The 144,179-nt window shown below is 46.8% G+C and overlaps 1 protein-coding gene across 2 annotated transcripts; it reads left to right on the forward strand.

Moving 5' to 3' along the window:
• Nucleotides 1-1,970: 1,970 nt before the first annotated feature.
• F12 (coagulation factor XII) lies at nt 1,971-116,596 on the forward strand. 2 transcript variants are annotated; one of them, XM_063927986.1, is made up of 14 exons: nt 1,971-2,067; nt 41,247-41,283; nt 41,423-41,522; nt 70,277-70,347; nt 80,292-80,399; nt 81,143-81,274; nt 93,325-93,429; nt 93,537-93,711; nt 106,768-106,874; nt 108,024-108,330; nt 108,990-109,126; nt 112,701-112,841; nt 113,430-113,578; nt 116,280-116,596. In XM_063927986.1, the coding sequence occupies exons 1-14, from the start codon at nt 2,050-2,052 to the stop codon at nt 116,433-116,435; spliced, it is 1,743 nt and encodes a 580-aa protein (XP_063784056.1). In that variant the 5' UTR covers nt 1,971-2,049; the 3' UTR covers nt 116,436-116,596. The 2 variants fall into 2 exon arrangements, with proteins under 2 accessions (XP_063784056.1, XP_063784055.1); XM_063927985.1 differs by lacking the exon at nt 1,971-2,067 and adding an exon at nt 40,782-40,891.
• The last annotated feature ends 27,583 nt before the right edge of the window (nt 116,597-144,179 follow it).

Raw genomic sequence — 144,179 nt, forward strand, 5'->3', positions numbered from 1 at the left:
ACTGGCAGGGGTATGTACACCAGCGGCTCCCTTGTGTGTACTTTGTCGCCAGTGAGAGTAAGGATTTTATTTTCCATGTACCTCAGAGCGCACCCCCCCCCCCCCCCCGTGCCCTGCACCCTGTCCTGGTACCTTAATGCCGCCATGATGACCAACCAGAGGGCCCCTCTCTGCAGGTCTCTGGTAAATACTCACCAGCCTTCTGACTTCTGGCTCTGTTAGGGGGTGGCGGCAGTGCTGTGGTAGTGAGCAGCAGCCAGGCTAGGGCTGTGTTCAGTACTTCAGGAGCTAATGGTGTCCTGTCAGCGGAAGCAGAGCTATTGAACTAATTGAGAAGTTGGTTCCTACTTCCCCCCCTAAGTCCCATGAAGCAGGGAAGCTGTTGCCAGCAGCTTTCCTGTAAAATAAAAAACCTAACAAAGTCTTTTCCAGCAGAACTCTGTAGAGCTCCACTAGTGTGCATCCAGTCTCCTGGGCACATTTTCTAAACTGAGGTCTGGAGGAGGGGCATAGAGGGAGAAGCCAGTTCACACTGTTAAAAAGTCTTAAAGTGCCGAAGGCTCCTGCAGAACCGTATATACCCCCATGGTACTAAAATGGACCCCAGCATCCTCTAGGACGTAAGAGAAAAGTTGGGACATTTTTGGCATTCAGCAAGGGCACGTCAAAGATTGCAGCACCTGCAAGTACTGTTGAATTTGTCCTGCCATCAGCTGAAGCAAAAGGTTGTAACTAGGTGGCATTCAACCCTTTATATGCTTCAGCGGATGGAGGAGCAGCAAAAGGCCATCCACAACAACATTTGACATAGGGAAAGGAGGGAGAATGTACCTTTTTTAAGCACAGTGGAGAATAGTTTCCATGTTGTGCAAGGTTGTCAAACCCTTTGAAGTTGCCACATTTGAAGATAGTTCAGACACTGCCAGCTTGAGTGAGGTAATTCCTCTTTTAGATGCTTAGAAAAGCAGCTGGAGAAACTGAAGGAGGAGCTGAAATGAAGCGATTCCGCTATGCAGGTCAGACTTGTAGATCAAGCCCTTCATTCTCATCACCAGGATCCAAGGGTCGTCAATCTCTTGAAATCAGATCACTATATTTTGGCAACCATACCTGATCCTAGGTTTAAGTCATACGTTGTGTCTTTCTTTTCAACGGACGCAAATCTCAAGAGATGCAAAGAGCTATTGGTGAGCAAAGTGTCAGCTCAAGCAGAACGTGATATGATAACATCTCCTTCAGTTTCTCCGGCAACTTCGGCTGCCAGGAAAAATCTAAATTTTTGTAAGAGACCCACTGTTGGTGATGCGGATCAGTCAGCAAAAACTTTTGACATCTGTTCCAGACTGAAGGAATGGCCTACAATTAGTGACATGTCTACCGTGACTGCATATCATAAGTTCACCATTCAAAGAATGTCAGACAGTCCGTTTCACTACTGGCAGGAAATAAAGGTAATTTGGAGGCCCTTGCACAAACTGTCTTTACTTTACTTAAGTTGCCCATCCTCCAGTGTGTACTCAGAAAGAGTTTTCAGTGCATCTGGGAACTTTGTCAGCGATCGGCGTAGGAGGTTGTGGCCCCCAAAATGTGTAAAAGATGATGTTCATCAAAAAGGTGTCAAGGCGTTGTATTGATGACCATAGATTTGTCAGCCATTAATTTAATGGAATGCATGTTGCAGTCTACATTATGTCAGTCCTTATTATATGACAGTCAGCTTGTTTTATATTAAGATGTATTGAGATTAAATCATGACTATTGATTTGCTAGCCATCATCCTAGTGGATTACTTAGTGCGGTCTGCACTATGCTAGTCTTGATTATATGACTGTTAGCTAGCCTCAGGTATTTATGTTATGATGCATGACTATTTTATTATGGTTCCAGATCTCCCTCTGCTGCCGCTGTGTTTTGTTGATGTATCACCATGGCTATGGGTGCATGTCAGGTGGCCACGTCCCCTGGAGACGACAGGCGGTTAGCGCAGACGCGCACTGGTGATGTCATCGTGTCTCCGCCGGGAGCTGTGGCGCGCGATGGTGACTAGACATGGGTGTCTGCACACAGGTATTTATTGCATTTTGTGTATTGTATCTGGTTTAAGGGGGTAATTCAGCTCTGATCACTGGTGTGCGTTTTTGCACATCGGGCGATCAGATCTGAACTACACATGTGTATGCAGCGCAATGCACCGGCGCATCGCACAACAGCAACAGGCATCGGCGCCTAGCAACGGGTTGGTGCGAAAAATCAGAACGCACGGGCGTTCACAAGGTGATTGAGAGGAAGAGGCCGTTTGTGGGTGGCAACTGACCGTTTTCCAGGAGTGTCCAGAAAAATGCAGGCGGGATCAGGCGTTTTCAGGGAGGGTGTCTGACGTCAGCTCCGGCCCCGATCAGCAGGATTCCATCGCACACGAAGAGTAAGTCCTGTGCTGCGCAGAGACTGTACAAATTGATTTTTGTGCAGCTCTGCAAAAGAAGCAAAACGCAGCCCAGCGATCAGATCTGAATTACCCCCTATGTCTTGATAAAAGGGACGCCGATCCCTGAAACGTTGTCTAACCAGTTTGCTGCTGTATTATTTGATTGAGGAGTCTTTGAGTGCCTTTCATCTACTGCATATATTTGGATATTTAAAGGAATGGCACTGGAGTAAGCTGCTGCCATCAAAGGGAGTGCCGGACTATATATATATATATATATATATATATATATATATATATCTTACGTCCTAGAGGATGCTGGGGTCCATTTTAGTACCATGGGATATAGACGGTTCCGCAGGAGCCTTCGGCACTTTAAGACTTTTTAAGAGTGTGAACTGGCTTCTCCCTCTATGCCCCTCCTCCAGACCTCAGTTTAGAAAATGTGCCCAGGAGACTAAACGCACTCTAGTGGAGCTCTACAGAGCTTTGCTGGAAAATACTTTGATAGGTATTTATTTTACAGGGAAGCTGCTGGCAACAGCTTCCCTGCTTCATGGGACTTAGGGGGGGGACGTTAGAACCAACTTCTCAATTAGTTAATGGTTCTACATCCGCTGACAGGACACCATTAGCTCCTGAGGGTACTGAACACAGCTCAAGCCTGGCCAGTGTTCAGTCCCGCAGCACTGCCGCCATCCCCTAACAGCCAGAAGAAAGAAGGTGGGTGAGTATGTTACCGGGGTCCTGCAGAGAGGGTCCTCCGGTCATCGTTGGCGGCTTGTCAGGTACCAGCGCAGCGGCGGGGACACTGCGCACCATGTCTCTCAGCACGGGTGCAGAGCGCGCGGGGGGGGGGGGGCGTGCTCTGAGCGGCATGTAATACCTTTTTCTCTCGCTGGCATAGATGCACATATCCCGTCCATGGGGTTGTGTTACCCCCGGGGCCAGAATATAGATCCCCATTCTGTGGTTGAAGCACGCCATTGCAAGGGGGCAGGGCTTTTCCTCAGAGGACACAGTTCACTCACTGCGCGCCGTATTTCTCCTGCAGACGCTGCGGTGAGGATCCAGGCGCAGTTTCTCCTCAAGACACGGCTGAGTACCAGGGTGTTATAGGGGGGAAGGAGTGTAAATAATCAGATTATGCGCTAATAGTGTGTACATTATAGAGGGCGCTGTGTGTGTGTGTGAACTGGCATATCCCTTTGTGTTTCTCTGACAGGCATCGGTGTGCGTCTGTCCCCGATATCTCTCCTGTGTGATAGGGGTCTGTGTGTGTGTGTGTACACGCGTGTATCATGTCAGACATCGGGGGGGGGGGGGGGGGGGGGAGTATTCACCGGAGGAACCCATTTTAGAGGCACAAGAGGGTAATATGGTGGCTCTTCCCTCTCAGAAGGAGCCGGAGTGGGTGAGAAAGTTGCAAAATAATATTTCCATGCTTGCACACAAATTCTCAGAGTCTGAGCAACAGACTGTTTATTGGAGACAATTTATAGAGGATGCACTGTTTGCCGATCCCTCCATATCATCTACTCGGGTCCCACCCAGTTCCCAAAAAAGGTCTCTGGCCCAGATAATGCAGGGGGACACAGACACAGATTCCGACACGGAAGCCGACACTGGGGATTTGAGAGGGGTAGACCCAAAATTAGCAAAGAGCATACAATGTATGATAGTCGCTATAAAAGAGTTGTTAGAGTTTACCGATACAACACCTGCACCTGAGGAAAAGGATTATTTTAGATTAAATAAGAAACAGGTGGTGACTTTTCCTCCATCAAAGGATTTGAATGCTTTCTTGAGGACGCCTGGTCTAACCCTGAAAGGAAATTTACTATTCCCAGACGGATATGTGTAGCGCATACTTGCCTACCCTCCCGGAATGGCCGGGAGGCTCTCGAAACTCGGGTGACCCTCCCGGCCCCCCGGAAAGGTGGGCAAGCCTCCCGCTTTCCCCCTCGGCCGCCTGCAGCAGAGAACAAGTGGGCGGCCCGAGGGGGTCCGATGACGCGATTCGCGCTGAATCGCGTCATCGTAGCTCCGCCCCCGCTATGCAGCACCTCGTTTATCGGCACAGCACAGCGGGGGGTGGAGTCACGATGACGCGACCCTGATGCAACGCCCCCGGACCGCCCATCCTGCTGCCGGCCACGCCCCCGAACCGCCCATCCTGCTGCCGGCCACGCCACCATGCACCTACAACGCTGCCTCCTCCCGGAGGAGGAGGCAGCAAAGTAGGTAAGTATGGTGTAGCGTACCCTTTTCCTGAGGAAGACAGGCGCAAGTGGGAGACACCGCCTATGATAGACACCTCAGTTTCTAGGCTGTCTAAGAAAATAGTTTTGCCTGCCCCAGGGTCAGCTTCTTTGAAGGATCCTGCTGACCGCTAATGGTACGTTACTAAGGCCCACCATTGCTTGTGCGTGGGTGGGTAACGTTGTGAAGAAGTGGGCAGACAACTTGATAGTTAATATTGACACGGTTGATAAGGATGACATAGTCCTAATTCTCAGCTTTATCAAAGATGCTGCAGGTTACTTTGTTGAGTCTATGAAGGCTATTGGTTTGCTGGGTTCAAGAGCCTCAGCTATGGCGATTTCAGGCCACAGGGCGTTATGGATTCGCCAATGGAATGCTGATGTGGAATCAAAGAGAAATATTGAGGCGCTCCCTTACAATGGGGAGGCCCTCTTTGGTGATAAACTGGATGCCATGATTTCCACGACTACATCAGGCAAGTCTGCATTTTTGCCTTCCGCAAGCTGTCCCCCCTAAGAAAGGGCATCATTCTCATACCATGCAGTTCTTTCAGCCCAACAGGTACAAAAAGGCAAAAGGTACCCCCTTCTTCGCAGGAAGAGGTCGGGGTAGGGGTAGAAAACCTACAACACCAGCAGTTTTACAGGAGCAGAAGCCAACAGCTGTTTCTGCAAAAACTTCAGCATGACGCTGGGGCTCCCATGCGGGAGTACGATCGGGTGGGGGCACGCATACTGTTTTTCATACTGTGGCTTTGTTCAGATCTGGAGCCTTGGGTATTACAGATAGTGTCCCAAGGTTACAGGTTGGAATTTCTAGATCTTCCCCATGCCGATTTTTCAAATCAGCCTTGCCAGTTTCTATTCAAGACAGGACAAAAGTGCTGAACGCAATACAGAAGTTGTGTTAAGACAAGGTAGTTTCCTTGGTTCTCGAGATACAGCAGGGAAAAGGTTTTTATTCCAGCCTATTTGTAGTACCGAAGCCGGATGGCTCGGTCAGACCGATTCTGAACCTAAAGTCTCTAAATTTGTTTTTGAAACGGTTCAAGTTCAAGATGGAATCCCTAAGGGCAGTGATCTCCAGCTTGGAAGAGAAGGAATTTCTGGTGTCGGTGGACATCAAGGATGCTTTTCTGCATGTTCCCATCTACCCTCCGCATCAGGCATACCTGAGGGTTGCGGTCCAGGACTGCCACTACCAGTTCCAAACGTTACCTTTCGGACTCTCCACGGCTCCGAGGGTGTTCACCAAGGTGATGGCGGAGATGATGGTGCTCCTTCGCAAGAAAGGAGTCAACATAATTCCTTACCTGGACAATCTCCTCATAGAGCAAAACATTGCGCTATCCCTGACGATCCTTCACCAGCACGGTTGGATCTTAAACCTTCCAAAATCACAATTGGAACCGACAATGAGGTTATCTTTTCTGGGAATGATTCTGGACACCGAGGTACAGAAAGTATTCCTTCCAGTGGAAAAGGCTCTGGAGATCCAGAAGATGGTCAAACAAGTTTTGAAACCAGCACGCGTGTCAGTTCATCAATGCATCCGCCTGCTGGGGAAGATGGTGGCGGCCTACGAGGCTCTGCAATTTGGCCGATTCCACGCCAGGGTGTTCCAGTTGAACCTCCTGGACAAGTGGTCCGGATCGCGTCTACACATGCATCAGAGGATAATCCTGTCGGCAAAAGCCAGAATTTCACTCCTGTGGTGGCTACAAACTTCTCACCTCCTGGAAGGATGCAGGTTCGGGATTCAAGACTGGATCCTAGTAACCACGGATGCAAGTCTCCGAGGTTGGAGCGCAGTCACGCAAGGGGAAAGCTTCCAAGGAAGATTGTCAAGTCGAGAAACACTTCTACACATAAACATTCTGGAGTTGAGAGCTGTTTACAACTGCCTTCAACAAGTGGCACATCTTCTTCAAGATCGGCCCATACAGATCCAGTCAGACAATGTAACAGCAGTGGCTTACAAAAACCATCAGGGAGGAACGAAAAGCAGAGCGGCAATGGCAGAGGTGACAAAAATACTCCTCTGGGTAGAAAGACATGCAAGATCTCTGTCGGCAATATTCATTCCGGGAGTGGACAACTGGGAAGCAGACTTCCTCAGCAGACACGATCTCCATCCAGGAGAATGGGGCCTCCACCCAGAGGTCTTTGCAAAGGTAACAAGTCGTTGGGGCGTTCCTCAAGTGGACATGATGGCTTCTCGTCTCAACAAGAAGCTTCCGACATTTTGTTCCAGGTCGAGACACCCACAAGCAATAGCAGTGGATGCACTGGTGACCCAGTGGGTGTTCCGGTCAGTGTATCTGTTCCCTCCACTTCCACTAATACCAAGAATTCTAAAGCTCATCAGAAGAACAGGGGTTCGGGCAATTCTCATTGCCCCAGACTGGCCAAGGCGGGCTTGGTATCCGGATCTTCAGGAGTTACTACTGGAAGATCCTTGGCCTCTTCCTCTTCGCGAGAACCTGCTTCAGCAGGGGCCGTTAGTTTATCAAGACTTACCGTGGCTACGTTTGACGGCATGGCTGTTGAGCTCCAGATCCTAGCCCGTAAGGGTATTCCCAAGGAAGTCATTCACACACTTATTCTGGCCAGGAAAGGGGTAATGAAGAAAGACGTAAAGGTCTGATCCTACTTAAAGAGGCGCCACCTAATTAGTGTGCTCCCCTTTAAGTAGGATCAGACCTTTACGTCTTTCTGCATCTTTTAAAAGTGTTTTGAAGAGTCACTTTCTACCTGATTTCTACTTTACCTGGCTGCCTAGACTTGCTTGCGCAGGGATTGATTACCTATAACATCTTATTACACAGGAAAGGGGTAATGTCCAAACATTACCATCGTATTTGCAGAAAATATGTGTCTTGGTGTTAATCCAAGAAGTCTCCTGTAGTGGAGTTTCAATTAGGACGTCTTCTCCTATTTCTACAGGTGGGTGTGGATGCTGGGTTGCGCTTAGGGTTGATCAAGGTCCAAATTTTGGCTTTGTCCATTTTCTTTCAGAAACAATTGGCTTCCCTACCTGAGGTTTAGACGTTCGTGAAGGGTGTTCTGCACATCCAACCTCCCTTTGTGCCTCCTGCGGCGCCATGGGATCTTAATGTGGTGTTGCAGTTCCTAAAGTCGGACTGGTTTGAGCCTCTGCAAGAGGTGGAGTTGAAGTTTCTCACTTGGAAAGTGGTCATGCTGTTGGCCTTGGCCTTAGGCAGACGAGTGTCTGAGTTAGGGGCTCTGTCTCACAAGAGTTCTTATTTAATTTTTCATGAAGATAGGGCTGAGCTGCAGACGCGTCAGCAATTTCTTCCGAAGGTTGTGTCTTCTTTTCATATCAACCAACCGGTGGTGGTGCCAGTGGTTTCTGACACCTCAGCCGTCTCTAAGTCCTTGGATGTCGTCAGGGCATTGAGGACTTATGTAGCAAGAATGGCTCGGATTAGGAAAACAGAGGCTTTGTTTGTCCTTTATGATCCCAACAAGATTGGGTGTCCTGCTTCTAAGCAGACTATTGCACGCTGGATCAGAGGTACGATTCAGCACGCTCATTCCATGGCAGGATTGCCGTTACTGAGTTCGGTAAAGGCCCACTCTACAAGGAAAGTGGGTTAGTCCTGGGCAGCTGCCCGGGGGGTCTCGGCATTGCAGATTTGTCGAGCTGCTACTTGGTTGGGTGCAAACACATTTGCTAAGTTTTACAGGTTTGACACCTTGGCTGCTGACGACCTTCGTTTTGGTCAGTCAGTTCTGCAGGAACATTAGCACTTTCCCACCCGTACTGGGAGCTTTGGTACATCCCCATGGTACAAAAATGGGCCCCAGCATCCTCTAGGACGTAAGAGAAAATTAGATTTTAATAACCTACCGATAAATCCTTTTCTCGTAGTCCGTAGAGGATGCTGTGCGCCCGCCCAGTGCTCATTTTTCTTGCAAAGTTAAGTTTTGTCTTTTTACACAGGTTCTCAGGTGTTAAGATGCTTTGCAGCAGTTGCTGTTACGTTATGCATGCACGTTGGCATGGGTTATGTTAATGGCCATGTTAGGCGGCATGTTGGTATAGTGTGAGCTGGTATGAATCTCGCCACTAGTTAATGTAAATTCTTCTCTCGAAGTTGTCCGTCTCCTCGGGCACAGTTCCTATACTGAGGTCTGGAGGAGGGGCATAGAGGGAGGAGCCAGTTCACACTCTTAAAAAGTCGTAAAGTGCCGAAGGCTCCTGCGGAACCATCTATACCCCATGGTACTAAAATGGACCCCAGCAACCTCTACGGACTACGAGAAAAGGATTTACCGGTAGGTTATTAAAATCCTATTATATGTGTATATATATATATATATATATATATATATATATTTATTTATTTATATTCAGCAGCAGTGAAGCCAGCAGGAGACAATAAGGATCCACACATCCAATTCCATAAATTTTAAACATTTTACGCCATAAAGTGCATTATAACAACAAATGCTCAGGTTACAGTATAGCAGCATACATTACATGCATGTGGTTTGGCATCCATAACTGCACGGGAGACATTCCTCCATATTCATCACGCTGACAGCCTGTTACGGTGCTCTTGCACCTTTAGCAAAGGGAGAGTAAAGAGGAACAGAGCTGTTCTGTTACTTTATATATAAATATATAATAAGGCTGTATAGAAGATATATAGATGATCTGATCTTCATCTGGCAGGGAGATGTGAAAAGTATCGAGAACTTTATGGATCATCTGAATAAGAACGATTATAACCTTAAGTTCACATTCAAAACAGACCCCATAACAATAGACTATCTTGACTTAGAACTGAAAGGGTGCAGCATAGGAGGTGTGACCACTAAGACTTTTTTTAAGTCAGTGGATGCCAATAGTTATATACCTCAAGACAGCTGTCACCATTCTATTTGGAAGAATGGGGTACCTTATTCCCAATTTGTCAGACTGAGAAAGAATTGTAGTAACATCTCGGACTATTGGGAACAATCCACTATCCTATTTAATAGATTCTTAGAACGAGGTTATAGTAGGAATCGCCTGAATGAAGCAAGATCAAAGGCATCAAAAAGATCCAGGACTGAACTCATTAGTGTTAAACAACCCATTTCCTCCATCAGCGTTGACAAATCTAGATCTTTTGTCACCCAATTTAGTAAAGATGCTATCAAAATTAAAAAAAATATGATATTACAGAAGGATCCGATTTTAGGACCCACACTGCCAGACAAACCTGTGTTAATCTATAAAAAAGCGCGGAACCTCAAAAGCTTAATAGCACCGAGCTCTTTAAAAATGGAAAAATCTCAGAACCCATTGCCAGATCAATTTTTAAGTATTAAAGGGGGATGTTTTCCATGCAATCAGTGTATTTGTTGTAAACATATGCAAAAGGCCTCCGTCAAATTGAGAATGGCCAATGGTAGATTCCATGTTTTGAAAGATCGGGTCACCTGCATTACGGAATACGTAATATATAAAATAACTTGTCCATGTGGCCTTTCATATATAGGGAAGACTAAACGAAAAATAAAAATTAGGATCCAGGAACATCTACGAAACATTAAAAACAAAATGATGTCGCATAGTTTACCCCGACATTTTGCCGAAGTGCATAATTCAGCAGTAACAGGTCTAACCTTCACCGTCTTAGAACACATCAAAATTGACAGACGAGGAGGCGATAGAGACCTAACACTAGCAAAGCAAGAATCCTATTGGATTTATACACTGAATACTCTTTATCCGTTAGGTCTTAATGAAAACATTGATATAGTCTCCTTTCTAGGTCGTTAGAGATCAACAGTCATTTGATATGTAAATATCGTGGTATGAAAGGTTCTGATCTTATATTGATCTAGAACAGACATAGGTGGCCTAATTAAGACATGAGAACGTTCACCTAGGATATATTCTGTTATCATTACAAAGTTTCCCCATCTTATACTAAATTATCTATGTCACAATTTACAAAACATATGGTATATTTGTGGCCATGCTGATATGTGATACTGTACAATTATGGCACATTTTTATCATATTGCTGTACCTATTGTAGAGGGTCTGTCTATTATTTGACTGTATATTATAACTTATGTCTGATCATATACTATTATTTTTTATTTTTTTATACAAAGTCATATGTAGTACTGGTAGTATCCATAATATTGCATCTTATTGTATGGTTGTCATATTGTGTAAATTGTGAACCCTTGTAAAGGTATTGAGAAAAGAGGGTCCTATTCGTAAAAACTAATTATAAACTACATAATTTTTCCATCTGTAGTGCGTTTGACTTGTCTGATACTGGAATGCACTATTGAGCCCAGCTTTAACGTACAAACTGAGTAGGGAGATATGCGTTCCACTATCGCTTGTGGGTGGAACGCATGACAACATCCGGTAATGACGCGGTGCGCTCCATAGGTGACGCGGCTGGAACGCAAAGCGGGGAGATCCACGGCAGACGTGCCGAATGGGATCTTAAAGCTTCCCAGCCCCAATACGTCTCTTCCTGGGCTTAATATACTTTTCCCCTCTCTGGGCTTAATCAATCTCACTGGGTCAACTAATGATGTTACGTTTCACACATTCATCTTAGTTACAGGAAGTACGCACTGGGCGGAAGTCCATGCGTTCCACCATGATCCAGGTGGAACGCAGGACGGAAGTCGGCTATTTAAGCTGTTATACGAACTCTAAGGTCATTTTCTAAGACCCATATTGATGACAATCTCATGCTGTATAAAGCATAGGGTGGATTTCCCTTGTTACACCTTAGACATACACTTATTCAGATCTATCCGATCAACCAATCATTAGAGCATAGGAAGTGAGGTAATCCACTTATAGGTATAAATAGGCCAGATATAGCCTCTCCAGTTCACTTACCATCCAGGAGAGGAGGCTGACACACATCCAGAACCTTTTAGTGTAAGTACTACTTTATGGCCCTAAATCAAATTGATCAACCTCTCACCTAATTTATTGTGAGGTAAAGATCTGATTATTTCTATTTATTACAGCTGCTTTCCTCACTGGACAATTTGTTTGGTGTTATTGGCTTGACTTTAAAGTAAGTAGATCCACTATCTTAGCCTACTGTCCGATTATAATATTACTGTTAGAAATTACCATGAATATTATTCAATCTATTTAGATTCCTTGTGATCTTTTATTAATCTTGGAGGACACAATCTAATTGGTCATTTGCCCTATAATTAAATGTAAGTATCTGAATATATCTTAAATACAAATTGGGCTGCAATGGGTTAATCCTTATTAGTAGCAAAAATCTGTGTGTTCCATAGAAAGTACCCACAAGGAACCACGATTAAGGAGTAGCTGATTAGAAGCTCATGAGAATTTTTAGTATCATTATGTAAGTAATAATCAACCCTCTAGCTGGTATATAGTTAGCTTGATTAAATCTAATTAACACTTTCTCTCCATTAGAGATATATATCACGATTTAACACTATTCACAGTGAGATCATTTTGTAGGAAATTTGCTAAAGCATTATTCCAGTAAGTACGATACTATCAGAATTATATACCTAAGAAAAGATTTTGAGAATACCCCTCTTTCCTCAACATCTAGTTTTCTTGATTGTAGAGATATGTCTATTAACTTTAATTTCACATTATGAGGTATTTTCCATACCCCTCTTGTTCTTTGATATATATTGTGAAATGAATCTATAAAATGAACTGGCTGATGAAGAAATGACATTGTTTGATGTATCCCATTTGCTCTTTTTTCTCCTCTTCTCTCCTCCATTTACCCTACCAGCTGTGACTTGTACCCCTGATGAAGTCCATAATGGACGAAACGCGTTGGGTTTTATGAGATATACATAATATACACTGTTTCTGCATAAGTGTGTATTGTGCTTATGGAACAACGTATACTACAAATTTTAATGTGTATTAAAAATAATCTTTCTGTCATTCCGGTCATGCTGGTTGGATTTTAATTTGAATATTCATTTCAATTTTAATTATGCCATTGTATCTGTGCGCACTCTGAATATTTGTGTTATATTTTATCTATCGTCTCCCACTAGCAGGGAGATCTTTCAAGAGGTGCTGCCCTACCCTTAGTACAGCGCGAATTAAGGGTATTGTTGTTTTATATATATATATATATATATATATATATATATATATATATATATATATACTGCTCAAAAAAATAAAGGGAACATTTAAACAACACAATGTAACTCCAAGTCAATCACACCTCTGCGAAATCAAACTGTCCACTTAGGAAGCAACACTGATTGACAATCAATTTCACATGCTGTTGTGCAAATGGAATAGACAACAGGTGGAAATTATAGGCAATTAGCAAGACACCCCCAATAAAGGAGTTGTTCTGCAGGTGGTGACCACAGACCACTTCTCAGCTCCTATGCTTTCTGGCTGATGTTTTGGTCACTTTTGAAAGCTGGCGGTGCTTTCACTCTAGTGGTAGCATGAGACGGAGTCTACGACCACACAAGTGGCTCAGGTAGTGCAGCTCATCCAGGATGGCACATCAATGCGAGCTGTGGCAAGAAGGTTTGCTGTGTCTGTCAGCGTAGTGTCCAGAGCATGGAGGCGCTACCAGGAGACAGGCCAGTACATCAGGAGACGTGGAGGAGGCCGTAGGAGGGCAACAACCCAGCAGCAGGACCGCTACCTCCGCCTTTGTGCAAGGAGGAACAAGAGGAGCACTGCCAGAGCCCTGCAAAATGACCTCCGGCAAGCCACAAATGTGCATGTGTCTACACAAATGACCAGAAACAGACTCCATGAGGGTGGTATGAGGGCCCGACGTCCACAGGTGGGGGTTGTGCTTACAGCCCAATACCGTGCAGGACGTTTGGCATTTTCCAGAGAACACCAAGATTGGCAAATTCGCCACTGGCGTCTGTGCTCTTCACAGATGAAAGCAGGTTCTCACTGAGCACATGTGACAGACGTGACAGAGTCTGGAGATGCCAAGGAGAACGTTCTGCTGCCTGCAACATCCTCCAGCATGACCGGTTTGGCAGTGGGTCAGTAATGGTGTGGGGTGGCATTTCTTTGGGGGGCCGCACAGCCCTCCATGTGCTCGCCAGAGGTAGCCTGACTGCCATTTAATTACCGAGATGAGATCCTCAAGCCACTTGTGAGACCATATGCTGGTGCGGTTGGCCCTCGGTTCCTCCTAATGCAAGACAATGCTAGACCTCATGTGGCTGGAGTGTGTCAGCAGTTCCTTCAAGACGAAGGCATTGATGCTATGGACTGGCCCGCCTGTTCCCCAGACCTGAATCCAATTGAGCACATCTGGGACATCATGTCTTGCTCCATCCACCAACGCAACGTTGCACCACAGACTGTCCAGGAGTTGGCGGATGCTTTAGTCCAGGTCTGGGAGGAGATCCCCCAGGAGACCATCTGCCACCTCATCAGGAGCATGCCCAGGCGTTGTAGGGAGGTCATACAGGCAGGTGGAGGCCACACACACTACTGAGCCTCATTTTGACTTGTTTTAAGGACATTACATCAAAGTTGGATCAGCCTGTAGTGTGTTTTTCCACTTTAATTTTGAGTGTGACTCCAAATCCAGACCTCCATGGGTTAATAAATTTGATTTCCATTGATAATTTTTGTGTGATTTTGTTGTCAGCACATTCAACTATGTAAAGAACAAAGTATTTAATAAGAATATTTCATTCATTCAGATCTAGGATGTATGTTGTTTAAGTGTTCCCTTTATTTTTTTGAGCAGTGTATATATATATATATATATATATATATATATATATATAAAATAAGATTTTACTTACCGATAAATCTATTTCTCGTAGTCCGTAGTGGATGCTGGGGACTCCGTCAGGACCATGGGGATTAGCGGCTCCGCAGGAGACAGGGCACAAAACTAAAGCTTTAGGATCAGGTGGTGTGTACTGGCTCCTCCCCCTATGACCCTCCTCCAAGCCTCAGTTAGGATACTGTGCCCGGACGAGCGTACACAATAAGGAAGGATATTGAATCCCGGGTAAGACTCATACCAGCCACACCAATCACACCATATAACTTGTGATCTAAACCCAGTTAACAGTATGACAAACGTAGGAGCCTCTGAACAGACGGCTCACAACAATAACAACCCGATTTTTTTGTAACAATAACTATGTACAAGTATTGCAGACAATCCGCACTTGGGATGGGCGCCCAGCATCCACTACGGACTACGAGAAATAGATTTATCGGTAAGTAAAATCTTATTTTCTCTGACGTCCTAAGTGGATGCTGGGGACTCCGTCAGGACCATGGGGATTATACCAAAGCTCCCAAACGGGCGGGAGAGTGCGGATGACTCTGCAGCACCGAGTGAGAGAACTCCAGGTCCTCCTCAGCCAGGGTGTGCCCCTGACCAAGTAGCAGCTCGGCAAAGTTGTAAAGCCGAGACCCCTCGGGCAGTCGCCCAAGATGAGCCCACCTTCCTTGTGGAATGGGCATTTATATATTTTGGCTGTGGCAGTCCTGCCACAGAATGTGCAAGCTGAATTGTACTACACATTCAACTAGCAATCGTCTGCTTAGAAGCAAGAGCACCCAGTTTTTTGGGTGCATACAGGATAACAGCAAGTCAGTTTTCCTGACTCCAGCCGTCCTGGAAATCTATATTTACAGGGCCCTGACAACATCTAGCAACTTGGAGTCCTCCAAGTCTCTAGTAGCCGCAGGTACCACAATAAGCTGGTTCAGATGAAACGCTGACACCACCTTAGGGAGAAACTGGGGACGAGTCCGCAGCTCTGCCCTGTCCGAATGGACAATCAGATATGGGCTTTTGTGAGACAAAGCCGCCAATTCTGACACTCGCCTGGCCGAGGCCAGGGCCAACATCATGGTCACTTTCCATGTGAGATATTTCAAATCCACAGATTTGAGCGGTTTAAACCAACGTGATTTGAGGAATCCCAGGACTACGTTGAGATCCCACAGTGCCACTGGAGGCACAAAAGGGGGTTGTATATGCAGTACTCCCATGTCAAATTTCTGGACTTCAGGAACTGAAGCCAATTCTTTCTGGAAGAAAATCGACAGGGCCGAAATTTGAACCTTAATGGACCCCAATTTGAGGCCCATAGACACTCCTGTTTGCAGGAAATGCAGGAATCGACCGAGTTGAAATTTCTTCGTGGGGCCTTCCTGGCCTCACACCACGCAACATATTTTCGCCACATGTGGTGATAATGTTGTGCGGTCACCTCCTTCCTGGCTTTGACCAGGGTAGGAATGACCTCTTCCGGAATGCCTTTTTTCCCTTAGGATCCGGCGTTCAACCGCCATGCCGTCAAACGCACCCGCGGTAAGTCTTGGAACAGACATGGTACTTGCTGAAGCAAGTCCCTTCTTATCGGCAGAGGCCCTGAGTCCTCTGTGAGCATCTCATGAAGTTCCGGGTACCAAGTCCTTCTTGGCCCATCCGGAGCCACGAGTATAGTTCTTACTCCTCTACGTCTTATAATTCTCAGTACCTTTGGTATGAGAAGCAGAGGAGGGAACACATACACCGACTGGTACACCCATGGTGTTACCAGAACGTCCACAGCTATTTCCTGAGGGTCTCTTGACCTGGCGCAATACCTGTCCAGTTTTTTGTTCAGGCGGGACGCCATCATGTCCACCTTTGGTCTTTCCCAACGGTGCACAATCATGTGGAAACAACTTCTCGATGAAGTCCCCACTCTCCCGGGTGGAGGTCGTGCTGAGGAAGTCTGCTTCCCAGTTGTCCACTCCCGGAATGAAAACTGCTGACAGTGCTATCACATGATTTTCCGCCCAGCGAAGAATCCTTGCAGTTTCTGCCATTGTCCTCCTGCTTCTTGTGCCGCCCTGTCTGTTTACGTGGGCGACTGCCGTGATGTTGTCCCACTGGATCAATACCGGCTGACCTTGAAGCAGAGGTCTTGCTAAGCTTAGAGCATTGTAAATTGCTCTTAGCTCCAGTATATTTATGCGGAGAGAAGTCCCCAGACTTGATCACACTCCCTGGAAATTTTTTCCCTGTGTGACTGCTCCCCAGCCTTTCAAGCTGGAATCCGTGGTCACCAGGACCCAGTCCTGAATGCATAACTGTGGCACTTTAGTAGATGAGCACTCTGCAGCCACCACAGAAGAGACACCCTTGTCCTTGGAGACAGGGTTATCCGCTGATGCATCTGAAGATGCGATCCGGACCATTTGTCCAGCAGATCCCACTGAAAAGTTCTTGCGTGAAATCTGCCGAATGGAATCGCTTCGTAAGAAGCCACCATTTTTCCCAGGACCCTTGTGCAATGATGCACTGACACTTTTCCTGGTTTTTGGAGGTTCCTGACTAGCTCGGATAACTCCCTGGCTTTCTCCTCCGGGAGAAACACCTTTTTCTGGACTGTGTCCAGAATCATCCCTAGGGACAGCAGACGTGTCGTCGGAGACAGCTGCGATTTTGGAATATTTAGAATCCACCCGTGCTGTCGTAGAACTACTTGAGATAGTGCTACTCAGACCTCCAACTGTTCTCTGGACCTTGCCCTTATCAGGAGATCGTCCAAGTAAGGGATAATTAAGACGCCTTTTCTTTGAAGAAGAATCATCATTTCGGCCATTACCTTGGTAAAGACCCGGGGTGCCGTGGACAATCCAAACGGCAGCGTCTGAAACTGATAGTGACAGTTTTGTACCACGAACCTGAGGTACCCTTTGTGAGAAGGGCAAATTTGGACATGGAGGTAAGCATCCTTGATGTCCAGGGACACCATATAGTCCCCTTCTTCCTGGTTCGCTATCACTGCTCTAAGTGACTCCATTTAGAATAGGTCTCACAGAGCCGTCTGGCTTCAGTACCACAATATAGTGTGGAATAATACCCCTTTACTTGTAGTAGGAGGGGTACTTTGATTATCACCTGCTGGGAATACAGCTTGTGAATTGTTTCCAATACTGCCTCCCTGTCGGAGGTAGACGTTGGTAAAGCAAACTTCAGGAACCTGCGAGGGGGAGACGTCTCGAATTTCCAATCTGTACCCCTGGGATACTACTTGTAGGATCCAGGGGTCCACTTGCGAGTGAGCCCACTGCGTGCTGAAACTCTTGAGACGACCCCCCACCGCACCTGTTTGTACGGCCCCAGCGTCATGCTGAGGACTTGGCAGAAGCGGTGGAAGGCTTCTGTTCCTGGGAATGGGCTGCCTGCTGCAGTCTTCTTCCCTTACCTCTATCCCTGGGCAGATATTATGAGACTATGTCTTTTTCTGCTGAGATGTGACTTGGGGTAAAAAAGGTGGATTTTCTAGCTGTTGTCGTGGCCACCAGGTCCGATGGACCGACCCCAAATAACTCCTCCCCTTTATACGGCAATACTTCCATGTGCCGTTTGGAATCTGCATCACCTGACCACTGTCGTGTCCATAAACATCGTCTGGCAGATATGGACATCGCACTTACTCTTGATGCCAGAGTTTCGCATATATAGAAATGCATCTTTTAAATGCTCTATAGTCAATAAAATACTGTCCCTGTCAAGGGTATCAATATTTCCAGTCAGGGAATCCGACCAAGCCACCCCAGCGCTGCCCATCCAGGCTGAGGCGATCGCTGGTCGCAGTATAACACCAGTATGTGTGTATATACTTTTTAGGATATTTTCCAACCTCCTATCAGTTGGCTCCTTGAGGGCATCCGTATCTGGAGACGGTAACGCCACTTGTTTTTATAAGCGTGTGAGCGCCTTATCCACCCTAAGGTGTGTTTCCCAACGCGCCATAACTTCTGGCGGGAAAGGGTATACCGCCAATAATTTTCTATCGGGGGAAACCCACGCATCATCACACACTTCATTTAATTTATCTGATTCAGGAAAAACCACATGTAGTTTTTTCACACTCCACATAATACCCTTTTTTGTGGTACTTGTAGTATCAGAAATATGTAACATCTCCTTCATTGCCCTTAACAAGTAACGTGTGGCCCTAAAGGAAAATACGTTTGTTTCTTCACCGTCGACACTGGAGTCAGTGTCCGTGTCTGTGTCTGTGTCGACCGACTGAGGTAAAAGGACGTTTTAACGCCCCTGACGGTGTTTTAGACGCCTGGACAGGTACTAATTGGTTTGCCGGCCGTCTCATGTCGTCAACCGACCTTGCAGCGTGTTGACATTATCACGTAATTCCTTAAATAAGCCATCCATTCCGGTGTCGACTCCCTAGAGAGTGACATCACCATTACCGGCAATTGCTCCGCCTCCTCACCAACATCGTCCTCATACATGTCGACACACAAGTACTGACACACAGCACACACACAGGGAATGCTCTGATAGAGGACAGGACCCCACTAGCCCTTTGGGGAGACAGAGGGAGAGTTTGCCAGCACACACCAAAAACGCTATATTATACAGGGACAACCTTTATATAAGTGTTTTTCCCTTATAGCATTTTAATATATATATATACATATCGCCAAATAAGTGCACCCCCTCTCTGTTTTAACCCTGTTTCTGTAGTGCAGTGCAGGGGAGAGCCTGGGAGCCTTCCCACCAGCCTTTCTGTGAGGGAAAATGGCGCTGTGTGCTGAGGAGAATAGGCCCCGCCCCCTTTTCGGCGGGCTTCTTCTCCCGTTTTTCTGAGACCTGGCAGGGGTTAAATACATCCATATAGCCTCCAGGGGCTATATGTGATGTATTTTTAGCCAGAATAAGGTATTATACATTGCTGCCCAGGGCGCCCCCAGCAACGCCCTGCACCCTCCGTGACCGTTGGTGTGAAGTGTGTGACAACAATGGCGCACAGCTGCAGTGCTGTGCGCTACCTTCATGAAGACTGAAAAGCCTTCTGCCGCCGGTTTCTGGACCTTCAATCTTCAGCATCTGCAAGGGGGGTCGGCGGCGCGGCTCCGGGACGAACCCCAGGGTGAGACCTGTGTTCCGACTCCCTCTGGAGCTAATGGTGTCCAGTAGCCTAAGAAGCCAATCCATCCTGCACGCAGGTGAGTTGAACTTCTCTCCCCTAAGTCCCTCGATGCAGTGAGCCTGTTGCCAGCAGGACTCACTGAAAATAAGAAACCTAAAAACTTTTTCTAAGCAGCTCCTTAAGAGAGCCACCTAGATTGCACCCTGCTCGGACGGGCACAAAAACCTAACTGAGGCTTGGAGGAGGGTCATAGGGGGAGGAGCCAGTACACACCACCTGATCCTAAAGCTTTAGTTTTGTGCCCTGTCTCCTGCGGAGCCTCTAATCCCCATGGTCCTGACGGAGTCCCCAGCATCCACTTAGGACGTCAGAGAAATATTTATTTTCTCTTACGTCCTAGAGGATGCTGGGGTCCACATTAGTACCATGGGGTATAGATGGGTCCACTAGGAGCCATTGGCACTTTAAGAGTTTGAGAGTGTGGGCTGGCTCCTCCCTCTGTGCCCCTCCTACCAGACTCGGTTTACAAAATGTGCCCGGAGGAGCCGGTCACAGCTAGGGGAGCTCCATAGGAGTTCTTCTAGTTTTTTTTTTTTTTTTAGAGTTTCATATTTTACAGGGAGGCTGCTGGCAACAGCCTCCCTGCTTCGTGGGACTAAGGGGGGGAGTAGTGTCCGCTCTGAAAGGTCTGAGCCACTATCTCCGCTGACAGTACACTGAGCTCCTGAGGTGATCGAACGTTCGCCGCCCCAGGGGATCGCTCACCCCAGCAGCATGCCGCCACCCCCTTACAGAGCCAGAAGATTTCAGTGGCGAGTCAGTCACCGGCCCCCCTGGCAAGCGTGGATCCGCTGTGAAGATGGCGGCAACAGGGTAGGGAAAACAGTACTAACTGCACTCCGGGGCTCAGCGGTACTTAGTGTGGCACTCTGACCCAGCGCCTACACCCTACACTGGTCGGCAAGCCTGTCAGGGACCCCGGATCACTGCCAGCACATACCTGAGGCCAGTATAATCTTCAGGAGGCGGAGCTTCTCCTCAGAGTGGACCCAGCAGCGTTCAGCGCCATTTTCCTGACTGCAAATCCTATATAGAGACGCTGACAGGGAGTGCTGTCCCTCCAAGCAACTCCAGCTATCCTGTGCGGTACCAGGGGGTTGTAGAAGGGGGGTGGGGGCTGTGTAAAGTCTGTGCAGTCTATTAAGGTACACAGACAGCACTAGGTAGTGTATTATATCTGCCTCAGAAAGCGCTGTGTGTGAGTTGGCTCCAATCTCTGTGTCCGTCTGTGGCATACTTGGGGGGGAACTGTGACGGACATTTCCCTGTGTGTATGTGTGTGTGGGTGGTTTTATTATCTCCCATAGCCATGTCTAGGGACTCTGTCAGCAGAAGATATTTCCTCTCAGGAGGAATCCATTCCATGTTCACAGGAATACAATGTTTTGTCTCAGATAACTTCTATCAAGGGGATGATCTCTCAGACTAGGGTAGCTAATACTGCGACTGAAACTCAGAAATGACAGTTTGGTCAGGCTCTGTCTCAACTCATGCAAAATCCCCTAGCAGGTTCCCATGGAAACGTACACTTGCCTAGATTATGCAAGATGACACGGATACCGAGTCTGACACAGCAGACGGTGATGGGGACGTGCTGAGGGGGGCGGCATCCCTTGCAAAGGGGGTGCAGCTCATGATTAAGGCCATTTGTGATGTGTTAAATATTACTGACACACCACCTGAGCAGGTTGAGGAGGCTTACTTCACTGACAATGAGGAAGCCTCGCTAACCTTCCCTCCGTCTAATGAATAAAACGCTATATTTGTTATATCCTGGAAAAATCCGGAGAAAGAATTCCAGATCCCCAAAAGGGATTTGGTTGCTTTTCCCTTCCCTGAAGAGGACAGGAAAATTTGGGAAACCCCACCCATAGTTGAAGCGGCTGTATCCAGACTGTCATAAAAGGTGTCTTTGTGTGTACACTGTACCGGGTTCCACCGCATTGCAAGAACCGGCTGATCGTCAAATTGACACTACGCTCAAATTCATTTACACTGCTTCAGGAGTGGCGTTAAGGCCCACTATTGCCTGTGCATGGATTTCTACAGCCATAGTAAAGTGGTCAGGCACGTTACTTGAGGAATTGGAGACAATGGAAAAAAGTGACGTTGCATTGTTTCTCTGACGTCCTAGTGGATGCTGGGAACTCCGTAAGGACCATGGGGAATAGCGGCTCCGCAGGAGACTGGGCACAATTAAAGAAAGCTTTAGGTCACCTGGTGTGCACTGGCTCCTCCCACTATGACCCTCCTCCAAGCCTCTGTTAGATTTTGTGCCCGGCCGAGGTTGGATGCACACTAGGGGCTCTCCTGAGCTTCTAGAAAGAAAGTATATGTTTAGGTTTTTTATTTTACAGTGAGACCTGCTGGCAACAGGCTCACTGCAGCGAGGGACTAAGGGGAGAAGAAGCGAACCTACCTGCTTGCAGCTAGCTTGGGCTTCTTAGGCTACTGGACACCATTAGCTCCAGAGGGACCGACAGCATGGAACTGGCCTTGGTGTTCGGTCCCGGAGTCGCGCCGCCGTCCCCCTTACAGAGCCAGAAGCAAGAAGAGGTCCGGAAAATCGGCGGCAGAAGACATCAGTCTTTACCAAGGTAGCGCACAGCACTGCAGCTGTGCGCCATTGCTCCTCATACACACTTCACACTCCGGTCACTGAGGGTGCAGGGCGCCAGGGGGGGAGGGGGGGGGGGGCGCCCTGAGCAGCAATAAAAAGACCTTGGCTGGCAAAAATACCACAATATATAGCCCCAGAGGCTATATATGTGATAATTACCCCTGCCAGAATCCAGAAAAAAGCGGGAGAATAGTCCGCGAAAAAGGGGCGGAGCTATCTCCTTCAGCACACTGGCGCCATTTCTCCCTCACAGCTCCGCTGGAAGGAAGCTCCCTGGCTCTCCCCTGCAGTCTACACTACAGAAAAGGGTAAAAAAGAGAGGGGGGGCACTAAATTTGGGCGCAGTATATATATATAACAGCAGCTATAGGGGACATAATTCAGTTAGTCCCTGCATTATATAGCGCTCTGGTGTGTGCTGGCATACTCTCACTCTGTCTCCCCAAAGGGCTTTTGTGGGTCCTGTCCTCTGTTAGAGCATTCCCTGTGTGTGTGCGGTGTGTCGGTACGGCTGTGTCGACATGTTTGATGAGGATAATGAGGTGGAGGCGGAGCAGTTGCATATAGAAGGGATGTCACCCCCTGCGGGGCAGACACCTGAGTGGATGGACTTATGGAAGGAATTGCGTGCACGCGTCGACTCCTTACACAAAAAATTTGACGACATGCCAAATGCGGGACAGCCGGCTTCTCAGCTCGTGCCTGTCCAGGCGTCTCAAAGGCCATCGGGGGCTCTAAAACGCCAGCTACCTCAGATGGCAGACGCGGATGTCGACACGGATACTGACACCAGTGTCGATGACGATGAGTCTAGTCTAATGTCCACTAAGGCCATTTGTTGCATGATTGAAGCAATGAAAGAGGTGTTACACATTTCTGATATAAACCCAGGTACCACTAAAAAGGGTATTATGTTTGGGGAGAAAAAACTACCCGTAGTCTTTCCCCCATCAGAAGAATTAAATGAAGTGTGTGAAGAAGCGTGGGCTTTCCCTGATAAAAGATTGGTAATCTCTAAGAAGTTACTTATGGCGTTCCCTTTCCCACCAGAGGATAGGTCACGTTGGGAAACACCACCTAGGGTGGATAAAGCGCTCACACTTTTGTCTAAAAAGGTGGCACTACCGTCTCCGGATACGGCCGCCCTCAAGGAGCCTGCTGATAGAAAGCAGGAGGCTATCCTGAAGTCTGTATATACACACTCAGGCATTATACTTAGACCTGCTATTGCGTCAGCGTGGATGTGCAGTGCTGCCGCTGCGTGGTCAGATTCCCTGTCAGAAAATATTGACACCCTAGACAGGGACACTATTCTGCTAACCATAGAGCATATTAAAGACTCAGTCTTATACATGAGAGATGCACAGAGGGAGATCTGCCGGCTGGCATCTAAAATAAGTGCACTGTCCATTTCTGCTAGGAGAGGCTTATGGACTCGCCAGTGGACAGGGGATGCAGATTCAAAAAGGCACATGGAAGTTTTGCCTTATAAGGGTGAGGAGTTATTCGGGGATGGTCTCTCGGATCTAGTTTCCACAGCAACTGCTGGGAAGTCAGTATTTTTACCCCATGTTCCCTCACAGCCTAAAAAGGCGCCGTTTTATCAAGTACAGTCCTTTCGGACTCAGAAAAACAGGCGTGGAAAAGGCGGGTCCTTTCTGTCCAGAGGCAGAGGTAGGGGAAAAAGGCTGCAACAAACAGCAGGTTCCCAGGAGCAAAAGTCCTCCCCCGCTTCTTCCAAGTCCGCCGCATGACGGTGGGGCTCCACAGACGGAGCCAGGTACGGTGGGGGGCCGCCTCAAAAATTTCAGCGATCAGTGGGCTCGCTCACAGGTGGATCCCTGGATCCTGCAAATAGTATCTCAAGGGTACAAACTGGAATTCGAGGCGTCTCCACCCCACCGGTTCCTAAAATCTGCCTTACCGACAACTCCCTCAGGCAGGGAGGCTGTGCTAGAGGCAATTCACAAGCTGTATTCCCAGCAGGTGATAGTCAAGGTGCCCCTACTTCAACAAGGACGGGGTTACTATTCCACACTGTTTGTGGTACCGAAACCGGACGGTTCGGTGAGACCCATTTTAAATTTGAAATCCTTGAACACATACATAAAAAAATTCAAGTTCAAGATGGAATCGCTCAGGGCGGTTATTGCAAGCCTGGACGAGGGGGATTACATGGTATCCCTGGACATCAAGGATGCTTACCTGCATGTCCCCATTTACTATCCTCACCAGGAGTACCTCAGATTTGTGGTACAGGATTGCCATTACCAATTCCAGACGCTGCCGTTCGGACTCTCCACGGCACCGAGGGTGTTTACCAAAGTAATGGCGGAAATGATGATACTCCTTCGAAGAAAGGGAGTTTTAATTATCCCGTACTTGGACGATCTCCTAATAAAGGCGAGGTCCAAGGAGCAGTTGTTGGTGGGAGTAGCACTATCTCAGGAGGTGCTACACCAGCACGGTTGGATTCTGAATATTCCAAAATCACAGCTGGTTCCGACGACACGTCTACTGTTCCTGGGTATGATCCTGGACACAGTCCAGAAAAAAGTGTTTCTCCCGGAGGAGAAAGCCAAGGAGCTGTCATCTCTAGTCAGAGACCTCCTGAAACCGAAACAGGTATCGGTGCATCACTGCACGCGGGTCCTGGGAAAGATGGTGGCTTCTTACGAAGCAATTCCTTTCGGCAGGTTCCATGCCAGAATCTTTCAGTGGGACCTGTTGGACCAGTGGTCCGGATCGCATCTTCAGATGCATCGCCTGATAACCCTGTCTCCAAGAACCAGGGTGTCTCTGCTGTGGTGGCTGCAGAGGGCCCATCTTCTAGAGGGCCGCAGATTCGGCATACAGGACTGGGTCCTGGTGACCACGGATGCCAGCTTTCGGGGCTGGGGGGCAGTCACACAGGGAAGAAACTTCCAAGGACTATGGTCGAGTCAGGAGACTTCCCTACACATAAATATTCTGGAACTAAGGGCCATTTACAACGCCTTAAGTCAGGCAAGGCCTCTGCTTTATAACCAGCCGGTACTGATCCAGTCAGACAACATCACGGCAGTCGCCCATGTAAATCGACAGGGCGGCACGAGAAGCAGGATGGCAATGGCAGAAGCCACAAGGATTCTCCGATGGGCGGAAAATCACGTACTAACACTGTCAGCAGTGTTCATTCCGGGAGTGGACAACTGGGAAGCAGACTTTCTCAGCAGGCACGACCTCCACCCGGGAGAGTGGGGACTTCATCCAGAAGTCTTGACGCTGATTGTACATCGATGGGAACGTCCACAAGTGGACATGATGGCGTCCCGCCTAAACAAAAAACTAGAGAGATATTGCGCCAGGTCAAGGGACCCTCAGGCGATAGCTGTGGACTCTCTGGTGACACCGTGGGTGTACCAGTCAGTTTATGTGTTCCCTCCTCTGCCTCTCATACCAAGGGTACTGAGAATAATAAGAAAACGAGGAGTAAGAACAATACTCGTGGTTCCGGACTGGCCAAGGCGAGCGTGGTACCCGGAACTTCAAGAGATGATCTCAGAGGACCCATGGCCTCTGCCGCTCAGACAGGACCTGCTGCAGCAGGGGCCCTGTCTGTTCCAAGACTTACCGCGGCTGCGTTTGACGGCATGGCGGTTGAACGCCGGATCCTGAAGGAAAAGGGCATTCCGGAGGAAGTCATTCCTACGCTGATTAAAGCCAGGAAAGATGTAACTGCAAAGCATTATCACCGCATATGGCGGAAATATGTTGCTTAGTGTGAGGCCGAAAAGGCCCCAACAGAGGAATTTCAACTAGGTCGATTTCTGCATTTCCTACAAACAGGAGTGACTATGGGCCTGAAATTAGGCTCCATTAAGGTACAGATCTCGGCTCTGTCGATTTTCTTCCAGAAAGAACTGGCTTCATTGCCTGAAGTTCAGACGTTTGTGAAGGGAGTGCTGCATATTCAGCCCCCGTTTGTGCCTCCAGTGGCACCTTGGGATCTCAACGTGGTGTTGAGTTTCTTAAAATCACATTGGTTTGAGCCACTTAAGACCGTGGATCTAAAATATCTCACGTGGAAAGTGGTCATGTTATTGGCCTTGGCTTCGGCCAGGCGTGTGTCAGAATTGGCGGCTTTGTCATGTAAAAGCCCTTATCTGATTTTCCATATGGATAGGGCAGAATTGAGGACTCGTCCCCAGTTTCTTCCTAAGGTGGTATCAGCTTTTCACTTGAACCAACCTATCGTGGTGCCTGCGGCTACTAGGGACTTGGAGGACTACAAGTTACTGGACGTAGTCAGGGCCTTGAAAATTTATGTTTCCAGGACGGCTGGAGTCAGGAAAACTGACTCGCTATTTATCCTGTATGCACCCAACAAGCTGGGTGCTCCTGCTTCTAAGCAGACTATTGCTCGCTGGATTTGTAGCACAATTCAGCAGGCGCATTCTGCGGCTGGACTGACGCATCCTAAATCAGTAAAAGCCCAATCCACAAGGAAGGTGGGCTCATCTTGGGCGGCTGCCCGAGGGGTCTCGGCTTTACAACTTTGCCGAGCTGCTACTTGGTCAGGGGCAAACACGTTTGCAAAATTCTACAAATTTGATACCCAGGCTGAGGAGGACCTGGAGTTCTCTCATTCGGTGCTGCAGAGTCATCCGCACTCTCCCGCCCGTTTGGGAGCTTTGGTATAATCCCCATGGTCCTTACGGAGTTCCCAGCATCCACTAGGACGTCAGAGAAAATAAGATTTTACTCACCGGTAAATCTATTTCTCGTAGTCCGTAGTGGATGCTGGGCGCCCGTCCCAAGTGCGGATTGTCTGCAATACTTGTACATAGTTACTGTTAACTAAAGGGTTATTGTTGAGCCATCTGTTGAGAGGCTCAGTTGTTTTTATACTGTTAAACTGGGTATTGTATCACGAGTTGTACAGTGTGATTGGTGTGGCTGGTAAGAGTCTTACCCGGGATTCAAAATCCTTCCTTATTATGTCAGCTCGTCCGGGCACAGTGTCCTAACTGAGGCTTGGAGGAGGGTCATAGTGGGAGGAGCCAGTGCACACCAGGTGACCTAAAGCTTTCTTTAATTGTGCCCAGTCTCCTGCGGAGCCACTATTCCCCATGGTCCTTACGGAGTTCCCAGCATCCACTACGGACTACGAGAAATAGATTTACCGGTGAGTAAAATCTTATTTTTTACGTAACATACAGGATTCTGCAAGATTTATGGTGGAATACATGAAAAACCTGGGTTTGATGGCTGCAGCGATATCTTCTATGTCTGTCTCAGCTCGCAGATGACTCTGGCTACGCCAATGGTCTGCCAGCGCGGAATCCAGGAGAGGTGTGGAGAACCTACCCTGCACAGGTCAGGCTCTATTTGGGGAAGCGTTGGATGCGTGGATTTCCATGGCAACGGCGGGTAAGTCACCTTTTCTTCCCTCAACTGCGCCTGCTACGAAGAAATTCTTTTCTTCAGCTATGTCACAGTCCTTTCGGACCAATAAGAAAAGAAAAAACCACCAAGCCGTCTAACACCTTCTTTAGAGGAGGTCGGGCAAAATAAAAAAAACCTGCTACTGCAGTTTCCCAGGACCAGACGCCTGCTTCTGGTACATCAAAACCCTCAGCATGACGGTCCGCATGGCCTGGAGGAAGGGCCGTTGGGGACGAGGCTCAGATGGTTCAGCCTCGTTTGGGTATCGTCCGGCCTGGGTTCAGGGTATTGTGTCCCACGGGTACAGGCTGGAGTTTCAAGAACTCTCGCCTCTCCGATTCCCTTTGCTGGCAGACAGGGCTATCCTACAGTAAGCCATCCAAAAATTGGAAAGTCACAGGTCACTGTACCAGTTCCACCTCAGATGCAAAACAAGGGTTACTGTTCGAACCTTTTCGTGGTACCGAAACCGATGGTTCGGTCAGGCCAAATTTGAATTCGAAATTGTTGAACCCCTATCTGAGGGAGTTCAAATTCAAAATGGAGTCTCTGAAAGCGGTGATCTCAGGTCTGGAGGAGTTGGAGTTTCTGGTATCCCTGGATATCAAGGATGCGTACCTCCACATTCTGATTTGGCCGCCGCATCAGGCTTATCTCCAATTCACACTGTTAGGCTGTCACTATCAGTTCCAGGCACTGCCATTTGGCCTCTCCACGGCACCGATGGTGTTCACCATAGTGATGGCAGAGATGATGGTTCTCCTCCGCAAGCAGGGTGTGAATATAATTCTATACCTGGACGATCTGCTGATAAAGTTATTGTCCAGGGAGAAGTGGTTGCAGTCCATTGCTCTCACGACTCGACTGCTCAGGGATCACGGTTGGATCCTGAACCTTCCAAGGTCACATTTGGAGCAGACAAGGAGATTGTCTTTCCTGGGGATGATCCTCGACACGGAAGTGCAGAGGGTGTTTCTACCTGTAGAGAAAGCGTTGGTGATACAATCAATGGTCCGGGATGTCTTGAAGCCTGCCCGGGTATTGGTTCATCAGTGCATTCGCCTCTGGGGAAGATGGTTGCCTCCTACGAGGCTCTCCCGTACGGAAGATTCCGGGCTCGACCCTTCCAGCTGGATCTCCTAGACAAATGGTCGGGATCTCATCTGCACATGTACCAGAGGATACGTCTCTCACCGAAGACAAGGATTTCGCTCCTCTGGTGGCTACAAATGCCTCACCTTCTGGAGGGCCGCAGGTTTGGAGTTCAGAACTGGATCCTTCTAACCACGGATACAAGTCTCAAAGGTTGGGTAGCGGTCACCCGGGGGGAAACCTTCCAAGGAAGATGGTCAAATCTGGAAGCCATTCTTCCAATAAACAAAGCGGCGCATCTTCTACAAGATCGGGCCATTCAAGTACAGTCGGACAATGTAACGGCGGTGGCCTACATAAACCGACAGGGAGGAACAAAGAGCAGAGCTGCAATGTCAGAGGTAACAAGAATCCTCCTCTGGGCAGAAAGGCACGCTTTGGCGTTGTCGGCGATCTTCCTTCCAGGAGTGGACAACTGGAAAGCGGACTTCCTCAGCAGAAACGATCTCCATCCAGGAGAATGGGGCGTCTATCTGGAAGTGTTCACAGACGTGACCAGTCGTTGGGGTGTGCCTCAAATAGACATGATGGCCTCACGTCTCAAAAAGAAACTTCGGAGCACGTTCCAGGTCGAGAGACCCACAAGCAGTGGCGGTAGATGCCCTGGTAACTCTGTGGGTGTTCAAGTCGGTGTATGTGTTCCCTCCACTTCCACTCATTACAAGAATTCTAAAACTCATGAAGAGAACAAGAGTTCAGGCAATTCTCATTGCTCTGGACTGGCCAAGGCAAGCTTGGTACGCGGATCTTCTGGACTTACTGCTGGAAGATTCGTGGCCTCTTCCTCTTCGAGAGGACCTTCTACAACAGGGGCCGTTCGCTTATCAAGACTTACCGCGGCTACGTTTGACGGCATGGCGGTTGAACGCCAGATCTTAGCCCGAAAGGGTATTCTGAGCAAAGTTATTCCTACCCTGATACAGGCTAGGAAATGGGTAACGTCTAAGCATTACCATCGCTTTTGGAAAAAATATGTGTCTTGGGGTGAATCCAAGAACTTTCCTACGGCGGAGTCTCAACTTGGACGGTTTCTCCTCTTTCTGCAAGCAGGTGTGGATATGGGCCTACATTTGGGATCCATAAAGGTCAAGATTTCGGCTTTATCCATTTTCTTCCAGAAACAATTGGCTGCCCTCCCTGAGGTTCAGACCTTTTTGAAAGGGGTTCTGCACATCCAGCCTCCCTTTGTGGCGCTGACGGCACCCTGGGATCTGACCGTGGTGTTGCAGTTCCTGCAATCTCATTGGCTTGGTTTGAGCCTTTACAGGAAGCTGAGGTCAAGTTTCTCACGTGGAAGGCTGTCACTTTGTTGGCCTTAGCTTCTGCTCGACGTGTGTCGGAATTGGGAGCTTTGTCTTACAAAAGCACCTCTTTAATCTTCAATAACGATAGAGCTAAGCTCCGGACGCGTCAGCAGTTCCTTACGAAGGTTGTGTCGGCTTTTCATATCAACCAACCTATTGTGGTGCCAGTAGCTACTGACTCCTCAATTACATCAAAGTCCTTGGATGTTGTGAGGGCTTTGAAGATCCATGTGAAGAGGACGGCTCGTCACAGAAAATCGGACTCTCTGATTGTCCTGTATGATCCCAAGAAAATTGGGTGTCCTGCTTCTAAGCAGACGATCTCTCGCTGGATCAGGTTCACTATCCAGCATGCGTATTCTATGGCAGGATTGCCGTGTCCAAAATCTGTTAAGGCCCACTCTACTCGTAAGGTGGGTTCTTCCTCGGTGGCTGCCCGGGGTGTCTCGGCTTTACAGCTTTGCCGAGCGGCTACTTGGTCAGGGTCGATCACGTTTGCTAAGTTCTACAAGTTCGATACTTTGGCCTCTGAGGACCTAAAGTTTGGTCAATCAGTTCTGCAGGAGCCTCCGCGCTCTCCTTCCCGTTCTGGGAGCTTTGGTACATCCCCATGGTACTAATGTGGACCCCAGCATCCTCTAGGATGTAAGAGAAAATAGGATTTTAATTACCTACCGGTAAATCCTTTTCTCGTAGTCCGTAGAGGATGCTGGGTGCCCGCCCAGCGCTTTGTTATCTTGCAGTGGTTATCTGGTTCAGTACGACCTGGTTACTCGGTTTAGTAATGTTTCAGCTGTTGCTGAGTTTCAAGCTAGTTAGCTTGGTTTGCCTTGCTGTGTAAGGTGGTGTGAATCTCGCCACTATCTGTGTATAATACTTCTCTCGAAGATGTCCGTCTCCTCGGGTACAGTTTCTAGACTGAGTCTGGTAGGAGGAGCATCGAGGGAGGAGCCAGCCCACACTCTCAAACTCTTAAAGTGGCTCCTAGTGGACCCGTCTATACCCCATGATACTAATGTGGACCCCAGCATCCTCTACGGACTACGAGAAAAGGATTTACCGGTAGGTAAGCTTACCTGGGAACTGTAGTTTGAAACAAAGAAAAAACACATGGGGTCCACTCCAATTTGTATCCAGCACTGACGCTTTTTATTGGCGTTGTGGGAGAGATTTTTTTCTTTACAGGTATTTGTATGTTTTGCATACAGCCCTAATTCAGAGTTGTATGCTAATGTATTTGCAATTGCGATTTTCTAGGCTTCAGAACTGCTAATGTGAAACTGCCGCCCAGAAATGAAAATAGTTGCTTCCTAGATCGACCACATACCCATTCGCAGCTGTGTACACATTGCAGGCTATACACAACGGGGAACATCGACTAGATCTATGCTATGCAGACTGGCCACAGCAGTAGTTACACAAGCGTCATATTTCTCTGCATAATGATCGCATCTGATGTCAGAGACACACCCCAAAAAACGGCCATGACACGCTTGCGTTTTTGCTGCCAGTGCCTGTTACCACCCCCAAGCGGTCACTACCTGTCAATCACTCTGCAAAGAAATCCACACTGCAAGCGGAATCGCAAAGCTGCCTTTACACATGCACAGTGCGATCGCAGCGCATGTGCAGTTTGCTGACAACCGCTTATTTGCGAAAACATCGGCATAGCGGACAAGTCTGAATTAGGCCTTACTTTAGGACAAGGGCCCTCATTCCGAGTTGTTCGCTCGCAAGCTGCTTTTAGCAGCATTGCACACGCTAAGCCGCCGCCTACTGGGAGTGAATCTTAGCTTAGCAAAATTGCGAACTAAAGATTCTCAAAATTGCGAATAGAAATTTCTAAGCAGTTTCTGAGTAGCTCGAGACTTACTCTGCCACTGCGATCAGTTCAGTCAGTTTCGTTCCTGGTTTGACGTCACAAACACACCCAGCGTTCGCCCAGACACTCCCCCGTTTCTCCAGCCACTCCCGCGTTTTTCCCAGAAACGGCAGCGTTTTTTCACACACTCCCATAAAACGGCCAGTTTCCGCCCAGAAACACCCACTCCCTGTCAATCACATTACGATCACCAGAACGAAGAAAAAACCTCGTAATGCCGTGAGTAAAATACCAAACTTCTTAGCAAATTTACTTGGCGCAGTCGCAGTGCGAACATTGCGCATGCGCAAATAGCGGAAAATCGCCGCGATGCGAAGAAAATTACCGAGCGAACAACTCGGAATGAGGGCCAATGAGACCAGGAAATGGACAATAAGATCAGGTAATGGACAATGAGACCAATTAAATCTAAATTAAAAGATGACTAAAATTGTTAATTTATTCAAATGTTTAAAATTAAACTGCTTCTGTTTTTGCTTTTACTTTGGCGAACTACAGGTACTAGCTATCCCTAGTGCTAAGGTAAACTGGCACTTGTGGTTCTACAAGTGCCAATTGACTGTGACAGTCCATGCTAGTATCTGTAGTTTTCCAAAGATAAATGAGATTTTATCTAAAGTTATCTAAATTATTCTATCCCAGTACTTGCAGCCAGGGGCGGATTGGGATGGAAAACCAGACGGGGACATTTTTGGAAGCAGCCTTAATGGAGGTGTGGTCTGATGAGGGGGTGGGGTCTACTGAGGGTGGGGTGGGGTGGGATAACTCCTTATGGGGCCTGATTGTATGCAGCTTTCCTTGCGTCTTTGCTGCCACTGTGTATGAGACCAGGGGCTGATTAGGAACTAAAAGTGGCCCTGTACTATTGTGTAGAAGTGGCCTGACATGGGCAGCACAAGAGGTACAGTCAGGGGCGTTTTAAGAGAGGAGGAGGCCCGTGTTCAGCCTCCTCCGTTCGGGCCCCCTCCTCTCTGCCCGGACCGCTGTAGAGTCTGAGCACCAGAAGGCTCAGACTCTACAGTGCATGCACAGATCTTCAGGAAAATGGCGTGGCGGCCATTTTCCCTGAGATTTCTGTACTGCGCATGCACAGAACTCCGTGAAAATGGCAGCTGAACCATTTTCACTGTGTTCTAACAGCGCTGCGGATGCCGGCGCTGGACTTCGGAGGGGTGAGTATTTTAAAAATAGAAACGCCAGTGGGTACAGTATAACATACTGTACCATGTAGCCATGGCAGCATCACTGGATGGTGGAGTTGCTGTACTGCAGAGATGGAATAACAGAATGAATGAGGACAATGCAGTGTACTGAGTGTGGTGGGCTGCCTGTCATGTGTGGGCTGGGGCCACATGACAAGACATAAAACAGGCCCCACAGACACTTTGGCCTACCAGGATTGTTCTTGGTGAGCCGTATGGCCGATCCATCCCTGCTCACAGCCCCAGGGTACAGGGATTGGCACAGGGCTGGTTATACTCAGGGGGGTCTTGCACATTTTTTTGCGGTCTAAGTCACCTGGGAAAGCCAGACCTGATACCAACTGACCTGTGGCTGTGTGGAATAACAGTGGTGGTGGGAAACCCCTATGATGTGGGGATCATATCTATGGTTCCAGCAGCACAGGCTGCCAATGCCCAGTGCTGGTTACGCCAAAATCCCCACGTCAGTTTCCTCCCTTATTTTGGTGTACCAGCACTTGGGTGTAAGCAGCCTATGGGCTTCTGTCTCTTAAATTCTTAAGGGGGGTACGCACATAGCAATGTGTGCTTAAATTCTAAGCAATCCGACTAGATTACTTAGGAATGAAGCACACATATTTCTGTGTGTATGCCCCATAGCCCTTACTCTAGATTGCAGGCTAGTCTAGCAAATCTAGCAGGCTAGTAATTGCAAATCTAGTTAGATCGCTCACTTCACTGCTGGGTGAAGAGAGCATTCCCCCCTCCCTCGCTCAGCACACATCGTGCTGTTTGTTGAGCGGCGGAGAGATGTGTGCAGAGCGTTCTGTGCTAGATCGCTCAGCACACATCTCTGTACACATTGGTATGTGTGTACTCCCCATTACAGAGGGGGAGCATCCAGATCCCCCTCCGTTGCCCCCCCCCTCCCAGTGATGCATGCACCATCTGACGTGCACGCATATACAAAGGGGTAAATTTACTAAAGCTTCTAAAATGCTGTCTATTAATTTTCACATTACAAATTTACTAAAAAAATATTTATCCCATAAGCATTAAAATGTGTATTGTGATAAAATATGTCCCTTACATATATACTTACCTATATATACTTTACATCCTTACATGTGCAAAGCTGACACAAAATGTTTTGCGTTATTCTGCACTTAGGGGGAGATTCAGAGTTGATCGTAGCCCTGCAAAGAAATGCGATCATGACCACTGACGTGCCCTGCATGTCAGTGCCGGTCCCCCCCCCCCCCCCCCTGCAGAAGCGCAAAAGCATCAGACAGTGGCGATGCTTTTGCACTTTAGGAGTAGCTCCCGGCCAGCGCAGCTTTAGCGTGCTGGCCGGGAGCTACTCGTCGCTCCCTGGCCCGCAGCGGCTGCGTGTGGCGTCACTCAGCCGCTGCGGCCAGTCCCCCGCACGGTCCGGCCATGCCTGCGCCCACAAAACGGCGGCCAAACGCCGCCGTGCCACGCCCCACCCAGCGACTGCCTCTGCCTGTCAATCAGGCAGAGGCGGTCATAGCACAGCGATGCCCTTCGGCCGTCTGGCATGTGCCGGCGCATGTGCAGTTCTGACCCGATTGCACCGCTGCGATAAACAGCGTGCGATCGGGTCAGAATGACCCCCTTAGTGAAAGTGTGCTATCAAAATATAAGACACATTTCTCTAACGTCCTAGTGGATGCTGGGAACTCCGTAAGGACCATGGGGAATAGCGGGCTCCGAAGGAGGCTGGGCACTCTAGAAAGATCTTAGACTACCTGGTGTGCACTGGCCCCTCCCACTATGACCCTCCTCCAAGCCTCAGTTAGATTTCGTGCCCGGCCGAGGTTGGATGCACACTAGGGGCTCTCCTGAGCTCTTAGAAAGTTATAGTCTTAGAATTTGTTCTTTTCAGTGAGACCTGCTGGCAACAGGCTCACTGCAGCGAGGGACTAAGGGGAGAAGAAGCGAACTCGCCTGCTTGCAGCCGGATTGGGCTTCTTAGGCTACTGGACACCATTAGCTCCAGAGGGATCGACCGCAGGCCCAGCCTTGATGTTCGGTCCCGGAGCCGCGCCGCCGTCCCCCTTACAGAGCCAGAAGCAAGAAGATGGTCCGGAAAATCGGCGGCATGAAGACTCAGTCTTCACCAAGGTAGCGCACAGCACTGCAGCTGTGCGCCATTGCTCCTCTCACACACTTCATACTCCGGTCACTGAGGGTGCAGGGCGCTGGGGGGGGGCGCCCTGAGGCAGCAATAAAAACACCTTGGCTGGCAAAAATACCTCAATATATAGCCCCAGGGGCTATATATGAGGTAAATACCCCTGCCAGAAGTCCATAAAAAACGGGAGAATAGGCCGCGAAAATGGGGCGGAGCCTATCTCCTCAGCACACTGGCGCCATTTTCCCTCACAGCTCCGTTGGAGGGAAGCTCCCTGGCTCTCCCCTGCAGTCTACAAGGGTTAAAAAAAGAGAGAGGGGGCACTAAATTTAGGCGCAGTATACATTATATATATATAGATATAAAGCTATAGGGGACATAACTCAGTTAGTCCCTGCAGTATATAGCGCTCTGGTGTGTGCTGGCATACTCTCACTCTGTCCCCCCAAAGGGCTTTTGTGGGTCCTGTCCTCGTTTAGAGCATTCCCTGTGTGTCTGCGGTGTGTCGGTACGGCTGTGTCGACATGTTGAATGAGGAGGCTTATATGGTGACGGAACAGAGGCCGATATATGTGATGTCGCCCCCTGTGGGGCCGACACCAGAGTGGATAGAGAGGTAAAAGGTATTAACCGACAGTGTCAACTCCTTACATAAAAGGGTGGATGACGTAACAGCTGTGGGACAGCCGGCTTCGCAGCCCGCGCCTGCCCAGGCGTCTCAAAGGCCATCAGGGGCTCAAAAACGCCCGCTCTCTCAGATGGCAGACACAGATGTCGACACGGAGTCTGACTCCAGTGTCGACAAGGTGGAGACATATACACAATCCAATCCGTGACTTGATCCCGGCAATAAAAAATGTGTTATACATTTCTGACTTTAACCTCTATAAATGGGTTTTAGGTTTGGGGAGAAAAAACAGGCAGTGTTTTGTTCCCCCATCAGATGAATAAATGAAGTGTGTGAAAAGCGTGGGTTCCCCCGTTAAGAAACTGGTAATTTATAAAAAGTTACTGATGGCGTACCTTTTCCCGCCAGGAGGATAAGTTACGCTGGGAGATATCCCCTAGGGTGGATAAGGCGCTCACACGTTTGTCAAAAAAGGTGGCACTGCCGTCTTAGGATACGGCCACTTTAATAGGTACCTGTTGATAAAAAAAAAAAACAGGAGGCTATCCTGAAGTCTGTATTTACACACTCAGGTACTAGACTGAGACCTGCAGATAGTGCTGCTGCAGCGTGGTTGGTGACCCTGTCAAACAGGGATAATAGTTGGCAAACATAAAAACATATTAAAGACGTTGTCTTATATATGGGGGATGCACAGAGGGATATTTTGCCGGCTGGCATCCAAAATAAATGTAATGTCCATTCTGTCAGGAGGGTATTAGAGACCTGTCACTGGACAGGTGATGCTGACTTAAAAAGCGCATAGAGAGCCTTATAAGAGTGAGGAATTATTTGGGGATGGTCTCTGGGACCTCGTATCCACAGCAACTGCTGGGAAGAAATAATTTTACCTCTGGTTTCCTCACAGAAAAAGGTACAGTCCTTTCGGCTTCAGAAAAGCAAGCGGGTCAAATGGCGCTTCCTTTCTGTACAGAGAAAAGGGTAGAGGGAAAAAGCTGCACCAGTCAGCCTGTTCCCAGAATCAAGATTCTTCCCCCGCCTCCTGTGAGTACACACCATGACGCGGGTGCTCCACAGGTGTAGCCAGGTACGGTGGGGGGCCGCCTCAAAAATTTCAGCAATTAGTGGGCTCGCTCACAGGTGGATCCCTGTTTCTTCCAAGTAGTATTTCAGGGGTACAAGCTGGAATTAGAGATGTCTCCCCCCAGCCGTTTCCTAAAATATGCCTTGCTGACAACTCCCTCAAGAAGGGAGGCTGTGCTAGAGGCAATTAATAAGCGGTATTCCCAGCAGGTAATACTCAAGGTGCCCCTACTTCAACAAGGAAGGGGTTACTATTCCACACGGGTTGGGGTACCGAAACCGCATGGTTCGGTGTGACCCATTTTATATTTAAAATCCTTGAACATAAAAAAAATTCAAGTTCAAGATGGAATCGCTCAGGGCGGTTATTGCAAGCCTGGACGAGGGGGATTACATGGTATCCCGGGACATCAAGGATGCTTTCCTGCATGTCCCCATTTACCATCCTCGCCAGGAGTACCTCAGATTTGTGGTACAGGATTACCATTACCAAGTCCAGACACTGCCGTTTGGACTGTACATGGCACCGAGGGTGTTTTATCAAGGTAATGGCCGAAATGATGATACTCCTTCAAAAAAAAGGGAGTTGTAATTATCCCGTAATTGGACAATCTCGTTATAAGGGCGAGGTCCAAGGAGCAGTTGGTAGTCGGGGTAGCACTATTTTGGAAAAGTGCTACAACAGCATAGGTGGATTCTAAACAGTCCAAAGTCACAGCTGGTTCCTATGACACGTCTACTGTTCCTGGGGATGGTTCTGGACATAAACCAGAAATAGTGTTTCTCCCGGAGGAGAAAGCCAAGGAGTTGTCATCTCTAGTCAGAGACCTCCTGAAACCAAAATAGGTAGCGGTGCATCATTGCACGCGAGTCCTGGGAAAAATGGTAGCTTCTTACGAAGCAATCCCATTAGGCAGGTTCCATACAAGAACTTTTCAGAGGGACCTGTTGGACAAGTGGTCCGGATCGCATCTTCCGATGCATAGGCTGATAACCCTGTCTCCAAGGACCAGGGTATCTCTACTGTGGTGGCTGCAGAGTGCCCATCTTCAAGAGGGCCGCAGGTTCGGCATACAGGACTAGGTCCTAGTGACCATGGATTCCAGCCTTTGAGGCTGGGGGGCAGTCACATAGGGAAGAAACTTCCAGGGACTTTGGTCAAGTCAGGTTATTTCCCTACACATAAATATTCTGGATCTGAGGGCCATTTACAATGCCCTGAGGCCAGCAAGGCCTCTGCTTCAAAACCAGCCGGTACTGATCCAATCAGACAACATCACGGCAGTCGCCCATGTAATCAACAGGGCGGCACAAAAAGCAGGATGGCGATGGCAGAAGCCACAAGGATTCTCCGATAGGCGGAAAATCATGTGTTAGCACTGTCAGCAGTGTTCATTCCCGGAGTGGACAACTGGGAAGCAGATCTTCTCAACAGACACGACCTCCACCCGGGAGAATGGGGACTTCCTCCAGAAGTCTTCCAATAGGATTGTACACCATTGGGAAAGGCCACAGGTGGACATGATGGCGTCCCGCCTTAACAAAAAGCTATAAAAGATATTGCTCCAGGTCAAGGGACCCTCAGGCGATAGCTATGGACGCTCTGGTAACACCGTGGGTGTACCAGTCGGTTTAGGTGTTCTCCCCTCTGCCTCTCATACCAAAGGTACTGAGAATAATAAGAAGGCGAGGAGTAAGAACGATACTCGTGGATGGCCAAGAAGAGCTTGGTACCCAGAACTTCAAGAATTTATATCAGAGGACCCATGGCCTCTGCCACTCAGTCAGGACCTGCGGCAGCAGGGGCCCTGTCTGTTCCAAGACTTACCGCGGCTGCGTTTGACGGCATGGCGGTTGAACGCCGGATCCTGAAGGAAAAGGGTATTCCAGAGGAAGTAATTCCTACGCTTACTAAAGCCAGGAAAGAGGTTACAGCAACTCATTATCACCGCATATGGCGAAAATATGTTGCATGGTGTGAGGCCGAAAGGGCCCCAACAGAGGAATTTCAACTAGGTCGATTTCTGCATTTCCTGCAAGCAGGAGTGACTATGGGCCTTAAATTGGGTTCCATTAAGGTACAGATCTCGGCACTGTCGATTTTCTTTCAAAAAAAAAAAAAAAAAAGAACTAGCTTCAGTACCTGAAGTTCAGACATTTATAAAAGGAGTGCTGCATAGTCAGCCCCCGTTTGTGCCTCCTGTGGCACCTTGGGATCTCAACGTGGTGTTGAGTTTTCTTAAAATCACTTTGGTTTGAACCACTAAAAAACGTGGATCTGAAATATCTCACATGGAAGGTGGTTATGTTATTGGCCTTGGCTTCTGCCAGGCGAGTATCAGAATTGGCGGCTTTGTCTTGTAAAAGCCCTTATTTGATTTTCCATATGGATAGGGCAGAATTGAGGACTCGTCACCAGTTTCTCCCTAAGGTGGTGTCAGCGTTTCACCTGAACCAGCCTATTGTGGTGCCTGCGGCTACTAAGGATTTGGAGGACTCCAAGTTGCTAGACGTTGTCAGGGCCCTGAAAATATATGTTTCCAGGACGGCTGGAGTCAGAAAATCTGACTCGCTGTTTATCCTATATGCACCCAACAAGCTGGGTGCTCCTGCTTCTAAGCAGACTATTGCTCGTTGGATTTGTAGTACAATTCAGCTTGCACATACTGTGGCAGGCCTGCCACAGCCAAAATCTGTCAATGCCCATTCCACAAGGAAGGTGGGCTCATCTTGGGCGGCTGCCCGAGGGGTCTCGGCTTTACAACTTTACCGAGCAGCTACTTGGTCAGGGGCAAACACGTTTGCAAAATTCTACAAATTTGATACCCTGGCTGAGGAGGACCTGGAGTTCTCTCATTCGGTGCTACAGAGTCATCCGCACTCTCCCGCCCGTTTGGGAGCTTTGGTATAATCCCCATGGTCCTTACGGAGTTCCCAGCATCCACTAGGACGTTAGAGAAAATAAGAATTTACTCTCCGGTAATTCTATTTCTCGTAGTCCGTAGTGGATGCTGGGCGCCCATCCCAAGTGCGGTTTATCTGCATTACTTGTACATAGTTATTGTTAACTAAATCGGGTTATTGTTGAGCCATCTGTTGAGAGGCTCTATTGTTTCATACTGTTAACTGTGTTTCATATCACGAGTTGTACGGTGTGATTGGTGTGGCTGGTATGAGTCTTACCCGGGATTCAGAATCCTTCCTTATTGTGTACGCTCGTCCGGGCACAGTACCTAACTGAGGCTTGGAGGAGGGTCGTAGTGGGAGGGGCCAGTGCACACCAGGTAGTCAAAGATCTTTCTAGAGTGCCCAGCCTCCTTCGGAGCCCGCTATTCCCCATGGTCCTTACGGAGTTCCCAGCATCCACTACGGACTACGAGAAATAGAATTACCGGTGAGTAAATTCTTATTTTATGCGCAAGTCAGGCAAAAAAGTTATTGGACTGAAATCAGGTGCAGTATTTAACACCTGCTGAAGCTATCACTTCATATAATATGTGGTATAATATAAAGGTATCCATTTTATTACATTGTTGCACTTTGCTGACAGATAAACCTAAAAGGCTGCCCTTCACCCCTTCATCTACCTGCAGTGTGAAGCAGAGGTAAAGGGTGAATGCCCTTTATTTTACCCAAACATAGTTTAGGCTTCCTGCAAAGACAAACCTAACCTTTGTCTTTTACCTGTAAGCGTAGAAGCTTATAGTGTAGACACCATGAAGCGTCTCTTTCTCATCTGCTGGCTTGTTTTACTGGTCATCGTGCAGGCCAAACCAGTAAGTATTTCCTAATATTGTTATATAATTTCTGTATAACAATTAGTGCTGTTTAGTTATATGTGATATCAGGTGTATGTTAGAACAATCTAACTAGTAACTTGCTCAGTTCTTGCAAATATGAGATTATTATCTTTGGTATATTGCATATATCATAGCAGATAAATATATGGAGCATTACTGAAGGGACTAGGAGAAATGTATGCTGTGCTTAAGCAGCAAAGTCCAGTTTTGTGTCAATGTACTTTTCCTAGCTGTAGGAACTTGGATGGGGAGCAGATTTGAATAACTATAAACATACAGCTTCATCAGGAACTACTCGGATTCCTTTACATTTATATATTTATTATTACAGAAAAAGAAAGAAGAGCAGAAACATAAATCTGGGTTAGGTGAGACAAATTGAGTTTGTTGCTATGACGTGTTATTGCTTTGCATTTTGTTATGTAAACTGTGTCTCTGAGTGAAAGTTTTTGCCATAGTCTTATTACAAAAATGATATGCGTCAGCTTCTTCTTGTATAACCCCCAGTTCTAACAGAGAGCGGCCAGCTGTGTCATTTCCCCTTTCATCATGCTCGCATGGTACACTACTCTTGTATCAGAAGAGGAAAGCACGGCCCCAGACCATGGTAAGGTTGTTTATTATGTAGACTATTACACAGCAGACTACTATGTACATATTCTTTTTCTTTTCCAGCTGGTACCGCTCAACTCTTCCCCAGCCTTCTTCAGGACCCACCTAATCATTGCCCCTACTCTTAACCTCTCACGAGCTCTTTGCTTGGTTTGCCAGAACACATAATAGCAACAGAACATATACATTTTCAATGCCGATCAAAGTTACAGATGCAAAGCAAGGACCATATATTCACGTAACATGCTGACACAGTGAGGCCCTGAATCTGATATCTCTGTGGACAACCGCACCAGTGTTACACCCCAAAAGTCAGCTAGGTTGTTGATAAGAAGAAAGTCTTCTTTTACTTTTGTTTTGTATCAGGACCATGGGGGTAATTCAGAACTGATCGCAGCAGCAAATCATCTTCTTCCGGGTCCCCGACAATGCTGTGACAGGGACTCGGCATGGACCTGTGATGCAGTCCCTGGTTTATCCCCCTATCCCTAACCCATACCCCATCCTCGCTGCCGTTGATCGTCACTGCCGGCTTCGACAAGTATGTATGCCGCTCGGGATGTGTCAATTGGGGACACATCCTGCTGTGTGTAGGGGACTTTACAGCTTTAGGTAGCGTGAAATTGCAAGGTGGCTATTAAATAATGAAACTGATGCTATTGTTTATGTTAAATTATGTTAAGTACATTTTAACACCATTCCCCTTCTATGTACTCCCCTTCTGCATCCACACACCGCTGCATTCTTATTTTCCATTGGTCAAAGCCATGTTGTAGCTCATTATCTGTCAGCTGTCTCAACAGCTCCATCGTTTTCATCTTTACTTCAGTAACTGGTGCAAAACGGGTTCCCTTGAGTACAGATTTGACTTTAGGGAAAGAAAAAAGTCAGACGGTGCTAGGTATGGGGAGTATGGAGGGTCTTCTAGCACTGCAATCTGGTTCTCAGCCAAAAACTGCTTCACAGTGGGCTGGTGTGTTGCTCGGCAGTGAGAAGCCTGGGATCAATCTTAGCACAAACTTTTGTCATGTTAAGATCTTGGTGCAAAACTCGCCTGACAGTTTCTTAGTCGATGGTTACTATTTCTGCTAGCATTCAAATGCTGAGTTGACGGTTGATTTGAACAATTTTCTCAATTTGTTTCCCCATTTTCATTTGTTTTTGATGTGCAAGGCCTTTCAGGACGTTCCTCATCTACTACATCCTCTCTACTACATCCTCACGACCATCAATAAATATTTTGTGCCACTCAAACACATGTGCACACGACATACAATCTGCCCTGTAAGCCTCGGTTTGCATACAGAAAGATTTGATGGGCGTTTTGTTCAATTTAACTAAAGAGTAAACGCGTTGCTCTACTTCTAAGCATTTCAAACACTGTGTGACAGAAAAGTTTCTGTGCTAGAGGAGTGAAACTTGCAGAAACATTTTAGGAGAGTCCAAGGTCAATGTTCACCCACTCCCATATAACTCACGGCAGTATTGTTTATGTTTTACAAGTACAGTCTTGTAATTTAATAGCCTCTCCTTCCCCCCCCCCCCCCCTCTCTCACCTAATGTACCTCTCCCTCCCTTCTTTCCTCTATCAGCCATATACTTCCCTACCTCAAACTACATCCTCCCATCTCTCAACCCTGCACCTTTCACCTATAGGCTGTCGAGGGAGATGTCCATCGCCGTGAACACAAGTTCCTCTGTATCCTCTGGCAGCTGATGGGGAAGCTTGTGGATTTAGTCTCTGCGGGTATCGCTGCCAGGACGGAGATCTCTGGCTTGTCCGGTCACACATCTCGGAAGGTGGCAGCGGGCAGAGCTGGGACTTTGGTGTGGTGCTCATAGTGCTGTGGTTGGCGGGCAGCTCCGTCATCGGTGCTAAGGCCTGAAGCAGGGTCATTGCTAAGGCCTAAAGCAGGGTCATTGTGAAATATGGAGCCAGGGGTGGGAGCTCTATGAGCGTGGGACTATCCGCGGCCACCACAGGAAGCATGCTTCCAAAATGCTCCCCGAGCTGTGCCAAGCTGGGGGATTGTGGGAGTTGTAGTCCCAGAATAGTTGCTGGGCTCACTCTGTGCAGAAGTGGCGGTATGGCATATCGGTGCATACCACTCCACTTTGAGCACTGGACGGAACTGCGATGCGAAGTATAGCAGCCACCCACAAGTGAACAGAGATGCCCACTGAAGCCATCGCAAAATTCTCAGCAACTGTGTACTCCATTGCAACCGCAATGCAGATGTGCGGAACATCAACTTCAGACCCCAATGGCTGCAGGAGCTGCAACGCTGATGCCATGTTTTATGCATACGAGGTTGCATTCCAAGACATGCCTCAAAAACGCTCACTATGCACCTGTTACCTCTCCCAAATGACCTCTTCCTGTCAGTCACTGTGCAACTGATTCCTCACTGCGAGCGGCATCGTAGAAGTACCTTGGTGCATGCACACTGTGGCTGCAACGCATGCGTAGTCTACCGATAATTGCCCAGTTGCGACACTATCGAAGTTGCGGCCGCATAATCAGACCCATTGTGCCAGGATGTATATTTTTATTCTGCTCAGAAGTAACTCTGCGGACCTTAGCCGTACTGCAATGTTCTTTCTGCTGCAGGGTACACTGGGCTCCACAAGTCTGGACAATGGGTGTAGAGTAGGATCTTGATTCGAGGCACCAACAGGCTCAAAGCTTTGACCTTCTTCCCAAGATGCATAGCGCCGCCTCCTATATCACCCCGCCTCCCAGCACAGGAGCTCAGTTTGTCAGTTGGTGCTGCAGTAAGCAGGCACTTAACAGAGGGGCTGCTCCAAGCAGCCCTGAGAAAAGCTTTTTATGAGGTAAAAAGTGAAGCCTTCAAGGGCAGCAGCGGTGGTAAATGTCTTGTGACATTCACTGCTGCAGCTTCAGCTCTCCCCAGCGGCGCTGTACACTCCCGAGCCCTGGTTGCCGGGTACCTACATCGGAGGCTCCGGTTTTCTTCATGTTAGACACACACGGCTGGGGCTCTCCAGGGTCGCGTGGCCACGCTTCGGGAGGTGGTAAGTGGGTCTCGCTCGCGGAACCCGGTCTTTATCGCGAACCGGCGAGGTCAGTGGGAGGTGGGCCACCATCCAGTTTCTTACTGTGTAGTGTTATATCTATTGACTATATAGCTGTGTAAGCTAGTCCAGTGCAGTATTATTGTCTGTAATAACCTCTGCATTGTACAAACTGTGACTATTTGTGTGTGCATTGATAGCTGAGTGGTGTCCATCTCGTGTCTTTCACTCAACTTGCTATCCCTATATTCTATAACCTGAGGGGGCTTGGTGCGTCAGGTGTTATTTAATATAGGATTTTCACAAAGATATACTGTATTACGTATTTTTCTCTGTGATTTAGTCACCATATCTCTCCTTTATCTCTGTTGGTGCTGACTACACTGCGCAGGGGTTTGGGTTTAGGGATATAGTGCTGCTAATAATTGTACTGTGTTACCTCATACTGCAAGTTATATCATGTCTGCTTCTGAGGGTAACGGTTCTGGGGCGGAACACACTGCTGGTGTTGCTGAAGCCACAGGCACATGTGGGGAGAATATAGCAGCTGTGGGCTCTGGTTCTGGGGGCTCCTTGCCCCCCAGTGGGACTGTGGCAACGGAGGCACATACTGACCCTCCTTGGGCCGCTTTTTCCACGCTTCTGCATATGCTAGTTCATAAACTAACACCCCCTATGGGACCCCCAATGCCAGTACAACCGTATGTGGTCCCTGCAGCTAACCCGCCGTGGGCGGACGATTTATCTGCTCAATTAAAGAAGTTGAACCAGTCCCTGACTACTAAAAAGTCTGACCAATGCTCGCCTAAGTCCAAGAGGTCCTCTAAGCGAGCGCTCGTCTCCTCACAATCCACTGCTGTCACTGACATCTCGTCTGATGAAGACAGCACATACACTGACCCCACAGGTTCTGACTCAGATACGGCTGATGGGGAGGGTAGTTCACATGTGGATGTTCCTGATCTTTTGGAGGCTATTAAGTTAATTCTGCAGATTATGGATGATCCCGAGCCATCCGTTCCTCCTAAGAAACCAGATAGGTTCAAGCGTCAGAAGGTGATTAAACAAGTTTTACCTCACTCTGACCACCTAGTGGATATACGTCAGGAACCCTGGCAAAGCCCGGGTACGAAGTTTGTGCCTCAAAAGAAGATGCTGGCTCGCTATCCCCTCGCGCCAGAGCTGTCTAAGAATTGGGAAACGCCTCCTCCAGTAGACTCACATGTGGCTAGGATGGTGGCTTCCTCAGCTCTACCTATCACTACCGTCACGTCTCTAAAAGAGCCTACGGATAAACTGTCGAGGGTTGTCTAAAAGCGATTTACACCCTCACGGGTGCTGCACAAAGGCCTACTATTGCAGCTACATAGGCGGCAGAGGCTATTGAAGCATGGGCCTTGGAGTTAGAAGCTGAAATCTCCTCTGACCATGCTAGACAATGCTTGTCATATATTGTCACAGTTTCTCGCTGTATTAAAGAGTCGGCTTCTGATGCCGGTATCCTAGCAGCCAAGGCCTCTACTACGTCAGTCCTGGCTCGCAGGATATTGTGAGATCCTGGTCTGTGGATCTGGACTCTAGAAAACCCCTGGAGGTACTCCCTTTCAAGGGGGATATTCTGTTTGGGGAGGACTTAAATAAGATAGTGGCTGACTTGGCTACTGCCAAAACTGCCTGTCTGCCTAATACAGCTCCTTCTGTGTCGAAGGCCAAAGGCACGTCCTTTCGCCCCTTTCGTCCTTCAGGTAAAGCAAAAAGTCAGGCGTACCATAAGCAGGCCCGCACTTCCAAACCTGGTAAGCCGAAGCCCAAAAGAGCCTGGGCTGCCCGTCAGCCAGCAGCCAAGACCGATAAGCCTGCTGCATGACGGGGCAGGCCTCCCCCTGGGGGATCCCAGGGTGGGGGGCCGGCTTCTAGGGTATACCCAGGAATGGTTGAAGACCACTTCAGATGCCTGGGTACGGGAAGTCGTCACTCGAGGTTACGCCATAGCCTTCAAAAACCGACCCCCTCATCGATTTTGCCAGATAGACGTCCCGTCGGACCAGACAAAGGCAAACACTCTGCATTCGGTGGTACAGACCCTCCTGGATACAGGAGTCGTAGTACAGGTGCCTCTTGCTCAGAGGGGCCGGGGGTACTATTCTCCGCTGTTTCTAGTCCCGAAACCGAATGGGTCCTCCCGGCCCATTCTCAACCTCAAGGCACTGAACAAGTTTGTGAAGGTTTCCAAGTTCCATATGGAAACCCTTCGCTCTATAGTTCTGGCCTTGGAACCTGGGGACTACATGGTCTCCCTGGACATATAGGATGCCTACCTGCATATTCCTATAGCAGTGTCACATCAACAATACCTGAGGTTCGCTATTGGCAACCTCCATTACCAGTTTCGGGCGTTACCTTTTGGTTTAACAACGGCTCCGCGAGTCTTCACCAAAGTTATGGCGGTGATGACGGTGGTACTCCGCCGTCAAGGGGTCAGGATACTGCCGTATCTCGACGACTTGTTAATCCTGGCAAATTCCCCAGATCTTCTCCTGCGTCATCTGGATATGACAGTCCGGTTTCTACAAGCCCACGGGTGGCTCATTAACTGGAAGAAATCCTCCCTGGTCCCTGCTCAGAGCATGGTGCATCTGGGAGCGCTGTTGGACACTCAAAACTAGAGGTTGTTCTTGTCTCAGGAGAAAGTCCTAAAACTTCAGGACAGGATTCGTTGCTTCCTTTCTCGTCCGCAAGTGTTGATACATTCGGCAATGCAGGTACTGGGCCTCATGGTATCAGCATTCGACATGGTGGAGTATGCTCAATTCCATTCTCGCCCCCTCCAGAAGCTGATTCTTGCCAAGTGAGATGGCCTGCCTCACCGGATCAGGTCTCAAATGATCTCTTTGACTCCGGAGGTCCGTCTGTCGCTGCTCTGGTGGCTCCAGGACCGACAATTGTGCAGAGGCCGTCCCTTCTGGATATCCAACTGGGTCCTGTTGACGACAGTTGCCAGTCTAAGAGGTTGAGGCGCGGTGCTGGAGCAGCACTCCTAGCAGGGTCGGTGGACCAAGAAGGAATCTCTCCTCTCGATCAACATTCTGGAATTGCGGGCGGTCTTCAATGTGTTGAACCTAGCCCAGCATTTGATTCAGAACTGTCCTGTTCAAGTACAGTCGGACAACGCCACCACAGTGGCTTACATAAATCATCAAGGCGGCACTCGAAGCCGTTTGGCAATGAAGGAAGTCTCACGGATTCTACATTGGGCAGAACGCCATCTACCGGCAATATCGGCAATATTCATTCCGGGAGTCCTGAATTGGGAAGCGGACTTTCTCAGTCGTCAGGACGTGCATGCCAGCGAGTGGGGCCTCCATCCAGAAGTGTTTCAACTCATCGTGGAAAGGTGGGGTCTTCCAGATGTGGATCTGATGGCGTCTCAACAAAATCACAAGGTTCCAGTCTTCGGAGCAAGGACAAGGGATCCTCAAGCAGCATTCGTGGATGCGCTGGCAGTGCCGTGGAGGTTTCGGCTGCCGTACGTGTTCCCTCCGGTGTCACTCCTGCCCAGGGTAATTCGGAAGTTCAAGCAAGAAAAAGGAAATCTGCTTCTCATAGCTCCGGCGTGGCCCAGACGGCACTGGTTCTCAGACCTGCAAGGCCTATCGTCAGAGCGTGCACTTCTACTTCCACAACGCCCAGACCTCCTTGTTCAGGGCCCCTGTGTCTACCAGGACCTAGCCGGCTGTCTTTGACGGCGTGGCTCTTGAAGCTTCCGTCTTAAGAGCTAAGGGATTTTCTGAAGAGGTCATTAAAACTATGTTGCGGGCCCGGAAACCGGCTTCTGCTCGGATTTACCATCGGGTCTGTCATTCCTACTTTGTTTGGTGCGCATCTAACCATTATGACGCTTCCAAGTTTAGTACAGCCAAACATTTTGCTTTTCTACAGCAGGGCCTAGATTTAGGCCTGCGTCTGGCCTCACTCAAGGTTCATATTTCTGCCTTGTCTGTGTGGTTTCAGAGAAAAATTGCGACTTTACCTGATGTTCATACTTTCACTCAGGGTGTGTTGCGTATCCAACCTCCCTATGTCCCGCCTGTGGCTCCTTGGGACTTGTCGGTGGTTTTGGAGGCATTACAAAAGTCTCCATTTGAACCTCTTGGTTCAGCTGACCTTAAGTGGCTTTCCCTTAAGGTGGTGTTTCTGTTGGTTATTGCCTCTGCTAGAAGAGTGTCGGATTTGGGTGCCTTGTTTTGTAGTTCTCCATATCTGATTTTTCACCGTGACCGGGCGGTTCTTAGGACTCGTCCCGGATATTTGCCTAAGGTGGTTTCTTCGTTCCACCTTAATCAGGAGATTGTGGTTCCAGCTTTTGTCTCTCCTGATTTGTCTCCCAAAGAGCTGTCTTTGGATGTGGTACGGGCTCTCCGTATCTATGTGAAGAGAACTGCTTCTATTCGAAAGTCTGATTCTCTCTTTGTTTTGTTTGGATTTCACAAACGTGGCTGGCCTGCTCACAAGCAGACCCTGGCCAGGTGGATCAGAATAGTGATTGCGCATGCTTATGTGAAGGCTGGTCTGGCAGCTCCTGTTCACATTACGGCCCATTCTACTCGGTCTGTTGGACCTTCTTGGGCAGCCCAACGTGGTGCCTACCCTTGATCAATTGTGCAAGGCGGCTACGTGGTCCTCAGGGAACACGTTCATAAGGTTCTATGCCTTCGATACTGCCGCTTCCCAGGATGCTTCCTTTGGACGCCGGGTTCCTGTGCCCGCTACAGTGCGTCCCCTCCCATAAGGAACTGCTTTAGGACATCCCCATTGTCCAGACTTGTGGAGCCCAGTGTACCCTGCAGCAGAAAACGAGTTTTATGGTAAGAACTTACCCTTGTTAAAACTCTTTCTGCGAGGTACACTGGGCTCCACAAGGCGCCCACCCTGACGCACTTAGCTTCTTTGGGTTGATATGGCATTAGCCTCTGACACTTCTCTTGTCGTGAGAGTGTGGTGTATGTGCTACTAACCGTTGTCGTCTCTTTTCCTGCTACTGCATTGGGCTGGTTAACTAAACTGAGCTCCTGTGCTGGGAGGCGGGGTGATATAGGAGGCAGCGCTATGCATCTTGGGAAGAAGGTCAAAGCTTTGAGCCTGTTGGTGCCTCGGATCAAGATCCTACTCTACACCCATTGTCCAGACTTGTGGAGCCCAGTGTACCTCGCAGAAAGAGTTTTAACAAGGGTAAGTTCTTACCATAAAACTTTTTTTTTTTGTAGGATATTTGTCCTAGTTACCTTCCCATAAAAAAAAACATAAGTGTTAAGGGGTATATTCTATTAAAGTCGGATCCATTCCGACATGTATTTGTCGGAATGGATCCGACAACCCCTATTCAATCCCCATCTTAAATCGACTTTTTCAAGTCGAATTAAGATGGGACGCAGAGGAGGAGAAGGGGGGCGAGCCTTGGGGGGACAGCCGGCGTGCATACAGGAGACATCAGCGCTACGATCAGCGCTACCGTAGCGCTGCAGCAGGATGTCACTCAGCCGCCCGACCTCATGGCAGCTTCCACCCGGCTCCAACAGCGTGCTGGAGCCGGGTGGAAGCTGCCCTGAGGTCGGGCGGGTGAGTGACATCCAGCTGCAGCGCTGATCGTAGCGCTGATCTCCTGTATGCCCGCCGGCTGTCCCCCCATTTCCCTGCGGCTCCCCCCCCCCCCCTCGCCTCCTCCGGGTCCATCTCATTCCGACATAATGTTGATGTCGGATTGAGATAGTCGAAAAGGGGGCCAAAACCTGTCGGATTTGGCCCCGCTTTCGACATCAACACGTGGATCGGCAGCTATTCCGCCGATCCACGTGCTTTTCGACAAGTCGAATGCCTCGACTTGTCGAAAAGCTCTGAATAGGTCGAATCAGGATTCGACCTTAAAAAGTCGAAAACTGCCGTCTTTTCGACAGATGGCAGTTTTCGACAGCAATTGAATATACCCCTAAATCTTTTCTGATAGTAAAGGACTGATATTTAACATAGACTGTGGCTTATTTACAATTCCATGGATCATTGGCCCTCATTCCGAGTTGATCGCTAGCTGCCATTGTTCGCTGCACAGCGATCAGGCTAAAAATCGGCACTTCTGCGCATGCGTACGGGCCGCAGTACGCACGCGCGAAGTACTTTCACACAAAACTATGCATTTTTACACAAGGTCGAGCGGCTGATCGGTGAGTGATTGACAGTAACGGGGCGTTTCTGGGAGGTAACTGGCCGTTTTCCGGGAGTGTGCTAAATAATGCAGGCGTGTCAGGTAAAAATGCAGGCGTGTCTGGGTAAACGGGGGAGTGGCTGGCCGAACGCAGGGCGTGTTTGTGATGTCAAAGCAGGAACTAAACTGACTGAAGCGATCGCAAGGTAAGAGTAGGTTTGAAGCTGCTCAGAAACTACATGACAATTTTTACAAGTAGTCCTGCTAACCTTTCGTTCGCACTTCTGCTAAGCTTAGATACACTCCCAGAGGGCGGCGGCCTAGCGTGTGCACTGCTGCTAAAAGCAGCTAGCGAGCGATCAACTCGGAATGAGGGCCATGGTACGGTCTTATCTTTGGGTACATTTTCTGGTATGATGCCAACTGTCGTTATTTTTTTCTGTGTGTAGATCATTTTTCTCATTGTAGAATAGTGGACCCTAGATTGTTTGGAAACGACCTTTTAACCTTTTCCAGGCTGATAATTAACAACAGTTGCTTCCTTTAGCTTAGATTATTGCAGATGACACAAATGTGAACGCTCAGGAGTGTACTTACAGCTTCATACATAACTTTCATTTTAGCTCCAGTAAATATGTTATAAGGTATTTATCACGGTTCTGGTATGAATGGTCGACCATGTTAAGGTCGACAGTCATTAGGTTGACCACTATTGGTCGACATGGACTAATAGTCGACACATGAATATGGTCGCCACGGGACAGGTCGACACATGAAAAGGTCGATATGGATTTTTTAACTGTTTTTGGTGTAATTTTTTCCGTAACATGACCAGGTGCCCCAATTAGTGTATAGCTTTGCTCGCCATGCTGCGGGCAAGGTGCCTTGCTTCGCTACCGCTGCACTCTGCACAGGTTACCATTCCCAATCGTAGTCCACGTGGATGGTAAAGTATGAAAAAGTTAAAAATCTAAAAAAAATTTATTTTAAAAAGCCATGTCTACCTTTTCATGTGTTGACCTGTCACGTGTCAACCATTTGTCCATGTTGACCATGTCAATGTCGACCAATAGTGGTCGACCTAGTGACGGTCATCCTAAGTAGAGTCAACCTGCCAAACAGATACCATTTATCACATGTGATTATATTTATGGAACTCTAGGACTCGGTGAGGGCTTTGAAAGAGGATATACTGTAGCCTATGTTCTTTTTCATCAAAATAACCTCTTCCTAACAGAAAAAGTGATTTAACTTTCAATGTGCTCTTTAGTGTGGTTACTTTTTTCAAAGTACAGCACATGATTAAAGTAGTATATGTAATAAAACAATTAAACTTTATATAGCACTATTAGAAGACTGCACAAGAGACATGTTGCTAATGGGACTGGTTTACCGTTTAACACCACACAAATGCTGATATGCTGGACTACAGCTACACTGATCATGATTCCAACAAGTCTCCAGCGCAAAATACTAAATAGTAGCTATTTTTCTCTGACGTCCTAGTGGATGCTGGGGACTCCGTCAGGACCATGGGGAATAGCGGCTCCGCAGGAGACAGGGCACAAAAGTAAAAGCTTTAGGATCAGGTGGTGTGCACTGGCTCCTCCCCCTATGACCCTCCTCCAAGCCTCAGTTAGATTTTTGTGCCCGGCCGAGAAGGGTACAATCTAGGTGGCTCTCCTAAAGAGCTGCTTAGAGTAAAAGTTTTGTTAGGTTTTTTATTTTCAGTGAGTCCTGCTGGCAACAGGCTCACTGCATCGAGGGACTTAGGGGAGAGAAGTGAACTCACCTGCGTGCAGGATGGATTGGCTTCTTAGGCTACTGGACACCATTAGCTCCAGAGGGAGTCGGAACACAGGTCTCACCCTGGGGTTCGTCCCGGAGCCGCGCCGCCGACCCCCTTGCAGATGCCGAAAAGTGAAGAGGTCCAGAAACCGGCGGCAGAAGACTTTTCAGTCTTCATAAGGTAGCGCACAGCACTGCAGCTGTGCGCCATTGTTGTCAGCACACTTCATAGCAGCGGTCACTGAGGGTGCAGGGCGCTGGGGGGGGCGCCCTGGGCAGCAATGATAGTACCTTATTCTGGCTAAAAATACATCACATATAGCCCCTGGGGGCTATATGGATGTATTTAACCCCTGCCAGGTCTCAGAAAAACGGGAGAAGAAGCCCGCCGAAAAGGGGGCGGGGCCTATTCTCCTCAGCACACAGCGCCATTTTCCCTCACAGAAATGCTGGTGGGAAGGCTCCCAGGCTCTCCCCTGCACTGCACTACAGAAACAGGGTTAAAACAGAGAGGGGGGGCACTTATTTGGCGATATGTATATATATATTAAAATGCTATAAGGGAAAAACACTTATATAAAGGTTGTCCCTGTATGATTATAGCGTTTTTGGTGTGTGCTGGCAAACTCTCCCTCTGTCTCCCCAAAGGGCTAGTGGGGTCCTGTCCTCTATCAGAGCATTCCCTGTGTGTGTGCTGTGTGTCGGTACGTGTGTGTCGACATGTATGAGGACGATGTTGGTGAGAAGGCGGAGCAATTGCCTGTAATGGTGATGTCACTCTCTAGGGAGTCGACACCGGAATGGATGGCTTATTTAAGGAATTACGTGATAATGTCAACACGCTGCAAGGTCGGTTGACGACATGAGACGGCCGGCAAACCAATTAGTACCTGTCCAGGCGTCTCAAACACCGTCAGGGGCGTTAAAACGTCCTTTTACCTCAGTCGGTCGACACAGACACAGACACGACACTGACTCCAGTGTCGACGGTGAAGAAACAAACGTATTTTCCTTTAGGGCCACACGTTACTTGTTAAGGGCAATGAAGGAGGTGTTACATATTTCTGATACTACAAGTACCACAAAAAAGGGTATTATGTGGAGTGTGAAAAAACTACCTGTAGTTTTTCCTGAATCAGATAAATTAAATGAAGTGTGTGATGATGCGTGGGTTTCCCCCGATAGAAAATTATTGGCGGTATACCCTTTCCCGCCAGAAGTTAGGGCGCGTTGGGAAACACCCCTTAGGGTGGATAAGGCGCTCACACGCTTATCAAAACAAGTGGCGGTACCGTCTCCAGATAGGGCCGCCCTCAAGGAGCCAGCTGATAGGAGGCTGGAAAATATCCTAAAAAGTATATACACACATACTGGTGTTATACTGCGACCAGCGATCGCCTCAGCCTGGATGTGCAGCGCTGGGGTGGCTTGGTCGGATTCCCTGACTGAAAATATTGATACCCTTGACAGGGACAGTATTTTATTGACTATAGAGCATTTAAAGGATGCATTTCTATATATGCGAGATGCACAGAGGGATATTTGCACTCTGGCATCAAGAGTAAGTGCGATGTCCATATCTGCCAGAAGTTATTTATGGACACGACAGTGGTCAGGTGATGCAGATTCCAAACGGCACATGGAAGTATTGCCGTATAAAGGAGAAAAAGACAACGTCTTTTCAGCCTCAGTCCTTTCGTCCCCATAAGGGCAAGCGGGCAAAAGGCCAGTCATATCTGCCATGGGATAGAGGAAAGGGAAGAAGACTGCAGCAGGCAGCCCATTCCCAGAAACAGAAGCCCTCCACCGCTTCTGCCAAGTCCTCAGCATGACGCTGGGGCCGTACAAGCGGACTCAGGTGCGGTGGGGGGGGTCGTCTCAAGAGTTTCAGCACGCAGTGGGCTCACTCGCAAGTGGACCCCTGGATCCTACAAGTAGTATCCCAGGGGTACAGATTGGAAATTCGAGACGTCTCCCCCTCGCAGGTTCCTGAAGTCTGCTTTACCAACGTCTCCCTCCGACAGGGAGGCAGTAGTGGAAACAATTCACAAGCTGTATTCCCAGCAGGTGATAATCAAAGTACCCCTCCTACAACAAGGAAAGGGGTATTATTCCACACTATATTGTGGTACTGAAGCCAGACGGCTCGGTGAGACCTATTCTAAATCTGAAATAGTTGAACACTTACATACAAAGGTTCAAATCAAGATGGAGTCACTCAGAGCAGTGATAGCGAACCAGGAAGAAGGGGACTATATGGTGTCCCGGGACATCAGGGATGCTTACCTCCATGTCCCAATTTGCCCTTCTCACCAAGGGTACCTCAGGTTCGTGGTACAGAACTGTCACTATCAGTTTCAGACGCTGCCGGTTGGATTGTCCACGGCACCCCGGGTCCTTACCAAGGTAATGGCCGAAATGATGATTCTTCTTCAAAGAAAATGGACGATCTCCTGATAGGGGCAAGGTCCAGAGAACAGTTGGAAGTCGGAGTAGCACTATCTCAAGTAGTTCTACGACAGCACGGGTGGATTCTAAATATTCCAAAACCGCAGCTGTTTCCGACGACACGTCTGCTGTTCCTAGGGATGATTCTGGACACAGTCCAGAAAAAGGTGTTTCTCCCGGAGAAAAAAGCCAGGGAGTCATCCGAGCTAGTCAGGAACCTCCTAAAACCAGGAAAAGTGTCAGTGCATCATTGCACAAGGGTCCTGGGAAAAATGGTGGCTTCTTACGAAGCGATTCCATTCGGTAGATTTCACGCAAGAACTTTTCAGTGGGATCTGCTGGAAAAATGGTCCGGATCGCATCTTCAGATGCATCAGCGGATAACCCTGTCTCCAAGGACAAGGGTGTTTCTTCTGCGGTGGCTGCAGAGTGCTCATCTACTAAAGGGCCGCAGACTCGGCATTCAGGACTGGGTCCTGGTGACCACGGATGCCAGCCTGAGAGGCTGGGGAGCAGTCACACAGGGAAAAAATTTCCAGGGAGTGTGATCAAGTCTGGAGACTTCTCTCCACATAAATATACTGGAGCTAAGGGCAATTTACAATGTTCTAAGCTTAGCAAGACCTCTGCTTCAAGGTCAGCCGGTATTGATCCAGTGGGACAACATCACGGCAGTCGCCCACGTAAACAGACAGGGCGGCACAAGAAGCAGGAGGGCAATGGCAGAAACTGCAAGGATTCTTCGCTGGGCGAAAAATCATGTGATAGCACTGTCAGCAGTGTTCATTCCGGGAGTGGACAACTGGGAAGCAGACTTCCTCAGCAGGCACGACCTCCACCCGGGAGAGTGGGGACTTCATCGGGAAGTATTCCACATGATTGTGAACCGTTGGGAAAGACCAAAGGTGGACATGATGGCGTCCCGCCTGAACAAAAAACTGGACAGGTATTGCGCCAGGTCAAGAGACCCTCAAGCAATATCTGTGGACGTTCTGGTAACACTGTGGGTGTACCAGTCGGTGTATGTGTTCCCTCCTCTGCTTCTCATAACCAAGGTACTGAGAATTATAAGACGTAGAGGAGTAAGAACTATACTCGTGGCTCCGGATTGGCCAAGAAGGACGTGGCACCCGGAACTTCAAGAAATGCTCACAGAGGACTCATGGCCTCTGTCGCTAAGAAGGGACTTGCTTCAGCAAGTACCAGGTCTGTTCCAAGACTTACCGCGGCTGCGTTTGACGGCATGGCGGTGGACGCCAGATCCTAAGGGAAAAAGGCATTCCGGAAGAGGTCATTCCTACCCTGGTCAAAGCCAGGAAGGAGGTGACCGCAAAACATTATCACCACATGTGGCGAAAATATGTTGCGTGGTGTGAGGCCAGGAAGGCCCCACGAAGAAATTTCAACTCGGTCGATTCCTGCATTTCCTGCAAACAGGAGTGTCTATGGGCCTCAAATTGGGGTCCATTAAGGTTCAAATTTCGGCCCTGTAAATTTTCTTCCAGAAAGAATTGGCTTCAGTTCCTGAAGTCCAGAAGTTTGTCAAGGGAGTATTGCATATACAACCCCCTTTTTGTGCCTCCAGTGGCACTGTGGGATCTCAACGTAGTTCTGGGATTCCTCAAATCACATTTTAAACCGCTCAAATCTGTGGATTTGAAATATCTCACATGGAAAGTGACCATGCTGTTGGCCCTGGCCTCGGCCAGGCGAGTGTCAGAATTGGCGGCTTTGTCTCACAAAAGCCATATCTGATTGTCCATTCGGACAGGGCAGAACTGCGGACTCGTCCCCAGTTTCTTCCTAAGGTGGTGTCAGCGTTTCACCTGAACCAGCTTATTGTGGTACCTGCGGCTACTAGGGACTTGGAGGACTCCAAGTTGCTAGATGTTGTCAGGGCCCTGAAAATATAGGTTTCCAGGATGGCTGGAGTCAGGAAAACTGACTCGCTGTTATCCTGTGTGCACCCAACAAACTGGGTGCTCTTGCTTCTAAGCAGACGATTGCTCGTTGGATTTGTAGCACATTTCAAATTGCACATTCTGTGGCAGGCCTGACACAGCCTAAATCTGTCAAGGCCCATTCCACAAGGAAAGTGGGCTCATCCTGGGCGGCTGCCCGAGGGGTCTCGACATTACAACTCTGCCGAGCAGCTACGTGGTCGGGGGAGAACACGTTTGTAAAATTCTACAAATTTGATACCCTGGCTAAAGAGGACCTGGAGTTCTCTCATTCGGTGCTGCAGAGTCATCCGCACTCTCCCGCCCGTTTGGGAGCTTTGGTATAATCCCCATGGTCCTGACGGAGTCCCCAGCATCCACTAGGACGTCAGAGAAAATAAGATTTTACTTACCGATAAATCTATTTCTCGTAGTCCGTAGTGGATGCTGGGCGCCCATCCCAAGTGCGGATTGTCTGCAATGCTTGTACATAGTTATTGTTACAAAAATCGGGTTATTATTGTTGTGAGCCATCTTTTCAGAGGCTCCGCTGTTATCATGCTGTTAACTGGGTTCAGATCACAGGTTCTACAGTGTGATTGGTGTGGCTGGTAGGAGTCTTACCCGGGATTCAAAATCCTTCCTTATTGTGTACGCTCGTCCGGGCACAGTATCCTAACTGAGGCTTGGAGGAGGGTCATAGGGGGAGGAGCCAGTGCACACCACCTGATCCTAAAGCTTTTACTTTTGTGCCCTGTCTCCTGCGGAGCCGCTATTCCCCATGGTCCTGACGGAGTCCCCAGCATCCACTACGGACTACGAGAAATAGATTTATCGGTAAGTAAAATCTTATTTATTATATTATTGGAATCTTGTGCTGTACTATGAAGGCAGGAAACACACTGCATTATTGCTATACTAGTATTACCCTAGGCTATTACTTCTGTGTATGTTTTTTTTCTTTGTTTTTTTATATATCAATGTCAACTGAACTTGAAGCATCATTCTTGGGTGATAGGCCTTTACTGCCAGCAATAATACTGTGCATGTATAGCCATAAGAACGGGCATGCACAGAACAAATCTGAGATAGCTGGGAGGGGAGGAAAATGCATGTTGTAGGAGAGAGATGAGAAGGAGACAGAAGCGAGTTGCCACCAGCTTGACCTCCTGAGTCCTGTCACCCTCATCGCAACCCATACACACTGTGCCAAAACAGCTAGTGGCCCTCATTCAGATGTGGTTAGAGGTACTATTGCTGCAGCTTACATACAGATGTGCCTCAATACGCCATGCAGCGGGTGATGCCTGGCGTGAGTGAGCTGACAGGTCTCGTACAACTCTGTTAGCGTTGGACTTCTTTTTTTTTTGCCGAAAATGCATCATATTCACATCACTATGTGAATAAGACGCACAAGCATACTCTGCTGATTAAAATGATATGCGGCACGCCTACCTATATTCTCAGTGCGACAGCGGCTCTATCTGCATACATAATGCTACGTTACAGTGTTTTCTAGAAAAGCGTAGCATTTCATTTGCAGATACAGCCACGGTCACACACAGAATATAGGCATGCTGCATATAATTTTAATCAACAAAAGCTGCTTGTGCATCCTATTCACACCATTTTGCGAATAAGGCACATTTTAATGAAAATAGCCGCATGAAAAAATGCTCAGCGCCAAGTCACACCACAGCATGGTGTGACCAGAAGGGCTGTTTAACGAGCAGGGAGGCTAGATGCAAGTGGCCACATCTGTAGAAGCAGCAGCAATAGTACTAATATGGTAATGCAGTATGAGGCGTCACACCTTCTGCTGCATTACTGATCTGAACTGCATCCAAGGATGCAGTATCGGATATTTTCCGGCGCCATCAGGCAACTTGCAGCACCCATGGAGACACACAAACTACTCATCACAGAGGCCAGAAAATCTCCATGCAACAATGGAGATCCCTGATCTCTTCCCTTCCCACTAAACGGCGGCACTGACACTGACATCAGACTATCAATCGCTGACAGTCTAATGCTTCCCTTTCATTGCGTGACCCATTTGGGCACGTGCAGAACGGGTCCTGCGCATGCGCAAAGTATGAACATCGGTACTTTGCGCTCAGGGTGCACCTCCAGGTGATGTTTATGGACTTCTATGGGATCGGGAGGTTGGCCCGACAAATATTAAACAGTACATGAGGTGCGACCCCAGTCATTGCAGGAGCATTAAAGGCCATTTATCGGCTAATACCCAATATCGAGAGAACGGGCCGCTGACTGTATAGGTGTGTACCCAGCTTTAGAAGATTGCATTAGTTATCTGGACTAATCTCTGAAAAGCTAAGCTTTTTAGAACTAGGCAAGTCGCCATCAGCCCTGGCTCCTATCTTGTGTTGCCAGGGGGTTTATAAATGTGTGCATACGTGGGACCACGATCCTGCTCTGCACATGCACAAAAATCAACAAGTCGGCTTCGGGGACTGCATTGCTTGCAGCAGCTAAAAGCTGGGCAGGGCTGCTGTGATAGTAACATTGGGGGTAATTCTGAGTTGATCGCAGCAGGAACTTTGTTAGCAGTTGGGCAAAACCATGTGCACTGCAGGGGGGGCAGATATAACATGTGCAGAGAGAGTTAGATTTGGGTGTGGTGTGTTCAATCTGAAATCTAAATTGCAGAGTAAAAATAAAGCAGCCAGTAATTACCCTGCACAGAAACAAAATAACCCACCCAAATCTAACTCTCTCTGCACATGTTATATCTGCCTCCCCTGCAGTGCACATAGTTTTGCCCAACTGCTAACAAAGTTCCTGCTGCAATCAACTCAGAATTACCCCCTTAGTACCATAGTTAATGAGGCTGAAAAAAAGACAAAATGTCCATCGTGTTCAACCTTACACTAATCTGTATGTAACTATAGTTTAACTATAATGACCCAGATGAAGTTATGTTTTATGTCTAAATAACAACTAACACAAATAGAACACCAAATGTGTGCACCGTTGTCCACACCTAATGCGTGAACAAGTGTGCACACTCCCCAGCGCTGATATTGATCAAGAAATGGAAGTTAAATGATGGTGCAGGCTGCTGCCCCAATTATAAGGATAATTGTATTCCTTATATTACACAGACAACCAAATAATTTGCATAGGAGAAACCCCTTTGCAAATAAAAAGGGGCGCTGACTGCACCAATCAATGGAGACCACACAATTATATCAATCATAAAATTACATAAAATTTATTTTTCTCTGACGTCCTAAGTGAATGCTGGGGACTCCGTCAGGACCATGGGGAATAGCGGCTCCGCAGGAGACAGGGCACAAAAGTAAAAGCTTTAGGATCAGGTGGTGTGCACTGGCTCCTCCCCCTATGACCCTCCTCCAAGCCTCAGTTAGATCTTTGTGCCCGGCCGAGCAGGGTACAATCTAGGTGGCTCTCCTAAAGAGCTGCTTAGAGTAAAAGTTTTGTTAGGTTTTTTATTTTCAGTGAGTCCTGCTGGCAACAGGCTCACTGCATCGAGGGACTTAGGGGAGAAGGAGTGAACTCACCTGCGTGCAGGATGGATTGGCTTCTTAGGCTACTGGACACTAGCTCCAGAGGGACGATCACAGGTACAGCCTGGATGGGTCACCGGAGCCGCGCCGCCGACCCCCTTGCAGATGCTGAAGAGAGAAGAGGTCCAGAAATCGGCGGCTGAAGACTTCCCAGTCTTCTTAAGGTAGTGCACAGCACTGCAGCTGTGCGCCATTGCTCTCAGCACACTTCACACCAACGGTCACTGAGGGTGCAGGGCGCTTGGGGGGGCGCCCTGGGCAGCAATGAAAGTACCTATGCTGGCTAAAAATACATCACATATAGCCCCTGAGGCTATATGGATGTATTTAACCCCTGCCAGGTTGTCAGAAAAACGGGAGAAGAAGCCCGCCGAAAAGGGGGCGGGGCCTATTCTCCTCAGCACACAGCGCCATTTTCCCTCACAGAACTGCTGGTGGGAAGGCTCCCAGGCTCTCCCCTGCACTGCACTACAGAAACAGGGTTAAAACAGAGAGGGGGGGCATTTTTGTGGCGATATTATTACATATTAAGATGCTATAAGGGAAAACACTTATATAAGGTTGTCCCTGTAAAATTATAGCGTTTTGGTGTGTGCTGGCGAACTCTCCCTCTGTCTCCCCAAAGGGCTAGTGGGGTCCTGTCCTCTATCAGAGCATTCCCTGTGTGTGTGCTGTGTGTCGGTACGTGTGTGTCGACATGTATGAGGACGATGTTGGTGAGGAGACGGAGCAATTGCCTGTAATGGTGATGTCACTCTCTAGGGAGTCGACACCGGAATGGATGGCTTATTTAGGGAATTACGTGATAATGTCAACAAGCTGCAAGGTCGGTTGACGACATGAGACGGCCGGCAAACCAATTAGTACCTGTCCAGGCGTCTCAAACACCGTCAGGGGCTTTAAAACGCCCATTACCTCAGTCGGTCGACACAGACACAGACACGGACACTGACTCCAGTGTCGACGGTGAAGAAACAAACGTATTTTCCATTAGGGCCACACGTTACATGTTAAGGGCAATGAAGGAGGTGTTACATATTTTTGATACTACAAGTGCCACAAAAAAGGGTATTATGTGGGGTGTGAAAAAACTGCCTGTAGTTTTTCCTGAATCAGATAAATTAATTGAAGTGTGTGATGATGCGTGGGTTTCCCCCGATAGAAAATTAAAGGCGCTCACACGCTTATCAAAACAAGTGGCGTTACCGTCTCCAGATACGGCCGCCCTCAAGGAGCCAGCTAATAGGAGGCTGGAAAATATCCTAAAAAGTATATACACACATACTGGTGTTATACTGCGACCAGCGATCGCCTCAGCCTGGATGTGCAGCGCTGGGGTGGCTTGGTCGGATTCCCTGACTGAAAATATTGATACCCTTGACAGGGACAGTATTTTATTGACTATAGAGCATTTCTATATATACGAGATGCACAGTATATATTTGCACTCTGGCATCATGAGTAAGTGCGATGTCCATGTCTGCCAGAAGATGTTTATGGACACGACAGTGGTCAGGTGATGCAGATTCCAAACGGCACATGGAAGTATTGCCGTATAAAGGGGAGGAGTTATTTGGGGTCGGTCCATCGGACCTGGTGGCCACGGCAACAGCTGGAAAATCCACCTTTTTACCCCAAGTCACATCTCAGCAGAAAAAGACACCGTCTTTTCAGCCTCAGTCCTTTCGTCCCCATAAGGGCAAGCGGGCAAAAGGCCAGTCATATCTGCCCAGGGGTAGAGGAACGGAAGAAGACTGCAGCAGGCAGCCCCTTCCCAGGAACAGAAGCCCTCCACCGCTTCTGCCAAGTCCTCAGCATGACGCTGGGGCCGTACAAGCGGACTCAGGTGCGGTGGGGGGGGTCGTCTCAAGAGTTTCAGCGCGCAGTGGGCTCACTCGCAAGTGGACCCCTGGATCCTACAAGTAGTATCCCAGGGGTACAGATTGGAAATTCGAGACGTCTCCCCCTCGCAGGTTCCTGAAATCTGCTTTACCAACGTCTCCCTCCGACAGCGAGGCATTATTGGAAACAATTCACAAGCTGTATTCCCAGCTGGTGATAATCAAAGTACCCCTCCTACAACAAGGAAAAGGGTATTATTCCACACTATTTGTGGTACTGAAGCCAGACGGCTCGGTGAGATCTATTCTAAATCTGAAATCTTTGAACACTTACATACAAAGGTTCAAATCAAGATGGAGTCACTCAGAGCAGTGATAGCGAACCAGGAAGAAGGGGACTATATGGTGTCCCTGGACATCAAGGATGCTTACCTCCATGTCCCAAATTGCCCTTCTCACCAAGGGTACCTCAGGTTCGTGGTACAGAACTGTCACTATCAGTTCAGACGCTGCCGTTTGGATTGTCCACGGCACCCCGGGTCTTTACCAAGGTAATGGCCGAAATGATGATTCTTCTTCAAAGAAAAGGCGTCTTAATTATCCCTTACTTGGACGATCTCCTGATAAGGGCAAGGTCCAGAGAACAGTTGGAGGTCGGAGTAGCACTATCTCAAGTAGTTCTACGACAGCACGGGTGGATTCTAAATATTCCAAAATCGCAGCTGATTCCGACGACACGTCTGCTGTTACTAGGGATGATTCTGGACACAGTCCAGAAAAAGGTGTTTCTCCAGGAGGAGAAAGCCTGGGAGTTATCCAAGCTAGTTAGGAACCTCCTAGAACCAGGCCAAGTGTCAGTGCATCAATGCACAAGAGTCCTGGGAAAAATGGTGGCTTCTTACGAAGCGATTCCATTCGGCAGATTTCACGAAATAATTTTTCAGTGGGATCTGCTGGACGAATGGTCCGGATCGCATCTTCAGATGCATCAGCGGATAATCCTGTCTCCAAGGACAAGGGTGTCTCTTCTGTGGTGGCTGCAGAGTGCTCATCTACTAGAGGGCCGCAGATTCGGCATTTAGGACTGGGTCCTGGTGACCACGGATGCCAGCCTGAGAGGCTGGGGAGCAGTCACACAGGGAAGAAATTTCCAAGGAGTGTGGTCAAGTCTGGAGACTTCTCTCCACATAAATATACTGGAGCTAAGGGCAATTTACAATGCTCTGAGCCTAGGAAGACCTCTGCTTCAAAGTCAACCAGTGCTGATCCAGTCGGACAACATCACGGCAGTCGCCCACGTAAACAGACAGGGCGGCACAAGAAGCAGGAGGGCAATGGCAGCAAGGATTCTTCGCTGGGCGAAAAATCATGTGATAACACTGTTAGCGGTGTTCATTCCGGGAGTGGACAACTGGGAAGCAGACTTCCTCAGCAGGCACGACCTCCACCCGGGAGAGTGGAGACTTCATCTGGAAGTCTTCCACATGATTGTGAACCGTTGGGAAAGACCAAAGGTGGACATGATGGCGTCCCGTCTGAACAAAAAACTGGACAGGTATTGCGCCAGGTCAAGAGACCCTCAGGCAATAGCTGGGACGCTCTGGTAACACCGTGGGTGTACCAGTCGGTGTATGTGTTCCCTCCTCTGCCTCTCATACCCAAGGTACTGAGAATTATAAGAAGGAGAGGAGTAAGAACTATACTCGTGGCTCCGGATTGGCCAAGAAGGACTTGGTACCCGGAACTTCAAGAGATACTAAGAAGGGACTTGCTTCAGCAAGGATCATGTCTGTTCCAAGACTTACCGCGGCTGCGTTTGACGGCATGGCGGTTGAACGCCGGATCCTAAGGGAAAAAGGCATTCCGGAAGAGGTCATCCCTACCCTGGTCAGAGCCAGGAAGGAGGTGACCACACAACATTATCACCGCATTTGGCGAAAATATGTTGCATGGTGTGAGGCCAGGAAGGCCCCCACGGAGGAATTTCAACTCGGTCGATTCCTACATTTCCTGCAAACAGGAGTGTCTATGTGCCTCAAATTGGGGTCCATTAATGTTCAAATTTCGGCCCTGTCGAATTTCTTCCAGAAAGAATTGGCTTCAGTTCCTGAAGTCCAGAAGTTTGTCAAGGGAGTACTGCATGTACAACCCCCTTTTGTGCCTCCAGTGGCACTGTGGGATCTCAACGTAGTTCTGGGATTCCTCAAATCACATTGGTTTAAACCGCTCAAATCTGTGGATTTGAAATATCTCACATGGAAAGTGACCATGCTGTTGGCCCTGGCCTCGGCCAGGCGAGTGTCAGAATTGGCGGCTTTGTCTCACAAAAGCCCATATCTGATTGTCCATTCGGACAGGGCAGAGCTGCGGACTCGTCCCCAGTTTCTCCCTAAGGTGGTGTCAGCGTTTCACCTGAACCAGCTTATTGTGGTACCTGCGGATACTAGGGACTTGGAGGACTCCAAGTTACTAGATGTTGTCAGGGCCCTGAAAATATAGGTTTCCAAGACGGCTGGAGTCAGGAAAACTGACTTGCTGTTATCCTGTATGCACCCAACAAACTGGGTGCTCTTGCTTCTAAGCAGACGATTGCTAGTTGGATGTGTAGTACAATTCAGCTTGCACATTCTGTGGCAGGCCTGCCACAGCCAAAATATGTAAATGCCCATTCCACAAGGAAGGTGGGCTCATCTTGGGCGGCTGCCCGAGGGGTCTCGGCTTTACAACTTTGCCGAGCTGCTACTTGGTCAGGGGCACACCCTGGCTGAGGAGGACCTGGAGTTCTCTCACTCGGTGCTGCAGAGTCATCCGCACTCTCCCGCCCGTTTGGGAGCTTTGGTATAATCCCCATGGTCCTGACGGAGTCCCCAGCATCCACTTAGGACGTCAGAGAAAATAAGAATTTACTTACCGATAATTCTATTTCTCGTAGTCCGTAGTGGATGCTGGGTGCCCATCCCAAGTGCGGATTGTCTGCAATACTTGTACATAGTTATTGTTACAAAAATCGGGTTATTATTGTTGTGAGCCATCTTTTCAGAGGCTCCGCTGTTATCATGCTGTTAACTGGGTTCAGGTCACAGGTTGTACAGTGTGATTGGTGTGGCTGGTGTGAGTCTTACCCGGGATTCAAAATCCTTCCTTATTGTGTACGCTCGTCCGGGCACAGTATCCTAACTGAGGCTTGGAGGAGGGTCATAGGGGGAGGAGCCAGTGCACACCACCTGATCCTAAAGCTTTTACTTTTGTGCCCTGTCTCCTGCGGAGCCGCTATTCCCCATGGTCCTGACGGAGTCCCCAGCATCCACTACGGACTACGAGAAATAGAATTATCGGTAAGTAAATTCTTATTTTAAAAAACTTAATTTTCACATACATGTGCTGCAGCACACAAAAATATATATATGTTCAATCAAACAACCATTAATTAAGCATCAAACCAATTCATAGCTCATATAACCCTCAGGTCCAAAAACCATAGCTGCTAAAACAGCAGCAACCAATCAGTTGAAATTCAATTGATAGATGTTTTCAATTAATGACACTTGAACACTTAGTGTTTGAAGATCAGCCCATACCATACAATTCACGATTCAGTGGACATTAATTGAAAACATCTATCAATTGAATTTCAACTGATTGGTTGCTGCTGTTTTAGCATCTATGGTTTTTGGACTTGAGGGTTATATGAGCTATGAATTGGTTTGATGCTTAATTAATCATGGTTGTTTGATTGAACATATATATATTTTTGTGTGCTGCAGCACATGTATGTGAAAATTAAGTTTTTTAAAAATAAATTTTATGTAATTTTATGATTGATATAATTGTGTGGTCTCCATTGATTGGTGCAGTCAGCGCCCCTTTTTATTTGCAAAGGGGTTTCTCCTATGCAAATTATTTGGTTGTCTAAATAACAACTATCATTCATGCTTTATCCAATATACACTTCCTTTAAATGCTATATCCAAATCCTTACTGCCCTTACTGTGAAGAACCCTTTCCTTCGTTGGGTATGACATTTTCTCTCCTCTAACCTCAGAGCGTGTTTGCATGTCCTGTGTAGAGATTTCTCAGTAAACAATTCGCCTGATAGATCCTTGTATTGTAGCTGGGGAGTAGATTCTCAGTGGAGTACATACTGCATACCTCCCAACTGTCCTGCTTTCAGCGGGACAGTCCCGCTATTCGGACCCTGTCCTGCTGTCCCACCCGCGGGCAGCAGTGTTCCGCGGGTGGGGGGGGCAGTTGGGGGGAGGCTTTGATCACCTGCTGCTCTGCTCTGCACGCGCACGGCATGTATTCAGAGCTAGGAGGGGAGCGGGGGCTGCCCAGCTGCTCGGGGAGCGCTGGGCACGCGCCCAAAAGGCAGAAAAACGGGCCGTTTGGCGAGGCCACGCCCACTCGAGTGAGACCACGCCCATCACTAGCGAGGCCACACACCCTTTTCGGGGCGGCGCGCGGCTTTGCCGCGCAAGAGTCTCGCTTTACAGCAGGCAAAAGTTGGGAGGTATGATACTGTGTGTCACATGAGGAGGGTGCATCTCCCCCTGGGACTGCTTGTTTGGCATGTGATGAGCAGAAAGTGCTTTCAGCTGGAAGCCACTGTCACTGCCAGGCAGTCACTGGTGAAGGCACATTTTACTGAGGGGGCTGCAGCACTTTAGCCACCATTGGTGACCACTGAGAATAATGAGGACTGCTAACTGTAGTGTTAGTTTGCGGACACAAGAGATACTGTCCGTATCCCTGATATCTCATATGTTAGGCTTTTCTTACATTGCATGGATACTTAAATCGTTCCTACATGTTTTTCACCTTATGAATAACCCTCTTGATTCCTTTCTTCTATCTCAAAAGGGGTGTGGTATGGAAGGTAGATAGTAATTAGGTCGACAGTGTCAAGGTCGACCACTATTGGTCGACAGTAACTAGGTTGACAGGGTCTTTAGGGCGACATGGTCTAGGTCGACAGGTCAAAAGGTCGACATGAGTTTTTAATGTTTTTTTGGTGTCGTTTTCTTCGTGCAGTGACTGGGAACCCCAATTAGTGCACCGTCTTCGCTCGCCATGCTTCGGGCAAGGTTACTGTTCCCAATTGTAGTCCACGTGGCTCAAAGTATGAAAAGGTTAAAAAAAGAAAAAATCATGAAAAACTCATGTCGACCTTTTGACCTGTCGACCTATAGACCCTGTCGACCTAGTTACTGTCAACCAATAGTGGTCGACCTAGATAGTGTCAACCTAGGTACTTTCGACCTAGAGACCGGATCCCCTCAAAAGATCATGAAGCAAATGTGTGCTCTGTAGTCTGGAGTATAAAATGTGTTCTGCATGAATTATGCTATGAAGAGTCTTTTTGCCTAGGATATGCCCTTCTTTTTCAAAACGTCTTCTTTTCCAGGACGAGCCATCTTTTTCCAAGAAATCCACTTTCCCAGAGTAGGGCCCTAGTTTTCCATCACACGTTCTGCTAGGACAGTCACTTTATTAGTAATTTTTTTTTCCAGAATATGTATGCTGACATTCTCTGTTTTCAGGACTACGTTCCTCGAGTTCAAGAAGTAAAGGAAAATATTTACATATTTTGTAGAGAAAGAATCTCAAGAAGTTATTTTGCCTGCGTTACCCTTAGTAGATTTATTTTTTTTCAATTGGGTGAGGTACTGTAAATCAGTGGTGTTGCTACGGGGGTGCATGGGGTGGGAACCGCTCGGCGGGTGACACCAAAATGCAGATTCCTGCTTAGTGACAAGAACCGGATGCTACACTGTAACATTATGTGCAGCACCCGGCTCCTGTCACAGTGTAGGGGGGACGAGTTTCCACGTCTCTGACCCATGTAGTGACAAAAAACAGGGATTGGGGTGCGAAGCCACCCCTCCTCCTCAAAGTCATGCCCCTCCTGCTAAACCACACTCCCAGCACACACATAGTTACTTCAAGACCGCACCGTCTGTCACTGTGGTAACTAGTGATGCTCCCGGGTAAACCATAGGCCACACGTTTAGAAGGAGTCCAGGGGAAGAGCTATTATTCTTTGTTCTTTATCCTGGAATTCTTAGGGGTGTATTTACTAAAGGTTGATTTTAATCGATTATAAATTGATGTTGAGTTTCAGGGGGTAAAACCCACATTTACTAACATGATTTTTTTTATAATGATTTTTAAATGTTAGTAAATATGTGAGTTAGACCCTGAAAAACCAGCGGGTGCTAATATATTATATTACCGCCTCTCAAAACTTAATGACAATTAATATTCAAAACCGTAGTTTAATAAAATTTTATATAATTTTGTTCACATCGCTAATTTTAACTTAACATGTAACAGTAAGGTATTTTAAAATTAAATAAATAAGTCAAAGTAGATTAGACTTTCATAACTAATCTGCAGCAATCTCTACATTCTTGCTTAATGTGACTGTTGGAATGAGCCTCAACAGTGATAGATACACTTTTGGGGGTAAATTTACTAAGATGGGAGTTCTATTTAAGATGGGATGTTGCCTATAGCAACCAATCAGAGTCTAGGTATTATCTTCTAAAAGGTGCTAGATAAATGAGAAGTAGAATTTGATTGGTTGCTATAGGCAACATCCCATCTTAAATAGAACTCCCATCTTAATAAATTTACCCCTTGGTGTCTTGAGGTACAGGAGCTAGAACATTGGCCTATATTTACGTATGCTTCAGTTTCATGCAGAAACCTATTCATTCCCGGACAAATTATCTTGATGGTGAATATATTCACCTACATTCACCTACATACACTAGGGCTCTCAGGTCCTAAACCTGTAAATCCAGTGATCACAAAGGACAGCACTTATTGGGAGAGCTGTCCTTTGCAATACTAATCGCATTTCTAAGTGGCGGGAAAATTAAATTTAGATTGTAAGCTTGCAAGCAGGGCCTTCCTACCAGTGGCGTATCTATAATGGGTGCAAAGGGGGCCCATACCGCACACACTGCATTCATTTCTTCTATACTTACCACGGGCTCCCTCCCGTCCCGTAGCCGACAGCAGCCCTGTTAGCACTCTGTCTGAGCACTAGAGACCCTGGCACAATGCCAGAGTCTACAGCGCATGCGCAGGTCTCCGAAAAAATGACCGCTGCGTCATTTTGTTGGAGACTTTCGCATGCGCTGTAGACTCTGGCACTGTACCAGAGTCTCTAGTGCTCAGACAGAGTGCTAACAGGACTGCTTCTGGCTACGGGATGGTAGGGGAGGGAGCCCACACACGGAGACTGCACATGGGTCCCCTCCTCTCTAGATACACCCCTGCTTCTTACCTCTATGTCTGTCTGTTATTACCCAGCTTGTCTTATCATTGTTGTTTCCAATTGTAAAGAACAACGGAATATGCTACGCTATATAAGAAACTGTAAATTAAATAATAAAATACATTTACTAGTGCATATCGGGTGGGATGTACTAAGCATCGTTCGGGTGCGATGCTTAGTACAGCCCACCCGATGTGCAGTAGTAAATGTCATTTTCCCAGCATATAGCTCTTGAGTAAGTGGACCCTATACTGTATGTTTCATCAGGGTTGGACTGGCTCACAGGGGTACAGGGGAAACCACCGGTGGTCCCCACTGTCTGGGGGGGGGGCTTCCCTCAACTATGGGTCAGGTTCCAGACTGTGCACTTGAATTGTACTTTATATACATGTTACCTTATACAGCACAGGACTATGGTGTATTACTCTGGTACATTATCATGCATGCATTAGCAATATTTACTATATACATTTGTCAAGGGGCCCAGCCCATGCACTCTCTCATGGTTAGGCAAACCAAAGTGGCAGCTGGCCACACCCCTTCAGGAGACTGGCCACACCTCTAAACATGGGCCTCTACCACTGCATTCCCCCGGTGGGCCCTTTATGCCTCAGTCCGACACTGTGTTTCATTACTGCATGACTTATTCCTGTGTTATTAGGTGCTCCCTCACAAAACACTATGATGAAGACAAGCTTTGGTCCTACTGTGTGGATGGAGACAAAGTCACAGGTACAGTAACCAGTTTCTGCTACTAGCTATATTTGTAATAGTCGATTTTTCTTTCTTTTTGTGTAATTTTCCCATGTGATGTGTTAGCTATTATGGCAAACGGTACGCTGCAAAGCTATTGTTTCCTACTAAATATTGGAAAATATTTTTTTTTATGAGAACTTATTAAAAGTTTTTGATCCTAAATGTTCAATTTTGGAAGCATACTAATATTCAAACGACTTCTCACAAATAAGTATTTCCACCTTTATAATGGTTACCATCCAAAGGAATCAGGCTAAATTTTTCTAACTAATTTAATATTTTGCAACTAAAAGGATGATGTGAGGTTTGTATTTAAAGGGTTGAACTTTGCACTGCTGTTTTTTTTTTTTTTGGGGGGGGGGGGGGGGGGGGGGCGGTGTTAGATACACTCTCTAGTAGAATGTATTTTATGTTAACTGGCACATAAGGCTCTTTAGTGAGTTGGGAATTGTATGTACTCTTCTGCATTATTCCTTCTTACCCTACCACGTTACCTGCGCAAACAGCTTTTCACACTTGCAGAGACACAGATTTAAAAAAAAAGTACCCAGACCCATGGCTGCTGTACACAAACAGAAAATGTTCCTGACAAGCCTTTGTTTTTCTAGCCACCCCCCCTAACTCCCCCAAACTCTGACTACTGGTCACTCGGTTTGCGTATAAATCCTGTGCGTATGCTGTTGCTAATTCATCACTGCAGGTTCGTATTACAGCTGTGGTCCATATGCATTAGCAAAGCATTACTCCACTGCGCCTGCAATAGACATTACGTCTACCTCTAAATCAGACCCACACTATGTTATGAAATTCCCAAACTGACCAGTGTTTTTATTTTAAAGCTGTTTTTAAAGCTGTCTACTCCATTGTAACCCAGAAAAATATGTCAGTAGTGCATTTGTAGAGGTGCAGTATTGCCTTATACATACATTCAGTCAACTGTGATGTGTATGTTTGAAATAAATTATTTAGAGACTGCACATATTCAACATTTTTATTAACGGTTCAAGATTTTTATTAACGATCTAGCAGTAGATCTGGAGAGCATGTTGTCAATGTTTGCAGACGATACGAAATTGTGTAAGGTTATAAATACGGAGGCAGATGACGAGTCTCTTCAGAACGACTTAGTAAAACTGGAAGCATGGGCAGCAAAATGGAGAATGAGCTTCAATACAGACAAGTGTAAGATAATGCACTTTGGTAGCAAGAACAAAAATAACACCTACATACTAAATGGGGTAACATTAGGTGATTCTGTAATGGAAAAAGACTTAGGTGTTCACATAGATAGCAAACTAAGCAGCAGTACCCAAAGTAGGATTGCAGCAAAGAAGGCTAACAAGGTTTTAGCATGTATAAAGTGGGGAATTGACGCAAGGGATGAGAGTGTTATACTCCCATTATATAAATCCCTAGTGAGGCCAGATCTTGAATACTGTGCACAATTTTGGGCACCATACTACAAAAAGGATATCCTGGAAATAGAAAAGGTTCAGAGGCGGGCGACCAAACTAAGTAAAGGGATGGAGACGCTGGGTTACGAGGAAAGGCTCGCAAGGCTTGGCATGTTTACACTGGAAAAGAGGAGACTAAGAGGGGACATGATCAACATTTACAAATATATAAGGGGACAGTACACAGAACTTGCGGGGGATCTGTTTTTGGGAAGCTCAACACAGAGGACACGTGGACACCCCCTTAGGTTAGGGGAGAGGAGATTTCGCACACAGAGATGTAAAGGTTTCTTCACAGTAAGGACAATACATGTTTGGAATTCCCTACCTGGAAGAGTAGTAATGGCGGACTCGGTCCACACTTTTAAGAATGGGCTAGATAAGAACCTAATAGATAAGGATATACAGGGTTATGGTGAGTAGTCGCGCACTGTAGTTAATAAAATAATAAATAAAAGAGGAATAAACATAGCGGCCGACATTAGCAACAGACTAAATTAGTCCTAAAAATAATACAGCATAGGAGACCACAAATAGGTTGAACTCGATGGACAAATTGTCTTTTTTCAACCTCAAAAACTATGTTATTATGTATGTTACATATATATTTGCAAAAAATGTTTCTGTAAATTGGGTATGTGTCTTACTGCAAGCACAGAAACTCACTAACTGACTAACTAACTAACTAACTAAATAACAGGTTCTGCCTCCATTTTTGAAGTTTGGAATGGGAACTGTGTGTAGTACAGCAATCTTCACTATTTGTTAATTGTTAACCTCTGGCAGAGGGTAACATTACACAATCTAGGCTTCTGCATATGGCATTGTATACATTGAGGGCCCCAAACTACCCTAACCCATTTCTGTGTTTGTTTTTTGGAATTATTTTTTTTTTAATTAGGAGCCCAGAAGTGTGTTTGTTGTATGTATGTTTTTTTCCCCCTGATGGGATAGTTCTACTCTCTGGGTGCCTGACAGTGTGTGCTCTCCAGTTTGCCCAACCAATGCAATAACTTTGGGGGTCATTCTGTGTCTTTTGCTGCAGCCCCTTCTGCATATGTTTATGCTAATGCTGTGGCCTACTAGCTGCAGTGCTAATCCATCTTGGTACATACTTAGAGGCACCAACGGAACTTTCACCAGCCCTACGGCAGGCACAGTTTTTCTAATACCGTTTTCACACTGCAAATTCCAGGTCTCACATGGGATTTGTACAAGGTTACATCCCAGGAGCGCCCCGGCAGAGATCCCTTTCAAACTGTCAGCTTATTGTGGGTTGATGACGTCACCACGTCACATGCAGAGGTGGTGCTTGGAGATGACATCATCTCCAAGCACCTGCTCTTCCTGTAGTGTGAATGGGTCCCGGGTTGCATCAACCCAGCTTACCCATTCACACTACACCGTGACCTGGGTTGAAGCCGTGTTCAACCCTGGTCGCTACCCGACTTGAAATACCAGGTCGCTGGACCTGGGTTATTGTAACTGGCCCTTTTCAGACTACACAATATCCCAGGGTTGCTGTGCATTCACGTGCAATAACCAGGAATATTGCTGGCCGTCTGAAAGGGGTATAACTGAGCAAGGCCTCCGCTGTCGGTGGATCTGCTTCTTCCTAGGAACGCCCAATAAAACTGACACACCATGTGTCTGATTCTGTTCTGCGTCTCTGAGCGGTAACCATCAGGGCTGTGCACAGACTTAAAACATTGGCTGCAAGCGCCTGACGTCACCACTGCATCCACTTCTGGATCAGGCCCTTTATGTTGTCCAATGAAATAGTTTCTCCTCCCCAGTTACTAGGCCTATCAATCAATTATCCCCACACAAAGATGTTCTTTTAGCAAAGCAGGAGTTAATACAACACTAACCTCAAAGGACTCCCATTCATATTTCATGTATCTTCCAGGATGAAAATGTAATTTTTTGTATATGAAAATGTGCAGGAGGTTATACCTGAGGAAAGCTATAGGGGTCTATTCATGAAGCAGGGAAAAGTGTGGAGGAGTGAGCCAGTGGAGAAGTTGCCCATGGCAACCAGTCAGTTGCTATGTATAATTTTATAGAATGCACTTTATAATTGTTACCTCAACACTGACTGGTTGCTATGGGCAACTTCTGCACTAGCCCACTTCTCCACTTTCACTGCTTCATGAATAGACCCCACAGAATGAAATATATGCTGTACTTATCTTTAACCAACTACAATTCACACTTAGCGGATATTTAGTCAGGAAAGTATGTATACCCTCCCCAATAACCCTAAACTGCTGCCTATCCCTAGAAGGCCTGATCCCTGATGCCTAAAGCTAACCCCCCTTCCTGCAGCCTAACCCTCCCTGGGTGTGCCTAATTCTTACACCCCCCCTCCCCCCTCCGCGCAATCTAACTCTAACCTTCCCCCCCAACTGCCTAACACTAACTAACCACCCTCCGTGGCTTACCAATATTGAGTCCCAGCAGACCTTGATTGGGATTCCCGTGTTTGGGATTCTGGCATTCGGGATCCCGAACACCGGTATTTCGATCCATGTCGGGCTGCCGGCATTGCAAGCAGTGTCAGGATTCCGGCATCGGCATTCCGACTGCCGGGGTGCCAAACGCTGGTATCCTGAATGGATCCCACTGTTATAGTTCTGTAATATTTTTTTATTCTTTTGTGATATGATTGCTTTAATATATTTTAAATCAACCGTTCATTGTAAACTTGACACTTTGTTGCATCTCTGAATTGAAGCTCAGTTCCTGTGGGAGACGCATGGTTTTTTGGGTAGTCCCCAGCACCCCTGGAAGAGTGGGCACTACTCCCAAATTCCGCTTGCGTCCTAGTTAAGTGGCTAAAATAGGGCGATAAATACAGTAAATTTGTTGTCCCTATGGAGGGGGCGTGGTCTATAGACAATTCTATGCTAATTGTGTCATTTTAGCCCTGCCCCTATTCAAATATGCTCTGATAGCTGCATTTTCCCATGCTGGTCAGGGCCTAATGATATAATTAACCTGGCACCGCCCCCACCCACCTGCATATCCTCCATGGGCATCTCCTGGAGAGGAAATAGTCAATGTAGGTAAGTATGATTATTATTTGCCTTTATATAGTTTGTTCTTTGTAATTTGCAATCCCCCTCCATCTGTAAGCAATCTAAATTTTTCATTTTAAGGTGATCCATATTTTTCCATTTCTGTGTATATGTCATCTTGCAAGTAAAGAGTTTATCATCTTCCCCACTAAAATTCACCAGCACTCATAGAAAAACACATGAATGCATTGACACACTAGTTAACAAACACAACCGTACACCAAAGGAATCCTCTGGCTTCGGTGTGCTTTACCCCAGCTCGCAGCAACATATAGGCACATTTTCCCTACCATGCACTAGCAGTACTCATAACATGCACTAAAATTAGTGATGAGTGGGTTCGGTTCCTCGGAATCCGAACCCCCCCGAACTTCACCCATTTTACACGGGTCCGAGGCAGACTCGGATCCTCCCGCCTTGCTCGGTTAACACGAGCGCGCCGAACGTCATCATCCCGCTGTCGGATTCTCGCGAGATTCGTATCCTATATAAGGAGCCGCGCGTCGCCGCCATTTTCACTCGTGCATTGGAGATGATAGGGAGAGGACGTGCAGCGTCCTCTCAGTTGTGTTCAGTGTGCTGCAAATATCTGTGCTCAGTGTGCTGCAAGTATCTGTGCTCAGTGTGCTTGCAAATATCTGTGCTGAGTGTGCTGAAAATATCTATGTTCTCTGCCTGAAAAACGCTCCATATCTGTGCTGCATTGTAGTATAGGAGGACAGGACAGTGCAGAATTTTGCTGACCAGTGACCACCAGTATAGCAGTATGGTACAGTAGTCCACTGCTCTACCTACCTCTGTGTCGTCAAGTATACTATCCATCCATCCCTGTGGTGCATTTTAGTTGTTGTGCAGTGTATATATAGTAGGAGGACAGTGCATAATTTTGCTGACCACCAGTATATAATATATAGCAGTACGGTACAGTAGGCCACTGCTCTACCTACCTCTGTGTCGTCAAGTATACTATCCATCCATCCCTGTGGTGCATTTAAGTGGTGCGGTGTATATATAGTAGGAGGGCAGTGCATAATTTTGCTGACCGCCAGTATATAATATATAGCAGTACGGTACAGTAGGCCACTGCTCTACCTACCTCTGTGTAGTCAAGTATACTATCCATCCATCCCTGTGGTGCATTTAAGTGGTGCGGTGTATATATAGTAGGAGGACAGTGCATAATTTTGCTGACCGCCAGTATATAATATATAGCAGTACGGTACAGTAGGCCACTGCTCTACCTACCTCTGTGTCGTCAAGTATACTATCCATCCATCCCTGTGGTGCATTTAAGTGGTGCGGTGTATATATAGTAGGAGGACAGTGCATAATTTTGCTGACCGCCAGTATATAATATATAGCAGTATGGTACAGTAGGCCACTGCTCTACCTACCTCTGTGTCGTCAAGTATACTATCCATCCATCCATCCCTGTGGTGCATTTAAGTGGTGCGGTGTATATATAGTAGGAGGACAGTGCATTATTTTGCTGACCACCAGTATAATATATATAGCAGTACGGTACAGTAGTCCACAGCTCTACCTACTTCTGTGTCGTCAAGTATACTATCCATCCATACCTGTGGTGCATTTTAGTTGTTGTGCGGTGTATATATAGTAGGAGGACAGTGCATAATTTTGCTGACCACCAGTATGTAATATATAGCAGTACGGTACAGTAGGCCCCTGCTCTACCTACCTCTGTGTCGTCAAGTATACTATCCATCCATCCCTGTGGTGCATTTAAGTGGTGCGGTGTATATATAGTAGGAGGGCAGTGCATAATTTTGCTGACCGCCAGTATATAATATATAGCAGTACAGTACAGTAGGCCACTGCTCTACCTACCTCTGTGTCGTCATGTATACTATCCATCCATCCCTGTGGTGCATTTAAGTGGTGCGGTGTATATATAGTAGGAGGACAGTGCATAATTTTGCTGACCGCCAGTATATAATATATAGCAGTACGGTACAGTAGGCCACTGCTCTATCTACCTCTGTGTCGTCAAGTATACTATCCATCCATCCCTGTGGTGCATTTAAGTGGTGCAGTGTATATATAGTAGGAGGACAGTGCATAATTTTGCTGACCACCAGTATATTATATATAGCAGTACGGTACAGTAGTCCACAGCTCTACCTACCTCTGTGTCATCAAGTATGCTATCCATCCATCCCTGTGGTGCATTTTAGTTGTTGTGCGGTGTACATATAGTAGGAGGACAGTGCATAATTTTGCTGACCACCAGTATATAATATATAGCAGTACGGTACAGTAGGCCACTGCTCTACCTACCTCTGTGTCGTCAAGTATACTATCCATCCATCCCTGTGGTGCATTTAAGTGGTGCAGTGTATATATAGTAGGAGGACAGTGCATAATTTTGCTGACCACCAGTATATAATATATAGCAGTACGGTACAGTAGGCCACTGCTCTACCTACCTCTGTGTCGTCAAGTATACTATCCATCCATCCCTGTGGTGCATTTAAGTGGTGCAGTGTATATATAGTAGGAGGACAGTGCATAATTTTGCTGACCACCAGTATATTATATGTAGCAGTATGGTACAGTAGTCCACAGCTCTACCTACCTCTGTGTCGTCAAGTATACTATCCATCCCTGTGGTGCATTTTAGTTGTTGTGCGGTGTATATATAGTAGGAGGACAGTGCATATTTTTGCTGACCACCAGTATATAATATATAGCAGTACGGTACAGTAGGCCACTGCTCAACCTACCTCTGTGTCGTCAAGTATACTATCCATCCATCTATCCATCTATACTATCCATCCATCGTGTGGCAGACCATGTCGCTGAAATGATGGGTTTGTTAAAGTGTGCATGTCCTGTTTATACAACATAAGGGTGGGTGGGAGGGCCCAAGGACAATTCCATCTTGCACCTCTTTTTTCTTTCATTTTTCTTTGCATCATGTGCTGTTTGGGGACTATTTTTATGAAGTGCCATCCTGTCTTACACTGCAGTGCCACTCCTAGATGGGCCAGGTGTTTGTGTCGGCCAATTGGGTCGCTTAGCTTAGTCACACAGCTACCTCATTGCGCCTCTTTTTTTCTTTGCATCATGTGCTGTTTGGGGACTATTTTTTGAAGTGCCATCCTGTCTGACACTGCAGTGCCACTCCTAGATGGGCCAGGTGTTTGTGTCGGCCACTTGGGTCGCTTAGCTTAGTCACAAAGCTACCTCATTGTGCCTCTTTTTTTCTTTGCATCATGTGCTGTTTGGGGACTATTTTTTGAAGTGCCATCCTGTCTGACACTGCAGTGCCACTCCTAGATGGGCCAGGTGTTTGTGTCGGCCACTTGGGTCGCTTAGCTTAGTCACACAGCTACCTCATTGCGCCTCTTTTTTTCTTTGTATCATGTGCTGTTTGGGGACTATTTTTTGAAGTGCCTTCCTGTCTGACACTGCAGTGCCACTCCTAGATGGGCCAGGTGTTTGTGTCGGCCACTTGGGTCGCTTAGCTAAGTCACAAAGCTACCTCATTGCGCCTCTTTTTTTCTTTGCATCATGTGCTGTTTGGGGACAATTTTTTTAATCTGCCATCCTGTCTGACACTGCAGTGCCACTCCTAGATGGGCCAGGTGTTTGTGTCGGCCACTTGGGTCGCTTAGCTTAGTCACACAGCTACCTCATTGCGCCTCTTTTTTTCTTTGCATCATGTGCTGTTTGGGGACTATTTTTTTAATCTGCCATCCTGTCTGACACTGCAGTGCCACTCCTAGATGGGCCAGGTGTTTGTGCCGGCCACTTGGGTCGCTTAGCTTAGTCATCCAGCGACCTCGGTGCAAATTTTAGGACTAAAAATAATATTGTGAGGTGTGAGGTGTTCAGAATAGTCTGGAAATGAGTGGAAATTATGGTTTTTGAGGTTGATAATACTATGGGATCCAAATGACCCCCAAATTATATGATTTAAGCTGTTTTTGAGGGGTTTTTGTAAAAAAACACCCGAATCCAAAACACAACCGAATCCGACAAAAAATTTTCAGGGAGGTTTTGCCAAAACGCGTCCGAATCCAAAACACGGCCGTGGAACCGAATCCAAAACCAAAACACAAAACCCGAAAAATGTCCGGTGCACATCACTAACTAAAATCCAGGAAGTGGATTTCCATTATATGGTGGTCACTTGACTGCTTTTTGTATTGGGTTGGGTACGAACTCCTGGCATCCAGAATCATACGGTCAGGATGCCGATAATGACATCCCAACAATCAAAATGCAGACAGATCCTGGCAAGTATTTAAACCCTACCCCTACCCTCTGTCATGTGTGTGGTGGTCACTAGGATGCTTTCTGTATTGTACGGCAGTTTGTAGAATGCTCTCTAGTATTTTCAGGGTATTTTTCAGGGATATTGAATGGGAAGGTTTGTTTCTACGAACAAATACTACAGAGAAATGGGATGTACTAAAATCCCTGCTAGCTAAAAATACTCTCAAATTTATTCCTACGAGCAGCAAAAAAAGGAATAAAAATCATAAACCAATGTGGCTTAACAAAAAGATAAAGGAACTTATGGGCAAGAAAAGGAGAGCATTTAAAAAATACAAATCTGACGGGGAAGCGGAGTCATTTCAGCACTAAAAGGACTGTGACAAAATATGCAAAAAGGAAATAAGAGTGGCTAAAGTAGAAACTGAAAAACTAGTAGCAAAGGAAAGCAAAGCGAATCCCAAAAAATTCTTTAAATACATTAATAGCAAGGGATTAAAGAAGGAGAGTATAGGCCCTTTAAAATACAAGTTGGGAGTCTTAAGCAAAAATATTAATGACATAACGGACACACTAAATTAGTTTTTTTCAACAGTATTTACTAGAGAGGACCCAATTCAGGGAGTAACAAACAATCTCAATAATGAGAATATCCCACTGATAGGTACTTATTTAAGCGAGGAGGTAGTCTGTGACCGATTAAAACATTTAAAGATTAATATGTCACCGGGACTGCACAAAATCTGTTTGTTCAGCTCTGCTACACATGCGTTCGAACACTTGCAAAGTGTAAATGCACTCCCATATGGGCGGCGACTATGCGAACGCAGGACTGCAAAAAAACCCTAGCGCGCGAACAGGTCTGAATTAGGCCCTTGGTCCTGCCTACATGAGGTCACTTTCATATATTTTTTCCGGACCACTTTAACTTCCTACTGTACTCCTGTTTACGTGCCATTCTTTTCTATACAAGTCTCTGATGTCATCACTTTTGAGATTCTCATGTACATCAGAGATTAGTGGACCACTGGAAATACAGTTAACTGGCCCATAGATAAGTTTTATAGCAAAGAAGAAAGGCCTTATGCTTATAATCTGGCTTGTTAGGCTTGTGTCATTATACTTCTGTACTTTTTATCTACAGATCATTGTGAAAATAACCCATGTGAACCAAGAGGTGTATGTGAAAGCACTTTGAGGAGTTATAAATGCATATGTAAAGAACCATACACAGGCAAGGATTGCAACAAAGGTAAGGTGAAATACTGAGACAAGCCACAAATTACACAGACATTCTCAGATGTTAAGTTACAAACTGTAGATGTTTAAAATTAGATGTATGTTTTTATTATTAGTAATTATCTATATTACCAAACACAATCACACCCACTTTCGGGCAAATCCACACCCACTTTCAGACAGTCATACCCAGGGTATGTTACTGTGTAGTATGGAATTAAATATAGCTAACATGGGAAATAATTGCAGAACACTTGGATAAAGCAAATGTGTTCTTGCTACCCGTTTTATCCAGATGGAAGTGGTAGGATTATCTCTTTATTCTGTGGGTTGTATTTATAGTGCAGGGTACAATGTAGAAGCAGTGGCCCAGTCATGTGAAATTAATGAAGGTACAGCAAGAACCCAGCCTTATTTAACAAAGGGTACTTGCTGTCATTCTGGTGCAAAACTACTGAATACTGTGCCAAGAGATAGTTCAGCATATGTTGCTTTGGTATATAGAAACCTATTAGTATTTTTAGTTTGTCACTAAATGTTCACAAAATATATTTTATTAAATAAGTCTGAATGGGTTAAATAAGTGAGAAAAGGCTAAATTATTTTAGAACAAAATAGAAGCCCATATACTGAAAGATACACTTACATCTAAGATTCATACCACTGAATTATATGTGTGTCAGACCTGGAATGAAATTATGTGCATTAGGTACAAATTAGATTTCATGAAATAGCCCAATTTTCTTCCTTCTCTAGACAAGTGCTTTGATAAAGGGCTGCAGCAGTATTTTGAGCCTAAGGAAAAGTGGCTGCGATACGTTCCCCCTAAGTTGGAAGAATGCACCTGTGGTGAGAAGGGGAGCGTTTGTAAAGCAACGACTGGGAAACGTGAGTTGGAAACACAGACAGCAAGCCCCATACTGAGAGATGCCACTGACCAGCCAGGGTGATTGTGATGCTACTGCAGAAGCTTCAACTTAATTGTGACTGCAAATTCAGTGTTTCCATCATGAGAGGAAATCCCACAAACAGCTTGTGGGAATCCAAATGTAAACCAAAATTCTAACTTTTAATTATTCACATTATTATGCAGTCATTTACGGCTTTGATAATTATGTCATTAGTTCATGGAAGGGTATCAAGGGTATCCGGATGGTTGATAGACAGTAAATAGATATTTAACAGGTTGTCACCAGATGGTTGGCAGGCAGTAGGGTGACATTGCCAAAATATCAACAGGGTCAAAAGGTCAACAGTTAAATGGTCAGCATGGGCTTAGGTTGACAGGTTCATAAGGTCGACATGCAAATTGACGACAAAGAAAAGGTTGCAACATGATTTTTAGGGTTAGGGTTAGTCACTTGGGGGTTAGACTGCCAGAGGGGATGTTAGAGTTAGGCACCAGGGGGAGGGTTAGGATTAGGCCCTAGTTGGGAGGGTTAGGGTTAGGCACCAGGGGTAGGGGAGTAAGGGTTAGTCACCAGGGGGAGGGTTAGGGTTAGGCACTAGTGGGAGGGTTAGGCTTAGGCACTGGGGGGAGGGTTAGGGTTAGGCACCAGGGGGAGGGTTAGGGTTAGGCACCAGGGGGAGGGTTAGGGTTAGGCACTAGTGGGAGGGTTAGGCTTAGGCACTGGGGGGAGGGTTAGGGTTAGGCACCAGGGGGAGGGTTAGGCACTAGTGGGAGGGTTAGGCTTAGGCACTGGGGGGAGGGTTAGGGTTAGGCACCAGGGGGGGGTTAGGGTTAGGCACTAGTGGGAGGGTTAGGGTTAGGCACCAGGGGAAGGGTAAGGGTTAGGCACTAGGGGGAGGGTAAGGGCTAGGCACTAGGGGGAGGGTTAGAGTTAGTCACCACGGGGAGGGTTAGGGTTAGGCACTAGTGGGAGGGTTAGGCACTGGGGGGAGGGTTAGAGTTAGGCACCAGGTGGAGGGTTAGGCACCAGGGGGAGGGTTAGGCACCAGGGGGAGGGTTAGGGTTAGTCACTAGTGGGCGGGTTAGGGTTAGGCACCAGGGGGAGGGTAAGGGTTAGGCACCAGTGGGAGGGTTAGGGTTAGGCATCAGGGGGAGGGTTAGGGTTAGGCACTAGTGGGAGGGTTAGGGTTAGGCACCAGGGGGAGGGTTAGGGTTAGTCACTAGTGGGAGGGTTAGAGTTAGGCACCAGGGGGAGGGTAAGGGTTAGGCACCAGTGGGAGGGTAAGGGTTAGGCACTAGTGGGAGGGTTAGGGTTAAACACTAGTGGGAGGGTTAGGGTTAGGCACTGGGGGGAGGGTTAGGGTTAGGCACTGGGGGAGGGTTAGAGTTAGGCACCAGGGGGAAGGTTAGGGTTAGGTACCAGGGGGAAGGTTAGGGGTAGGTACCAGGGGGAAGGGTAAGGGTTAGGCACCAGGGGGAGGGTAAGGGTTAGGCACTAAGGGGAGGGTTAGAGTTAGTCACCAGGGGGAGGGTTAGGCTCTAGTGGGAGGGTTAGGCACTAGTGGGAGGGTTAGGGTTAGGCACTAGTGGGAGGGTTAGGGTTAGGCACCAGGGGGAGGGTTAGGGTTAGGCACTAGTGGGAGGGTTAGGCACTAGTGGGAGGGTTAGGGTTAGGCACTAGTGGGCGGGTTAGGGTTAGGCACTAGTGGGAGGGTTAGGGTTATGCATCAGGGGGAGGGTTAGGGTTAGGCACTAGTGGGAGAGTTAGGGTTAGGCACTAGTGGGAGGGTTAGGGTTAGGCACCAGGGTTAGGGTTAGGCACTAGTGGGAGGGTTAGGGTTATGCACCAGGGGGAGGGTATGGGTTAGGCACCAAGGAGAGGGTTAGGGTTAGGCACTAGGGGGTGGGTTAGGGTTAGTCACCAGGGGGAGGGTTAGGGTTAGGCACAAGTGAGAGGGTTATGGTTAAGCACTAGTTGGAGGGTTAGAGTTAGGCACTAGTGGGAGGGTTATGGTTAGGCACTAGTGGGAGGGATAGAGTTAGGCACTAGGGGGAGGGTTAGAGTTAGGCACTATGGGGAGGGTTAGAGTTAGGCACCAGGGGGAGGATTAGGCACTGGGGGGAGGGTTAGAGTTAGGCACCAGGGGGAGGGTTAGGAAAAGGCACCAGGGGGAGGGTTAGGGTTAGGCACTAGGGGGAGAATTAGGGTTAGGCACTAGTGGGAGGGTTAGGGTTATGCACCACAGGGAGGGTAAGGGTTAGGCACTAGGGGGAGGGTTAGGGTTAAGCACTAGTGGGAGGTTTAGGGTTAGGCACCAGGGGGAGGGTAAGGGTTAGGCACCAGGGAGAGAGTTAGGGTTAGGCAGTAGGGGAAGGGTTAGGCACTAGTGGGAGGGTTAGGCACCAGGGGGAGGGTTAGGCACTAGTGGGAGGGTTAGGGTTATGCACCAGGGGGAGAGTTAGGTTTAAGCACTAGTGGTAGGGTTAGGGTTAGGCACTAGTGGGAAGGTTAGGGTTAGGCACTGGGGGGAGGGTTAGGGTTAGGCACCAGGGGGAGGGTTAGGGTTAGGCACTAGTGGGAGGGTTATGGTTAGGCACCAGGGGGAGGGTAAGGGTTAGGCACTAGGGGGAGGGTAAGGGCTAGGCACTATGGGGAGGGTAAGGGCTAGGCACTATGGGGAGGGTTAGGCACTGGGGGGAGGGTTAGAGTTAGGCACCAGGTGGAGGGTTAGGCACCAGGGGGAGGGTTAAGGTTAGGCACTAGTGGGAGGGTTAGAGTTAGGCACTAGTGGGAGGGTTATGGTTAGGCACTAGGGGGAGGGTTAGAGTTAGGCACTAGGGGGAGGGTTAGAGTTAGGCACCAGGGGGAGAATTAGGCACTGGGGGGAGGGTTAGAGTTAGGCACCAGGGGGAGGGTTAGGGATAGGCACCAGGGGATGGGTTAGGCACTAGGGGGAGAATTAGGGTTAGGCACTAGTGGGAGGGTTAGGGTTATGCACCACAGGGAGGGTGAGGGTTAAGCACTAGGGGGAGAGTTAGAGTTAGTCACAAGGGGGAGGGTTGGGGTTAAGCACTAGTGGCAGGTTTAGGGTTAGGCACCAGGGGGAGGGTAAGGTTTAGGCACTAGGGAGAGAGTTAGGGTTAGGCACTAGGGGAAGGGTTAGGCACTAGTGGGAGGGTTAGGGTTAGGCACTAGGGAAAGGGTTAGGGTTAGGCACTTGTGGGAGGGTTAAGGTTAGGCACCAGGGGGAGGGTTAGGCACTAGTGGGAGGGTTAGGGTTATGCACCAGGGGGAGGGTTAGGTTTAAGCACTAGTGGTAGGGTTAGGGTTAGGTACCAGGGGGAGGTTTAGGGTTAGTCTCTGGGGGAGGGTTAGATTTAGGCACTAGTGGGAGGGTTAGAGTTAAGCACCAGGGGGAGGGTTAGGCACTAGGGGAAGGGTTAGAGTTAGGCACCAGCGGAGGGTTAGAGTTAGGCACCAGGGGGAGGGTTAGGCACTAGGGGAAGGGTTAGAGTTAGGCACTAGGGGGAGGGTTAGGCACCAGGGAGTGGGTAAGGGTTAGACACTAGGGGGAGGGTTAGGGTTAGGCACTAGGGGGAGGGTTAGGGTTAGGCACTACTGGGAGGGTTAGGGTTAGGCACCAGAGGGAGGGTTAGGTTAGGCACCAGGGGGAGGGTTAGGCACTAGTGGGAGGGGTAGGGTTAGACACCAGGGGGAGGGTAAGGGTTAGACACTAGTGGGAGAGGTAGGGTTAGGCACTAGGGGGAGGGTTGGAGTTTGGCACAAGGGGGAGGGTTAGGGTTAGGCACTAGTGGGAGGGTTAGGCACCATGGGGTACGTTAAGGTTAGGCACTAGGGGGAGGGTTAGGTGCTAGGGAGAGAGTTAGGGTTAAGCACTAGGGGAAAGGTTAGGGTTAGGCACTAGGGGAGGGTTACAGTTAGGCACTAGTGGGAGGGTTAGGGTTAGGCTCTAGGGGGCGGGTTACAGTTAGGCACCAGGGGGAGGGTTAGGGTTAGGCACCAGGGGGAGGGTCAGGGTTAGGCACTAGTGGGAGGTTTAGGTATTACGGGGAGAGTTAGGGATATGCACCAGGGGAAGGGTTAGGGTTAGGCACTAGGCGGAGGGTCACGGTTAGGCACTGGGGGGGGGGGGGGGTAGAGATAGGCACCAGGGAGTGGGTAAGGGTTAGGTACTTGGAGCATTAGGATTAGGGTTAAAATAACTAAAAGAAATGTGTTATCCTTTTCTGTATCGTCCATTTGCATGTCATCATTTTGACCCTGTCAACCTAAGTCCATGTCGGTCTTGTGACCCTTTCGACATATTGCCTGTTGACCATCTGGTGTCACCCTATTGGTTGTCTGTCTAAGTACTGTTAATCCACACACGTAGCAATTCAGCAAGTCTGTACTCCCCCATTTAATAAAATATAACTTTTTCATTATACGTTTAAAATACAGCTTCTAGAAGGTTAATTTGTATCACATAGACTATCTGGATTGTCTTTTTTTCATCTGTCACATACATCTAAATGTTTTAATTATATAGTTTATGTGGTCTAAAAGATGTGCTTTCCTTTATGTAATGCAGGGTTTAAAGCGCTTCTAGAGAGGTGGTGGAACTCATCTCCCCTGCCCTCTCCCCAAATATTAGGCAGTGCCTTGTCAATGTCAGAGGTGCAAATACAGTTCTTTGTGCCCAGGGCAAATAAAAAATGTTGGAAACTATTGAGAGGAATTAAAATCATGTGCACACGTTTATAGAAAAACTGAAAGTGAATGGAGTTTTCAGGGCTGCTTAACTCCCTGAAACTATAAGGCCTATGATAGTGTGAAGTACATTTTAGATGCTTTTTCAATACTCCTGCCACCAACTGAGACTACAGTGTTAGGTTACTTAATAAGAAAAATGTCTTCTGCCATCAGTGTCACTGTTTGTGGAGTCACCACAAACATGCCTTTGTCACTTATGTGTCTCCTGTGTTTGAGAGTCCTTTGCCTCATAGCAGCCCGAAATCAGCCAGTGAAGGGTGCAAGAGCAGGTGCCGTTGCCGGCGTTTAAACGCTGCGGCAATGGCACATTGCACCCTTCGCAGGTAATAGGATGTATCCCATTGTATGCATATAGGAGATCTGTTATGCACACCAGTGCCTGCAGGAAAGTACTGGTGTCAGAACTGTTATGCACTCCAGTGTCTGCAGGAATGTACTGGTGTTTGAACTGTTATGCAAAACAGATGGACTCACAGACAAACTGGGGGATATGACATAATGTACACAGAAGGTGATAGGGTAACAAAATACACACAAAGTGAACAGAGAAGCCCAGAGGCTAAGGAACTGGGTATCTCCCTTGTATTAGAACTGCTCAGATGGAAAAGCAAGATGTTGTGTTTTAATACGTAGAGAACCCGAAATGCTGTTGCTAAGGGCAACAGCAAAACCCTAAAGGGTTACCAACGGGTGTGGCAGTAAACTCCTTGGTCAGAGATGGAATGATAGACACAAGGAGAATCTCCACAATCCTAATTCTCACTTGCAGTGCACAGGTTTTAGCTTACTGCCACTAAACTGACCCCTGACACCTAGCACAGTGAGACAGGATTAGACAGGCAAGTCTTAGAATACAGCCGCAAACTTGCTAAGTTCACAGAGTAGTAACAGAACCCCAGCAAGCTAAACGACTGACTCCAGTCTTACTGCTAGGTCTGGATTGGCAGAGTGTAATACCAAATCCCCAGGCCTATTTGCAGTAAGCAACAAACAAATACAAAGCTACACAGTACTGGCTAACTTTCATGAACTGACTAACCAACAAAGATTCAGCAGCATCTGCTTACCCTGAAAAGAGGCCTTATAAAGCAGGTGCTGTCCATGCCCCACTCAGACCTCACAGACTGTGAGCACAAAAACCAGCACCGGATCCCCTGCCGTGCACAGAGCCTATAACCACTGCACAGCAAAAGACCCGAACCGGAGTATCAGCTGCGCTCAGGTTACACCACTAGCACTTGTCTCCCGGTTGCCATGATGACGTGGCAGCACAGGGCAGGAGACCCTAACAAGATCACAGGTCAGTAACCATGGTTTTGCAGCACAGAGCAAATGGTTTTGTGGGCGTCACAGTTCCTGCCCCATGGCCCTTCCTTCTGGCTAGTAGGGTGCCTGGAATGGCATGATGATGCGACAGTGCCTCCTATAGCAACCTTTGCATGTTACAGACAGGCACTCTGCTGTAAGTGCAACTGCACAGAGCGTCTAGTAGATGCTACAGACACTGCTGCACTTCTGGGTGCTGGCTGACCCTGACTCATTGCAAAACATTCTGACATTATGTACAAAGAGGACAAGGGTGGCACATGGTGTATTAAAGCCCCATTACGGCTCTGTCACATGGTAGAAAAGCCATCTGTGTGCGTAGGGATATATCAAGGTTGGGAGGAAGAGAAAAGAGAAGAATCTGTATGGTTGACGCACTCAGAAAAAAGTCAATCATAAAATATAACCTTTATTGATTATATTAAAATATAATGTTTATACGACCCAGACTACAGTGAAACATAAGAGTTCAAATCAGACAAACTAACATGTATGTGAATCCTATTAGATTGAAAGGTGTAAATAAAGAGTTAAAAAACGTGTCCGCGTGTCTTACCTGTGTCTAATAATGGTAGAATTGTTATACCTATTCCAATGTTACCACAGATCGATCACTTATATTATTTTAAATCAATTATATATCGACTGTCGCAATTAATATTGGTAGTTCACCCTTATACCTTCTACTCAGCAGAAATATCTCCCGGAAACTCACTCCACTTATATAGACTGTGAGTACAAGTAGGTATAAGTACATGAATTTACTCAGATGTGGGAGTTACTTTGATTTTTTATGTCACCGACTGTTACCACTATAAATTCCTAATGTATATAATCCCAAATAGGAATGGGTTGAGAGGTGGACTTTTACGTAACACAGATATCACCTACATTCTAACATAAATCACAGTGGATAATTCAACCATGCATATAGGGGGGAATTACTTAGTCCTGTTACATATAGGGGAAAGTTGCTAAGGGGACAAGTCAGTCCCAGTGATGATGGTGTGGGACTTTAAGGGATATAGCAATCCCAATTTTAGCTATCCGCCCACGTATGTTGCAGATTCTTCCTGATCCTATTATAACAGACTAAAAATATATAGAGAGGATACTGTTTCCCTCCGGGGTATGGCAGCCCCGCTTATAATGTAATACTTGCCTGTATAGACCAGAAATGTGTTCTGCTAGAGTGCACAATTCCCTATATCAGGACAACTTTAGGCTTAATATCTTTTATAAGTCTCATTGGGAGATGTCAGAAAATTCAGGGATATGACAGCCCTAAAATAAATATAAAATGACCCCCATGCATTCCGGTCATTTAATGTATAATTGATTACCACTGTATAGTACAGCTATTAATGTAAGGAGATGCTAGATATTCATAGTGAGAATGTCCCAGTAATATCTTTTATCGTGTTGTGCTATATGTTTTCACTATAGCTATATATCTATCAGCTGTCTGTCCAGTAGTAGTAAACTTCTCAGCCTTTACTCCTACACATACTCTCCCAGTGGTTACTGTTACAATAATCAGTTCATTCAGCTGCTGTCTGATTTAATATGTTGCCAGTTCACTCACTGCAGCATTGATACATTTGTGTTATTTCCTATTGCAGCCACCTGTTTTCCTGGTCATGTTTCAATGTAACCACATTTTATGGAGACCTTTATGATACATTCAGTAACTGTGATAATTGGCATAAGATTAAGGATCTGTGAGCAGAGTTCTAATTATCACTTATTCCACTAATTCAAGTATAATAAATCAGATCCAGTCATATGAATAAATGTGGTCAGTGAACATGAGTATGACTGTCCAATTAGCAGTTATACCTATATATTTCTCTATCTTGCAGTGGAGCAACCTGACGAAGCTGCCGCAAGTGCAGTGAATCACGCGTGTAGGGCACAGCGTGTCCGCGTGTGTGTAGTGTCTCATGTTATACAAAAAATGTTATACTTATATGAATGGTAGTTCTCAGTGATAGAGAGGAATACAAGGCTGCCCATTAACAGATACCTATACCTAATAATAGAGCACTCAGTGTCAGAGTTAATATATGCAGCTAGTGCTATATGACAGTGGAGGAAGGAACCCCACTGCAAGATAGAGAAATATATAGGTATAACTGCTAATTGGACAGTCATACTCATGTTCACTGACCACATTTATTCATATGACTGGATCTAATTTATTATACTTGAATTAGTGGAATAAGTGATAATTAGAACTCTGCTCACAGATCCTTAATCTTATGCCAATTATCACAGTTACTGAATGTATCATAAAGGTCTCCATAAAATGTGGTTACATTGAAACATGACCAGGAAAACAGGTGGCTGCAATAGGAAATAACACAAATGTATCAATGCTGCAGTGAGTGAACTGGCAACATATTAAATCAGAGAGCAGCTGAATGAACTGATTATTGTAACAGTAACCACTGGGAGAGTATGTGTAGGAGTAAAGGCTGAGAAGTTTACTACTACTGGACAGACAGCTGATAGATATATAGCTATAGTGATAACATATAGCACAACACGATAAAAGATATTACTAGGACATTCTCACTATGAATATCTAGCATCTCCTTACAGTAATAGCTGTACTATACAGTGGTAATCAATTATACATTAAATGACCGGAATGCATGGGGGTCATTTTATATTTATTTTAGGGCTGTCATATCCTTGAATTTTCTGACATCTCCCAATGAGACTAATAAAAGATATTAAGCCTAAAGTTGTCCTGATATAGGGAAGTGTGCACTCTAGCAGAACACATTTCTGGTCTATACAGGCAAGTATTATATTATAAGTGGGGCTGCCGTACCCCGGAGGGAAACAGTATCCTCTATATATATTTTTAGTCTGTTATAATAGGACCAGGAAGAATCTGCAACATACGTGGGCGGATAGCTAAAATTGGGATTGCTATATCCCTTAAAGTCCCACACCATCATCACTGGGACTGACTTGTCCCCTTAGCAACTTTCCCCTATATGTAACAGGACTAAGTAATTCCCCCCTATATGCATGGTTGAATTATCCACTGTGATTTATGTTAGAATGTAGGTGATATCTGTGTTACGTAAAAGTCCACCTCTCAACCCATTCCTATTTGGGATTATATACATTAGGAATTTATAGTGGTAACAGTTGGTGACATAAAAAAATCAAAGCAACTCCCACATCTGAGTAAATTCATGTATTTATACCTACTTGTACTCACAGTCTATATAAGTGGAGTGAGTTTCCGGGAGATATTTCTGCTGAGTAGAAGGTATAAGGGTGAACTACCAATATTAATTGCGACAGTCGATATATAATTGATTTAAAATAATATAAGTGATCGATCTGTGGTAACATTGGAATAGGTATAACAATTCTACCATTATTAGACACAGGTAATACACGCGGACACGTTTTTTAACTCTTTATTTACACCTTTCAATCTAATAGGATTCACATACATGTTAGTTTGTCTGATTTTAACTCTTATGTTTCACTGTAGTCTGGGTCGTATAAACATTATATTTTAATATAATCAATAAAGGTTATATTTTATGATTGACTTTTTTCTGAGTGCGTCAACCATACAGATTCTTCTCTTTTCTCTTCCTCCCAACCTTGATGTACGTATACTGTAGTTGACAGCACCCCCATATACATAGCATTGTCAGAAATACAAGAAAGGGGTCTTTTTGAGTGGTTGTAGGGTGACGATTCCCTTACACCCACAGCATAAGAACAGGATATAGTGAGTGTGCAGATACCCAACCTCTGGGGGTCATTCCAAGTTGTTCGCTCGTTATTTTTTTTCGCAACGGAGCGATTAGTCGCTAATGCGCATGCACAATGTCCGCAGTGCGACTGCGCCAAGTAAATTTGCTATGCAGTTAGGTATTTTACTCACGGCATTACAAGGTTTTTTTCTTCGTTCTGGTGATCGTAATGTGATTGACAGGAAGTGGGTGTTTCTGGGCGGAAACTGGGCGTTTTATGGGTGTGTGCGGAAAAACGCTACCGTTTCTGGGAAAAACGCGGGAGTGGCTGGAGAAACGGAGGAGTGTCTGGGCGAACGCTGGGAGTGTTTGTGACGTCAAACCAGGAACGACAAGCACTGAACTGATCGCAGATGCCGAGTAAGTCTGGAGCTACTCAGAAACTGCTAAGAAGTGTCTATTCGCAATTCTGCTAATCTTTCATTCGCAATTTTACTATGCTAAGATTCACTCCCAGTAGGCGGCGGCTTAGCGTGTGCAAAGCTGCTAAAAGCAGCTTGCGAGCGAACAACTCGGAATGACCCCCTTTGTGCGTAGGGATATAACAATGTCATCATCATACAACAGAGACCATCCAGATAATACATGGTAATAGACATTTTGGTGCAGGGCAAAATGTGTATGTCCCTGATCAAACATCCTGGAGAGACACCATCCCTTTGCATATCTCCAGCACCATCCTCTTATCTCCCCCCCCCCCCACATATCTACAGTGCCACCCCCCAGCATCCCTCCAGCACCATCCCCCCTGCATCCCTCCAGCACCATAGAAACATAGAATTTGCCAGCAGATAAGAACCACTTGGCCCATCTAGTCTGCCCCTTTTAATTGTAATTTAGGTAACCTCAACCCTATTTGAGCCTTAGGGTGCATACACACGGTGAGATTCGGACTTATCCGATTCTCACCGTGCGACAGGGGGCCGGGTCGGCACTTAGCCAGTATCGCAAGCACATAATAACTGTGCTTGCGATGCTGGCTATGTGCGATTTCAATCCTGACTATCTCTTCTATAGAGATAGTCAGGATTGACTTGCCTGCACAGCCTATTTTTTCTTCCGATGCCGACCGCGCGGGGCCGCGCATCGGCATCGGATCGGGATCGCAAGGTGACTGTCACCTTGCGATCTGCACTATATTTTCTTCCGATTCTGACTATATAGTCAGAATCGGAAGAAAATATCTTACCGTGTGTACACACCTTAAGTTATTTGTAAGGATATTCATATGCCTATCTGAAGCATATTTAAATTGCTCTAGAGTCTTAGCTTCTGCCACCTCTGATGGGAGGCTATTCCACTTATCCACTTCCCTTTCTGTAAACCATCCTCAAGGGTCTCTACAGCTCAGCCCCCCCTGTGTAATTCTGACTCCCTTTCTGTTGTCACTCCAGCTTGGCCTCCTCTGTAACTCCTTTTCAGCAGCCCCCTGTGTTAGGGATGGCCATCAGTGGGCTGTCCATCGATGATGCCATCAGCGATAGCCATCGATGGCACATAAACCATCGATGGCGAACCAATGATGGTTTGCACCACTCGATGGCCACTGCCGACGGTGCTGGCCGGGCTGCGGGCTAAGCTCCGTGCAAGGAGAAAAGAAAAAAGAAACTATTCAGTTCCACTCTCCATCAATGGCAGAGAACCATTGGCTTTCTGCCATCGATGTCAAAACCATCAACCATGGGCAGTTAGTCATCAATGTTTGGCGACTGTCGATGGTCGATGGCCATCCCTACCTTGTGTCACTCCAGCTCAGCTCACTGTGTCACTGCAGCAGCTTACCACCTGTGCTACTCCAACCCCTCTTGCCTTCTTCTTTTGTTTTCTGGACAGTGCCTGCCCGTCTTTGCAACTCCCCATATATAACGTATCAAGAGGATGCAAAACTCATTCCATTTTTTTTTGTGTTGATAAACAATGCTGAGTGTTACTAAAAAGTAAAAGCATAGTTGTTGCCAGTAGCAACGTATCACCTCCTAGCTATCATTTATCTAGTACACTGTAGAAAATGATAATTAGATTCTAATTGGATATATGGCAACACCCCTTTTTAGATGTTCTAGTAAATCTATCCCTGAATGTAAAACATTGTTGCTTTGAGATGTAGTGTGATATCGCCTCTGCTCCAAACTCACAGACTGCTCTGACAATCTATGCCTCAATGGAGGACACTGCATTCAACACAAGCACAGCAAGGTGTGTGGCTGTACACAGGGACACATAGGACCTCACTGTGAAATAAGTAAGTACTAATGTGACCTATACATTTCTATGCAATATAAAAAGAAATAGAATTGTCAGTCACATTTTATATCTGTATATTATGACATGCTTATATTTGTTTTGAAGATCAAAATGAGAATTGCCTCTTTGGAAATGGTACCAGATACAGAGGTACCGTAAGTGTCACGGCAACAGGAGTACCCTGCTTAAACTGGGAATCTCATATCATCAAGCACGAGGTTTCCATGTACAGTGGCCAGCATGCACTAGGGAATGGCATAGGACATCACTCATACTGCAGGTAATACAAGAGTCACGGAATTATATCACCTCTGGGCCAACTGATTGCTATTACTGTAACATAAGCATTGATGGGCTCTGTACTCTTCATTATGACAAAGGCAGGAACCAAAACAAGCACACAATGATAATAGGGCTGATTGCAAGTGCGATTTTTTTTCTGGCTTTGCAACTGCTGATATCAACAAGTGAAGTTGCTGCCCAGAAATGAAAAGAGACGCCCACTGGAGCTATCACGACTTATTCGCAATTGCGCATATATTCACAGCCTATCCGCAAGAACAAGGAACATCGGGCTTAAAGATATCGCTATGGCTACGCAGACTGCAATGACAGTAAGAACGCAGACGCCATGTTTCTGTATATAAGAGCTCACAGCTCATGGCAGATACACGCCCGAAAACGGTCATGACGTGCCTGTGTTTTTTCAACCGCTCCCCATTAACTCCTCCAAGCAGTCACTTCCTGTCAATCACTGTGCAGTTAAAACCTCATTCCGAGCGGGATCGCAGCGGCACCTTTGCACATGTGCAGTGCGATCGCAGTAATTGAGCAGTCTGCCAATAATCGCTCAGCTGCATGGAACATCGGCATTGCGTACATCTCTGACTAAGGCTCATAGGGCCTAATTCAGAGTTGATCGCAGCAGCAAATTTGTTAGCAGTTGGGCAAAACCATGTGCTCTGCAGGGGGGCAGATATAACATGTGCAGAGAGAGTTAGATTTGGGTGGGGTGTGTTCAAACTGAAATCTAAATTGCAGTGTAAAAATAAAGCAGCCAGTATTTACCCTGCACAGAAACAAAATAATCCACCCAAATCTAACTCTCTCTGCATATGTTATATCTGCCCCCCCTTCAGTGCACATGGGCCCTCATTCCGAGTTGTTCGCTCGCTAGCTGCTTTTTGCAGCATTGCACACGCTATGCCGCCGCCCTCTGGGAGTGTATCTTAGCATAGCAGAATTGCGAATGAAAGATTAGCAGATTTGCGAATAGAAAATTCTTAGCAGTTTCTGAGTAGCTCCAGACTTACTCTTACATTGCGATCAGTTCAGTCAGTTTCGTTCCTGGTTTGACGTCACAAACACACCCAGCATTCGCCCAGACACTCCCCGTTTCTTCAGACACTCCCGCGTTTTTCCCAGAAACGCCAGCGTTTTTTCGCACACTCCCATAAAACGGCAAGTTTCCGCCCAGAAACACCCACTTCCTGTCAATCACACTCCGATCACCAGAACGATGAAAAATCCTTGTTATGCCGTGAGTAAAATACCTAACTTTTGAGTAAAATAACTAAGCGCATGCGCTCTGCGAACCTTGCGCATGCGCAGTAAGCGACTAATCGCAATATAGCGAAACTCGGCAACGAGCGAACAACTCGGAATGAGGGCCATGGTTTTGCCCAACTGCTAACAAATTTGCTGCTGCGATTAACTCTGAATTGTCCCCATAGTTCCTAGTTTGTTACAGTAGGTTGCAGTAGAGAATAAGCTAAAGTCACATTACCCTATTTGTACACAATATAATAATGTAATAAAGTGTCAAATACATAAAAAAGAACAATTATTAATAAATGCGAAGGTCACATATACAGTATAAAATAAATGAAATACATTGTATAATCCCACCGTGCCAACAGTTAACACGAGGTGTAGGGTTAAATGTCATCATGTACATCAAGAAAACTTAGAGCTTAAAAGACAGAAACAGGGATGATTGTGGAGTCTGTTGTACTGTACAGGCTGTAAGTCTTAAAACAATAAAATCATTTCTGTGCAACAACAGCATGATGGAGACCAGTGGCGGAACTAGCGAGCGGTGGGCCCATGTGCGACAAAATGGCTTGGCCCCCCCCATCCCATCCAAGTCCACCCCCTCACCCCTGCAGAGGATCTGGTGAGGGGGACCTGCTCAGGGAAGTGGATACCTAGCAACAGTGCCGTAACTAGACATTTTAGCACTGTGTGCAAGAAACGGCATCGGAGCCCCACCCCTGCATGCAAAACAAGGGCAGTGCGCGCCGTAGTCGCGCGCAAAAATACATAGTGGCGTGGCTTCGTGGGGAAGTGGTGTGGCCACAAAATAATACCAATTATAAAACGGTGCACAGTAGTCTCCATTATTCAAATTACGCCGCACAGTAGCACCACTACACTAGGTAGAGACTCTTTTACACCTTACAGATTCCTCTTTTTACACATTACGGCAGACAGCGTCCCCCTTTTTACACATAACGGCAGACAGCGTGCCCTTTTTACACATAGCGGCAGACAGCGTGCACTTTTTACACATAACGGCAGACAGCGTGCCATTTTTACACATAACGGCAGACAGCGTGCCATTTTTACACATAACGGCAGACAGCGTGCCCTTGTTACACATAGTGGCAGACAGCGTACACTTTTTACAAATAACGGCAGACAGCGTGCCCTTGTTACACATAGCGGCAGGCAGACAGCGTGCCATTTTTACACATAACGGCAGACAGCGTGCCATTTTTACACATAACGGCAGACAGCGTGCCCTTGTTACACATAGTGGCAGACAGCGTACACTTTTTACAAATAACGGCAGACAGCGTGCCCTTGTTACACATAGCGGCAGACAGCGTGCCCTTTTTACACATAACGGCAGACAGTGTGCCCTTTTTACACATAACGGCAGACAGCGTCCCCATTTTACACATTACAGCAGACAGCGTGCCCTTGTTACACATTACGGCAGACAGCGTGCCCTTGTTACACATTACGGCAGACAGCATCCCCCTTTTTACACATTGCGGCAGGCAGATTCCCCCTTTTTACACATTGCGGCAAGCAGATTCCTCCTTTTTACACATTGCGGCAAGCAGATTCCCCCTTTTTACATATTGTGGCAGGCAGATTCCCCCTTTTTACACATTGTGGCAGACAGTAGAGATGTGCACCGGAAATTTTTCGGGTTTTGGTTTTGGGTTCGGTTCCGTGGCCGTGTTTTGGGTTCGAACGCGTTTTGGCAAAACCTCACCGAATTTTTTTTGTCGGATTCGGGTGTGTTTTGGATTCGGGTGTTTTTTTCAAAAAACCCTAAAAAACAGCTTAAATCATAGAATTTGGGGGTCATTTTGATCCCAAAGTATTATTAACCTCAATAACCATAATTTCCACTCATTTTCAGTCTATTCTGAACACTTCACACCTCACAATATTATTTTTAGTCCTAAAATTTGCACCGAGGTCGCTGGATGACTAAGCTCAGCGACCCAAGTGGCCGACACAAACACCTGGCCCATCTAGGAGTGGCACTGCAGTGTCACGCAGGATGGCCCTTCCAAAAAACACCCCCCAAACAGCACATGACGCAAAGAAAAAAAGAGGCGCAATGAGGTAGCTGTGTGAGTAAGCTAAGCGACCCTAGTGGCCGACACAAACACCTGGCCCATCTAGGAGTGGCACTGCAGTGTCACGCAGGATGGCCCTTCCAAAAAATACTCCCCAAACAGCACATGACGCAAAGAAGAAAAAAAAGAGGCGCAATGAGGTAGCTGTGTGACTAAGATAAGCGACCCTAGTGGCCGACACAAACACCTGGCCCATCTAGGAGTGGCACTGCAGTGTCACGCAGGATGGCCCTTCCAAAAAACACTCCCCAAACAGCACATGACGCAAAGAAAAATTAAAGAAAAAAGAGGTGCAAGATGGAATTGTCCTTGGGCCCTCCCATCCACCCTGTTGTATAAACAGGACATGCACACTTTAACCAACCCATCATTTCAGTGACAGGGTCTGCCACACGACTGTGACTGAAATGACGGGTTGGTTTGGACCCCCACCAAAAAAGAAGCAATTAATCTCTCCTTGCACAAACTGGCTCTACAGAGGCAAGATGTCCACCTCATCATCATCCTCCGATTCATCACCGTGTACATCCCCCTCCTCACAGATTATCAATTCGTCCCCACTGGAATCCACCATCACAGCTCCCTGTGTACTTTGTGGAGGCAATTGCTGCTGGTGAATGTCTCCACGGAGGAATTGATTATAATTCATTTTAATGAACATCATCTTCTCCACATTTTCTGGAAGTAACCTCGTACGCCGATTGCTGACAAGGTGAGCGGCGGCACTAAACACTCTTTCGGAGTACACACTTGTGGGAGGGCAACTTAGGTAGAATAAAGCCAGTTTGTGCAAGGGCCTCCAAATTGCCTCTTTTTCCTGCCAGTATACGTACGGACTGTCTGACGTGCCTACTTGGATGCGGTCACTCATATAATCCTCCACCATTCTTTCAATGGTGAGAGAATCATATGCAGTGACAGTAGACGACATGTCCGTAATCGTTGGCAGGTCCTTCTGTCCGGACCAGATGTCAGCATCAGCAGTCGCTCCAGACTGCCCTGCATCACCGCCAGCGGGTGGGCTCGGAATTCTGAGCCTTTTCCTCGCACCCCCAGTTGCGGGAGAATGTGAAGGAGGAGATGTTGACAGGTCGCGTTCCGCTTGACTTGACAATTTTCTCACCAGCAGTTCTTTGAACCCCTGCAGACTTGTGTCTGCCGAAAAGAGAGATACAACGTAGGTTTTAAATCTAGGATCGAGCACGGTGGCCAAAATGTTGTGCTCTGATTTCAACAGATTGACCACCCGTGAATCCTTGTTAAGCGAATTAAGGGCTCCATCCACAAGTCCCACATGCCTAGCGGAATCGCTCTGTGTTAGCTCCTCCTTCAATATCTCCAGCTTCTTCTGCAAAAGCCTGATGAGGGGAATGACCTGACTCAGGCTGGCAGTGTCTGAACTGACTTCACGTGTGGCAAGTTCAAAAGGTTACAGAACCTTGCACTACGTTGAAATCATTCTCCACTGCGCTTGAGACAGGTGCATTCCACCTCCTATATCGTGGTCAGTTGTATAGGCTTGAATGGCCTTTTGCTGCTCCTCCAACCTCTGAAGCATATAGAGGGTTGAATTCCACCTCGTTACCACTTCTTGCTTCAGCTGATGGCAGGGCAGGTTCAGGCGTTTTTGGTGTTGCTCCAGTCTTCTGTACGTGGTGCCTGTACGCCGAAAGTGTCCCGCAATTCTTCTGGCCACCGACAGCATCTCTTGCACGCCCCTGTCGTTTTTTAAATAATTCTGCACCACCAAATTCAAGGTATGTGCAAAACATGGGACGTGCTGGAATTTGCCCAGATTTAATGCACACACAATATTGCTGGCGTTGTCCGATGCCACAAATCCACAGGAGAGTCCAATTGGGGTAAGCCATTCTGCGATGATCTTCCTCAGTTGCCGTAAGAGGTTTTCAGCTGTGTGCGTATTCTGGAAAGCGGTGATACAAAGCGTAGCCTGCCTAGGAAAGAGTTGGCGTTTGCGAGATGCTGCTACTGGTGCCGCCGCTGCTGTTCTTGCGGCGGGAGTCAATACATCTACCCAGTGGGCTGTTACAGTCATATAGTCCTGAGTCTGCCCTGCTCCACTTGTCCACATGTCCGTGGTTAAGTGGACATTGGGTACAACTGCATTTTTTAGGACACTGGTGAGTCTTTTTCTGAGGTCTGTGTACATTTTCGGTATCGCCTGCCTAGAGAAATGGAACCTAGATGGTATTTGGTACCGGGGACACAGTACCTCAAACAAGTCTATAGTTGGCTCTGCAGTAATGATGGATACCGGAACCATGTTTCTCACCGCCCAGGATGCCAAGGCCTCAGTTATCCGCTTTGCAGCAGGATGACTGCTGTGATATTTCATCTTCCTCGCAAAGGACTGTTGGACAGTCAATTGGTTGGTGGAAGTAGTAAAAGTGGTCTTACGACTTCCCCTCTGGGATGACCATCGACTCCCAGCAGCAACAACAGCAGCGCCAGCAGCAGTAGGCGTTACACTCAAGGATGCATCGGAGGAATCCCAGGCAGGAGAGGACTCGTCAGAATTGCCAGTGACATGGCCTTCAGGACTATTGGCATTCCTGGGGAAGGAGGAAATTGACACTGAGGGAGTTGGTGGGGTGGTTTGCGTGAGCTTGGTTACAAGAGGAAGGGATTTACTGGTCAGTGGACTGCTTCCGCTGTCGCCCAAAGTTTTTGAACTTGTCACTGACTTATGATGAATGCGCTGCAGGTGACGTATAAGGGAGGATGTTCCGAGGTGGTTAACGTCCTTACCCCTACTTATTACAGCTTGACAAAGGCAACACACGGCTTGACACCTGTTGTCCGCATTTCTGTTTAAATACTTCCACACCGAAGAGCTGATTTTTTTTGGTATTTTCGCCAGGCATGTCAATGGCCATATTCCTCCCACGGACAACAGGTGTCTCCCCGGGTGCCTGACTTAAACAAACCACCTCACCATCAGAATCCTCCTTGTCAATTTCCTCCCCAGCGCCAGCAACACCCATATCCTCCTCATCCTGGTGTACTTCAACACTGACATCTTCAATCTGACTATCAGGAACTGGACTGCGGGTGCTCCTTCCAGCACTTGCAGGGGGCGTGCAAATGGTGGAAGGCGCATGCTCTTCACGTCCAGTGTTGGGAAGGTCAGGCATCGCAACCGACACAATTGGACTCTCCTTGTGGATTTGTGATTTCGAAGAACGCACAGTTCTTTGCTGTGCTTTTGCCAGCTTAAGTCTTTTCATTTTTCTAGCGAGAGGCTGAGTGCTTCCATCCTCATGTGAAGCTGAACCACTAGCCATGAACATAGGCCAGGCCCTCAGCCGTTCCTTGCCACTCCGTGTGGTAAATGGCATATTGGCAAGTTTACGCTTCTCCTCCGACGATTTTATTTTAGATTTTTGAGTCCTTTTTTTACTGATATTTTGTGTTTTGGATTTTACATGCTCTGTACTATGACATTGGGCATCGGCCTTGGCAGACGACGTTGATGGAATTTCATCGTCTCGGCCATGACTAGTGGCAGCAGCTTCAGCACGAGGTGGAAGTGGATCTTGATCTTTCCCTATTTTTGGAACCTCAACATTTTTGTTCTCCATATTTTAATAGGCACAACTAAAAGGCACCTCAGGTAAACAATGGAGATGGATGGATACTAGTATACTTATGGATGACGAGTGACTGACGACACAGAGGTAGCTACAGCCGTGGACTACCGTACTGCGTCTGCTAGTATAGAGATGATAATGATATAAAAAATATATATATATCACTACTGCAGGTATATATAATATAATGACGGACCTGCTGGACACTGTCAGCAGACTCCTACTACTAGTATGAAGAAGATAGAAAAAAAACCCCACCACAGGTAGGTATACAATTATGGACGAGCACTGACGACACAGAGGTAGCTACAGCCGTGGACTACCGTACTGCGTCTGCAAGTATAGAGATGATAATGATATAAAAAATATATATATACCACTACTGCAGGTATATATAATATAATGACGGACCTGCTGGACACTGTCAGCAGACTCCTAAACTACTAGTATGAAGAAGATAGAAAAAAAAACCCCACCACAGGTAGGTATACAATTATGGACGAGCACTGACGACACAGAGGTAGCTACAGCCGTGGACTACCGTACTGCGTCTGCTAGTATAGAGATGATAATGATATAAAAATATATATATATCACTACTGCAGGTATATATAATATAATGACGGACCTGCTGGACACTGTCAGCAGACTCCTACTACTAGTATGAAGAAGATAGAAAAAAAACCCCCACCACAGGTAGGTATACAATTATGGACGAGCACTGACGACACAGAGGTAGCTACAGCCGTGGACAACCGTACTGCGTCTGCTAGTATAGAGATGATAATGATATAAAAAATATATATATATCACTACTGCAGGTATATATAATATAATGACAGACCTGCTGGACACTGTCAGCAGACTCCTAAACTACTAGTATGAAGAAGATAGAAAAAAAAACCCCACCACAGGTAGGTATACAATTATGGACGAGCACTGACGACACAGAGGTAGCTACAGCCGTGGACTACCGTACTGCGTCTGCTAGTATAGAGATGATAATGATATAAAAAATATATATATATCACTACTGCAGGTATATATAATATAATGACGGACCTGCTGGACACTGTCAGCAGACTCCTAAACTACTAGTATGAAGAAGATAGAAAAAAAAACCCCACCACAGGTAGGTATACAATTATGGACGAGCACTGACGACACAGAGGTAGCCACAGCCGTGGACTACCGTACTGCATCTCCTAATATAGAGATGATAAAGATGATAGAGATGAACAAAAAAAATATAACACTACAGCAGGTAAATATTTATATAATATAATGAATGACGGACCTGCTGGACACTGTCAGCAGAATGCGTTTATAGAATAAAAAAAAAACACACCACAGGAGTGTTTAACTTTTTCAGGCAGACAATATACTGGTGGTCACTGGTCAGTCACACTGGCAGCAAAAGTGTGCACTGTACTCCTGCTATAACTGCACCCCAGTCTCCCCCACAATTCAGCTGTGTGAGCAGTGAGCACTCAGCACAGTCAGATATACATAGATGATATTATCATGCAGCACACTGAGGCTGAGCACAGATATGGTATGTGACTGTGTATCGTTTTTTTTCAGGCAGAGAACGGATTATATTAAATAATAAATAAAACTGGTGGTGGTCACTAGTAACTATCAGCAAAACTCTGCACTCTGAGTACTCCTAATGCTCCCCAAAATTACTAAGTTAGTAGTAAATCAACTCAAGTGTCTCTATCTATTCTAACGGAGAGGACGCCAGCCACGTCCTCTCCCTATCAATCTCAATGCACGTGTGAAAATGGCGGCGACGCGCGGCTCCTTATATAGAATCCGAGTCTCGCAATAGAATCCGAGCCTCGCGAGAATCCGACAGCGGGATGATGACGTTCGGGCGCGCTCGGGTTAACCGAGCAAGGCGGGAAGATCCGAGTCTGCCTCGGACCCGTGTAAAAAGGCTGAAGTTCGGGGGGTTCGGATTCCGAGGAACCGAACCCGCTCATCTCTAGCAGACAGTCCCCCTTTTTGTAGAAAGAAAGAAAGATAAGAAAGAAAAGAAAGAAAGAAAGAAAGAAAGAAAGAATGAATTATACTTACCCTCTCCGCTGGCTCAGGCTCCTCGGTGCAGCTTCTGGTCACTCACGATTCCCGGGCAGGAGAGAAGGAGGAGGAGGGATGTGGAGGAGGGAGCCGCAGCAGCGCTGTGTTATTGGTGGAGGCGCTGCTGCTGCTGGCCGTCTGCTTCACTATAGGCTGTTCTCGGAAGACAGCCTATAGTGAAGCAGAGGGCCAGCAGCAGCAGCGCCTCAACCAGTAACAAAGCGCTGCTGCGGCTCCCTCCTCCACCTCCCTCCTCCTGCTTCTTACCCGTACCGCTGCTCCTCTCCTCTCCTGTCCGGGCGGCTGTGTGCTGCGGGCAGCGGTTGCCCGCAGCACACAGCGGCATGTAATGAGTCAGTTTGACTCATTACATGCTTTGGGCCCCTGGACAGAGGCGGGCCCCAGTGCAATGCACTGGTTGCACTGGCGGTAGTTCCGCCTCTGATGGAGACAAAATGAACATAACACTCCAATTGCAACTCCTGTTATAAAGGGATTTTCCTGGCTTTCATGGTATACATTATATCACTGTACAACACACATCATGGGAGCTCCCAGTCAGGAAAGCAGCAATGTCTTTACTGTAATGAAAAATAAATAAATAAATATATATATATATATATATATATATATATATATACAGTATATGTGTGTGTATATATATATATATATATATATATATTATGTTTCTGTTATAAAATTCTTGAACAGATAAAGGGGATAATTCTAAATTGATCGCAGCAGGATTTTTTTTTAGCAGTTGGGCAAAACCATGTGCACTACAGGGGAGGCAGATATAACATGTGCAGAGAGAGTTAGATTTGGGTGAGTTATATTGTTTCTGTGCAGGGTAAATACTTGCTGCTTTATTTTTACACTGCAAATTAGATTGCAGATTGAACACACCACACCCAAATCTAATCTCTCTGCACATGTTATATCTGCCTCCCCTACAGTGCACATGGTTTTACCCAATTGCTAACAAAAATCCTGCTGCGATCAACTTGAAATTACCCCCAATGTTTTGAAAATCTCTAAAGGCTTTAGTAATCTAATAATTAGCAAATTGCTGGTGCCAAAATTAGAAGCAATATAAAATAAGTCATGGGTAGCGTATATAGGGGGTCATTCCAAATTGATCGCTTGCTGCATTTGTTCGCAGCGCACCAGTCAAGCTAAAATACGGCAGTTCTGTGCATGCGGCGCAATGCGTACACGCGACGTACGGGCACAACGAACTATGTAGTTTTGCACAGGGTCTAGCGATGCATTTCAGTCGCACTGCTTGCCGCAGAGTGACTGACATGAAGTGGGCGTTTCTGGGTAGCAACTGACCGTTTTCATGGAGTGTGCGGAAAAACGCAGGCGTGCCAGGAAAAACGCAGGCGTTGCTGGGCAAACGCTGGGCGGGTTTGTGACGTCAAATCCGGAACTGAATAGTCTGAAGTGATCGCAAGCGCTGAGTAGGTTCGGAGCTACTCTGAAACTACACAAAAAAAATTTGTACCACACTGCAATACAACCGTTCGCACTTCTGCTAAGCTAAAATACACTCCCAGTAGGCAGCGGCATAGCGTTTGCATGACTGCTAAAAACTGCTAGCGAGCGATCAACTCGGAATGACCCCCATACTGTGTTGATTCAGTAAAAAAAAAGAAAAAAGCTTAGATCCCTTAGCAAAAGAGAACACAGTTCCTATACAAGTGGGCATCTATATAATCAGTAGCGGATTCACCACTAGGCAATGAAAGCAGTCGCTTACGGCCCGGCGGATGCCAGACGGCTCGCCGACAGGTCATGGAGCCGGGAGGGCATTTCTGATTTTTGTGCCAAAAATGTCAGAGCACTGGCTGGCTGAATACTCCTGGCAGGCTGTCAGTGATTACACAGCTGCCGGATGCCTGCACCCAGTGCCTGCAGTGTGATTTTAAGTACACTAGTACAACTACCATCCGCCTGCTATAATCGGAGCAGGTTGGGGCCATACACTGACTGGTGGGCGTCACAGTGGTCGGGGGCCTGTCTGCTAGAATCTGTAGGGGCTAAGACACACTTTGTTTGAGGAAGGGGGGCCCCAAATTATTGTCTTGCTTAGGGCCCCATGGGGTCTAAATCTGCCTCTGTCTACAACTGTACATTAATGTAGAATTTGACTTACCTTTTTGTTAATGGACAAACAATAAGGCTGATTTGGCAGGAGGGGATATGGTCAGGATCCCGGCGGCAGGGCCGAATTAAGCCTTGGGGGTGCCCGGTGCACTTAAAACAAGGGAGCCCCGATGGAAAGTGGGGGATGTATATAAAATTGTGCATACCTCCCAACATGTCCCATTCCAGGAGTGACAAAATGCTGTCTACTTCGACTTCCCACTTAATATATGATTGGCGTCACCTGTGTTGAACTATTTAATTGATAAGAAAGGTACTTCAACACAGGTGATTGCAATCAAAATTAAGAAGGAAGTCCAGGTAGAGAGCATTTTGTCCCTCCTGCAATGAGTCATGGTGGGAGGTATAGATTGTGTAAATATAATTTAAACCAATGGTGTATATTAGTTTTATCTAATAGTTTACTAATGCCTGGGTACTGTTTATAGCTCCACCTAATTGACAGACAACTATTGTATAAACTTTTCTTGTAGTGGACCAAAGACAACTTAACCTCAAAATACACATAGAAAAATAAAATTATTTATCTTGTCACATGCAAGAATAGCAGCAGCCTCTGTACTACTTACACACTGGGACAGGACTCAGAAGTACTCTCTCTGTGTGTCTCTATCTCTAGACCCAAATGGTTTAGTTGCATAACAGTTTACACAGGACTCAGACACCCAGGCAGTGAGGAGGAGAAGCTGGGGTCCCTGTGTCACTTGCAGCTCTCTCCACCCTCCTATCTCTCCTCTGGTCAGAATGCTCTGTTGGTAGCTCATAAAACATGATATTCCTGTGTCTCTACCTGCACTGTATACTGCCCTGCTCGTATTCTGGCTGCTGGCTCTGCTGCTGCTTAAGAGGGAAAGCTAGTGATGTCAGTGTGCACTGGCCGGTGAGCCTGCTGATAAAAGGGGGCCCGAGGAACAGTATGACCTGCATCCCCCCCTTAATCTGGCTTTGCCCGGCGGTCGGGATCCCGGTTGTCGAAATACTGACACCGGAATCCCGACACTGATCAGAATGCTGTGGCCGGCATCGAAGAGGTAAGATACAGGCGGAGGGAGGGTTAGGGATAAGCTGCGGGAAGTGGGGGGGTTAGGTTTGGGCTGCGGGGAGGAGGGGTTAGGGTTAGGCACCACCGGGGAGGGTTTGGGTTAGGCTGCAGGGATTGGGGTGAGGGTTAGGCTGTGGGAAGGGGCAGCTGCTCTAGGCACCATCGATGAGGGTTAGGGCTAGCTGCAGGGGAAGGAAGGGGGGTGGTTGTTAGGCTTAGGATGCGGTACGGGTGGGTTAGGATTAGGGGGTTAGGGGTAGCATGTTTACCCCACCCCTGCCGGGAATGTAAACAGCGGGATGCCGCAGTCAGTATTCTGACCACCAGCATCCCGAACACCGGCATTTCAGCCCCAACCTGGTAGGAGTGAGGAGAGTTCCCTGATATTTACAGTGGTCTATACCTGCTCTAGTAGCTTAAGTGGAGTTGAGTCTTTATCATGCATGCAGTGTGTTGTCCATCAACATCAAACTGCCAGCATGGATGAGCAGAGCTTTCTGGACTGTGACAAATATTGGATGGGATGGAACACTGTTCCAGCTGCATATTATTCTGCATATATGTTTAACTCATGGACACAATACTAAATGTAATATTCTCTTTGTAATTAGCCTTTAAAGTTTCTAACGAATTATCAGATACAACTAATAATACTTTCTGGTGCAGTCATTATATGTTGTACACATTATCTACTTAAGTATTACTGTATTACTAGGATCATTGACATTGTATCTGCCTCATAAAACCTCAGTATTTATTGTCTGCTGTAGGAGCCCCGATGGAGACCCAAAGCCCTGGTGTTTCATACTGAAGGCAGAAATCGTGAGCTGGGAACATTGTCTGATCCCACTGTGCCAGCAGATAACCAGTACACCAGGTACCAGGCTCCCAAGAGAATGAGAACTGAACAGTTCACAAGTTGTCAAGTTTGTTCATTCAAAAGTAGCAAAGAGTAATCCTCCATTTTGCTGCTGTGCAGTAGTCCATTGCACATATATTAGAACAATAAAATAACTTTAGCACAACTATATACAGTAGCTATAAGATTGACACAAAATCCACTTTATTCAAATGAAATCCTTATCTTCCTGTGCTCATTGGCTTTAATTACACTTTCCCTCCATGAGATACACTGAAAGCAGTGGCAGATTGCAATAAAATGTCATTTGTAAAATGGAGTTTAGACTTTAATTCTAAATTGTGCACCTTTCAGTTGCAGTGGACTCAATTATTATTTTCTTTTGTACTTGGTTTTGAAATTCTGAATTTTATTCACTCCTTTTTATTCTCTCTCTCTTTTATATGACATATTTAAATAATTTAAATCATTGTGATTAAGGTAATTGGAAGGTTAATTCTACTACATGTCTATAAGGGATGTATTTAATATCAGAATACTGACGCCGGGATCCCAACCCCCGAGAATGCAGACGGCTGCGCCAAGGCTATTACCACTCGTGGATGTCTACGACGCCCATAAAATGGGAATAGAACCTGTGGCGAATGCAGCAAGCCACCAAGCCCGCGGCGAGCGCAGTGAGCCCGCAGCGTGGCAAGTGCAGTGACCCCTCAAAGGGCTTTCTAGCTCTCGCCCCACTGCCGGTATTCTGACTGCCGGGATCCCGGCTGCCGGGATTCCATAACCAACCAGTCTATAAATGTGTAATTAATAGTGCTGAATTAATTTGGCTCTGTCAATATCATAGACATACAGGCCTGAATCTGAGTTGGATGCATCTGCAGCCACTATTCCGCAGTAAAAAGAAAGCATGCTGTATGTGGACTGCACAGTAGTTTTATTGTCAATTAAATGGGATGAAATTCTTTGAAGAGCACCAAAACCATAGCCCCAGCATTGAGAGTGTTAACCACTGTGCCCCCATGCTTTGATCATTTACAATGTATAAGTAGGCATACATTTATTAATTTGACAAAGACTATTAGAATTGACTGCAATGCTGCCACCATAAAAATTACTTATTGTGTCTCTTGCATGTAAATGATAAAACATTTTATCTATTCTCAGCCAGTATTCCACATCCACAAACCATTAAACCCAAGCCTCCAACACAGGGACCCAAATTGCCTGTCAGCACCTCTAAGACCCCAGGTGATTCAGGAGCTCATAGTAATGTCACACGAGAGATACCTTTGGACTGTGGAAAGAGGTTCCTTAAAAGTCCTTCTATATCATCACGTATTGTTGGGGGACTGGTAGCCCTCCCGGCCTCTCACCCTTACATGGCAGCCATCTATATCGGGAGCAGCTTCTGTGGTGGGTCCCTCATCTCGCCTTGTTGGATTGTAACCGCAGCTCACTGCTTAGACCGCCGGTAAGATGATTTATATTTAGTACCATTTAGGACCAAACTACCGAATGATGAGCGATACAGTGTATTATTCTGTCTTTGGTAAGATTGGACAGTATGTATGTATGCACTATATAGTTTGTCCAGGAGTTCAAGGGAACTTGGGACAACCATCGCATCATTTGCACATTGTCTAATGTGTACCCAGCTTAAATCACTCAGTACTCTTATGTCCTCAAACCAAATTTCTAATCAAGGGAAACCTTTACATTATGTACTATACAGTCTGTAAACTATGGAGGGTAATGAAATATGAATTTAAATGGACTTCTATAACTTAATTATAGTAGAAATTTAGGACATGATCAAGTATACCTAAAAAAAACAAAAGGAGACAATATAGACCTAGGGCCTAAAAGTATTAAGCCTTAAAAAGTGATAAAGTGGAGACGGATAAAGAGAGATAAAGTACCAGCCAATCAGCTCCTAACTGTCATTTTTCAAACACATCTTTTAACATGGCAGTTAGCAGCTGATTACTCTTTATCCGTCTCCACTCTATCACTTTTTAAGGCTTAATACATTTGGGCCTAAGAATGCGAGATTGCTGCTTGACATTTAGTGTAATCTGCTTTATCGTATTTATATTGAATATTGCCACTAATTGCCACTTTATCTTACAGACCAAGTGTGAAACAGATCACAGTGGTCCTAGGACAGAGTCTATTTAATACAACAGACCAGCACACAGCCGTGTTCCAAGTGCAGAAATACATCCTTCATGAACAGTATTCTGAGAACACTTTTCAGAATGATATAGGTAAGGTTTGAGAAATGAAGCTGCTGTGGGGAGGATTAGTGGAAGAGACATGCTAAATATAGGATTTGTATTACAGTACTTTAGCCGCACTTGTTAAATGTTGAAAATATATACAGATCTCACAATGCTGTGTAAAGAGCTATACAGAAGCAGGGGGGATGTAAAGAGCCCCATGCACTAGACCGATAATGCCCAATTTCAGCCCAATATGGGCATTCGGCCCGATATATTGGGTGAAATCTGGAATTTTCGGTGTGGTTTTTCCCCAATCCGATCCGATGCGCGTTCCTGTGTGCATCGTATCGGATCCCCTAGATCCGACATATCACGAGTGCTGCACTCGTTATATGTCTGATCCCGCAGTAAATGGATGGGAAATTAAAAGATACATCGTATGCAAAAAAAAACTGCATACGATATATCTAATACTATCCTGCAAACGGGGAGGCTGCCGGGAGGTTGGCGGAAATCTTATATGACATGACGGACCGTCATGTCGTATAAGCGTACGGGGCCCTTAATAGTCTTTGATTTGTGAAAACTACAGTATTGTGATTATGGAAATATTCTGTTGAGATGCAAATCACAGGATGTGTCAGATGGTGAAAGGACTCAAATTTGCCAGATACCAATGATAATGAACCACGCGCCATCCTGATCTTTTAATATTAAATATTCAAGTTGCTAGAAGTAATAGCCAGTAAGTTTGCAACTCACTGGAAGTGTGAAAGAAAAAGGCGCCACACAAAATAGGTGCCTTTGGAAGTATTGTAGCGGCATGATGCATATTGCCATAATACATTTACCCCCTTTGAGGGGAGGGGGGGGGTGCTCCTGTTTTATGTAGCTTAGAAATTGTACTAATGTAGTTCCTTCCTATCACAGGCCTCCATGCTCAGGTTTCACAGCTCTGCAGAGTGAGGTTCCTTCGGCCATAACTGCTACTCAGGAACCGACATTACTCAGCTTCGGCTTCCCCTGCGGATAATGTCTCAGTTATTAGACAGCCTTGCTGCTTACACGTCATCTTCCCCGCTAGTGTGACCCTGTATGCATCCGGAGTAGGTACAGGGCTTAGCACATGTCTTTTCTTCAGTGCAGCAGCTACTAGATGACGACAGAGTTTCCAGGCTCAGGCTTCCTGCCCAGGAGGGCTCTACTCTGCTATCGGAGGGCTTTTTTTTCTACCAGGAGGCTAGTGGCTCAGCCACATCTGAACTCCTTGGTACCCGGCTATTCTAGGTCCCTATCGGAGATTTAAGCACTAATCAGGGGAGTTAAAGCAGTGCTCCAAATTGAGGATACTGAAATGTCTTCTCAAGACAGGACTCCGCTTTTACAATAGTACCCCCCAATTCAAATTATTACACATAGTAGTAGTGCTCCTTGCATGTTACGCCACACAGTAGTGTCCCTTACACATTATGCCACACAATAATGCCCTTACACATTACGTCACACAGTAGTAGTGCCCCTTGCATGTTACACCACACAGTAGTAGTGCCTCTTGCACATTATGCCCACAGTAGTAATTCCCTTTACATATTCCCTTACATACTATGCCCACAGTAGTAACATACTCTGCCTTACACATTATGCCACACAGTAGTAGTGCCCTTTGTACATTATACCACACAGTAGTAGTGCCCCTTGCATATTATGCCCACAGGTACTTACCTTTGGGCTGACAGGTACTTACCTTACATGTGAAGGCTGACCTGGAACAATCTGGAATGATGGTTTCAGCTGGAGTGATGGTTTCTGCTTCATTTCCCAGACCTCTGTTTGACTGCTGTCTGCCGTTTGAACCTTTTGATCATTTACTGACCACTGATTAAGGAAATCTGTGTACCAGGGTCCATTGCCTGAATCTGATGCCTGACCAAGCATCTACGTCTCCCTGCACTGTGCTTGATGGGATGGATGATATGATATCACATTGGGTATACTGGGGGATCCAAGAGGAATCCCTGTCCATGTGTGCCCCTGCTCAGAGCACATACATTCCTTTTAACAGAGACCTCCCTTTACTTGTTGCTGAATGTTTTTTTTGCATAGGGACTTCCCCATCTTTCTGAAAATATGTCACTCTTATCCACTTGTCTTTTACTGTCACTCTTCACTTCACTTGCTTGGAGTCATACAGCACAGGTGCAGTGTTCCTTCCTCACAACATGATGGGGGCATCCATCTCTCTACACTTTGGTGCCCTAGTAACCCCACAAAGTGCAGATGGTGCCCAAGACATCTCTTCCTCCACCCTGTGTTCCAGGCTGACATATATCCTCCTCAGTGACCATACAAATCGCAGAGCTGTATCACTCCACCCCTCTCCTCAATGGCAAATCACAGAGTTGTATTACTCCGTTCCTATCCTCACTGACAGGAGAAATACAAAGAGCTGTATCTCTTCATCCCTCTCCTCACTTACTGAGCAAATCACACAGAATTGGGCCAAATTAACAATGGGACGGATGGAGTTACAGCTACAGGCCTCCACTTAAAAACAGGACAATCATTATGACATCATGATGATTATCAGCCACCAGCTGGTCACATGTCAGCCATAAATCATAAGTATTAAAACTATATTTTGTTGTCTTCACAAAATGTTGCAGTTTTTATACTTTTACAAATTTAGGGAGACATTGGGACTGATAGTGTAAGCAGTGTACATACCCACATGGTGCTGGCCACACCCAGACAGCATTGGTCCTTCTTATAATAGGCCCTTAAATAGTTTTAACCCCAGGCCCATGTGGTCCTTAATCCACCCCTGAGAGCTGTATCACTCTGTTGCTCCCTTCACTGACAAATCACACAGAGCTGTATCACTTCACCGCTTGCCTCACTGACAAATCACACAGAGCGGTATCACTCCACCGCTTGCCTCACTGATAAAACACACAGAGCTGTATCACTCCACTGCTTGCCTCACTGACAAATCACACAGAGCTGTATCACTCCACCGCTTGCCTCACTGACAAATCACACAGAGCTGTATCACTTCACCGCTTGCCTCACTGACAAATCACACAGAGCTGTATCACTCCACCGCTTGCCTCACTGACAAATCACACAGAGCTGTATCACTTCACCGCTTGCCTCACTGACAAATCACACAGAGCTGTATCACTCCACCGCTTGCCTCACTGACAAATCACACAGAGCTGTATCACTTCACCGCTTGCCTCACTGACAAATCACACAGAGCTGTATCACTCCACCGCTTGCCTCACTGACGAATCACACAGAGCTGTATCACTTCACCGCTTGCCTCACTGACAAATCACACAGAGCTGTATCACTCACCATGGGGCATGGCCTAATAATGCCAGAGGTGGAGTTGCATCTTGTGTGAAGCCATGCCAAGACAAAAGTAGGTATTATTCACATTGAGCATACAGAGTGTGTGTTGGTGATGCTGTAGTGTATAGTATTGATAATATTTAGTAATCTTATGTAGCTTTAGTGCTTTTCTCCATATAAATCTGATTACATTGTTGGTACAGTTGATAGGAAGGGAGATTTGGAGTCCATCTGTATTTGTTGACTGCATTGTTTTCTTCTTCAGCTCTTGTGAGATTGCACAATGTAGAAGGGACTTGTGCCGAGTACTCACAATTTGTACAGCCGGTATGTTTACCACAAATCACCAAGACCACTGGAACTGCACAACACTGTGAAGTGGCTGGTTGGGGACATCAGTATGAAGGTAAGGAAATCGAGCAGGTACAGATGTGTCCTCTTACACCTAGTGTCTATTCATTATACAGCACAAGATGCACGGCGCAACTGAGATACTCCAAGAGGCGTAGTAAACCGTAGTTTTCTTTAAATGTGGCATATTATTCGCATCGAAGGCGCAGCAAAACATCACCTCAGAGTGTGCCAGAGAGCTGGGCTGTGACTTTAACTGCACAGGAATTAGTTTTTGAAGCACAACGGAATTTGGCATGAGAAAAAGCCGGGCAGCCGCTGCATTGCAGCACTTCGTACACAGATTCATACTCTGTCGTACACAGATGTACAAATGTTATACATCAAATCAGTGCAATCTAGCAAAGTAGTTTTGTTTCTCCCAGTTGTTTTACTTGTGCGAATAAGACGCACATTTTGAGCTAGAAAGATGCATGGAGCGGCCGAGTTGCCTAGGATGTGACGCACTGAGAGAGGATATTTGCCGCCATTTGAGTGCTTGAGGACATATCTGTAATTGGTGGTAAGAAGAAAGATAAAGAATAGAATAATGTGTTTCGAGGTTACACATTATTGTACTTATACCTCTATTTTGTGCCTTCAGGAGACGATCATTATGCGGTATTTCTGCAGGAAGCACATATTCCCATCATCCCTGTTACACAGTGCCAATCTCCTCTTGTCCATGGTAATAAAATTCTTAGGGGTATGATGTGTGCTGGATTCATGGAGGGAGGTGTGGATGCGTGCCAGGTAAGCATATACACTGCATTGTAACAAGTTCTGTGCCAGTGTCTGCTAACTGTACCCCAGAACCATGCTGGTGTGTATGATGTTTTTTTCATTTGAACGCATTACGTTTTTTAAAATATATTAAAAATCTGTTTATTTTCCATAAAGTATTGATACTATTGACACAATGACAGAATAGTGGTGTCCTGTATTAAGATACGTGTCAAACAATAGTAGGGTCACACAAAGATCACCACATGTGGCTTCCTGTTTAAAAAACTGATGTAATTCTTGGGTTCGCAACCCCAGATGACCATCTTAGACTCTATTGTGGACAAAGGGGGTTATGCCTAAAAGGCAGAATCTGCAATCCTTTCTATCACATGCTGGGAACAGCCCATCGCAGGGCAAGGTTGCCCAGCAGCTGCGACTGCAATTTAATTGTGGTAGCAGCAACTGTGGACAACCAGGCTGCGTATGCAGGTAGTCCACCACCATTTTCTTGATTGGAGCGGGAGTGTGTGATGTCACGCAGCTGCCCTGAAAATGCCGCCAACCCGCCCCTGTTTAGCCCGTGCCATATAATAAAGGTATAATAATAATAATAATAATAATAATAATAAAGCTTTGAATTTGCTTTGTGATTAATGCTGCTTAAATCTACACAATTATTTTGCATGTCATTTCATATATGAAGCATTTAGTTTCACTGTTGACTTTAATTGTACATTTCCATTACAGATATTTCAAAATGTGGAGGTTGTTTGATTATGTCTTCCTCCTTTCATAACAGACAGATAAAGCTATATCGCACAGCTCTTAGAAGATGGATAGAATAGTCCTAATATAGTGTGTCCAGTATGTTAACTGGTAGACTGCATGCCTATCAGTCACTGTCAGACTTCTGCACTGCCCCACAGTTATAGAGAAGCACCGCCCTTTCATGTAGTAGCTGATTTGATAGTTTGACTCTCATGCCCAGGTCTGCCATCAGGAAGTGTGGGGCCCCAACTGATAATGCGCCCACACCACACTCACACACATAGCTTGGAGCCAGGGGCGGATTGGCCATAGGGCTCACCAGGAAGATTCCTGGTAGGCTGACGTGTCTGTGGGGCCTGTTTTGTGTGTTGTCACCCCCCACACGACAGACAGCACACCGCATTGTCCCCATTCATGAAGGTCACAATTGTGTACAATCAGGCCCTATAAGGAGGAATCTGGTCCCCTCAACGGACCCACCCACGCATTAGACTGCACCCCATTAGGGCTGTTTCCATAAAATTTCCCGGGCTGGTTTTTCATCCCAATCCGCCCCTGCTTGGAGCTGCAGGAGGAGCCCTGTTCTAATGCAACTTGGGCCTCCTCCACGACTTGCCATGATACCTAGCCCTTCTGTGCTTCTGTAGCCTGGCCACACGACAGGCACACTCTCCTCACAGTCACCGGCTACAGTGGCACAGCTTTGTTTCTCAGGACACCAGGGTTGCCCTGTGGCTCTGGATTTCCAGCTTCTGTCAGCAGCATCTTGAATGGGTGGCTTGCAGGAGAAGGGACACTGCGTCCTCACAGTGCAAACGAGACTCCCCTCCCCGGGTACGGTGTTGGGAATCCGGGGAGATTGTTAGTGCTGGCAGCCACGTGAGGGGCGATGCTCCTGCATCTAAAGCTGCCGGCACCTGGGGCTGTGTGTCCACTGTCAGTTCCGTCTGTTCTGGCTGCAATCATATCACCTCCGCATCCAGGGAGTAGACAGCAGGGAATCGGGGTTAGTGTGTACTAAGATCAGTAGTGCACTGCCTGCAGGGCTCTAAGCAGGCAAACTGATTTCAATGACAGCTGCAGCTTCACCCGCCATGGACCCCCCTTCTGTCCAGGCCCGGGACTCCAGTCTCCACAGTCCCCCCCTGATGGTGGCCCTGCTCATGCCAATGAATGGATGATATGGAATCCAGTCAGTGCAATTAGCAGCTTACCCAGGAAGATAGCAATCATCTTCTGTTCAAATTCATGGCCGTGCATAAAAAGTATCCAGTTGGTTTTGATCAGCATTTGTTTCTGAAGTGCAGGTTGTTTTAGAGCCACACATATGGTATGTTTATTATTAAGCTCAACGCCACATGCAAGCAGCATTGAATTTCCATCCAACCTCCATGACGAGCATGCAGAAGATGTCTCAGTAGAAGAGGCGCCTCCTGCATGTAACGATGTCCAATGTCACAAGCTTGGATCCAATATCCCCACAAATGGCCAGCTGAGTAAGCCTCAGCTTGCCCAGTTGGCCAATGGAAGTCTGCGTGGTGACACGCAGACCCTAGGCTCTCCCCTATTAGAAAATGAGGTGACATGCCCCATTTCTAGGAACGTAGCCATTCCTCTGCCCCCTGCCCACCCCCTCAATGCTGCTGCCTGTCAATCGGGCAACGGGGGTACTGCGCCTTGTTCAGCCGCAGATTCCCGATTAACAGGATTCTTCGTGCCTCCCCTCTAATGCACTGACCTCTGAATCAAGCCCTCAATCCAAACTTTAAAATCTTCGTGAACCTTTGGGTTTAGTCACCTCACCTGTGTCTACATTCTTAACTCTAATCAGCAAGGTCTTCAACTCCAAATGTATCAATACTTGTATTCTTAATAGCAATAAACATGGTAATGATGAAGATATGGTAAAAGAAGAGCAAAACATATTGTAACATTAATTTTTTGTCTTGCGTCCTCATAGGGAGACTCAGGAGGCCCCTTTGTATGTGAAGTTGATGGTAGAGTGCATCTATTTGGCATTGTAAGTTGGGGATCTGGCTGTGCTGAAGAAAATAAGCCTGGTGTATACACTGATGTCTCCCAGTACATCAACTGGATCATCGCCAACATAAACTGAGCCATGCTGAGCCCACCTTGGAAATCATCCATTCCATGACTCCTTTTGGAACTCTCTTCTGATTAGAGATCATGTAAAACTCTATTTACATGATCCAGTAGTTCAGGATTATTCTGTTTGCTTCAATGTATTCCTGAAATTAAAAAGAAATCTTTTATAAATGGGATTTCTTTTATAAGCATTTGTTAATTTGGACTGCAGTATTGTTACTCAGGTGAAATCTTCCTGGTCTGTTGCACAATCATGGTCTTTCACTGTAGCTCAGATTTTAGATAGGCTGTTGAGTGTGATCGATTTAACAGCATAAAAATGACAAATGAAAAAGCAGCAAATTAGTATTTATGTTGCAAAAAATCCAAGTGATCCGAAAGTACAATCAAATATTAAATACAAGGATACAGGGGGCATTTACCCACTTAACCGACATTTTTTTACCCCCCAAAAATGGTCAGAAATTTTTGTGCTTTTTTTTAAAGTTTAATAATGTTTAAAATGTATTTTAAAAATTCTATTTACATTTTTTATTAAACAAATACATACTTAGAAAGTATTTCCCCACCCCTGTGTCCATAGGTCCCCATTGTAAAAAATCTTCCCTACCCCAAGTAGAAATAGTCCGTCCAGAGTAATAAAATATCCCTAGCAGTAATACTCCCACCCCCTATTGGTAATAGATCCCTGGGGCAAAGCCCCCACCTTCACCCCTAATGTCAATGGGCCCCCACTATTTAATGACTTCCCCCCTCCCTGTGTCCCAGAACCTCTCATTAAATATGACAAAAACAGGAACTGGGTTCAAATGTATTTTCCATAAGATACATTTGATTTTAAAGTCTATTTTGAGTGCTTTCATTTCTAAAAATGATCGATCTATCTATCTATCTGCCTGTCTGTCTCTTTTTAATAGCTCCACCCCCAGACCCGTAGTACCTGAACCTACCCCCAGCTAAAGAACTGTGGGACATTATACACCCCCCTGTGGTAGCCCCTCACCTCTTTGCAGAGTGGGAGTGTGGCTCACAGGGGGGACTATGGGACTGATCATCAGTGCCCCCTGCTGCAGCATACAATAATCATGCTAGGACGGGAATGATGTCCTCCTCACACGTTTTGGTTCTGGGTCATGTACCCTGGAATGTTGCTCGTAAGGCATTCTGGGGCACGATTTCGGGAGTGATGTCCGTGGTCAGAGGGGGCTTCTGTAGCAGGGGGATGTCCATTCTGCAGACCGGATTTCATCCATACAGAGGCCAGAGGGGAAACGCAGCTAGCCAGCACTGTTGTATGTGATACGACCTGGACAGGTAACGCAAACCTGGCTGCAATCGTACCACATACCTTTATGCCAGTTAAGTGGTTATCATTTTCCACCCAGCACTGCCCAGTTTCATTGCCATTGCTGACAGCTCTAGCCTCATGCAAATATCTGTACTGGAATACAGTAATGGGGGGTTTATGTGCCACTGACTCTCAACCAAAGTGGTATATGGGTATGTCCCTAGATAAAAAATAAGCATCTTAATTGAATTTAACATGGTCAGTGAGAGCTCTTTCAACTTTGATAAATTATTCACAATGTAAGATCTCATAGACCCATTAAAGACACAATGGGGGTCATTCCAAGTTGTTCGCTCGCTAGCAGATTTTAGCAGCATTGCACATGCTAGGCCGCCGCCCTCTGGGAGTGTATCTTAGCTTAGCAGAATTGTGAACAAAAGATTAGCAGAATTGCGAATAGAAATTTCTTAGCAGTTTCTGAGTAGCTCGAGACTTACTCCTACACTACGATCAGCTCAGCCCATTTCGTTCCTGGTTTGACGTTACAAACACGCATTGCATTCTGCCAGCCACTCCCTCGTTTCTCCAGACACTCCCGCGTTTTATCCTGGCACGCCTGCATTTTTCCGCACACTCCCAGAAAACGGTCAGTTTCCGCCCAGAAACACCCACTTCCTGTCAATCACACTCTGATCACTTCAACAATGAAAATTCTTTGTTCGGACGTGAGTAAATCTCTTAAGTTTTGTGCAAAATACTTAGCGTATGCGCACTGCGTACCATGCACATTTTCACCTTAATCGCTCCGTTGCGAAAATCGGCAACGAGCGAACAACTCGGAATGACCCCCAATGTGCAGACCAGCAGTGCTTTATTCTGCATCCAAGTGCGCTTACTTGTCTGACTTGTGCATTTTAAGTTGCATGCTTACCTTCCAGTCCTTAACCCTGTGGCCAGAAAATCATTCTTTGTGAAACACCATTTCACAAAATTGTGAAACACCAATTTAAAGTTCTTCCCGCTAACTCCCCCTTAATCTCTGAGGTGCTCTATGAAAGGGCTAGTATTCACTATCATTTGCCAGCTGTGGAGACCATTTACAAAGCTGTCTGTTGCACTGTGCAAAACCATGGGGGTAATTCAGACCTGATCGATCGCTGGCGTTTTTTGCAGCACTGAGATCAGGTCAGAACTGTGCATGCGTATGCACCGCAATGCGCAGGCGCGTCACACAGGTACAAAGCAGTTTGTTGCTCTGCAATGGGTTTGTGCGAAGAATCCATTTGCACGGGCTATCGCAAGGTGATTGACAGGAAGAAGGCATTTGTGAGTGTCAACTGACCGTTTTCTGGGAGTGTTTGGAAAAACACAGGCATTCCCAAGCGTTTGCAGGGTGGGTGTTTGACGTCAATTCCGGCCCCGGACAGGCTGAAGTGATTACAGCGGCTGAGTAAGTCCGGGGCTACTCAGAAACTGCACAGACTCTTTTTGCACCGCACGGCTGCACATGCGTTCGCACACTTGCACAGCTAAGATACACTCCCTGGTGGGCTGCGACTATGCAAACGCAGGACTGCAAAAAACAGCTAGCGAGCGATCAGGTCTGAATTACCACCCATGTGCTTAGATTTCTCCTGAGGTTCTGGGTGGATGGAATAAGCAGAGCCGGCGCTTCCACTAGGCAGCTTTAGGCAGCTGCCTATGGGCGGTGGGACCTGAGGGGGCGGCACGCTGTTGCTGCCTGTGAGGAATGAAGGATGGGAGAATGGACTGCAAAGATAGCGGATGCAGGTCTCACCATCTCCACCGTCTTCTGTCTTGATCTGGGGCGCTGAACGGTTGTCCCTCCAGCTGCGGTACACCCGCCTACCCTCCGTCGCCGCCTCTGCCCGCCCGCCGCCTCTGCATGCCGCCGCCACTTCTGTGCTGTGAGGTAAAGCCTCCTGTTGAGCCCCTGTCAGCTGCACCTTTCGCCAGTAACGGAGCTCCACTCACCGCAGCCTGCACCATCTGGAAGTCCCTGCCCGCCGGCTGTCTATCCCGCTGGTGACATCAACGGAGTTCTGCGGGGGCGATCAAGCTCAGCTCCTGGCCGATCCTGGTCTGTTAAGTTTGCGGGTGGCTACAGTGCAGACTGCGGGCGGCCCCCATGCTTCACTGGGACTCCATCCTCTGCAGCAATAAAGGTGCCCTTATAATGCAAGATATATATATATATATATATATATACACATACACCACACACACACACATATATATGTCACTCCTCAGCTCCATATATAGATCTATATATCCATCCATCCATCCGTCCTCCGCCCCTGGCCCCGCAGCCCACCCCCTGCACACACACACACACTTATTTTTTTTTTTTTTTTGGGGGGGGGGGGGGGGGGGGGTTTACAGTAGGCATTTTGCCTAGGGTGCCAAGAAACCTTGCACCGGCCCTGGGAATAAGATAATGGTGTTTGCAGAGGTACAGATGTTTGCCCCAGCTTAGGGGAGAAGATGAGCAGTGTGAGGGTGATCCCAGCACCGCAGATTACTAGTTTTGCAGAGCATTTCATAATCAAGACTTCCTTTTTGATAATGTAGTATAAGGTGCATTTTCAGGGGCCCTTACTGTTGTGTGGCGGTGTTAGGAGATGATAATGGAACCTGTTCTTCACATTAATGTTGTACTTGAGAGTCGAAACACATTTGTAGGTGCTCTTCAAAACACAGAAATTGACAACATATAATAAACTTAATCCAGTTACCCCCACACTCTCATGATTCACTTGAAAATGAGAGTAAACTGAGCAATAGGGTCTAAGCAGAAATGGCTGGTGCCACAGCACCTATAGACCATAGCCGAAGAGATAATCGGAAGCTGCCCAAATGGTGTCCAAAGACGGATATACAATACAAGATAATCTCCTGCGCTGACTTTAGTGTATACAGTACTGTATAAGTGCAACTTTGCATAAACACCTTAAATGTTGATAAATAGTTCCCTCTATTACCAGAAATTTGTCCAATGAACAACCTCCTTCTTTACTCACTTAACGCAAGCTGTGCACACAAGAAACTGAGAATTGCCCACCACAGTAGTTTAGGAGTGAAAGAGATTTCTTTTATTATAAATTATACAGTATATAAGATACAAATATGTCTTGGGACGGGTTCGGTATGAGTGGTCACATGACTGACTGCGGCATCCCGACAATGAGGATTCTGACATCGGACAAGGGTAAGTATTATACCCATCTCCTACCCCCTACCCTAACCCTTTGGGGATGGCGGCTAGGGCTAATCAGTGGGGGGTGGGGGCTAGGACTAACCCTCGGTGGTTGGTGGCTACAGCTGACCACCCACCTAGTGCCACCCCATAACCCTCCCCCCTGTGCTCTAACCCTTATCCCAATACTTGCGGCATTCCAGAAGTCAGTGTTTCGGCACCAGTCTCCCAAGAGGTGTTAGGATGCCAGCGTCAGTCACATGACCGCCGGCATCCAGACTGCCGGGATGCCCAACACACCCCATGTGCAGATAGAGTTAGATTTTGGTGGGTTATTTTGTTTCTGTGCAGGGTAAATACTGGCTGCTTTATTTTTACACTGCAATTTAGATTTCAGTTTGAACACACCACACCCGAATCTAACTCTCTCTGGACATGTTATATCTGCCTCCCCTGCAGGGCACATGGTTTTGCCCATTAGAGAAATATTTTGCTTTTGCGATCAACCCTGAATTAAGCTCTTAGTGTAAGATCTACTCACCAGCAAACGGTAAGTAATATACCTTGCAATAATACAGATGCCAGTATCTTGATGCATTTAAAGAATTCTACATGCTCCAGGAAAAAACACTTACCGTATAATGGTCTGCATTTCATGTATGTCCTTTTCCTTGTATGGCATCTAAATAAACCTCAATGGGAAGTTGGAAAAGAATAATAATAAAAGACTGCTATCCTGGTGAAGTATATTTACAACACTCACATTCCATGAAGGTGTAAAATCACTTTCAATATTGACTTCTACTCAGTAGATGCCAGCACCAGAAAGAAGTAATGTAGGTTATACTGTACAACCTATAACATCTGACGTTAGAAAAGAGCAGGAACACACTGTGGGGGAGATGTATCATTAGTAGTTATGGGGTAAAGAGGTATCAGCACACGTTATGTGCGATTATGCTGCTTCTCCCCAGGGGCAAATATAGGGATAAGGGTGCCCCTAGGCACAACAGTAACATCAGCCCTCAGCCTGCATAATTTTATTATTTTTATTGATTGGTTATTAGTGATGAGCGGGTTCGGATCCTCGGGATCCGAACCCGCCCGAACTTCACCTTTTTTTTCACGGGTCCGAGCGACTCGGATCCTCCCGCCTTGCTCGGTTAACCCGAGCGCGCCCGAACGTCATCATCCCGCTGTCGGATTCTCGCGAGATTCGGATTCTATATAAGGAGCCGTGCGTCGCCGCCATTTTCACACGTGCATTGAGATTGATAGGGAGAGGACGTGGCTGGCGTCCTCTCCGTTATAGTAGAAAAAGACTGAGTATAAAGACTGAGTGACTTACTTATAATTGTGGGGAGGATTGGGGACGGGGAGCAGCTGTTAGGGAGTACAGTGCAGGGTTTTGATTATACCACCAGTGAGTTTAATCCTTTGTTTGTTTCTCTGCCTGAAAAAAACGCTCCACCATATCTGTGCTCACTCAGTGTGCTGCACTGCTACATGATATATCTGTGCTGAGTGCACTGCTCACACTGCCTAATTGTGGGGACTGGGGAGCAGTTATAGCAGGAGTACAGTGCACAGTTTTGCTGACAGTGACCACCAGTCGAGTATACGTTTGTCTGCCTGAAAAACACTCCTGTCTGTGGTGGCTTTTTTTTTTCTTCATACTAGTTTAGCAGTCTGCTGACAGTGTTAAAAGCGTCTGAGGAGAAGCGTAAACTTGCCAATATGCCATTTACGACACGGAGTGGCAAGGAACGGCTGAGGCCCTGGCCTATGTTCATGGCTAGTGGTTCAGCTTCACATGAGGATGGAAGCACTCATCCTCTCGCTAGAAAAAAGAAAAGACTTAAGCTGGCAAAAGCACAGCAAAGAACTGTGCGTTCTTCGAAATCACAAATCCCCAAGGAGAGTCCAATTGTGTCGGTTGCGATGCCTGACCTTCCCAACACTGGGCGGGAAGAGCTTGCGCCTTCCACCATTTGCACGCCCACTGCAAGTGCGCCTCTTTTTTTCTTTGCGTCATGTGCTGTTTGTGTAGTATTCTTTTGAAGGGCCATCCTGCCTGACACTGCAGTGCCACTCCTAGATGGGCCAGGTGTTTGTGTCGGCCACTTGGGTCGCTGAGCTTAGTCACACAGCTACCTCATTGCGCCTCTTTTTTTCTTTGCGTCATGTGCTGTTTGGGGAGTATTTTTTTGAAGGGCCATCCTGCCTGACACTGCAGTGCCACTCCTAGATGGGTCAGGTGTTTGTGTCGGCCACTAGGGTCGCTTAGGTTAGTCACACAGCTACCTCATTGCGCCTTTTTTTTTTCTTTGCGTCATGTGCTGTTTGGGGAGTATTTTTTTGAAGGGCCATCCTGCCTGACACTGCAGTGCCACTCCTAGATGGGCCAGGTGTTTGTGTCGGCCACTTGGGTCGCTTAGCTTAGTCACACAGCTACCTCATTGCGCCTCTTTTTTTCTTTGCGTCTTGTGCTGTTTGGGGAGTATTTTTTTGAAGGGCCATCCTGCGTGACACTGCAGTGCCACTCCTAGATGGGCCAGGTGTTTGTGTCGGCCACTTGGGTCGCTTAGCTTAGTCACACAGCTACCTCATTGCGCCTCTATTTTTCTTTGCATCATGTGCTGTTTGGGGAGTATTTTTTTGAAGGGCCATCCTGCCTGACACTGCAGTGCCACTCCTAGATGGGCCAGGTGTTTGTGTCGGCCACTAGGGTCGCTTAGCTTAGTCACACAGCTACCTCATTGCGCCTCTTTTTTTCTTTGCGTCATGTGCTGTTTGGGGAGTATTTTTTTGAAGGACCATCCTGCCTGACACTGCAGTGCCACTCCTAGATGGGCCAGGTGTTTGTGTCGGCCACTTGGGTCGCTTAGCTTAGTCACAGTTACCTCATTGCGCCTCTTTTTTTCTTTGCGTCATGTGCTGTTTGGGGAGTATTTTTTGAAGGGCCATCCTGCGTGACACTGCAGTGCCACTCCTAGATGGGCCAGGTGTTTGTGTCGGCCACTTGGGTCGCTTAGCTTAGTCACACAGCTACCTCATTGCGCCTCTATTTTTCTTTGCATCATGTGCTGTTTGGGGAGTATTTTTTTGAAGGGCCATCCTGCCTGACACTGCAGTGCCACTCCTAGATGGGCCAGGTGTTTGTGTCGGCCACTAGGGTCGCTTAGCTTAGTCACACAGCTACCTCATTGCGCCTCTTTTTTTCTTTGCGTCATGTGCTGTTTGGGGAGTATTTTTTTGAAGGGCCATCCTGCCTGACACTGCAGTGCCACTCCTAGATGGGCCAGGTGTTTGTGTCGGCCACTAGGGTCGCTTAGCTTAGTCACACAGCTACCTCATTGCACCTCTTTTTTTCTTTGCGTCATGTGCTGTTTGGGGAGCATTTTTTTGAAGGGCCATCCTGCCTGACACTGCAGTGCCACTCCTAGATGGGCCAGGTGTTTGTGTCGGCCACTAGGGTCACTTAGCTTAGTCACACAGCTACCTCATTGCGCCTCTTTTTTTCTTTGCGTCATGTGCTGTTTGGGGAGTATTTTTTTGAAGGGCCATCCTGCCTGACACTGCAGTGCCACTCCTAGATGGGCCAGGTGTTTGTGTCGGCCACTTGGGTCGCTTAGCTTAGTCACACAGCTACCTCATTGCGCCTCTTTTTTTCTTTGCGTCATGTGCTGTTTGGGGAGTATTTTTTTGAAGGGCCATCCTGCGTGACACTGCAGTGCCACTCTTAGATAGGCCAGGTGTTTGTGTCGGCCACTAGGGTCGCTTAGCTTAGCCATCCAGCGACCTCGGTGCAAATTTTAGGACTAAAAATAATATTGTGAGGTGTTCAGAATAGACTGGAAATGAGTGTAAATTATGGTTATTGAGGTTAATAATACTATGGGATCAAAATGACCCCCAAATTCTATGATTTAAGCTGTTTTTTAGGGTTTTTTGAAAAAAACACCCGAATCCAAAACACAACCGAATCCGACAAAAAAAAATTCGGTGAGGTTTTGCCAAAACGCATTCGAACCCAAAACACGGCCGCGGAACCGAACCCAAAACCAAAACACAAAACCCGAAAAATTTCCGGTGCAATGGTTATAAGCAGGGGCGCATCTAGAGAGGAAGCGGCCCGTGTGCAGACGCCGTCTGAGCCTCCTCTCTAGCCGGCATTACTATAGACTCTGGACACTATGGTTATTAGGAGATCCTAGCGCTGTCTCAGAGTCTAGTGCGCATGTGCAGATCTTCAGGAAAAATGGTGTGGCGGCCATTTTCCCAGAGATTTCCTTATTATGCATGCGCAAATATCCAGGAAAATAGCAAATTACTGAAGATTTGCTTAGAGATGCTGGCGCCGGTGGGGGAATCTGGAGAGGCGAGTATTTAAAAAATGGGTCTGCGGTGTGGGCCCCCCTGGGCCACTGCACACACTGCACCCATTGTAAATACGCCAGTGGTTATTATAAGCCATCATTTGATGATAGCCAATTTAATAGAATAATTAAAAAAAGGTCACTATGACATCTTCATTATGTATACATCTTTACTAAGTACTGTAGGACTGCTTACGGAGGTTGGAGGGGGGGGGAGGAGGAGTATGTGCATGTCTTACCCGTTTACACTCACTCAAGATGGCATATGGTATAGTACAGTGGAAATATTTTCTAGTTACTGATACTTTTTGGGCTGAGAATACTAACACAAGCATCCAAGTGACCCCCTAAAATAAGTGCCGCCCCTAGGCATATGCCTCATGGGAAATATGCCAATGCTTCTTCCCCATGTATAAATGCAGAGATGTTGACAAATGCCAGATAGAGCACCGATGTGCCACTCAATGTATTTATTGTTTTTGTACGCACAATCCCTGGCTCCGACACCCAGGGATTGTGCATACATAAACAATAAAGTTTTTTTTTTTTTTCAATAACTGTGGGTACTGCTAGGAACAAATAAACTGGTGCATGCACACACAAAAAAAAAATCACAGGTGCTGCTGGATAATAATGAAAGCTGGCGCATGTGCTCTCAAAGCACAAATGGCGGAAAGGACATTGGAGAGCTGCAGAGTGCGATCACCACACAGGTAATTAACACTCTCACATATCAAAATTTCAAGCAGTCATACATGCTGCCATTATCTAGACCCACTTCACCACAATCTGGAGGTGAAGCGGGTCCGTACAAGTAATGCCCGGAGCCTACATATTAATAGATCTCCTCCTGTGTGTTCTCTGCAGGCTACTCTAATTGCTAGTCATGGTAGAAAGATCTGCCTCAATAAAGGTGTATGATCCAGGCCTTTCAGGCCACCGAATAACCTGTGGGTTGTTCCTCTTTCCCTGTTAAAACTTGAAGTCCTTGCAGAATATCTGTCGTATAATTCAGAAATGGTTGTCATTTAATTGCCATCTTTTTCAGAAAAAATATCAGCATAATCTGACAAACATGTACTTTTTAGTATGTCTACCCGGTGCAATTTGTTATACCCCTCTCAGAAGCTTCCGGACCATGGTTTTTTTTAGCAGTTGGAACCCGGTTTAGCTCCCAGTCCCAGCTCATTACCCCGTTTCGCACATTAGATGAAAATGCTGGGGCAAGCATTTGTGCCCAGTAATGTGCGGGGCAAGCTGGCTTAACCTTGGTCCTGTCTTTGTGTAAAAGTGTCCACCCGGATCAAAACCGACAGGGCTTTATCCCTGATCGCGACCAGGGTCGAAGCCCTGGCAATGTCAACCAAGATGTACCCTTTCACAAAGAGAAAGGACCCGGGATGACCCTGCTTGCCTCTTGTTGCCTCACCATATTAGTGCTATTGCTTCTGTGTAAGCAGAAGCGATAACACATCCACCCACATCTGAATTAGGCCCTCCATCTCCCTGGATGCATGGGCAAAAAATTATTGCAACCCTTTTTGGCAAGACTATATTTCTGAGAGAAGAAAAATGTAAAACAACAATAATAGTACAGTATATTACAGCACATATGACTAGAGATGAGTGGGTCTGGTTCTCCGAGAACCGGACCCACCCGAACTTCCCAATCCGGGTTGGGATCCGAGTCCGATTTTGGTTTTTCCGCCTAACTCGGATCCCAAAACAAGGCAAAATGTCATCATCCCGATGTCAGATTCTCGCGGGGTTTGGGATTCTATAAAGGTTCCGGTGATCAGCGCCATTTTCACTCCAGCTGTGTAGAGTGTACTGAACGGACGTGTATGTCTCAATTAGAGATGAGCGGGTTCGGTTCCCTGAGAACCGAACCCCCCCAAACTTCACGCTCCGAGCCCGGATCCAAGTCTGGCTCGGAACTTCCCACCAGACTCGGAAACCAGAACGAGGCAAAACACCATCATCCCGCTGTCGGATTCTCGCGGGATTTGGACCCCATAGAAAAACAACCGCGTTGCCGCTATTTTCACTCCGGACTTGGAGAGTGAGGGAGACAGACCTCTGTCTCTCTCTGTGGGTGGTTGCACTGGGTGGGGTTAGCGTGTGCTCTGTAGGGGTGCTGCTGCAGTCACTGTGGTGTACCTGTGCTGTGTTAGTGTTGCTGTCCTGGCTGTCACTGGTGTTTCATGTGCTGCAGCTGTACATGGGTGTTGCTGTCCTGGCTGTCACTGTGTTGTACAGGGGCACTGTCCTCCTGTATGATGGAAAATGTAGGGGTGCTGTTGGCCCTGTATGTTGTAAAATATCAGGGGTGCAATTGTTAAAAATTAAAAGCACACTGCTCCTGTATGCTTTAAAATATTGGGGTGCTGCTGGCCCTGTATGTTGTAAAAATTCAGAGGTGCAGTTGTTAAAAATTAAAAGCACACTGCTCTTGTATGCTGTAAAATATTGGGGTGCTGCTGGCCCTGTATGTTGTAAAAATTCACGGGTGCAGTTAAAAATTAAAAGCACACTGCTGTTTGCTGTAAAATATATGGGTGTTGCGGTTCAAATAACATTACACTGGTGTAGCATACTCTGTAGTTTCATATAAGTGTATATATATATATATATATATGTGTGTGTGTACATTTATTTTATAATTAATGCATGTATGTTGGTATATGAAATAAATGTGTATATATGTATTTATTGTAGTAATAATACTTATTTGTAAGTGCCAATGGAGTGTGACAGGAGGTGTTAATATCTATTTAAACGTGTAAATCTGTATATATATATGTGCAACGGCAGTGGAAGGGTTAGTGTGCTTTAATACACAGTAGTAGGTAGGCTAGAGAAGATTCCAGAGTGGCTCGAGGGCTGCATAGGGCCCTGAGCAGGGAGTGGGAATAAGGGGGCATGAGAGGCTGAGGGGAGTCGCGTGCCACTCTAACTGATGGGTGTATAAGGAGCCCCCGGTCAGCGGAGCCCCAGACTGCTGATCCCCCTGCTAGTGAGTGCACTTAGGTCTCCAGCGCCGCTATAGGAGCTGAACTGTAGACATACAGTGGCGACTGGAGACCGAGTAGCGCGGCCAATGCAGGACAACTATGGGCTGGGCCTGGGTGAAGGTGACAGCGCGGCTAGGAGCAGAGCACGGTGCTGGTAATGTGAGAGCTGGGGGAGCGGACACTGGTGCAGCGGAGACGAAGCTGCAGCTTGCCTGCCCCTCGGCGATCCAGGGCACGGAGGCAAGGTGTAAGGCTGCAAGTGCCAAGCTCCACTGAGCGGAGCAGCGGCGGCCCCAAATCTCAGTGGTGGTAAGAGCCAAAACCCTGCCTGGTCAGTCAAAAGTACCAAGATTCAGCTGCCCACAAATAGCAGAAGTTGGGGGCGTGGCCACACTAGCGATCCAGTGGTGATTGGCTGGAGCCTTTCATTAAAGACTTCTGAGGTCTGTAACCATATGCACCATACACGGGTGTAGTATGGCTGACCGGCGGTCAGGAGACCGCCAGTCAGCATACCGATGCTGGGATCCCGGAAGCATACCGACGCCGGGATTCCGGCGGGGAGGGCCGAGTGCAGCAAGCCCCTTGTATGTTGTAAAAATTCAGGGGTGCAGTAAAAAATTTAAAGCACACTGCTGTATGCTGTGAAATATAGGGGTGTTGCTGTTCAAATAACATTTACACTGGCCCTGTATGCTATAAAAATTCAGGGGTGCCGTTGTTAAAATTTAAAAGCACACTGCTCCTGTATGCTTTAAAATATAGGGGTGCTGCTGGCCCTTTATGTTGTAAAAATTCAGAGGTGCAGTTGTTAAAAGTTAAAAGCACACTGCTGTATGCTGTAAAAATATAGGGGTGCTGCTGGCCCTGTATGTTCTAAAAAATCAGAGGTGCAGTTGTTAAAAGTTAAAAGCACACTGCTGTATGCTGTAAAATATAGGAGTGTTGCTGTTTAAATAACATTACACTGGCCCTGTATGCTATAAAAAATCAGGGGTGCAGTTGTTAAAAGTTAAAAGCACATTGCAGTATGCTGTAAAATATAGGGGTGCTGCTGGCCCTGTATGTTGTAAAAATTCAGAGGTGCAGTTGTTAAAAGTTAAAAGCACACTGCTGTATGCTGTAAAATATAGGGGTGTTGCTGTTCAAATGACATTACACTGGCCCTGTATGTTGTAAAAATTCAGAGGTGCAGTTGTTAACATTAAAAACACACTGCTGTATGCTGTAAAATATAGGGGTGCTGCTGGCCCTGTATGTTGTAAAAATTCAGAGGTGCAGTTGTTAAAAGCACACTGCTGTATGCTGTCAAATACAGGGGTGTTGCTGTTTAAATAACATTACACTAGCCCTGTATTCTATAAAAATTCAGAGGTGCAGTTGTTAAAAGTACACTGCTGTATGCTGTAAAATATAGGGGTGTTGCTGTTCAAATAACATTACACTGGCCCTGTATGTTGTAAAAATTTAGGGGTGCAGTGAAAATCAATGTACACTGGCCCTGTCTTGTATGCTGTAATAATTCTAGGGTGCAGTGAAAATCAGTGTACACTGGCCCTGTCTTGAATGCTGTAATAATTCTAGGGTGCAGTGAAAATTAATGTACACTGACCTTGTCTTGTATGCTGTAATTATTATAGGGTGCAGTGAAAATCAATGTACACTGGCCCTGTCTTGTATGTTGTAATAATTCTAGGGTGCAGTGGAAATCAATGTACACTGGCCCTGTCTTGTATGCTGTAATCTAGGGTGCGGTGAAAATCAAACTGGCCCTGTCTTGTATGCTGTAAAATTACAGGGGTGTTGTGAAAATACAGGGGTGTTGCCACTGTCTACGGTTGTGATGTCTAGGCCTGACCTTCACAACACTGTATAGGAAGAGGAGGCTCCTACCACCATTTGCACACCCTTTGCAAGTGCTGGGAGGGGCACCGCCAGTCCAGTTGCTGATATTGAGATTGAGGATGTCACTGTAGAAGTACACCAGGATTAGGAGGATATGGGTGTAGCTGGCGCTGTGGAGGAAGTTGATGATGAGGATTCTGATGGTGATGTGGTTTGTTTAAAAACGGCACTAGTGGAGACAGTTGTTGTCCGTGGGATGAATATGCCCATTGTCATGCCTGGGCAAAATACCAAAAAAGCCACCTCCTCAGTGTGGAATTATTTCTCCACAAATCCGGACAACAGGTGTTAAGTTATCAGTTGCCTTTGTCAATCCATAATAAGTAGGGGTAAGGACGCTAACCTCCCTTATATGTCACCTGCAGCGTATTCATCATAAGTCATTGTCAAGTTCAGAAACTTTAAGTAATAGCGTAAGCAGTCCACTGACACCTAAATTATGTGGTTTTGTTTGTTTGAATATTATTTCTCTGTGAGGATGAGGATGTAAACACTGAAGGGGGGGGGGTCTGAGGATGAGAACGACATCTTGCCACTGTAGAGCCAGTTTGTGCAAGGAGAGATTAATTGCTTATTTTCAGCCACAGTCATGTGGCAGACCCTGTCGCTGAAATGATTGGTTTGTTGAATTGGGCATATACTGTTGATACAACATAAGGGTGGGTGGGAGGGCCCAAGGACAATTCCATCTTGCACCTCTTTTTTTTCTTTGCATTATGTGCTCTTTGAGGCCTAGTTTTTAAAAGTGCCATCCTGTCTGACTGTTATGCACACCAGTGCCAGCAGGAATGTACTGGTGTCTGAACGGAGAGGGATGCAAAACAAATGAACTCACAGACAGACTGGGGAATATGACATTACATACATAGAAGGTGATAGGGTAACAAAATAAACACAACGTGAACAGAGAAGCCCAAAGGCTAAGAAACTGGGTGTCTCCCTAGTATTAGGAATGCTCAGATGGAAAGAAGCGAGATGTTGTGATTTAATACGTAGAGAACCCGAAATGCTGTTGCTAAGGGCAACAGCAAAACCTTAAAGGGTTACCAACGGGTGTGGCAGTAAACTCCTTGGTCAGAGATGGAGTAATAGACACAAGGAGAGTCTCCACAATCCTAGCCCTCACTTGCAGTGCACTGGTTCAGCTTACTGCCACTAAACTGACACCTGAACACCTTGCACAGTGAGAAAGGATTTTGGCAGGCAAGTCTGAGAATACAGCCGCAAACCTGCTAGGTTCACAGAGTAGCAAAAGAACCCCAGCAGGTTAAACGACTGACTCCAGTCTTACTGCTAGGTCTGGATTGGCAGAGTGTAATACCAAATCCCAAGGCCTATTTGCAGTAAGCAACAAACAAATACAAAGTTTACACAGTACTAGCTAGCTTTCAGGAACTGACTAACCAACAAAGATTCAGCAGCATCTGCCTAACCTGAGAAGAGGGTTTATATAGCAGGTGCTGTCCACGCCCCACTCAGACCTCACAGACTGTGAGCACAAAAACCAGCACCGGATCCCCTGCCTGTAACCACTGCACAGCAAAAGACCCGAACCGGAGTATCAGCTACGCTCAGGTTACTCCGCTAGCACTTGTCTCCCGGTTGCCATGACGACGTGGCAGCACAGAGCAGTAGACCCTAACACTGACAATGCAGTGCCACTCCTAGATGGGCCAGGTATTTGTGCCACCCACTTGAGTCGCTTAGCTTAGTCAACCAGCAACCTCATTGCACCTCTTTTTCTTCTTTGCATTATGTGTTTTTTGGGGCCTAGTTTTTAAACGTGCCATCCTGTCTGACACTGCAGTGCCACTCCTAGATGGGCCAGGTGTTTGTGCCGCCCACTTGGGTCGCTTTGCATAGTCATCCAGCTACCTCATTGCACCTCTTTTTCTTCTTTGCATTATGTGCTCTTTGGGGCCTAGTTTTTAAAACTGCCATCATGTCTGCCACTGCAGTGCCACTCCTAGATGGGCCAGGTGTTTGTGCTGCCTACTTGTGTCGCTTAGCTTAGTCATCCAGCGACCTTGGTGCAACCTTTTGGCTTAAAAACAATATTGTGAGGTGTGAGGTTTTCAGAATAGACTGGAAATGAGTGGAAATTAATGTTATTGAGGTTAATAATACAGTAGGATAAAAATTACCCCAAAATTCTGTGATTTTAGCTGTTTTTATGTTTTTTTCAAAAATCATCCAGATTCAAAACTAAAACCAAAACCCGAAAGGGTGGTTTTGGCAAAACCAATCCAGATCCAAAACACGAGTGGGGATCCAGATCCAAAACCAAAACACAAGACTCGAAAAGTGCCCACCGCTCATCTCAAGTCTCAGTGCTGGGTTGTGTGGCATGGGGCTGGTGGCTGCTGTGGGGCTGGTGAATCAGTCCAGGGGTGCTCTGCACTGGCGTGCGCAGCACATTTTATTAGGGGGTGCACCGTTGGAGGGGTGTGTCTAGCACCACCTTTTGGGCATGTCTAGCACCATCTATTGATGGTCAACACATATAAACCTTTGTACCAATCCTAATAAAGCAGATACATTGTCAGATGTTGTAGTGTGCACCAAACAAACACCCCTATTGGCACTCACTGCAATTACACTGCTCCTCCTCATCCTGGTATGGCTCCCCCTCTCTTTCCCCTGCAAGCTGCAGCAGCTTACTTACAATTCAGTAACTAAACTGACACTGACAGTCGCAGACTAGTATTGCTGCTGCTGGAAAAAAAACGAGTGACGTGTCAATGCTGCTGCCGGCCGTCTGCCAGTATTGAATTTGTCTTCCTACGAGGAATGCTTGCTGCATGCTGCTCATCAGTGGCTGGCGTTGGCATAGCATAGAAGGAGAGAGGTGGGCATGTGGCGGGTGGGCATGCGAGCAGCATGACGTAATCTCATCACATCACACTGTTTTTGTACATGGAGGTGGAGCCGGGAGTTTGAAAGCCGGTGTCAGTAACACCATTAATTAACCCAGGCATCCGGTCAGTAATGCAGTCCTGACAGGGTGCAGCACAGAGGGGAAAGTAATCAGCCTGCTTGGCGATTGCTGCATCAGGCATGTGAGATCGGGGTGCCAGACATTAGGGGGTGTCTGTGTGCAGCAGGCACCCCCCCCCCCCCCCCCTGCGCACACCTATGGTGCTCTGTCTGTCATCTGCTGTATCTGGGTGCTCTGTCTGTCATCTGCTGTATCTGACAAGGTGTGCTCTGTCCACCTAGGGGTGATCTGTCCATACATCCAGGGGCTCTGTCCCAGTGTTAATTAAAAATCAAGTATACTGTGTACATCCAGGGACTGGTGTGTCCAGGCCCGGCGCTACCCGCTCAGCAAAGGGATGCAGTGCAGGTAGGCGCCGGGCAGGAGAGGCGCCTTCACTGCTCTGCATCCCAGCTGAAGCGCCGTCCTGTCCCCCCCTGCTGCTGTTGCTGCTGCGCCTGCCCTGTCACACTGACAGGCAGCCGCAGCAGCGCCGGCAGCATGAAGCCTTCTCCTCTCTCCCCTGTGACAGGGAGAGGAGTGTCAGTGATCGGTCGGCCGAAAAGGGGCGGAGCTACACGGACCAAGGGGGCGGAGCTACACAGGATCATGCTATTGAAGATCTGGCCAGCACAACTGTGGTAAGTGGATGTAAAAAGAGTGAGAGAGAAAGTGTGTGTGTGTGTCTGGGTATGTGTATGTATGTGTGTGTTTGTATTTATGTATATACTGTATTTATGTATGTGTGTATCTGTATGCAGAGCCATCATGTGTAAAAAGGGGACGCTGTCTGCCGTAATGTGTAATAAGGGGGATGCTGTCTGCCGTAATGTGTAATAAGGGGGACACTGTCTGCCGTAATGTGTAAAAAAGGGACTCTATCCGCCGTAATGTGTAAAAAGGGGGACGCTGTCTGCCGTAATGTGTAAAAAGGGGACGCTGTTTGCCGTAATGTGTAAAAAGGGGGATGCTGTCTGCCTTAACGTGTAAAAAGGGGGGCGCTGTCTGCCGTAATGTGTAAAAAGGGAAATCTGTCCGCCGTAATGTGTAAAAGGGGCACTGTCCGCCGTAATGTGTAAAAAGGGGGACGCTGTCTGCCGTAATGTGTAAAAAGGGGGTGCTGTCTGCCGTAGTGTGTAAGAAGGGGACGCTGTCTGCCGTAATGTGTAAAAAGGGGACACTGTCTGCCGTAATGTGTAAAAAGGGGACGTTGTCTGCCGTAATGTGTAAAAAGGGGGACGCTGTCTGCCGTAATGTGTAAAAAGGGGACGCTGTCTACCGTAATGTGTAAGAAGGGGACTCTATCCCCGTAATGTGTAAAAAGGGGGACGCTGTCTGCCGTAATGTGTAAAAAGGGGACGCTGTTTGCCGTAATGTGTAAAAAGGGGGATGCTGTCTGCCTTAACATGTAAAAAGGGGGGCGCTGTCTGCCGTAATGTGTAAAAAGGGAAAACTGTCCGCCGTAATGTGTAAAAGGGGCTCTACCTGGTGTAGTGGCGCTGCTGTGCGGTGTAGTTTGAATAAAGGAGACTACTATAATATGTAATATGAATTGGTGTTATTTTGTGGCCACACCCCTTCCCCATTAAGCCACGCCCCTAATTTTTCTGTGCGCGCCTGCAGCGCGCAGTGCCCCTGTTCTACATACAGGGAGGCCGCCAATGCCCTCTCTTGCACACAGCGCTAAAATGTCTAGTTACGGCACTGTCTGTGTGTAGGGCCGTAACTAGCGCTGCACAGGGTGTGTATGGGCAGAGAGTTCACATCCATAGGCTTACACGGATCTCCTGCAGCTCAGGGGCCCAAGAGGCCATGGTAACCCTCCGGCCCTGCATGTAAAGTATGGGAGGGCGCAAATTTATATTTTGCAGGAGGGCGCCGAACACCCTAGCACCGGCCCTGGGTGTGTCCTATCAGTATCAGTCCAGGGGTGCTCTGTCTGCCATCTACTTTATCTGGCAAGGGGTGCTCTGTCCTCCTGGGGTGCTCTGTCTACCTAATTAAAACCAATATTTTATTAACTGAAAATAAAAATTTTTTTGGTATATATATATATATATATATACACACACACACACACATACATACTAGCTGCAGTATCCGGCGTTGCCCGGGATTTTAAGAATGTCTGTTTACAAAAATGAATTTATATATTAAGCACAGTAGAAATAACATTGTAGATAGCTGAATACCCATGCTTTGCTACGGGATGAGGATGGTACATTAGAATGATAGTTGTTCGTTAATTTACGTTGGTTGGAGATTTGGTATATAGGCATATCTTGCCTCCCTGAAGCACTTTGTGTAGTGGCCGGACTCCTTTTTGGTCCCCCAAGTATACAACTCTCAGTCTGTGGCTTCTTGCTGCCTCCATTCCCCTCGTCACATTATGTCAGTGCCCCTGTGAAATTATTGATTTTTTTTTAGTTTCTTATATAGCGCAGCACATTATGTATCTCCTGATATACTCTGTGCTGCTGGGGGACCATGCTACTTCCACTATATAACTGTCAGTGTGTGGGTTTGTGCTACCTCCATTCCCCTCCTCACATCATGTCACTGGCCCTGTCACATGCAGCCCTGTCATCACTGACATATCATGCATGTCCTGATATAGTCTGTGCTGCTGGTCCACCCCTAGAGGTGCTAGTGGTGTGTTACTCCCACAGTGTTTGTTCCCAGCTTCTAAGTCATATGTGTTCCAAGTTTGTTGTAAATTGGTCCATGCATTCAGGAGTTATGCTGTCTCCTGAAATAATCTGTGCTGCTATCCCACGCTTAGGGGTGCTAGGGGTGTCTAACCCCGACAGTGTTTGTTCCCAGATTGTAAGTAAGATGTGTAGCAAGTTTGGTGTAAATTGCTGCAGGCATTCCAGAGTTATGCTGTCTGCTGTAATACTCAGTGCTGCTGCCTCACCCCTAGGGGTGCTAGGGGTGTCTTCCCCCCACAGTGTTTGTTTCCAGAGTGTAAGGGTGTGTACACACGGTGAGATCCTTGTGTCAAAGTCAGAAAAATATCGCTGCACGTTGCCATATATTCTCCTCATGCGCGTGCTCGCTGCACATGCACTTTCACTGGCGTGCGTGCACATACTCGCAGATGCGTGACGACGCTTCTATGAGCGTACGCTTGAGTGCATGGTATGTGCACTTACGGTAGATTTTGTGCGCGTCTAGCGAGCAACTCAATCGCTCGCTATTAAATTCATATAGCAGGTTTTGTTGGTAATGTTCCCTTTAGTGATAACTGTAAGTTTGGTTAAAGTAACTTGTTCACGGACTTGGGAATCCCTCTTTACGTGGTACAAAGGGTCTGATTAAGGTAGAGCAGTTGTGTCTGGTACCTAACCGAAGAGTATTTTAATAGCAATAATCCGGTGTTGGTTAGGTACAGATTAATCGCTCCTGCATATAGTTATGGCCATTAGTAGTTTCTGGACATTTCATATATTTGCAGTTCATTATCCATGCGGCGGGAATCCGGAGATTCCCACCCACCTGAGCTGATTGTAATAGCCACAGCCCACCTGTTCAAACTAACCTATGACCTTTTGTTATGATGCGAGGAGACATTCCTGTGTCCAATGAACAATGAGATTATAGGCCCCTTTGTAGTACACTGTATGCAGTGTATATAAGGACAAGCCGACCTGGGCCAGCTCTCTATTCTCTACTCTATTCAACGGTTCTCATCACTGATAATCGGGAGCTGGATATCTGGGAAGGCGCATGCGATTGTTCCCCTTTGTGCGTAAGTTCTCTGCAACCATTTTACCTCATGTTTATTGTAAGCCACTCTCTCTCTCTCCTTTCCCTTAGATGTAATTGTGCCACAATTGTATATTTCTGTCTAGATAACCTGTTAGAATTATATGTTAGTGTGTAGTGTATGACTTGTTAACTGTTTCTCTTTTTAATATAACTTAAGACTCTAGTTAGTAAAGGCGTTGGAAACCTTAGCACGGTATTGTGTGTTCATTATATTGCAAAGGGTAATAAGAGCGTCTCGATCGCTCAAACAGCTTTAGTGTTATTAAGGTTAAGCAGCGTTATATCGCTACAGTGTTTCTGAACAAAGGTTTACAGCATAAGAGTGTCATTACTGTGTGGTACATTCAAGGTTTACTGATTGGTATATTGTGAGCGTCTGCGCCGCTCGCGATCTCCTCGTGGTCTCGAGCGTCCGCTACGCTGGTAGCGTAACATTACGGTGATCAACCGCCCATAGTGTGCCCGATATCATCAGCGTATTCTCGCGAGCGTTTGTGTCGCTCGGGCGGCTCGCTCCCGATACAGCGTCTGCTACGCTAAGGGCGTACCCTTACGGTATCTCATACGCCAATTGCGTATTTAGGCCCTCATTCCGAGTTGATCGGTCGCAAGGCGAATTTAGCAGAGTTACACACGCTAAGCCGCCGCCTACTGGGAGTGAATCTTAGCTTCTTAAAATTGCGACCGATGTATTCGCAATATTGCGATTACTAACTACTTAGCAGTTTCAGAGTAGCTCCAGACTTACTCTGCCTGTGCGATCAGTTCAGTGCTTGTCGTTCCTGGTTGACGTCACAAACACACCCAGCGTTCGCCCAGGCACTCCCACCGTTTCTCCGGCCACTCCTGCGTTTTTTCCGGAAACGGTAGCGTTTTCAGCCACACGCCCCTGAAACGCCGTGTTTCCGCCCAGTAACACCCATTTCCTGTCAATCACATTACGATCGCCGGAGCGAAGAAAAAGCCGTGAGTAAAAATACTTTCTTCATAGTAAAGTTACTTGGCGCAGTCGCAGTGCGAACTTTGCGCATGCGTACTAAGCGGATTTTCACTGCGATGCGATGAAAAAGAACGAGCGAACAACTCGGAATGAGGGCCTTAGTCTCTTACCTATATAGTGAAGGTTATAAGGTAATCAATATCAGCATTATCAATTGGGAGCTCGTCCGTCCTCCACATATTCTCACGTACGAAAGCAGACGTGATCTGCCAGCAAGGGCGGGAAGGCAGTAGTGCTGGCTAGATAAGCGTCTGTTTCGCTATGTCGTAGGAGTGCTGGTGGAATCCGGACCCGGAGGTAAGAACGGTACGCTATTGTATTCTTTTAAACCTGTTTCATTTCTGTCTTGCGTACGCACGCACGCACGCATACATCTGCATTTCTTTTCATTTGTGTATTTTCACATCTCACTCTCCTGGTTGCCATTTCACAATTGATAACGTGCTAAGAAAGATTTGTTGCTATTGGTAGTTAAAGAGTAAAAGTAATACATTAAGGGGTAATTTGTAAAACACGCACACAGCTTTGCCTAAAAGACAAGGAAAGACCTGTGTGGTGCTCGGTAGATGATTACAGTTATAGAACATCTACATTGATATAAACGTGTTAAGTGTATTTCTGTGGACATATCCGGCTGGCGTACACGTGTCTCTAACAAAAGGGTGAGACTAGTGTACGCAACACAAGGGCCGACGCACGGAGCGTATATTACGCAACGGAGCGTCTGGGTACGCCCACATAATACAAATCACACGATAGTATTATTTTAACAGGCGAAAAGGAGGCAACGCGATAAATAGCGCAAGTCAATTTTAGTGTCCAAAATTTTAAGCTAATAGATCCTTCTCTAATTTGCGACTCATCTGGTCTAGACTGTGGTACTGAGTGAAAAGGATTTCTGCGCAGAAATAAAAGTAAAAGTGTACATGTGGTGAGTGTGTGTGTGTATATATATATAAGTTTCTACAATTTTTTTTGGATTGAACCACAGGAAATCGAGTTCTCGTGAGGTACATACGTGTAAGTGACATGCATGGTGGCTTGGGAGGCATCCCTTGTTAAACATTTAAAAAAGAGCATTAGAGTATAGCAGACCAGGAGGTCTCCTGTAGCACAGAACAGCAGACTAAGAAGTTTGCTATAGATAAAAAAAACAGCACAACACCAGAAAGGGTTGGTGCAGAACCCATATAGGCCATTAAAGCTCAGGCTGAAGGAATTCGCAGCCGTAATTTTCAATTCCACTGGTCGCTCCGCACATAAGATTAGTTGCTTATGTGCCGAACGATTGTACCGCACGTAATTGTGTGCATTAGTTAGTAATTTGACCCAGTACCATTTGCGTACGCTAAAGGGGTCATAAACGCTATTTGTACATTCTAACGTGATTTGTGTAATTTTTTTTATTTTAAGGGAGGTTCGCTGGTCACTCAGGAGCTATCAAACAACCAATAGTTACTGGAAAGGGTTAAGTGCTCTTCGGATCAGACTCGCATGTTCCAGTAAATAGAGGTTCAGGTCGCAGGGGCCCTAGGTCGAGTACGCCAGCGCTAAGGCAGTGTGTGGGTGTATTGGTCGGCGTGGGCGAGTGAGTGGAGTACTCGGTAAACTGCCACCGCCGGCCTATCTCGAACATCTTGGTTTTTGTAAGGTTTAGCTGAAGACCCTGATTTGAAGGTCAGAGGTAGTGAAAGCAACACCTGCAAGAGATGGGGGCCAGTTGTTCAGGTAGGGGGCGATCAACCTCGGTTCGGGTTGATTTAGTAAACCGACCAATCGGGTCGGCAAGGTATGTAATGTGTGAGAAATACGGTTCACACACAGAGGTTTTATGTGATGAATGGGAAAGAATGACTGTGCATGACGGGGAGAAGTTCCCAAGAGTGGGCAGTTTTAGCCCAGATGTGTTACAAAATCTAAGGAGAAGGATATGTCTCATTAAATCTGCAAAGAGACGAATCAAACATTATGACTATTTACAGTTATGGCAGCAGGAGGGTGAAATACAGAGAGGATTGGCTCAGGCGGCCGGATCTAACCCTATCAGGAAACTGATAGCCACCACGCCGCCGCCACCATACATAACAGGGGAAAGAGTGGTTGCAGAGAAAGACACACTGGGGTCTGATAAACAGGCACTTAGTAACTGTGTAAATGTTAAGAATAATGTAACCAAGATTATAGATGCAAATACTAACCCGTGCAAGCTGTACCCTGTTTTAAACTTTCCCCAGGAGTGTGATCAAGAGGACGAATCAACGACAATATCGGCGCTCTCTCTAGCAGCCACCATAGCAGAAACAACAGTGGGCACGGCCCAACCCGTAAGATTAGCATCAAAGGCCCCTAGCGGAGGGACAGGTGAGGTCGTATCAACTGGTAAGTACGGCACCATACACTATGCTGAAACCATTTCACCACATGTTGTAGAATCTACTCAGAATTATGTTATTGAACTCAATCCCGTTAGGGTAATAGCAGTGCCAAATGGGAAAACTGACGCTTCAGGAACCACCCCTGTCAGAAACATCGCCATGCACTGTCCTTTTACCCGAATGGAATTAAGAGCAATAGTGTCTGAATTCCCTGATCCTAGAAAAGATCTAGTCGCTAGCCAGAAATACATTAGAGACCTAGGAAATACTGTAGAGCCCAATAACAAAGACTGGCAGATAGTACTGAGGGCATGTTTACCTTCCAATGTCGACTCAGCAAGATTTTTAGCCGACTGTAAATTAGATGAAGATGTACCCCTTACGGATGTGTACAACCAAGACAATGTAAAGAGGATAAATTTACAGTTAAAAGAGTATTTTCCAACTGTTGCCAAATGGAACAAAATTTTCTCCATTAAACAAAAAGAGACAGAAACAGCTGCTGATTATTTCCATCGGGCACTACAGGAAATGGCTAAATATACAGGTATAGAAGACATTAAGACAAATGTAAACCATAGAGAAGTAGCAGTATCTGTGTTAATGGATGGTTTAAAAGAAGTATTAAGGACAAGGGTACAGACCACGCAACCATGTTGGCGAGGTCTGTCAGTGGCTACTTTGAGAGAGGCCGCTCTTGATCACGATCGAAATATCACCAGACACAGGGAGTCACAAAGTGATAAGTTAATGGCCGTAAGTATACAGGCCCTGACCACAAGGCAACCTTTGTATAAATCTCCGACACCTGTGGGTAAGTCAAATGTGGTAACTTGTTGTTCCTGTCATAAAGAGGGGGACATTTTGCACGAGACTGTAGAGTGAAAAATGCACAAAAATCATATCAACCCCCTAGACAACGGCATGACACACGAAATTGGGATCAGGGACCGCAGAAACGGAGTTATGAGCCACATGCAGGGGAAACTAGAAGGTATCCCCCAAAAAGAGACTGGCAAGTCTCTGGTATTTCCCATTTACCCCCTTCACAGGTAATAGCGGCAACTGCAACACAGGGAGGTAACCACACACCATAGGGGTGTGGCCATACCTGTAATCTGCAGCCAGTGAAATTAATTGCGAATCTTGCAAGTGAACCCGAGGTCACAATTGATGTAGCTGGTAAATCTTTAAATTTCCTTGTAGATACGGGGGCGGCCAAGTCAGTGATAAATTCGACCGTGGGCATGAGAACCACTGGTAAAACAATTCCAGCCATGGGAGTAACAGGAGTAGTACGACAATACCCTTTAAGCAAACCTACAGAGGTTACGATAGGGCCTTTGCATACCAAGCATTCTTTCCTGCTGGCTGCATCGGCTCCGACTAATCTCTTAGGGAGAGATTTACTGTGCAAAATGGGATGCGTCATATACTGTACTCCTGAAGGTGTGTTCTTGGACATACCCGAAAACCACGCTCAGGAGGCACAAGATATGCTAGACTCCCCAACAAGATTAATGTCACACACTGTTATTGTAAATAGGTGTCCGTCCAAGATTATCGAAATGACGTCCCAGATACCAGATTCACTGTGGACCAAGGACGGACAAGACACTGGATTGATGGCAAATGTAGCCCCAGTAGTTGTGCAAGTAAAAGATGGTAGGATAGCTCCAAAAATCCCACAGTACCCTCTGAAGCCAGAGGTGGAATTAGGAGTTTACCCTGTAATAGAGCGCTTGCTACAACAGGGCATTCTGGTAAGGACGTCCAGCACTGCCAATAGCCCCATCTTCCCTGTTAAAAAGAGTGGGGGGAGGGGTTACAGATTAGTGCAGGATCTAAGGGGGGTCAACAAAATAGTTGAGAGTCAATTCCCCGTAGTGCCAAATCCAGCTGTTATCTTAATGCAAATCCCTCCCACTGCCAAATTTTTCACTGTGATTGACCTCTGCTCCGCTTTCTTTTCGGTACCCCTGCACCCTGACAGTCAATACTTATTTGCATTCACATACAGAGGAGTCCAATATACATGGACTCGCTTACCACAAGGTTTCATAGACAGTCCAAGTATCTTCTCACAAGCTTTGCATGATTGTTTACAGTCTTTCCAACCAGAGAGTGGATCAATATTGATACAGTATGTGGATGATTTACTACTGTGTTCAGATTCACTGGAAGCATCCCTGAAAGATACGAAACAGCTCCTGTTTCATCTTTCAGACACGGGACACAAGGTTTCCAAGGACAAATTACAATTATGCCAGGCCCGGGTGAAGTATTTGGGACACTGTCTGACACAAGGACTGAGACACCTTACCGCTGATAGAATTCAAGCAATTCGTGACATGACACTGCCACAAACCCAGCAACAGATTAGAACGTTTTTAGGAATGTGTGGGTATTGCCGTAACTGGATCCCAGGGTTTTCCATACTAGCCCTACCTTTGCAGGAAATGGTCTCATCAAGTAAACCTGACCGGATTTCGCACACAGACGAATCTGAAATGGCATTTGAGAGACTAAAACAGTGCCTAACGCAGGCACCAGCATTAGGTATGCCTGACTATGGGAAACCCTTTGAGCTATACGGAACAGAGAGTGCTGGGTGCGCAGCAGGTGTCTTAACCCAGAAGCATGGTGATGCCAGCAGGCCGGTAGCTTACTACAGCGCTCGGCTAGATACAGTAGCGCGATCCCTCCCCACATGCTTGCGAAGTGTTGCAGCGATAGCATTGCTAGTTACAAAAAGCGAAGATGTAGTGCTAGGACACAACCTCACAATCCATACACCGCATGCAGTGTCAGCCTTGCTGAATTCTGCCCAAACCAGGCACGTCTCATCAGCGCGGTTTACAAGATGGGAATTGGCATTAATGGCCCCCGTAAACATCACCATAAAGAGATGTAGTGCATTAAATCCTGCAACGTATCTCCCAGGTGTGCCTGGGCAGGCACAAAGGGTGGAGGATGAGAGTGATGGGGAAGGAGGATTTAATACAGGAGATGACATGCATGATTGTATGGAATATTTGACCCAAAATTTCACAGCAAGGCCTGACATCAGTGACAACCCACTGGAAGATGTAGATTTTACTTTCTACACTGACGGTAGTTGTCACAGACAGACGGACTCGGGAGACTTGTGTACTGGATACGCAGTCGTAGATGACCAAGGCACCATAGAAGCAGAACCGCTAGGCTCACCTCACTCAGCCCAGGTTGCTGAACTGGTTGCCCTAACCAGCGCATGTGAATTGGCTAAGGGCAAGTCAGCCAATATCTACACAGATTCTAGGTACGCCTTCGGAGTAGTTCATGATTTCGGAGCCCTATGGCGCCTCAGAAACTTCATGACGGCAGCTGGTACACCCGTAGCGCATGCAGCCCACATCAAAAGACTTCTAACAGCGATACAGGAACCCGACAGAGTGGCTGTTATCAAGTGTAAAGCACATACATATAGCCAAGACCCGGTATCACTTGGTAACAGCCGAGCAGACGAAGCTGCTAAGTTAGCAGCTGGTACCCCCAGACAGACAGACACCACACAACTGATGGTATTTAATACCGTCAACACACAGAAATTGTGTGAAATGCAAAATTTGTGTTCCACACAGGAAAAGGCAGTTTGGAGGGCAAAAGGATATGGCCAGGAGTCCTCAGGACTCTGGACAGATGGGCAGGGTAAACCAGTGGCACCCAGAGCATACCTTCCAAGTTTAGCGGAAGCAGCACATGGGCTGACTCATCTAGGCAAGGAAGGGATGTGCAAGTTGGTAAGAGCATATTGGTGCGCCCCAGGATTTTCTTCCCATGCGGGAA

This window comes from Pseudophryne corroboree, chromosome 6 (assembly GCF_028390025.1).
Source record: "Pseudophryne corroboree isolate aPseCor3 chromosome 6, aPseCor3.hap2, whole genome shotgun sequence".
Classification (NCBI taxonomy): Eukaryota; Metazoa; Chordata; class Amphibia; order Anura; family Myobatrachidae; genus Pseudophryne; species Pseudophryne corroboree.

Excerpts from the sequence above, each read along its gene's own strand:
- F12 (XM_063927985.1), top strand. The coding sequence starts at position 40,832 with ATGAAGCGTCTCTTTCTCATCTGCTGGCTTGTTTTACTGGTCATCGTG. Across the intron at positions 93,430-93,536 it reads AGGACCTCACTGTGAAATAA|ATCAAAATGAGAATTGCCTC; the intron begins GTAAGTACTAAT and ends TTTGTTTTGAAG. Across the intron at positions 108,331-108,989 it reads GCTCACTGCTTAGACCGCCG|ACCAAGTGTGAAACAGATCA; the intron begins GTAAGATGATTT and ends TTTATCTTACAG.